This window comes from Xenopus tropicalis, chromosome 1, assembly GCF_000004195.4.
Source record: "Xenopus tropicalis strain Nigerian chromosome 1, UCB_Xtro_10.0, whole genome shotgun sequence".
NCBI classification, from domain to species: Eukaryota; Metazoa; Chordata; class Amphibia; order Anura; family Pipidae; genus Xenopus; species Xenopus tropicalis.
The window spans coordinates 154,269,181-154,392,298 of NC_030677.2; the positions used below are offsets into that span (position 1 = coordinate 154,269,181).

Below are 123,118 nucleotides of genomic sequence, written 5' to 3' on the forward strand. Positions count from 1 at the left end.
TTGTCATTGTGGTCTTTCTGTGTGCAAAGCTTTTGGAAAGTTGTTGGATGACACATCACAGGAAAAGTCTCTCTCTGGAGTTTTGTGACTCACGCTGCCACCCTTTTCCTGAATGGCAGTGATATAAATCTCCCGAAGGGCATGTAAGCATTATCGGCAGGACTAATCTAACTATGCTTTATGTGCCACTTTCTTAGTCAGGGGATTGCTGGAGTCATTGGAATGCAAAAAATGTACTCATTTTTTCATTGTAAAATAAACTATGTCTATAAAGAAGACACTTGTCAGTTGATCCCCTTCAAATGATAGAATTAATCATTTGGCCTATCCCTGTAGTATATCACTTTGTTGCTCTCCCTTTCTCAGCAGTTGGTTTAATTACTATATATATATCTCCTTTTTATGTGTAATAGCAAAACAGTAGCTTGTACTTGGTCCCAACTAAGATATAATGGGGCCATTAAAAAGTGTTAATTAATTAATGATTCATCAAAGTAATTTTGCATGCGTTACTAGTCATATTGCATGCGTACAAATAATCGCAAAGCGCTATGTCCATCGCATTGCGATAATTATCTAATAGTAATAATACTAACACATAATTTAGAGACATATTTTAAGCATTAAATGTGGTGATAATTACTGTGAAACTGAACGCCTCCCAGGAGTAGGCGTTACTAAACAACATTGCAGCTGGTGATTGTCTGTGGTGACAAGATGGAGTTTGCAGTCGGATTTTTTTTCTGGAATCTGAAGAAGAGAATCAAGTATGTGTTCACCCTAGAGTGATGCATCCTCCAGTTTTTAGGGTAATGGTAATTTTCAGAACGGTATTACGTGCATAATAGCGTGCGCTAATATCCCGTGCTATGAAATAATGCATAAATATATTGCATGCTTTAAAATATCGCTTAAAAATATGTCATCGCGACATAAATAATGACAATAAAACCGCTTCTTAATTCAGACAAGTGTCTTTTTTGTGAATCGATCATTAATTCTCCAAATATAAGAAATGATGATATTTTTAACGCATGCTAAAAATAACACTCGTTTTTTCAGCATTTAGTGAATCGGCCCCATTGAATCCTTATTAAAGGATCTAAACAGACCAACTGGGTTTATTTAGTGTTTAAATAATTTTTTAGTAAATTTAAGGTTTGGAGATCCAAATCTTCTTATTCCATTTAATATTTAGATTTTGGAGCTTTATTTATACCACCACCTTGTCACTTTGTTTAGGGTGCTTAGAGAATGTCAGGGAGAGTGCAAGCAGTATTGGCTGCATTACAAATAAAGAGCTAGCTGCTGTGTTAATTGGTCAACCTCCCACGTTATGGTGCAGGACAACACGATACCCAGCTACCACTACACATTCCATTTCAAACTAAGTCAATTTGCAAAGACAATGAACACTAAAAATACTCTATGGGGCTGATTTACTTACCCACGAACGGGTCGAATGGAGTCCGATTGCGTTTTTTTCGTAATGATCGGTATTTTGCGATTTTTTCGTATGTTTTGCGATTTTTTCGGATTCTTTACGAATTTTTCGTTACCAATACGATTTTTGCGTAAAAACGCGAGTTTTTCGTATCCATTACGAAAGTTGCGTAAAAAGTTGCGCATTTTTCGTAGCGTTAAAACTTACGCGAAAAGTTGCGCATTTTTCGCGTAAGTTTTAACGCTACGAAAAATGCGCAACTTTTTACGCAACTTTCGTAATGGATACGAAAAACTCGCGTTTTTACGCAAAAATCGTATTGGTAACGAAAAATTCGTACAGAATCCGAAAAAATCGCAAAACATACGAAAAAGTCGCAAAATGTTCGTTTTCAAGTCGGAACTTTTCCAATTCGGGTCGGATTTGTGGGTTAGTAAATCAGCCCCTATGACTGGTTTTTAAACCATTTCTATAATAATTTAACCCCTCTCTTCTGGATTCCCTTTAGACACTCTCTAGGACAAGTATCTTTCTTTGGCTATTGTCGATTTAATTTTTTCTAAACCCTTCTGGCAGTCAAATATTTTAATGGGATACTAAGAATCATAGTTCTACAGCAGCCAGATGCCTTGGGGTCAAAAACCTTGGAGTTAGTTAAAGGATAGTTTCTGACACAGTTAACACCAACAGTTAGTGCACCAGAACTATTGTACAGTCCTTATCACTTGTGTTTAGGACAGGAATAAGTTAATGTATAAATAAATAAATACAGGATGGGTGGTTATAAATAACAGGCAGAATGGAGTTTTCCTGATTTTTCTGTCCCAACACTTGTTACGTGTTCAGATATAAAAATATTTGATGTACTTTGATGTTGAAATAATACCAGGATATTCTGAGGCAGGGATCTCTGCGGGGTCCTGGCTTGTGCCTGTCTCATAGGCAGAGATAAGATTCAGTGTGTGTTTGTACAGTTGTTTGTGTTAAGCAGCACAAGCAGGTACTGGCAATCTTAAGGTTAGAGGTTATCAGTTTTACAGAGGCAGATTTAACAGAGAAACAGAACAAGGCTTACATATGTGCATATCTTTAAATATATACCACTCAATGGTCCTGCAGATCCTGCATGGTCCACTCAGATATTGTGCACTATGGCACCGCAATGGCTGCATACCCAAACGGGTATCAGGTGCAAATACTGGAAGAACCTCACCTTGCATGGGGGTCAATATCCAACAGCAAAACAATCCAGTAGCACACTGAAGTTGCAAGCCATGAAAAAAGTGTTTTATTTGCCCAAGTACATACAAAAAACAAGAGCAACGTTTTGGGACCCTTTCTCAAGCTAATGGTGCACTATTTATTGTTCAAGTTATAAAGGTTGTGAAATGGGTGAGGATGGAGACAACCTCCCCTACTCCAGTGATACCATGGTTAATTACAACAATTTAACCCCGTATGTGCATACTGACAACCAGTCCTTGAAAATTCTTATATATAGAAAAGTGTTAACAAATATACATTTAGTCCACATATGTGCATAATTCAAATCCATGTGTCAGATATTAAAGGACAATGAAAGGTTAATATAAATTAAAAGTAAGTCTAAAGGCATTCTTTTTAAGTACTTACTGCATATCTAAATTCCCAGATCCCTGCTTGCTTCTCTGAGATATGGTGCTGGCAGCCTACAGCAGTGTGAAGACTACAGTGACATCACTGAAATCTTTCTCCTCTTCCTGTAGGTGCCAGCGGCAGCCTTCCTATTCTCTGAGCATGTGTGTAACTTGATCCTGTCTCCTGTTCTGAGCTACACATGCCCACCAGCCAATCAGAAGCGGATCTGCCTGAGGGGAGGGGGGGAGGGAATGAAACACATGTGCAGTATGAAGCAAGGAGGGAAAGGAAGGGAGAATACCTTTTTAGAGATGGCTGCCTGTTCTAGAAAATGTGAAGTAAGTGTGACTGAGTAAATATTTGATTAGGTGAGCCAAAAGTGTGGCGTTTTTACTAAACAATAGGAGGACTATTGGGCAGTATGCTTTTTAAATTTTGACTTGCATTCTCCTTTAACATAGTGTATAACTGGAACACTCATCTCTGAGACGTGTAGAGGACTAGTTCAGTATATCATACTCAGTACCTCCCTGAGACTCATTGTAGTATGCTGGAATAATCTCCCACCCTCAATGTATCCAGTGTTATCCAGTTAGTAACCATAAAAAAGAAAAATATATATATATTGATACATATATATATATATATACATCACATAAAAAAACAAATATAAAGATACACACCAATATATGTACATTCACAGGTATCGAAGTTACTCACTTAAAGATAAACATTGCAGGAGGATATTCTCTATTCAGACCTCAGGGCCAAATTGTATCCAATTTGTTATTTCAGAACATTTCTCTGTGTTTCAATTGCAACAATCTATCACCCCCTCTTCTGGGAATTTCAACAGTATCTATCACTTGAAATTTAAGTTGGCTGACAGAAAGTTTGGCCTGATGAAAATGTGCTGTGTATAGTGGACTTATGTTTAGAAATGCGGTCCCTTATTTTTTGTATAGTTTCACCAACATATTAAAAACCGCACAGGCATTTCAATAAATGCACCACATAAGAGGATTCGCAAATAAAATACTGTTTGATCTCATATTTTTTACCAGAGTGTGGATGATGAAAATGATTGGCCTTGATAACTGAATTACATTGAGTACAGTACAGTGTAGCAGTAGGGCACGGATATGTTCCAAGACGGGGGATACTTAAAAACCACTGTATGAGCTACTAGTAGCAGCTACTTTTTCACAGATAAACATGATGCAGCATTACGATTCTGTGTAGAAAGTGTTTAGGGCAGTGGCAGATGGGGAGATTAGTCGCCCCACAACAAATCTTCATTGCCACGGGCGACTAATCTCCCCGCAATGCCATCCCACCTTTAACTTAAAGTTGCCTTAAGAGGAAATTTCGGGCGACTTCTGGAAATCGGTACTTAAAGAACATTGCGGTTTGTGAGCGTTTGGCAACACAACATGGAGTTTGCAATGGGATTTTTTCAAGTATGTGATCATCCTAGAGTAACGCATCCTCCAGTTTTCAGGGACATGGTAATTTTCAGAACAGTAGTTTTCAGAAAGTAACGGTTACGTGCATAATATCGTGTGCTAATATCGCACGCAGTGAAATATATCGCCCAACGGGAAATAACGCAAGAAAATTGCTCATCGCGAGTTAAATAATACAAAGAACATCGCTTCTTAATTATACACAAAGAGAAAGAAAGTTTGCCAGCGCTTAGTTTGCCTTTAAAGATAATTTTTACAAAAAATGAGGTGTTAGTACCACACTTTGGCCAAAATATGTAAGCTCACGTGCCACGTCAAGGCCCCTCATTGTACGTGAGTCCTACACTGTCTAATGACTTTGAGTCTGTGATGCAATTAAAATAAAGTCCCCCAGTAAACAATGTGACTGAGTATTAAGACCTATTGCACCTACCTTTAGCTCAAAAAGGCTCTAGTGGAAAAGCAGGGAGCTTTTAAGCCCCAGCTCATTAGCACACACATGAAAGTGATTCATTGGTTTAAAGGCTACATAGCAGCTAGAAGCAAAATTTGGCTACAATTTGTACACAAAACACAGAAAGAAATCGCCAGCACTCGGTCTAACCCACGCTGTAGTGTTGACCAGCTGCTAGAAACACACTATTGTGCCAGCGCTTGGTCTAACCCACAATCTGGAGTTGACCAGCTGCTATAAATGATAAAAATCCATTAATTATACACAAAGAGAAAGAAAGTTTGCCAGCGCTTAGTTTGCCTTTAAAGATAATTTTTTTACAAAAAATGAGGTGTTAGTACCACACTTTGGCCAAAATATGTAAGCTCACGTGCCACGTCAAGGCCCCTCATTGTACGTGAGTCCTACACTGTCTAATGACTTTGAGTCTGTGATGCTTCTTAATTATGACAAGTGTCATATATAAATAGCACTATAAATAGCACTCGTTTTATCAACCTTTAGTGAATCTGCCCCTATATCTTTTATGAAAGACTGGTTTGTGAAAATAGTAATACATTTCCTTGCTGAGTTGGCAGAGGCTTCTAGAAGAGGACACTGAACATTTGCTTAGGTGCCAAGTAAGTCTTATCAAGCAATCAAAGGTATTTGGAGAAAGAACACTACAAATATTCGGAATCTGCAGCACCATTATTCACGAATTCTATATGTTGATAAGTTTTGTGACACATATTTATATTAATGGAGTGCTTTTAAGAAATGTTTATGAATATAAATATATCACACTGAGCTATTTACACTCAGCTGCAAGAAAAATTATTTCATTAAACTTGTATATACAGTTTTAAACTGTGTCCATTCGTTTTCTGTAATGTTATATAATAACTTATTGACTACTGTTAGTGTTTTACTGCTATTAAAGGCTTCACTGATAGGAGGATGACAACATTATGATGAATGCCAAAAGTGCAGTATGAACACAGGCCAACAACTTGACATATTTGCCTGCCTTCAATGTAACCTAATAGGTCATATTTGAACTTGAACATATAGCTGAACAATGACGAATCACTTGGATTCCTTGTAAGGACAGTGGCACACAGGGAGATTAGTCGCCTGCGATTAATGTTCGATACCGCAAGCGACTAATCTCCCCGAAATGCCATCCCACCTGCAAGACTGAGGGAGGTGACAGACGGGGAGATTAGTGGCCCCGTGACAAATCTTTGTTGCCGTGGGCGACTAATCTCCCGGCAATGCCATCCCACTGGCAAGGATGTAAAATGTCGGTGGGATGGCATACGCGTTGCTGCGATTTCTGGAAGTTGCCCGATGTTTCCTCTCAAGGCAACTTCGGGCGACTTCCAGAAATTGTAAGGGCAGTGACAGACGGGGAGATTAGTCGCCCCGCAATGCCATAAATTGCCGGTGGGATAGCATACGCGTTGCTATGATTTGCCAAAGTCTTCCGAAGTTGCCTTGAGAGGCATCTACTTGTCATGGCTACTAAAATAGACAATGCTAATTATTTACTGATAATTGTCTCTGTATGTTTTAGCAGAGTAATTTCTCAGTATTGTCTATGGCAGGGTATTTTCTGGTGTTTAGTAGCCCTGAAAAAGTAGCTGCTACTAGTAGCTCTGTGTGTCTTCACCCTAAAGCAACACAAAGTGGATAGTGGAATCTGGGGAATTTTAAAGCTTGTGGCAAGCCACCTGAAATGGGCTCTTAGGTTTGCCAGGAGAATTATGCATTGAAACATTATGGCATGGATTTGAGATGGATATATTGTGTCCCGTTTGTGAGCAGCATACATAGGTGACTAAAACTGTAGCTGAAGATACATGAGTGGATAAGTACACAAACTGCACATTGGCTATGGGCAGCTCTGTGACACAGTCCATAGAATTGCTGCCTTGCATAACTGAACTGTTTGGGTAGATTCCAATCAGGCCATTATTTATGTACACTGTATACCTTACCTGTGTTTGCTTTTAGTTTCTTGAATATCCTACGTGTATTAATTTTAATAGATTTTGGAGGATAAAAATTACTCTTAAAAATGTTCCTAATTCAGTACTGTTTGTTGCAGTCAGAGGCTTTCCTTTGCAGTCTTTTGCCTCCCTGCCTTCCCTCACACTGGCAAAGTGCAAGTTGAACATAAAAGAAATACATAAAAATTTATAGGTTGTGCACAGACGAGGAGCAGACAATGGAGCCCGTTCAGCTGATTCATGGCTCCCATCTTTTCTAAAAGGCAATTTAAAGACTTGCTTCAGGTATCCAGGCAACTTGGAAGCCTCCTTAGGTCTCCATGGAGAGGGATGACGATGGAGAAGAAGGGATATTGTCTTTTCCTTAAAACTGGTGGATTATGGGCAGAGAGGGGGCATCACTAACATTGTTACCCAACCAAACCCTGTTTCTAAAGATTCAGGAAAATTAAGGAGCAGCTTGAAGTAAAAACCCAGTGAAAAATGTGTCAGTATAACATCCCAGTGGTAAAAAAAAAAAATGAAGTTAAAAATATTGATGTAACAAAGTTTTTAAAATTTAATGTTTTTAATATATTAAATTCATCCTAACACAGCATGTGGATTCTAGTATGTTAGGGATCAGAGGCCCGTAATGCAGATACCTGGACTACATACTTATGGCTGGTGACTTTGTGATCAAACACTTTCCAGTATTCAGGGTCTCATTTATTAACATTTGGATCCCCCCCCCTACAAATTTAGGTAAAAACTGTATTTTTCCTCAGGTGAGAATATTTTTCCTATATTATTAGCCTTCAGTTGATTGGATTAATACTGTTTGTCCATTTTAACTTCACATACAATTTTGACAAACTGCAAACTGATTTAGATTCACAAGAGCGTAATGCTTTTAGCATTCGGTATTCTACTTTTAGAACAGTGTGCCGAAAGGCTTACTTACAGTGCTGTCTGCCAAGCTGGGCAGGCTCACTATCTGTGTCGGCACTGTTTGAGGTTGCATTTTTTGATTCTGCTCAATGGATGGAATCCTATAGAGCAGGGGTGTCAAACTTAATCACATAAGAGGGCCAAAATCTAAGTCGCGGGACAAATTTTTTATTAAGATACTTAGGGGCAGATTTATCAAAGTCCAAATTTCGGATGTTTCTAAGTACGACTGGCAAAAATATGTATTAATAACGCACTCGCAGTAACACTGCATTGAGTAATCTATTAAAAGAAGCACAGGATTACTTGTCTCCTTTTTTTGGGAACATGTTCTTCAGTATCAGACTTCCTCTCTGTTAGGGCTTCTTCAGGTTTGAGGCTTGAGTCTACTCAGTTCTCTCCCTCTCCCCCTCCCTTCTCCTGCTCCCCCCTTCCATAAGAATGCATAAGAACTCACTTCCCCCACTCCTAGGAATGTGAGATCTGAGCTACCAACAACTATAACTGCAGCAGAAAACTACCAAGATCAAGCTAAAATGGCAGCTGCAATCAGAGGGAGCTTCTAGGGCTCTTTAATCAGGTATAGTAAAGCTTTCTGCTGAATAAATATATTGTTCTAGGTGGCACTAATGTGGCAAATCTATTGGCAGTAAAATGCCAAAATGACTTTCCTTTTCCTTTAAATCTCCTGTAGCTGAACACTGATCTGTAAGGAAACAGCCCAGTTTTGACCCCTGGGGGAGCACTGTTTTTTCTATTCCTTCTTATTTTTATTCTTCTGATTTCCTTTCCATTCAAGGGAAAAATAACATGTGAGACCTCAGATACAAAGGGAGATTAGCAGCTTCTTAGAAATATGTTTCATTGTTTCCCTAGTGGTATACTTGCCCCACAGAAAACACATTTATTTCCTGCCAGCTACAATTAACAGCTACTAAGCTTCTTTTGCCGATAGTTAACTTTACTTGTTTAAAGAAGATATTTCGCATTTTTTGCATTTACGTTTTCATTTCTGTATCAAAGACATGCATAACATTTAAACATACAATTACTGTCTTTGTTCCTGCACTAAAGCATAAATATTAATAAAAATCTTACTTCAAAGCCTGTTGTTTGTTTGAAATCTTTTGAAAGGTATTTAGATGCACATAACATATGCAGAATTCATTGTGATAACAAAAAACAACACAGAAAAGTAACAAGAATAAAGAAAAAAAGGCAAATGTATTTGCTTTGCATTAGACTTCCTTAGTACATGCACTATGAATTATAAAGAAGGGAGTTCACATGGTGGGAAACTACGGTCCAGAAGTTCACAGTTCTCATTGCATGCCCACTATTTTGAAGAGGGAGCCTAATTTGGTGCTGCAAGGACCGAAATCTGTGGTCTGCAAAAGGTAAATATTTGGCAATCATGGCTTCACCTCCTTGCAGAGTTATCCTCTTTAGGGTTACACTGGAAGGAGGTTCAAATAGTAAATCCTGAGGTGTGCATGCAAAGAGAACTCCATATACACAATTATATCTAAACACTGACATGCCTCCATGTACAGGAAGCAGTAAACACAGTGAAGTGACCCATAGAAATATATTTATATTCACACTTTATAAAAATAAAATCATCACACTTCAGTTTTTCATTTTATCTCTTTCCTCCATTTCTTCTTTTCATCCTGTTTCTGGCTCCACCAGGCATTTTAGCCCACAGTGCAAAGCAGCTCCCATTATAGGCCCCTTTTCTCAAGGGCAGCAGAATGTCTACACAATATCATAGAGAGAGAGATCACTCATTCAGATGGTTTGCCTGAATAAGATAATCACATGTATCTATGCAACTCCGGAGGTTTGAAAATTCACTATTGTTTTCTCAGAAATTGCATATTTGCACAGATGGGAGTGATGTTGTTGTAAAAATATACAATGCCTATTTCCATGGGAGCTACATATCTTTGCTGCACTGGCACTACGGTAGTTAGTTACACGCAGATACATTATTAAATTCTAAAAAATTTGCAGCTTTGCTGAATTGTTTGCAAGTTTTGTACATATAGCAACAAATCAAGCAAAGATTTCATTGGTTGATATTTGCAGCTGCACTTGAACCTTAGGGCTCATAAGATCATAATGTCAGTGGTCCTTAATTTTCGTGGGCTCTATTGCTTAAAGGGCACACCCCTAAAGGTGACCATACACATTCAGATTTTAGTCTTCTTCCAATGAAAATTCAGATATCAGTCGTACGTTTAAATGCAACAGTCTAAGGGGCCCATTCACTTACTCACGAACCGGCCGAATGCGTCCGATTGCATTTTTTTCGTAATGATCGGTATTTGGCGATTTTTTCGGAAAATTATCGCGACTTTTTCGTTGCCATCCGAATGTTGCGCAAAATCTGGCGATTTTTTCGTAGCATTAAAACTTGCGCGAAAAGTCGCGCCTTTTTCGTAGCCATTCCGAAAGTTGTGCAAAATGTTGCGATTTTTTCGTAGCATTCGGATTCATTCAAGCTTCAGTATGGTGACTTTTCTTGGGCCAGGTTGGAGCTGCAGGGTGCCATTGAGTCCTATGGGAGGCTTCCAAAATCTGAAAGTTTACGAGCGCTCAATACGAAAAAGTCGCGACAAGATACGAGCGAATCGTAATGGCTACGAAAAACTCGCGTTTTTTTCGCGAAAATCGTATTGGTAACGAAAAAGTCACGACAATTTCCGAAAAGTCGTAAAGGCGCCGAAAAAATCGCAAAAAAATACAAAAAAGTCCCAAAATGTTCGTTTTCCAATCGGAATTTTTCCAATTCGGATTCAAATTCGTGTCTTAGTAAATCAGCCCCTATGACTAACATTCAGACTTAAAGGAAAAGTAACACTAAAAAGTATAAAAACTATTCTACCCTACACCAATAACTGCCCTATCCTGCAAACCACTTAGTATTTTGAATGCTTTAATAGAAAATACCTGCTAAAACTTGGCTTCCTGTTAATTGAAATATGGCGATACTGCGAAGGAGCAGCATCCACATGCGACAATCTATTGATCCAGACTAGCCTGACTCCTTCCTATACAGAAGGTAGGCTAGGCTGGATCAATCGATCGTCACATAGTGGATGCTGCTCCTTCCTTCGCAGTATCGCCATATTTCAATTGACAGGAAGCCAAGTTTTAGCAGGTATTTTCTATTAAAGCATTCAAAATACTAAGTGGTTTGCAGGATAGGGCAGTTACTGGTGCAGGGTAGAATAATTTTTTTACTGTTACTTTTCCTTTAAATTGTAGGATGAAGCCCTAAAAAATACAAATCGGACATGAAATCTGAACATGAAATAGTTGGCAGACACCAGTCGTACTAAAGTGAGTTCTATTGTAGGCCCCCCAAGGATATCGTCCAATACACAATACAAGCACAGATTTTATCGTTATCTTCACTTCATGGGTACAAAACATCTATAACACATGCCAGAAATCAATGCATGAGCAGTTATAGTGCTACATTCAGGCAGCTGCTGTGAAGGGGTGGTCTGAAACTTGTCTGGCCATAGCCTAATTTTACTTGGCTATTTTTGGCTACCATAATCAGACTCCCTTTAGCCACTAATCCATCTTCCTGTGTTCATTTATTATAAGAAGATTATTAAAATGAAAGACCGACTTTGGGGGGAGATAAGAAGAAAACAAGACTCAGAACAATGGATCAATGCAGATTTTGAAAGCACTGAAATAACACCATTAAAGCAAAGGCACACAGGCTGATTCACAGGGTTTTGTGTCCCAATTGATTACCAGCATAGCAGACAGACAACAATACGCTCATCATTCCCATATCACTAGAAATAACAGTTTTGCACTGGAAACAGCTGTTGTGCCAAAAGCTCTGAATTGCCCCATGTACCACTGCCCTCAGGCTCTGAGGAAATCACCTAAATAATCATATATCTCATTATCATTGAAATAAAAGGGGTTCATCATTATAGAAATGTAAAATGAACAACTGCCTTTATATTCCTACTCACATATAGCTGTGTTCCATTCTCCTAATTTACTCCCAGCTCATTCAGTAGTGAAGAATTGCTTTCCTAATGCAAAATTTCAAGAACTTGTAGTTCAGTTTTTTTGGTTGTTCTCTCCAAAACCCGTACCATGTTGTCCCAAACTTCCCAGTCTTGAAGCACATACAAATCTTAATTTGTATATTTACATTTGTGAAAAATAAAAACACAACATTATCATACAGCAAACAACAAACAAAGTGCCATTGTCCAAAGCTTTAAAGTAATTGGTTTTGCTTAATACTTATGATTTGGCCAAACCCTACTGAGCTAGAGACCCACAAACAACTGAGCCAGATCCTACAAAAAAATGATATAATCAGTTGTTCCAATATACAGGGGTCTATGCTGAAATTTCTCCCACAGTAAAGAATACAATTTGGTGCGGGTTTTCCCACAAGAGTAAATATTGTGTTTCCAATTACACGAAAAGCAAAAAAAAAATTGCTTTCCCCCCTTTTGTTTCCTAATTTTTTATTTTCCTAAAAATGTTCACCTGAGACTGAGGTGTTAAACTAATGAAATTATACCATTTTTAGCATATCTAGCATATCCAACATTCTTTTAAAGTCTAGATACTTGATAATTGAAGTTGCTGAAGCTTTTTTTTTTTTACACTGGGAGAAATAACCTTATAAAGGCCATCTGTGTGGGAATATAATCGCCAATAATAGTAAAGTGCATGAACAACTACATGTGCACTCCTTGGAAAACATGGGAAAATGGTCAAGAATATTTTTTTCAAAGGTTAGTAAATCTGCCTATTTTAGACATCAGTTTATTAAGCTCTTCCCTCCCTCTCTAATCCTACCTAAGAAGATTACTTACACATAACACTGCTCCTTATGTTAAAGATACTGAATATCTGCCATAGATGGTGGAAGCTAATACTGGATCTCTCCCTCTCATATGCCACTCTAGAACCTCATTCTAACAATATGTGAGAATATTTGCTGGGATGCTATGCCTGCTGCATAAATAAGTGCTTCAGATAAAAGTTGCCAATGTGCTCTGCCAAACAGGAGCAGATTTAAATTAAATTTTTTCAATACTTTTATTACTTTGTAGAATATTACACTATTTTATTATATTTTTACCATAAGGCATCCTTAAACTAATACCTAACATTCAAAAGTATGGAATGCCTTTACATAATTAATACTAATATCATATAATCATTTATTTGCTTAATTATGCAGATATGAAGTCTCAGGTTAATGTTCCAAGAGGCCAAGTGCTATTGGGATGGAAACAAGAGGGAGGAGACAGGTGGCTGAGGAACTAAATTCTCTGGGACATATGCTGCCATCCCAACAAGCTCATTGTAACCGTCTGATCTTAGATATATGAAGAGGTATATTTTTACTAACAAAAAGACAATTTAGTGTGTAAGCACAAAAAGGGTGTGGGCTCTGGGCACACAAGCCCCACACCTACAGCTTACTGAGAAGGATCATACATTTAAAGATTTGTTTTTACTGAAACAAGCAACTAGCAGGGAATTAGCTCATAAATCTGACTGACTTGACTGTTTCTTCTCAGTTACTGACAGGTATAGAGATGACTGAGCCAGGTTACAAGTGATACTGGCTTGGCAAGCAGATGCTTATTGTTTATAGTTACTGTGTACATCTTGTGACACTGTTAATTTTCATGCCAGGGCAACAGAACTTTTATGTATGTTTCATAAGCCTCTGCGAGCAATGGCACACAATGAGATTTGTCACCTGCAGTAAATCTGCGCTACCGCGGGCAACAAATCTCCTGAGAATGCCTTTCTATTGTTGAACATTTACATCTCCTCAAATAAAACATATTACTCAAAGCTATCCAGCTTCATCTCTGGAAATTACCTCCTTTCTCATTTTCCAGCAATTATATGTTTTTTATGTATGGATAGGATTATGTGATAGATTTTTATACATACGCTCTGTACGCTCCTACCTGTGCCTGCACCCGAATGAATGGAATGCACTCGGGTGCAGGCACATGTAGCCGATATCTGCATAAAAATGCAAGACTCGTGATTTTATGCAGATATCAGCTACATGTGCCTGCACCCGGGTGCATTCCATTCATGAGGCATGAATAAAGGTGGCCATACACGTAGTGATTTTCGATCTTTTGTGCGACCATTGGTCACACAAAAGTTCGTTCCCACCCTCCCCACGTTCAGGGCTGAATCGTCAGATATGGAGATAGAAACAATAGGAATTCTACTTCCTTCTGCCGATTCAGCCCTGAACATAGATTTTGCTCAGTAGCCTTCAATGGCGCCCGATCAAAATCTTTTTATCCACCCGATGGACAAGTCGGCCAATATCCACAGCCTCGTGCGATATGGATCGCCTCGATGAGCCGCCATACACACACCGAATATCGTACGAAACGAGGTTTTGTACAATATCATCAGTGTGTGTATGGCCTTAATACACAGCTTAATATCCAAGGCTATTGTAATACTAAAATCTACAATTAGTATAGATTAATATATATTGTTATATATATATGTGAGTGTATAGACAGGTTGGTATGAGTGTGTGTATATATGTGCACTGCATAAGCAAGCAGTTTTGTGCAGAATTCCGCTTAGTGTGCCTGTACCTAGGCTGACACAATGGCTTTGGGTGCCATTCATGTTTTTGAAGCACACGTTTATCTGCAGGCCAACAATCTGCCCTGTGTGGCATTAGGGCTCTGGCACACGAGGAGATTTGTCGCCTGCGTTTTTTCCCGACAATACCCCCGAAGAGATTTCATGAGAGTTGAGCTCCAGGCGATCTGCTACCCATGGTACACTCAACAGTTAACCCCCCCTCATGTTTACTTAAGTCGCTCAGAAAAGGGTCTGTGTGCGATTTGAAACAGCAGGCGATTTGAAGTAGCCTTGTATGTTTTGACGCTGGCGATTTCCATTGATTTAGCATTGGCGTCTTGCCGCTCGTCTTGTCGCCAAATCGCTCTTTTAAAAATCGCCGGCGACAAATCTCCTCGTGTGCCAGAGCCCTTAGCCTTAGAACAATCAACCCTTTCAGGGTTTATATTTGCATTAGAGTAGACTGGTGATGCCTAAAAATCATTACTCTGAATAAATAAGAATGTATAAAAACTGGAAATCTTACGTGATATAAAACAACAAGCAGTACTAAAACTTATTTTAATAGAAACTTGAAGAAAGGGGCAGTTGTGCAAGACAGGAGCAACTTCTATTCAAGTGTTGGTGTTACAGAAGAATACAATTCACTGCTATCTCTGCGCTCCTTCATGTTTTTTAGTCTTAACTGATCGTGCTGACTCCACACACTGAGCCTTCACTGCAGGCTTCTGGACCCAAGGTCTCATTATTCTTTTGTCTCTAGACAGGGAACATTTCCTGCCTTTGGGGGTGTTTGTGTGTACCTCCGGTGTAAGTGAGGTCTCAGAGGTTACAGCTTAGGTCCATAACTTAGAGACACTTCATTTACTGAGACAATGACACAGGGGCACCAAGACAAGGTCCTGCCCACCCCATTCCCCTTCATCAGCCTAGTGGGAGAGCTGCACTTCCAGGAACCATCATGCTGTGAGCACGGGAATTTCTCAGGGCCTTTTATTCTGCCACTTTGAATAAAAGGAATAGCAGGGAGGGAGGGAGATTTGGAAGAACTGACACTGGTAATGACACTGACCTTTGAAGTGGTAGTACAGGCTGAACATTAGGCAAAAGCCTCTGTGTGCCAAGAGACAGCGCTACCACACACACAGCTAATGAGGGGACAAAAGGGAGATATGGAGCCCTTGGTTTGGATCCATTGCACAAATTTTGTGTGGCAGTAACTTTAGCTTGAGCAAATACAATAACCAATTTGTTTTGGATCAATGGCCCCTCGGTTGTTTCCTCGCCTCAGTTTCAGCAAAGAAGACCATAAAATAGTGTAATAGGTTGATTTAACACAGCAGGAAACCTAGTCCCTTTATATATAGAGAGATTGTTTGTTAGAATTGCATACTGAATAAGCTGCTGCTGATTTACCTGCTATTTCTGTCATTGTTCTTTGTCACTACAGAAAAACATTCTAGCACTTTCACCAAGACAATTTATTTTCTCCATGACCTTGTGGTCTTGAGTGACAGGCTTAAAGCTGGCCACACACGCACCAATATAATCATACAAAACATAGTTGTGGTGCGGTGTGTGCTCTCCAAATTATTATCCCGATAATTTTTGTACAATGTCGATCAGTAGTTTCGTTGATTGGACAGGTTAGAAAATGTTGGTCCTATAACGATAAAATCTGTGCATGTATTGTGTATCTGAAGATATCTTTGGGGGATCTACAGTGGAAGTCACTTTCGTAAGATTGATGTCTGTCAACTATTTCATGTTCAGAACATCCTCCAGTTTATTATTTTTAGGGCTTTATCTTACAATTTCAGCTTAAATGTTAGTTTTAGATCGTCGCATGTAAAAGTATGATCGGTATCCCAAGACTAAAATCTGAATGTGTATGGCCACCTTAAGATGTTAGTCAACTATAAACATTTCCCAGAGTGCTCTGCTGCAGGAGAATGCTGGGAATTAACAGTCAGCGTCTTATAATTTCATGTTCTGATCCATATACAGCACTGGTGGTTATGCACAAATAGGGTTGCCACCTCACTCCTTTAATACTGGCCACACATTTAATCCACATCCTGCATGGCTAATTAGCAATTAATTTAGTATGCTGCACACCAAATTGGTTTATATGCAGCCATTCATCATGCATCTAAAATACTTTCTAATTAGCCATAGAGTATTTGGATTCAATATGTGGCTGAAATGAAAGGGGTTAGGTGTCACATGTTCTAATAAAATTATATTTTTATTTTAACCATTACTCCACTACTGCTTAGCCTTTGATTGCCCTTACACTCCAGCTAGTGTGGTGGTAATTATCCATAACCCACAGACTGGGGTTTAAGTTGTGAGACAGTCTCTATATACTGTCAGCTGGGCTTTTGATTATTATTTTTTCTACTTTATTATCATTTCCACTTTTTATTGGTAGAACAAATACACAGTGTTGTTTTCCTTGGGTGGCAAAAAAGGCGGAGTAAAGTAAAACTGGATTAAGAAAGATTACTGGAGTAACACAAAAACGTTACTCCATTTTCATGAATTTAGCATCCCTGCTTGCCCTTCTATTAATAAGTAATGCAAGAAAATCAATAAGAAGTACAATATTCCAGAGAAGACCTGTTCTAAATTCAGTATCTGTCAGTGTGGCCCCTGTGTGGGTTAAGTTCATAGTACTAATATAATATAAGGGCTTGCCTGTTGATCCTTAGCTTCTATTCACATCTGTACCAACAAACTAAGTTACAATCTGCAAATCATTTCTCTCTCCACAGGACAGCCTTACAAAGCTGTGGAAATATGTACTTAGCCAGATTCCTAACACTTGGCTTTATATGGGATAAATGTTGCCAGATTCGTTTTTGGAACGGATTACTGCTTGTGTGGAATTAGTAGTGAAAGCAATGTGGTATAAGGGGAAGAAGAGCGTAGGGGTGAGAAAGGTTTTTTTAAGGGTTAAACTGTTGCATCTGCCAAAGCATCTTTTAACGACTGGAATTAATTAGGATGTGCCTCCTTGGTATCCATGGCAATAGAAAAAGACAAAGGATTGATGTCCTTGATCTAAATAAGCCCCTTCTTTTGGTATTTTGAGAATTGTAGACAGACAATTTTTTTTTATAAAAGAGAGTCATTGGGTAGGTCCTGATTTTGGAATGGGACAAGGAAAAGGAGTAAGAGCAAGGATATTAATTGGTTTACATATATACCCAGTAATCAGGGTGTATTATATAACTGCATTCTGGGAAAGAAATGCGCCTCGTCCAACCTCTGAAACTTACCACATGCAACTCAATGTAATGTGTTTTTTTATTCTGTCCCTGTCAGACAGTGTTTCACTGGTGCACTAGATTAGTCCAGACATGGAAAGAATAGTTAGATTAGGGGTGTCCAATATGCAGTCCCGAAGCACAACTTCCAACACTGCCTGTTTTCAACTAACAATAGCTGGAGGGATGCTGCTTGGACATTCCTGATGAGTATACTGAATTCATCCAGTACCTGTTGCTTATTTGAAAGAAATTGGCACTGAATTGCCATTTGGTCATCCCACCTTGGACCAAAGAAGTAGAACCACACCATGTTTGGCCAACTGAAGAACTAGCCCAAATGAATAGTTCACAGCTACAGACACGTGAAAGCAAAAGACTGACTGGTTCCTATGGATTATTAGAGAGGTGCAGAGTTGCAACCCCCCCCCCCCCTCACTTTGCTGAAATAACCTATACACTGCAAATATCTCTGGTAAAAACTTGTATTAATAACAAACGCAACGCAATCCCTTTAGTAAAATGGGGGACTGCCCACACCCCATAAGACTGGCACCCCTCTCTAACTGGGCTTTAAATATTTGTAAGCATAAAATCATATGTACAGGTTTTCTGTGGTAACTTAAATATACACTTATATGTTATATATGTTTCAGTGTACAAAGGTAAAATAGACTTCACAATGAACTAGTATTTGCACTTAAGTTCCCCCACAAACTTCTTTACAAAAAAGACAATATGAATTTGATAATATAAAGAGATTTAATAGGTTTGCACAAAATGATGCATACACTATAATAACTGAAGACTTGATTGAATATAATATTAACTGTAGACAAATAAAAAAATAAAGCAAAGAATGCAGTGCTTTTTTTAACAGTACCAAAGAAATCCAGCCCTGCATTATACAGAATGGTCAACACAGAAATATATCCAGTTACCTTCATGGCAGTGTCAGGAGCGATGGGGGACATCCCTGCCAAATTGTTGCGCAGAGTGAGTTTAACAGATAGCTAACCTGCAGCTGGGCACTGGCAGTTTGAATATAACAAGAGTTTGCAAAACTAGAGTAATTTTACTCTGGAGTAGTTGCCACTAGCAACCAATGATAAATGAACTGTTGAAATTCTAATTGATGGCAATGGGTTTCTACTCTAGATAAAATTGTATCTGCTTTCTCAATGTACCCCACCCCAAATGGCCACAAGCTGGATCATCCCTGGCCATTATCATGAAATTAATCATTCTATGGTGATGTATTATGTGTGTAGCCTTGGAACATTGGGAGACTATTACTTATGCTATTTAGGGGTACAGGATTGAAAGGCCAGCACCCTGAAACAAGGGCTCTTGTGCAAGGGCATGCTCCTCCTTTATAGCAGTGTCAGCAAAAGGCAACAGCTTGCTATGTATTTATATATTTTATTATATTAGCAGAACCGGGGTGATAATAGATAAACTGGTTATGGCAATGCACTACAAGGTTCTGTAGCACTTCAAAGATATAAAGGCATTTTCTATAAATAAATCAGACAGTTAATTTTTCCAATCATTTCCTAAATGGGCAGAGATATAGATGTACATTGTATCTCTCTCTATTTGCCCTGCTTTCCCCAGCAGTGGATTTCTCCTGGGTTCCACCACAGGGGAGTGCAGGATGAAACAGTCAATTCTTTCCTACGTGGCTCTATTCATTCAGACACATGGAAGCCCTGAACACAACTTAAAGCACTTGTGTAAGAGCCCTTAAACACAGTCTAATATTATACATTTAAATGTCTGCACTTCGACTAAATACATGTCTCATTTATCTGGGTAAGTGCACTGCAGAACAAATGAAACAATCTGTACATGAGTTAGAAGTGGATACCCTCCCACACAAAGCTTATCTGCTTGAACTCACATGTTGGTGGATTTTATCCACAGACATTCATCTTGAATAAGAACTTTAGAGGCAACCAATATGTGTATGGGGATAAAATGAGATATGCCCAGCTGCCACATCCTACACAATAGATCACAATAACTTATCCTTTGCCCTTCCCATAGAATAAGAAATAGACTGTGTTGGGTCAGTCTGCCAGCACCTGCTGTAGGCTGGATCCCTGATAGCTGGGGGGCTGCATTAAGATGCCTTGCAACCCAGAACAGTGAGAAACTGGAAATAAGAGACCTGGTCAGTGCAGAAGGTTAATCCATTGTAACTAAATATACACAGTATATCTGCATATGTACATTGCACGTCTATAAAGTTTCAAACCCGAAGTCCTGTCTGTGCCACTAAGTATTGCCGACCCCTTTAGAGAGATGAGATTTGTTTTAGGTTGGCATAATCTGTAATAAACCCAACCGGACGGAGTCGCTGCCAGGTCCGTGGAACACACCTGCCTGGGTACCAGTTGGCAAAGCTGCCCCCCAGGGGTAGGTCTGGGAGCCAAGTTATGTACAGGTCCAGCAGGGAGGAGGGATAGTTCCTGGGGCCACTCACCTACACGTAGTTCTTTTTATCATAGTCCCCATTGGAGGTGGGCATGCGGGGCGCAGAGTACTTAACCGGCAGATTGCTGATTCCATCCTTCATGGCGAATGAGCAGCACAGTAGGGAGCCCCCCAGCAGGAGCAGCGCAGTGGCAGCCCACCCCACATACAGAGCTGCCCCCATCTCTCGCTTCTGGGAGGCCGGCACCCGGGGGTCGTAGAACTCGGTAATGATGATATTGGCGATCCAACAGAGCGGGATGAGGACCAGGATCCCGCACAGAATGTAGATGACACCCCCGGCCAGCAGCACCCGGCCCTTCGCGCTGTTCCCTTGCAGGCAGTTAGTGCACTTGGCACCCACGATGGTCACAAGCAGCCCGATGAGCCCCACTATGGAGGCCATGACGGTGAGGGCTCTGCCAGCCTGAAGCTCTTGGCTAAGGGCAAGGATGGAGTCATATACTTTGCACTGCATCTGTCCCGTGCTTTGCACCACGCAGGACATCCACAGCCCTTCCCAGATAATTTGCGCCACCACTATGTTATTTTCTATAAAGGCTGACACTTGCCACATTGGGAGCCCGCAAGCCAGGATCACCCCCACCCAGCCTAGGATGCTCAGGGACAGACCAAGGATCTCGATCGCTGCAGATGCCATTTCCAGGCTTGGTAACGTCTTTTAACTTGGGTGCGGTGCGACCTGTGGCTTCTCCAGAGGATCTCTAGTTTTCCTTGCTCACTCTGTGCCCCAGAAGGTAAGTGGATAACAAGCGCTTTCCTGTGCCGGAGTTACTAACTCTGTTGTACCGGCTCCTTTATTCTCCTCTGCCTCTTCCTCAGCGCTCTGAGCCGCTAGCTCTCTGGTCCCTCAATAAGTACTCACGGTCCTCCTTCCTTCAGGGACACCGGGGCAGCCAATCACAGGCGACAGCATCTTGCGCCCACCAATCATGGGGCGGGGGAATTGTTGATGGGGGGCGAACGTGGAGTTGTGACTAATTGTGGAAAGAAATCCAGGAAGGGCTGCGTTGGAGAGGGGCCAGTATTTCAGGGCAGGGAGCACCTGCTGAATGGGAGGGGGCTGGTATGGCCGAGAAATCAAAAGGAAAAGGGAACAGAAGAAGAGAAAAGAAAAGTGGGAAACAGTATGTGCTCTGCAGAACGCACTGTGCCCCCGCTGCGCTATCAGGGGAAGGTGCCGCTAAACAATAGGGGAGTGAGGCGAGAAATCCCCAGGGAAAGCGCTGAGAACTTAGGAAGGTGCCTGGGCACCACTTACAGAAAATCCTGTTAAATAAACATGGTTTTAAGAGGAACTTTGCCTGAATAATATGCTGTGTATGTTCCAAGTAGCACCTCACAAGGCTTACTGTTTGCTCTCCTGTTGGCATGCATTCTTACAGATTCTTAGGCCTCCAGGGCATGATAAATTATAGCACATTTAGCACTCAGAAGTCTTAAGGGAGCATATGAATACAGACACCTGTCTGCCCCCTACATTTATAGGGGCACAGAGAGCTCTTGAAAGTGGCAAGAGTAGTAACTCACCACATATTCACATAGTGACTATATCACCTGTAGGGGTAGTAAAGGGAATAACCTGCTGGAAGGCACTGTTGCTGTGTAAAAGGCAAGACAAATACCCATTATAAGACATAAAACCAAAAAGTATAAGGTAAAGAAGTATGTTACTTGTCACAATTATATTATTTACCCTATAAATACTGCATATTATAGAAACAACAGCACTGGACCTAAAATGCCACTTTCAGCACTGTAGATTTAGTGTTTCTGGGTTCTTGTTTTTCCTAGTTATGTATTGTCCTGCTTAAGCCTACATCCATTTGGCTGTTGAAGGATTCTGGGAACTGTAGTTCAACCATGCATGGAGGGTAGCTCATTGTACAGTTCAGTGAAGGATCATGTACTGCCGTAGTTGAATTACACCTAGTGCCAACCCCACAAACATTAAACAACTCCTTCAAGACCAGCTGCAAAGTAGAAAATTAAAGGTGTGCTGCTTTGTGGTTTAGATGGGGAAATTACTTTGGCCACATTAGAGATATAAAAGGTCCACTTGCACCTGGTTACAATTGAATTTGTGGTGTATCTGAATTTTTACCAATGCCAATAAACATACTCTTAAAACTGTTAAATACTGTTAAAATCTGTATTTTTCAGGTAAGGAAAGGAGGAATCCCACCACTGCTTGTCAAGGCTAAGTGGTCATTTACACCCACTACTTCAGTTGCGTTTGCACAAATTTCCCTGCAATCAGGGTCGGACTGGGGTGACTGAGGCCCAACTGGGGCTGCCACCCCAAGGGTCCCCAGTCATGTACCCTGTTCCTTACACTTGTTCTACACTTGCAGCCAGCGCGCCTCCCGCGCATCTGAGTGCACTCACTTTAAGTGGTGCCTTACTTTTAGTGGTGGCACAAGTTCGAGACAGGGAGTGGACCTGGGCCGATGGGCCCACTGGGTTTTTCCTGGTGTCCTGCCAGTCCAGTCTGACCCTGCCTTCAATTAGTTGCACATAAAACCCCATTAATCTAAGGTACTTGTGTCAAAATGGACTGTTTGCAATTCTGTATAGTTGCAATCAGTCCTTCCCATTCTGAATTGAGGGCAGTTGCATTTAACGACACAGAGGAACCCTGGAGTAACCACCACCTCTGGAGCAGAAGGTAGCTCCAGGGTTCCCTTAGTGCAGTACATCAAAAGGCATAGTGTACTTGCGTCTAAAGAATCCGGCGCACATGGCACTCTTGCATCAAACACGGCTAAGTGCAAGTGCAATTTTGATGTATCACCGCAATTGTATCAAGGGCAAAGTCCCCTTCTGACCACAATACTGGAATTCTGAGAAAAAGTGCTGCATTATGGGAAAAATGGCGATTGTGCTCAATATTGCACTTTGCTCATTACGGATATGGTCATAAGTGACCCCCTTAAGGCACGGTCCCATGGTGCCTCTCTCTGCCATTGTTTCTGCTCTGCAGAAAAACAATTTTCTCTGCAATTTGCCTTTAAAGACCACACAATACGTAAGAAAAATATTTCCGGCAGGCTGTCATTTGCTTTCCTGGGAAGCTTACTTTGGGCTCACTCATGCCTTACATAGTCCTTATTTTACATTTCTATAGAGCAGAAAGTTTTTGGTGCCTTCATGTAACACTTGCGCACACACACTTCCTTCCGTACACATGCTTACTTACATTACAGAGTGCAAATGCCAGTTAAATTACTATTACATGTATAGAGGAGCAGATACTGTATTATACATTTTATTTCTGGTTCCACTCCATCAACCCAACATGTGCAATTTCATTTAAATGCAGATGCTCAAAACAGTTCACTTTCCTACACATTTGGAGGACCCTGGAATATTTTGCAGTATTGTAAATATTGTAAATGCAAGGCAACTATCAACTAAATAGTGTTTCTACTTTATTCCTTACAAACCTGATCATTAATTAGCACTATGCACTGGTGTTTAAGCAGCCGTAATACATAATCATTTTTACCATTAGAGGGTGCAACTATTCCTAGCTCCCTATCATGAGAACGTTGTGGCCAATATAACAACCAGTGATCCCAAAGCCTGTTATTTATGGGGTGCTGTTTGTCCGGTGTATATTTTGTGGACAAATTCTGTCTGCAAAAATATCTTCAATATAGTTTAGGGCACAAATTGAATTTCACCAGGATACAGACGTACAGTAACTGTGGTTAGATACACTGCTAGAAAATGTATAAAAGCAATATGTTTATTCAAGAATTAGAACACAATCTAAGTTCTGCACAAAAAGGATATCATAATTTTACATTTTGTAAACAAGCATTTTGTCTCTCACACTATATTTTGTTTCTCAAATGTATAAAAAAAACCATGTAACAAAACCAGTGATGTGTAAAGACACTTACAAGATGAATTTTTTTTAAAAAAACTTGAACAAAATATATAATGTTGTAAATAGCTATCATATACAAAGACATACAATTGATATCTCACTCTAATTTACCAGTTTGAAATGACAAAATAGATGCTTATTACAGAAATGAATATACCCTATCACAGAATCCATGTCAACAAAATTAACACCAAGTTCGACAAAACCAATATTTACAAAATAGTTAATTTAGACAAAACAGATAAAACTAACAAAACAGATGTTTTCCAGGTCCAGATTATCTGTTCTGCGCAAATTTTACACCATTGTTGTTCCACAATACATATTTAAGCATGACTACATATATTGTATGGCACAAAATCCATGTTCTTATTTATTCTGTCTAAATGATGCAGAAACCTATTAACAGATTCATTTTGCTTACAAAATGTATTTTTTGTCAACAAATTGTACACCAGACAAAAGGATGTTGTGTTCACAATTTATCTAGTTTTATTCAGACTTAACTCTTATATTTTTTTAAACAAACGGAATGAATGATGGTCAAAGTTTATATTTAAAGGTTAACACTTTCACCTCCAAATCTTTCTCTTTACAAAAAGAAAGACATTTCCTGACTTCACATGTGGAGACTTGATGCGGTCATGGTTGTGTTTCACTTAACATGCATAATATATAACCCTCTTTGTAACTTTACCTACCTTTTCCCAAACAGTATTGTGTAACAGAGACACATTAAAGGTAAAACACAGTATTATCACAATATGGTTGGCAACTTAACATATACACTTGTAACTTACGTGGGGATATTTTACAACTGTTTTTTGTATATTCCTGGTGCTTTCATGGGTTTCCTTTGGGTTTCTCGTTTGCTCCCTTTCTTCAAGATAGGAAGGTTAATTGGCTCCTGATAATTTTGTCCATGTCCATATGTGTATAAGGAGAAGATACATGAGACGATTAGTTGTTGCAACTTTTTTAAAAGCCGTGGTGACTAATCCACGCAGTGGAAAACTGCGTATGATTAGTTGCTGCGACCCACTTTTTTAAAGTCACGCAACTAATCGTCCCATGTGTCTTCGCCCTAAGGGCAAAGTGCAGTTTTCTGCAAACAGGAGCACCAGGCCAGGAAATCAAGAGATTATAATCACTTGGGGGTGCTTATCATTTGGCACCACATTTCATCTTTCCTTCTCCTTTAAAGTAGATAAAATGTACAGTTGCCCTGTACTGGTAAAGGTTTTTTAATTGCTTCAGAAATACTACTATTATTTATATAAATAAGCTGCTGTGTAGCCACAGGTGTAGCCATTCAAACTGTAATAGGAGAAAAGGCACAGGTTACAGATTAGATCTGTAACAGAATACAATCTTCTCCTGATATCCTCACCACTACAGGTGGGCAATATCAGGCTAATTCGGTCGTTTGGCCTAGGTGCAGTCAGTTCGGGGACTGCATCAATGAGCCGATGTGGTCCCTGATCCAACTACATTTTTAAACCTGCCCGATTGATATCTGACTGATATCTGGTCCTCTTGCTGATGTTGTTCTGTCACTCCAAGCTACTTACAACCACCTTCTGTTGTTGGTAGAATGCTGGGAGTTCTAAATCAGAAATGGCTAGAAAACAAATGTTTACGCTTCCCTAACATATATTTTACACAATATTGTTCTATATTGTTTATAAGTAGTTAGCCAGTCAAGGTCCCAGTCTGAGCCTTGTAGTGTCATGCTTTACTACTGTTTCACTGAAATGGAAATGGGACCATTTAATCTCTTTATTACAAATGAGGTAATTTTCCCAAGATGCACCAAGAGTGTGCCTGCTCTGCTCGTGTCTGTGTTACAGAAATACATTTATGAGAGCAGGGGGGTAGTAAATAAATATCCAAAGCAGTGGCATTGAAGTTTTCATGTCAAAAGCATATTAAACCGCTCTATACAGCAACAGAGAGGATAACACTTGTAAATAAGACCAGCTTAGTGCACCAGTATACTGTAGGTGCTATACAGGTTGTATGTTGTGTGATTCAGCCGTTTACACAGTTCACAAAATTAGACTAACTCTATTTGGTCAGGCTGATTCCCCAAATGATTGTAACTTAACCCATGTGAGCTGGAAACAAGTTGTTTCTTTAAGTATAACATGTGAACTCTGATTCTCACAGTATTAAAAGCTATTTGTTATTCTCACATAAGGCATAAAAGTGGCATAACTCCCTGTGTGCCATATATCTAAGAATAGCAATAAAATCACCTACCCCCAACACTCTGGCAAGAGGGACCTTTTCACCACCTCCTCCCTCTGTTCTATCCACAGCACATTCCTATTCTGATCATTCCATCATTCAGTCCTGCTTTTCACAGTATACTCATTCCCTTCTCCTGAATTATATCTATTACATTTTGCTCTATTTCTATTCTGTTTTACCAAATACCTTTACTTCTAAGCATATCTCTGTTATGATTAAACTCTTGGTTAATTCATCAATTAAATCCACATATTACATTTGTTTATAAAGCCACAACCATTGAGTACAAGGTCAGTGGCAGATGAACTGGATTTCAGTTAGCTTTCTTCACCTTTACCACATCTTATTGAATTAAATGGGATATACAAGGAAAATATAAGCAAGTTATTTGTGGTGTGTTTCCAAAAATATTAGTTTCAGAAACTAAATCTTATATTTTGTGACATTTCTGCCAACATTTTTTAAAGCTTTATTACTGCTGGCTTGCAGTTCTCAGTAAATGCTGTTTTGCTAGGCTTGTGGGAGGCTAATGCTTAAGGTGGCCATACATGTAGCAATAACAATCTTTTGTGCAAAAGATCGTTCCCACCCTCCACTGATATTCAGGGCTGAATCGTCAGATATGGAGGTAGAAACAATAGAAATTCTTCCTCCACCTGAAGATTCAGCCCTAAACCTAGATTTTGCTCTGGTGTCTTCAATGGCGCCTGATCAAAATCTTTTAACCTGGGTGATTGCCGATCGCCGATATCGGTTGTCTCTTTGAGCCGCCAAACATGCACCAAATATTGTACGAAGCAAGGTTTTGTACAATAATATTGGTGCATGTATGGCCAGGCCCGGATTTGTGGCGAGGCCACAAAGGCCCGGGCCTATGGCGGCACAAACACAGGGGCGGCATGCCGCCCCGCTGCAGGCAAATTTTTAAATTTTGCTCCCATACGGAGCAATGGGGACCTCTCCCCACTGCTCCGTATGGGAGTTCTACGTTTGGCACTTGCGCATGTGCATTAACGTTCGCAGGGGGGGGGAATGCACGTTCTCGTGGCGGGGTGGGGGGCGCGATAGGGGGGCGCCGAGGCCCCTCCAGTAGAAATCCGGCGCTGTGTATGGCCTGCTTTTCCTTAGGCGAAAGAAAACAAAGTAGACACACTAACCCCTTCTACCATTTTCCCCTTGTCTGTGACCAGGTCTGAACTGGGATTCAAAACAGGCCCTGGCATTTAAAGTACACAGGAGCCCAAACAGCCACTCCTGGTAACTTAAAGAGCCTAAATTCTGCAACTGAAATCATATTGCGCTCTCTGCATTAGCAATGCAGCTCCCCCTCTGACTCAAAAAAGCTAATAGCACAGGGGACCCTTGCTCTAATCATAAGTATGCTTATATAGTTGGCTCAGTTGCCCCAAACACAGCAGCACTTTTCACTAGAACTCACTACCGTAATTTGAATAAATAGTGAAATCTGAGCCAGTCTAATCTGTGAGAAATCCCCGCATTCTGGGTTCTCAGCACTTTTCAAGATGTTTTGCAAAATATCTGCCAAAAATGTTTCTAGAAGCTTATTTGCAACATGTGCTGCCAGCAATTGATAACTGAAATTCACAAGATTTCAAAACTTGCTGAATTGATTCCCCTGTTATTACTCCCAACATACTCTTTAAACAAATGTTCTGACCTTATAAAGTGGTTAATTACCTATCCAAGAAGCTTCTTTCAAAAACCTCTCTCTACAGCTGTTGCAAAAGCCAGCTACTCTGTGCTACCCTGGGTTGGGAAGAAGTACAGGGTTGGACTAGCTTACCAAAGCATCAGAGAATTATCCTTGTGGGCCCCAGAGCAGAAAAATGAATTACTTACCACATACTTAATCACTTTATACATTTATTGTGACTCTTAGGGGCTGATTTACTAAGACACGATTTCGAATCCGAATTGGAAAAATTCCGATTGGAAACGAACATTTTGCGACTTTTTCGTATTTTTTGCGTTTTTTTCTGGCGTCTTTACGATTTTTGCGAAAAAACGCGAGTTTTTCGTAGCCATTACGAAAGTTGCGCAAAGTCGCGATTTTTTCGTAGCGTTAAAACTTGCGCGCAAAGTTGCGCCTTTTTCGTAGCGTTAAAACTTAAAAGGTGCGACTTTGCGTGCAAGTTTTAACGCTACGAAAAAATCGCGACTTTGCGCAACTTTCGTAATGGCTACGAAAAACTCGCGTTTTTGCGCAAAAATTGTAAAGACGCCGAAAAAATCGCAAAAAAATACGAAAAAATCGCATAATACTGATCATTACGAAAAAAACGCAATTGGACGCATTCGGCCCGTTCGTGGGTTAGTAAATGTGCCCCATAATATCTGTTTATTTTGTGTGCCCAAGAAGGTTAGTCTGACTGAAACAGCTTCCTCACACTTAAGGTGGCCATACATGGGCAGATTTTAGCTGCCAATTCGGGTCCTTTAGACCGATTCCACAGCCTAAAATTGGCCAGATCTCGATAAGGCAATTTTGATTTTCTGTCAGATCATGGAGCGCAAAGGTCATATTGGTGATCTGAAACACCAGGTACGATACACCAGGTAATGCAATGATTTTTAGGTCAATGCCCATTTATACACATTACCTGGAGTCTCTGCTGACTGGATTCTTCTTCACAACCTAGCACAGCTAGAATACCTTCTGCAAAGGGTGATTAACCTATGCGCCACTGGAACCATCTTGTTCTGGGGAAAAAATGTTCAAAAGGCCATACAGAATATTGAATGTCTGACACCAAATAAGTTTCCGAAAGCATTTCGATATTCCAAACCACAAGACAATTCACAGGGTGTTTTTATTTCACAGCCCAGCACACAATAAAGTTAAATAAAATCGTCTTGCTCATATGAGCTCTAAATAGGCTATGTAATAAAAGGCACTAAGTTTGCACAGGAGCAGTAACCCATAGCAACCAATCAGCTGACAGAATTTACTGGTCACCTGTTTAAAAGCAAACATCTTATTGACTGCTATGGGTTACTGCTACTGGGCAAACTTAGTGCCTTTTATTACATCAGGGGGATAGTCTTCATGAATACACCAAAGTCTTCTTATAGACACTGGAACCCTAAAATAAAGGGCATTTTCTTTTAAGCTGCCCAGTCATATTTTACATGGTTATTTTACAATGTTATATTTACAATGTAACCCATTCAAGTAAATGGTAAAAATTTTAGGTGGCAAGTAAATTACTGCATTAAAAAAAATGCTGGAGGACTGCTGTTTTTACATGCCAATTTCAAGCACTTGCTACTTTTTAACCTGGAATTTTAACCTGGAAAACACACTACCCTGACACGTTCAGCCTGCAATGCTGTGGGGCTATACAATGAACCTGTAATACTGAAGTGTAAGGGGTTGGGCCTGGTAAACACTATCCTAAAGACTAGGTAGACTAGATATAAAATATCATAACAATCACAGTACCGGTACAGGATCCCTTATCCAGAAACCTGTTACCTAGAAAGTTCCGAATTACAGAAAGGCCATCTCCCATAGACTCCATTATAAGCAATAATTCTTTAAAAATAATTTCCTTTTTCTCTGTAATAACAGTACCTTGTACTTGATCTTAACTAAGATATAAGTAATCCTTATTGGAGGCAAAACAAGTCTATTGTGTTTATTTAATATTTAAATGATATTTAGAAGACTAAAATGATGGAGATCCAAATTACAGAAAGATCCCTTATCTGGAAAATCCCAGGTCCCAAGCATTCTGGATAACAGGTCCCATATAAAACTTTACCCTTGGAACACTGCCTGAAATGATATATATTTCAATAATTTTTTGGTCAAATGTTTCAAAAATATGTTAAAAATAAACTGTGAGCATTTCACACATCTGCCACCTTGAACAACACACAGCCGGTGAGACAAACGGTTGTGACAAGATTTGTTTTCTCAACAACTTCCGATTTCAAATCTAGCTAAAATAGCATATTTAAGCAAAGTTGAAGATACAAAATTTAATACTAAGCAATGATAAGAAAGTGTTGCAAAGTGATACAATATCTAGGCTTTTGCAAATCTGAGAACAAAGTTTTACAAATAACTGTGACTCAGCAGATGTTACTTAAGTTCCAGTTAATCTTCCCTCTGACATATGATCTACTTAAACTGTATGAAAACAGGACATTTAAAAGTTATAAATCATGTATTTTTTTGTTAATCTGTTTATTCAAAGTAACTGCTGTGTTTTTCTGTGATGGGATATGCAGAGTGGACTGGAATATCTGCATAATAAAACAGAAATGACAGAAAAGGTGCATGAAATAAGAGCAGCTGTGGTGCAGAAAAGTTTGTGGTGGGCACACATTTATTTATTACTGGCTTAGGCTTTTCCCTTACTAAGTGGGCAAATGTAATCACCCGTAACATTTTTATTTTAATGTTGTTGCCAAAGGCTGGTTGGTCTTCATTCAACATCTTGATTTCCAGTGTTAACAATAGTTCAGCAATTAACTATCGACACTTCAGTGGCAATTGAGTAGCAGGCAATTGTTGTTTAGGGAATGTGGTTTGCATTACGATTGCAGAGATAATGGGACCTTTCGTGGCATTTTCGGACACTAATCTGTCTGGATTTAACTATGTAATCCTATTATGAATTAGCTACCCTCTACAGGGACATCTGCTGGTGTCTGAATATGGAGGAAAGTAAAGGTGGCCATTCACGGACCAATAAAATCTGCTGACGGTCTGAACTGGCAGTTTATCGTGCTGTGTATGGGGTCCTCAGACTGGCCTACCTTACCGATATCTTGCTAAAAATCGTCCAGTTGCAGGTTTAAATATCCTATTGGGACGAGGAGTACATCGGCACGTTAATGTGGTCCTTGTCCCGATGGTCTGTATCCTATTAATGTGATCTGATTGGAGCAAACGTTCAGATCAATCTCATATTGCCCACCTCAAGGTGGGCATATCAGGGAAAGAACGGCTTGTGGATCTTACAATGCATGGCCAGCTTTAAGGTGGCCATACACGCACCGATAATATCGTACGAAACCTCGTTTCGTACGATATTCGGTGCGTGTATGGTATGTCGGCGAGTCGACCGATATCGCAGGAAGCTGCTGATATTGGCCGACTTGCCGATTGGACCAGTTGGAAAATTTTGATCGGGCGCCATAGAAGGCGCCTGATCAAAATCTCCCTTCAGCGCTGAATCGACAGAAGGAGGTAGAAATCCTATTGTTTCTACCTCCTTACCTGCCGATTCAGCCCTGAATGGTGTGTGGCACATCTGACGATGTTTCGTGCGACCAATGGTCGCACGAAACATCGTCAGATCGCCACGTGTATGGCCAGCATTAGGCTCAGGTGAAACGATTTTCACTGTGGCCACCATATGATAAGAGATGGCGTGAGGTAGGGTTAAAAAAACAAATAAATAAGAGTAGAAATAGCAAGACTTGGGTGGGATAGTGCAGGGCAATGTGAAAGTGGTACTGCCATGATAAGAATGATATCATTATCAGTTAAAACTTCTTTCCACTTAATGCAGTCCATTACACACGTAGCGATTCCTACCGATACATCCATGGAACATGTGTGCCTCCACAATTAGTTTAACTCAAAATATGTGCCGCAGACCTTACTGCAGTTGCTGGAGCTTTATGTCTGTTAGTTATGCTGGGCTGAGACAGCAAGCCAGAGGCAAAACAGAGGCAAGAGTTCCCCACAGAGTGATTGCCCAATAAGGATATTGATTTTCAGCCAAATAGTATATTTCTATATTACTCTATTCCTGCATTATTCCCCTTTCATATCACATATATATTAATGTATATGAAAATACAGGATTGCAGGCATGCCAGACATCTAGGCCTCCAGCTGGTGGGTAAAACAGGATAACTGCAGTGCATTTAATCAGCAAAATGTACAGAAAGCCCCATCATGCTGATAAATGGAGCGAAGATTTGCAAAACAAGGAGCTGTTTATCAGAGTTTATCGGTGAGGTTATCTCTTTAGTACAAACAAGAAAAAGCAGAGAATATATCAGTGCTGGGCCATAGATGGAACAAACATTCTGAAAGGAGTTTTAATTTAAGCTCTCAAATACCAGACCTAGCCTTTTCAAAATAAATACAAATCTGCTTGATAGATTTTTCATCTGTATCTGGCTTTGAAGCCTTATGAAATAAATTATCAACCCCTAAAGCTCTAAAAGGTATATATATCAACCAAGGTTTTACTTATAGTTTAATGAGCAAGAGAAATTATACATAGCTGTTGGCCTGGAGAGGATTACTACAGAAATATGCCAGTGAGCCTGCTGAGTATGGACATACACTTCTGTAGGATTACTAGAAATATGTTACTCCATTTAATAACGCTGTGAAGCTGAACAATAGGTCTTTGAACTTGTTTATATCCACTCACGTCTGGTACAGACAGCCACTGCGGTATTATATAGTGGCACTTACTGTCTAATGAAAGTTAATATCTTTGAGACTAAAGTGTCATGTGAATGAATGGGAAATTAAAGCTCAAGTACATTTTTCTCTTACATTCAGAAAAAAGACATTCTTACTAGTATTCCTAATTTCATATTTTGGATATAAAAGCAGCACTTTGAAATTTAATATAGCCACATCATAAAAAAGGCTGAAAAGGTGAATGATGTAGCAACAGAAGTATATTGAACAACTTGAGAATTCTGGGCACTTATGTAAATCTTAAAGAAAAACAACATAAACTGAGTTCAGTCCCAGCCAGGGAACTATCTGCAAAGCATTTGTATGTTCTGCCCCGTCTGTGTGGATTTTCTCCGGGTACTCTGGTTTCCTCCCACACTCCAAAAACACACAGACAGGTTAATTGGTTTCTGACTAAAGTGACCATAATGTGTGTGAATATTATAGGCACCTAGATTATAAGATCCTCTGGGGCAATAATCTCTGTAAAGCTCTGTGGAAAAGTGTTGGCACTATATAAAATAACAGGAAATAAATAAAAAATAAATAAGTTGACTGTACAGCCACTGAAATACACTTTGAATCAGCCTCTACAACTACTACTAAAGCAATGCAGCCAATTTATCCTAAGACTAATGCCAGGATGGGCTGATTCTTAGCCTGTGGAAAAACACAGGGGAATCAGCCCCTATGCTGGCATCAGCCTTTTACATTGAAATTTTCTATGTGTACCTGCACCCAGGAAAACACAATGGCACTGGGTGCAGGCACAAGTAAAGGCACAAGTAAAAGCCAAAAGAATTAGCCCCATCTGGCATTAACCTTAGGGAAAATTAGCTGCAATCCTTCAATTCTGTGTTTTTCTACAGGCCTAAAAGCATTAGCCTAAGAGGCTGACCAAAAAAAGGCCACAAGGGACCAGTGATTTTTCAATAAACTATGCAAATAACATAAAGATTTTGAAATGTGTTCCTAAAGCAGGTACTATGGTCCAGAATATGGCCTGAGGTATACAGGCCATTGGGACTATGACTGCTGTGGTATTCAATGTGGTCCTTATCCCGACAGGAGTTTTAAACCTGGACTATTGGTCAGGCAGGCCTGTTTGAGGGCCCCATTGACAGGCAGATATGCTGCCAACTTGGTCTGAATGGACCAAATGGCCAGCTTGAAACTGCCTGTGTATGGCCTTCTCAAAGTGTGTCTGGTGGTACTAGCATGGCTTATAGTTTGCACAAAACATCCTTTCTCTTATTTTTATTTATCCCTATTATAGGGAGCTGCTATACCGCTTGCCTTGGCTGAGACACTTACAATGGAAATTGACAGTAATACTACACCCTAGTGTTACTTTTACCACTTTTACAACCCATAGACAATATGCATGTTATAAGGTCGACCCATGACCCTTAATGATATATTTACAAATCCTGTCTTACTTTTAAATGAAGTGCATGCCCATGCTCCAATACAAACTATTCACCTGATCATCCTATATCAAAGGCACCACTGCACTTCTCTCAGGGAGAACAATGTAGAATCCCTGTAATCAAGCAGAAGCAAAGTACAGGACATACCATGCAACACACAAAATGTAATATTATGATTTTCATGCTTCGCACATTCTTTTGTGCACAAATAAACACTTGAAACTGTGATGACAGTAATTTTTTTTTTGTTGATGTGTCACAGTATTTTTGTTGCCTTATCCTAAGAAACGGAGAATATTTAAAATATATTCTTACAGGAGCAGCTGGTATTTTAGTTATAGTTTCCCTAGAAGGAGAAGGATATTATCTGGATACCTTTACTATGTCCCTAGCACATCATGGAGCCGGTGACAAGTATTAGATAAGCTTCTGATCCTAGAGAATTTCACACAGTTTATCCAAGTCCCAGAATTTCTTTCATGAGACTAAAACACCATTAGCACTCAGCACAAACTCCTCTGAGAGGCTTTTGCAGCAAACAATTCTTGTGCCTTTCCCACAGACACTTAAGATGGACTGCTCTAATGCCATGATATGCCCAGGCCAAATATCCAGTTGATCCACGCTCTGTAGGTAAGTGACTGTGCACTTAAAGAAGAATGAAAGCTGAAATCACTGGGGGTAACAAAATGTTAGACACCTCCCCAGTAATTAAAATTGCTTGCCTGATACCCTGGGCTGGACCTCCTGTTCACTAAAATCTGCAATGCCCAGGGTATTTCTGCAGAAAAATCTCCGAGCTATCTTCTTCGGATTCGTCTGTCTTCTGCTTGATCCGGCCAGGAATTTGAACAGTGAGAAGTGGAAGCCCAACTTAAAGGGGTTGTTCACCTCAGACCCAGTCCTGTGGGGGTTGCTTTTATACTTCCTTATATGATGTCACGCATAGTACTGGCAGCAGACTTAACTCCTATTAACTGTGTCTTTTATCATTCTTTTTAGAGTGCAGAAGCAAAAAGAAAAAGTAAGGGCAAAGCCTGGATGTGATGATGTAAGCATATACTGTAAGTTCTCAGTGAGTCAGGTTTAAAATAGGCCACTCCCATCCCTTTAGAAAACTGATCTGAGAGACAGAAGGACTGATTTACCAGGTACAAAAAGTAACTTTTACAGTGGCCGTTTTACTTTTTTTTATGGAAAATGGATTTTCTAACATGCATTGAGAGCATTGTTGGTGGTTTAATAAGATTTGGACATTAAATGTAAACAACCCTTTTAAAAACAAAAAGCTGAATTTTTCTCTCTAGTGCACATAACCGCTCCATGGTGAAAAGAAGACTTCTGCAGAAATACCCCAGGCCAGGGAAGTTTTTTGCTAACAGAAGCACCTGCCTGGGGTATGGGGTAAGTCATTACAATCACTGGGGGGTGCCTATTTTTTGGCACCCTCCAGCGATTTAACATTTCCTTCTCATTTAAAGGACAAGGAAAGGCAAAGTCACTTGGGGGTGCCAAAATGTTAGGCACCCCCAAGTGACTTAAATCGCTTACCTTGTACCCCGGGCTGGTGCCCCTGTTAGGAGAGAGCAGCACCAGCCTGGGGTAGCTGCAGCCTTTCCTTGCCCTTTAAGCACTTTAACTAACACAATGTGCATCCACTAGGATGTACCTGCTAAAACCAGGCTTGAAAAAAACAAATACTTTAAATACTTACATACCAAGTATATTGTTGGATGTTGGCACAGTTTGACTTGTGATTTTCCCAACATTTTCTTGCAGAATGTTCTTGACACAGAGGACAGGAACTGCTGGGTTTACCCAGGAAGGAAGGTATCATGGTCTGGAAGATGTTCTTCAGGAAATAAATATGAGCAAATGAGAGAAGCATTGGGATCCAAATTAGCTGGAAAGGGTGTAGTCATAAAAAAACTGTTAAAATGGAAGAACACTAAAGTGCCAGGCTGCTGGTGACCTTGGCCTTGACCTGCAAGTTAAACAAAAACAAAATATTTTTTATCGACTGTAAAATTCCATGTATTATACAAAGTCTTAGATCTGAACATATATAATTCCTTTTACTAGCATACAGGGGTTCAGCATAGGCCCAGTGTTTCCTCCAAGTTTTTGTAGGTCATGAGTTCATAAAAATGTATTTTTTTTTCAGAATAGTGCTGTGAATCACACTAATATGAAAACATTGAGAGCACATTATATTGACTTTATATAATAGGCCAGTATTGTCACTTATGAAGTGCATATGAAGTTCCTTACCTGGACAGCTTTTTACACTGAAAAAGTTTTAAAAATTATATATGTACATGAGAATTGAGAAACATCACACTCTGTACATTTTATTTCAATACTCACTTCTTGCTGGTATGGTAGGATTTGGGGGGGGGATACTTTTTTAACACTGAATATAATCTGCTCATGGGTTAAACCGTCAAACGGTTTTAGCTGTGAGAACCTATTGGGGCTGGGGTGATTCAAAGGATGAGTGTGTGTTGAACTAGATCTCTTATCTGTATGAAGTACAATAAATGATGCTGTCAAATGGCAAGTATGTAGCAGAGGGCAGGATCTCTTATCTGTAAGTTCTCTCTTTCAGAAGGAATCCTCCAGCTACTGAACTTATTCATGCCTACCCAGAGAGTGAAGCAATACAGCTACAGCTAAGTGGAATTTGTATTTATTTCCTGGTATTTATACACCATTGACACATTTTGCCTTAAAGAGATTATATCGTTTACATAATTCCCTGCCCCAGTGAAGCTTACAATCTAAGGTCCTTATCACATTCAAACACAGTAGGGACACATTTATCAGGAGCCAATTATCCTGCCTGCCTGGAGTGTGGGAGGAAACAGGAGTACCTAAAGCAGGGGTGGGCAAACTACGGCCCGTGGGCCACATCCGGCCCCTTGGCCTCTTTAATCCGACCCGCCGACAACGCCAAGTCTCATCACGCGAGACTTGGTGTCATTGGCGGGCCGGAATTAAACAGACGAAGGGGGCGTAACGCTGGCCTGGCCCTTCCCTGCCCTGGCCCGGGGGTAAGTAAATGTGGCCCGTGAGCCAAAAAGTTTACTCACCCCTGACCTAAAGCAAACCCTTGCAGGCACAGGGATAACATAGAAACTCCTTGTAGGCAGCAGTGTCTAGAGTTTGTCTTCCCAATAACATGATCTCTGCTATTGCTGGCGAGTAACCGCACTGAAAAGGATTTCCATCGGCAACAATAGAAGTCGCCGGTGAAAAGCCCTTTGCATCTCTTCGTTCTCCGAACTTGAGGAAACTTTCCACTGGCGACTTCTATTGTTGCCAGTGGAAAGCCTTATGTTTAGTAAATTGTATTTTGGCTTGTGTTCACTGTATCAGTGGCATGGAGTTAATTTGTTTTCTGGCATACAATAATTACATCAGCTAAATCTTTTTACTGAGATTTTTGTTGAAGCTATTTCTGTTTTGGGACAGACCAAAGATGGCACTAAAGTAGCAACCAAACAGCAATGCTTGCAGCTTTGGGGAAGGACAGGAGACAGTACCACAGAGTGCCTTGCGATGAAACAGAGACTTTCATACAGCAATAAATCTTTCTGGATTGCCGTAATTGCAGATCAGTTGAAAAAATCAGTGGTAGACTCATTAGTCATTAGTCGCAGAAAACAGCGAATCCTGAGGCTGCTTTGCTTTCCATTGATACAAGTCAGGTTGGCAGATACTACAAGATTTACCACTGTAAGTTATAAGATTGCATTTATACTGAGCTAATTATTGGCCAAGCATTTAGTAGCGCAGTTGGCAAGTGACAAATCTCCTGCAATAGGTTCCCATTTCCTTCAATGGTAATCAGTGTTTTCAAGCAACAACTGTCAGGTTCAGGAGTGTGCCATGTTGGTCCAGGCAATTGTCATGATGCAACTAAAAAGCTCTTACAGTTATAGGTGTTTCATGAAATTTTCAAAATAAAAAAAGTGCTGTTAATTATTGTATATAGGATTGCAACCTGGCTGGTAAAGATGTTATTTATAGGAAAAAAACATAATACAGGAGGGCAGTCTTGGACTGGCCCACCAGGATACCAGGAAAACTCCCAGTGGGCCCAGGGATCAGTGGGCCCTCCTGCTCCTGACTATTTGGCCTGTTTCATGGTCATTCCCTATTTCTGAATGGAAAGAAAGAGTGGAAATGGATGGAAAAATAGATGCTAGCATGTAAAAAAAGAGACTAGGAGAACAAAGAGGTTGGATGAAGAAATGACGCAAATAGTTTGGAAAGCGGGCATATGGTCCAAGATTTTCTAGTGGGCCCCTGGGTTCCCAGTCCGACACTGCAGGAGGGCCAGTATTTTTTTCCAGAAAGGTGGCAACCCTAATTGCATACCCAATGGGAATCACTGCAAATAAGCAACAGTAAAAATATAGTTCCAAAGGATATTTATCTCTAAAAAATTGCCATGGAATATGTTACTATAAAAAGGATAATAATAATAATGCTTGATACCAATGTTATTAATATGGGAAAGCCGTATTTTTTTCCAGGAAAGGTGGCAACCCAGGGATGCATAGGGAAAAATGTCAGTACAAGCCCTTAAGTGTGCCTTTTAACTGTACTGCGCACTAACACCCCATGTGAAGAACTCAATCTGTCGCTCCTACAGATAAACCTTGGGACAGTGCAGGTTTCAGAAATCAAGGGGCTATCCAGTAAGAGAGAATGGCTTTGATGCCTAACATTTGGACACCCCAATAATTATAAATGTCCTTCCTTCAATATTGTCTTTTTTTTCTAAACTAATCAAGTTAGTATTTATTATTCCCTTCTCAGCACTGATTCTCTTCAAGTAACAGATATTTTAATAATTTCCACGTTTGCGATACTTCCAAGTTTAACTATAGGCGTTTCTGCACCTATTAAGTTATATTCCTCTATATAAAATACTTCACAGTTAGGTTTGTGGTAGACAGCAGCATCCTGCCGTCGATTTTCTTGTACAGCTTTAAATAATAATGTATGTTAGAGGCATATCATAAATGACAACACTAAACATGCCCCAATTTACCCACACTTCAACTGAGACTCTCTTTCCCCGCCATCTCCTCTCTACCATTCACTCAAACGAGCGAACCATAGAGTGGCAGTAAGTAGCAATGCATTGTGGGATGCTGGATGACTGCCTTTGGGAGGGGACATTATCGCTGAAGTGACCGCCGCCGTGATCCAATTTATACCGGCAGAAAAAGGCGGAAATAGAGGGGTGCTGATTCTCAGGTGAGGAAAGTGCAGGTTATTCGTGTTTCAGTCCTAATGGAAATTTAGGAGGTTGTAGCAAAGTGTGGGCGTGCGCTTGTTCCTGCTTGGGAAGAGTTACTTTGTATGTGTATGAAACTCTACTCACAATTACCGAGAGCAAAGTGAGCATATACTGCTTACATTTAACGAGTGCTACTCACTAGTATGTTATCTCTCAGAAACCTTAAATAAAGAATATTTGTGTGCGATAATCAATGTGCAGTATATCAATAGCTATTGTTGGCTATGTGTGTAAGTAGGTCACCAGGTCACTAAAATCAGGGGATACAAAAAAGCCACAAGAAATTAGTGACATTTTAATTCATGAATGCAGCCCTGCCAACTTAACGTTTTCCTTAGTAGGGATTTCTGAAACTTGTAGTTTAGCAAAATTTGAAGAAGCGATCCTCTTTATACCTATTGCTCCATTTAGCGAAACATGTTTTAATATTACTACTATTAACACATATTATAAGCTTTGAATTTACAAGAGTGTACTTTTATTTATAATGCACTGTAGAAAATCTAACCACATTCACACTGAATATTACCCCATTACTCAAGAAATATATGTCTTCTACTTCTGAACTACCTACCCTGCATAACCACACAGAATTAACAGGGGCCTACTGCACTCCTGCCAGTGCCCATGCTATGTAATAACCCCCCCCCCAATATACCATTTGTTCTTTTTCTGTCTTTGAAACTGAGGCATACATTCTAGTGTATTATTGACACCACTGCTTCATTCAAATTCTATCCAATTTATACTTTAAACTCATTGGGTGGGGTGCATATTGGTCAACCCATCAGTACAACATTGAAAAAAACTTGCAGTTTTAGATCCATTTAAATTGTAGGGTTTTTTAACACTTCAAGATTCAGTTAAATGCTTAGTAGTTTTAACTCGTAGTTCCAGCCTGGTGACGGAGGCAGGAAGCAAGGTCTCTAAGATCTCACATTCCAAAAATACTTGAAAAACAGCAAAGTCAGTAAGGGGATGGAGGGAGGGGAAAGTGAATGTCATAGAACCAATCATTTTAGATCAGAATTTGCACAAAGACTGGAAAAACTTTATCTATCTGTCCATCTTGCTCTCTTTCATCAGTTATGAACCAGAAGCATACTTATTTCAGAATGTACATGTTTACCTGCTTGTTTATGGCCTGTTCATTTAATGCTGTCGCCCACCTGATGTGGGGACACATTGCTTAGTGTCCCCATGTTGAATTATAACCTTATTCTATTGTGTACTGTTTCTATCTTTGTCTGTCCCTGTGGAGAGTAGCATTTTCCTGGCCAGGCTGCAGACTTCTGGGCCTGAAAGTTGGGGAGAAGGAGGTGGCAGCTTGCATAGGATTACGTAATTTAACATGTCTATAGGATTATCTGAATCTAGCTCTGAAAGGAGTGAAGAGACTTCTACAAAATCTGTTATGTTTATGTACATATTAAAAAATAATACTTAGAAAAGTTACCACTGCCCTGGTACATAATGAGTTAAATAATGTGGGTACCTCTATCTATAGTTTTTGCTGCCTACTGTACTTGGCAAGATTTTCAGTACATTGGCTGCTTTGTTCTAACAGGGTGTGGTTAGGTGCTGCCAGGGGGGATGGATATAGAATTCCATGGCGCATGGTTATGTACTTTGTATTCTGACCCAACAAATGTTATAATTTTGTTAGCCTTTATTTATATAGCACCAGCACCAATACAGGGCCTCCTTGTGCCTTACAGCTCTGCACTCTGAACCTTTTGCTAACCTGTAGAATGCAGCCTGCACAGACCCAAGTGCTCTGTGCTTGGACCCTAAGCAATACAGTATTACAATTCTTAGTGCTTTTGCAAATGTGCCAGGGTTCACTTAATATTCTTGCTCTACTGAGAGTCTATGTATAAACAAAACTCTCCCTTTCCCCAGCTGCAGCCTTTGTTAAGATTTGAGATAAGGAACAAGTCATTATACAGAATCTTCTTAGTGGACTGCTGATATGTATGATTGTTCTTGTGCAAACCAGTAAGTACAATGTAACTTTAAGATTTTGCCCTGTTTACTGCAATCAAAAAATATAACCTAATGTTTAAAAAGAAAGGGGTATACTGCTAAATTTAATTGCTAACACTGATGGGACTGACAACCTTTACCCCGATGGGCAGCCACTTACACATAATCTGGAATTGTCAGTAAAAAAAAGTATGCTGCAGTAGCAGTTCTCAGGAAACATATCTTATTTGTTATGCTGTTATTGCAGATAAAAAGGAGAAGTTATTTTTTTGACTCAGCTTGTGTTCATCCATGTTCCTAACACAGTCTGTAATGGGAAATTCCAGAGAAGCCTTTGACAAAATTTAGTAATGTTCCCTGGAATACATACAGGAAATAAGGAAAATTCCTCTTTTACTGTCCTTTTGCATCTGTTCTTTTATTTGGGTTACATAGCTTTGAGGTTTATACTGATGGCAGAAGTGGGTTTTGTTTGTAGCATCACATTGGGATATCTTTATTTTTGTCAATAACCTCTATAGCTTAGCACAGTGCTGTCCAACTTCTGTTGTACCGAGGGCCGGAATTTTTCCGACCTACGTGGTGGAGGGCCGATAATGGAAGCCAGTTTTGACCACTCCCCTTTTTGAAACTGCACCCACTTGAAACCACACCCATGTTATCACATGACCACACCCATATTAATGGTTGTAGTACAGCAAAAACCTGCCATACTCTGCCTGCCCTACCCTGCCTGTGTGCCATACTCTGCCTGCCCTACCCTGCCTTTGTGTGTGCCATACTCTGCCTTCCCTACCCTGCCTGTGTGTGCCATACTTTCACTGTGTGTGCCATTCTTGGCTGGTTTGTGCCAAACTTTGCCTGTGTGTGCCATACTCTGATTGCCCTACTCTGCCTGTGTGTGCCATACTCTGCCTTCCCTACCCTGCCTGCATGTGTCATACTTTCACTGTGTGTGCCATTCTTGGCTGGTTTGTGCCAAACTTGGCTGTGTGTGCCATACTCTGCCTGCCCTACTCTGCCTGTGTGTGCCATACTCTGCCTTCCCTACCCTGCCTGTGTGTGCCATACTCTGCTTGCCCTATGCTGCCTGTGTGTATGGCACAGGCAGCCTACAGTGACACAATGCTGGCACTGCTCCTACAGTCTGCACAATAACTATATATTAAAAAACTTTTTAATTGCAGAACCACCTCAATATATGTTCTTTTTGTAGTATGCAGGGATTATTTGTGGGTTTCTACTGCTCCTGAGGTGTGAACAGGGGAACAATGGGGGTGATTACAGCCTGAGCCTGAGGTGTGAACACTGCAGGGGGTGAACAATGCAGAGATTAATAGGTGTGACCAACACAGGGGATTATATATTTAAACAATACAGCCTGATTACAGCCTGAATCTGAGGTGTGACCATGCAGGGGGGCAGTTAATCTCAGTACTGATACCATTTAAAGCTTACACAAGAGTAAGCCATCAAAGCAGCCAGACAGGTGGGGGGCCACACAGAGGGGGGTCGCGGGCCGCATTCGCAGCCCGCGGGCCGCCAGTTGGACAGCACTGGCTTAGCATATGGTATGGTACACATTGGTATCATCAGGGGGTAATTCTAAAGGTAATACTTCAGAGAGAATAAGCAGATCTATGTCAGACATACTGTCAGAGCAACCTTAAAGATTCTAACCACCATCCTATATCCCTTCTTAGCTATTACACATAGGTATCATTATTAGAATTACTGCACTGTTTTGTATTTTTATAAGCAAAATGTGTATAAAGTTATCTGCACTGCACAGTGCTAGTTTAATATAGGCTTGCACTGATTGCTTTCTGTACAGAGATACAGTGCCTATAAAAATTATTAATTTATAAATAAATGATAATGATGAACCCCTTGGAACTTTTATTTTAGAACAGTTAATTCATTTATTTATTTATTTTGCAGTGATCAACAGAAATGTAAATTTTCTGCCGTGATTTAAATTTAATTACTTTGAAAAAACACAAAATAACTATATAGATTCCCTGTGACGTATCTAAATCTTCACTGGTACAACAGTTTTTTACCAAGTTACATAATTGTAAGTTGGAGACCATCTGTGTGTAGTTAAGGTTTAAACTTACTGCAGTATAAATACACGTATCTGGAAGGGCCAGCTTCTGGTCAGTCTGTGTTGTGTTATAACCTACCCCATGAAGTCAAATGAACACCATGAGCAACTCTGTGATTGAAAAGCCAGGAGATGGAGGCAAGACAATCTATGGCGTTGCTGTAAATTAGACAGGAACAGACTGTTGACTAAAACTGAGTGACTTTGCAAGAGGGTGTCAAGTGTTTTTTTTTTCAGTTTGCCAGTTGGAAGAAGATTGTATGGTCTAAAGCAGGGCTGTCCAACTGGCGGCCCGCGGGCCCCCCACCTGTCTGGCTGCTTTGATGGCTTACTCTTGTGTAAGCTTTAAATGGTATCAGTACTGAGATTAACTGCCCCCCTGCATGGTCACACCTCAGATTCAGGCTGTAATCAGGCTGTATTGTTTAAATATGTAATCCCCTGTGTTGGTCACATCTTTTAATCTCTGCATTGTTCACCCCCTTCAGTGTTCACACCTCAGGCTCAGGCTGTAATCACCCCCATTGTTCCCCTGTTCACACCTCAGGAACAGTAGAAACCCACAAATAATCCCTGCACACTACAAAAAGAACATATACTGAGGTGGTACTGCAATTAAAAAGTTTTTTAATATATAGTTATTGTGCAGACTGAAGGAGCACTGCCAACATTGTGTCACTGTATGCTGCCTGTGTGTGCCATACACACAGGCAGCATAGGGCAAGCAGAGTATGGCACACACAGGCAGGGTAGGGAAGGCAGAGTATGGCACACAGGCAGAGTAGGGCAGGCAGAGTATGGCACACACAGGCCAAGTTTGGCACAAACGAGCCAAGAATGGCACACACAGTGAAAGTATGGCACACGCAGGCAGGGTAGGGAAGGCAGAGTATGGCACACACAGGCCAAATTTGGCACAAACCAGCCAAGAATGGCACACACAGTGAAAGTATGGCACATGCAGGCAGGGTAGGGAAGGCAGAGTATGGCACACGCAGGCAGGGTAGGGAAGGCAGAGTATGGCACACACAGGCAGGGTAGGGAAGGCAAAGTATGGCACACGCAGGCAGGGTAGGGAAGGCAGAGTATGGCACACACAGGCAGGGTAGGGAAGGCAGAGTATGGCACACACAGGCAGGGTAGGGCAGGCAGAGTATGGCACACACAGGTCAAGCATGGCACAAACCAGCCAAGAATGGCACACACAGTGAAAGTATGGCATGCAGGCAGGGTAGGGAAGGCAGAGTATGGCACTCGCAGGCAGGGTAGGGAAGGCAGAGTATGGCACACACAGGCAGGGTAGGGAAGGCAGAGTATGGCACACACAGGCAGGGTAGGGCAGGCAGAGTATGGCACACACAGGTCAAGTATGGCACAAACCAGCCAAGAATGGCACACACAGTGAAAGTATGGCACGCAGGCAGGGTAGGGCAGGCAGAGTATGGCACACACAGGCAGGTTAGGGAAGGCAGAGTATGGCACAGACAAAGGCAGGGTAGGGCAGGCAGAGTATAGCAGGTTTTTGCTGTACTACAACCATTAATATGGGTGTGGTCATGTGATAACATGGGTGTGGTTTCAAGTGGGTGCAGTTTCAAAAAGGGGAGTGGTCAAAACTGGCTTCCATTATCGGCCCTCCACCACGTAGGTCGGAAAAATTCCGGCCCTCGGTACCACAGAAGTTGGACAGCACTGGTCTAAAGAGATCAAAATTAAGCTTTTTTGGCACAACACTGCACATTATTATAAATGTACAGCCCGCCACTAGCAAGTTATAAGGTCTCAAATTAAATATCTTGGAATGTTTTTATTCCACAAGTGGTGGATCAGTTCATGATGTATGTTCTGTTAATCTCTGGGATTTTTACATTTTTTGTAAAGCACTGCAAAAATGTATCAGTGCTAAGTAAATAAAGTATAATAATAATAATGTAGTAGAAGTGTGAAAGCAGTTTAAGGCCTTTTTACTGCTACCTTTGTTCAAGGCGGGAAAGGTTTTGAGAGCTGTGTTTCGAAACTTTCCTTTAAATCGTATTCTGCAGTACTCTTCATAAAGAATATTTGCTGCCAGTGCACATTCTTGTGTGGTCTTACAAGAGATGTGCCGCGCCATATATGAGTAGGGGGTCTGAGACTATTAGCGCCACCTGTAGAGATCCTATGCAGAACTCCCAAACAAGATTATTAGATTTTTTTTTGTGTGTTGCAAAGTACATATTTTAGGCGCCACATTGCATGTTTCCTTCTTGTACCAGGATCCTTTTCTTTTCCTACGTGTGCTACGTGATGTGACAGGAAATCACAGCCCTAGAAAGCTTACTGCTGTGCAGGGAATGTAGAGTTCATAAACAAACATCCCTACCTTGGCTTATTTCTCTTCCCGGCCACAGTCACTACATTCTCCCAGTGATGAACAGGTTTTAGCCATGATGGAAAAGCATGAAAGATATGAAATGTGCTGGAAGACTAGGGGGCACATTTACTAATCCACGAACGTCCGAATGCGTTTTTTTCGTAATGTTCGGTATTTTGCGACTTTTTCGAGTGCTCAATACGAAAAAGTCGCGACAATTCGCGAAAGTCGTAATGGCTATGAAAAAGTTGCGACAATTCACGAAAGTCATAATGGCTATGAAAAAGTCGCGACAATCCACAAGATTTGTAATGGCTATGAAAAAGTCGCGACAATTCGCGCAAGTCGTAACGGCTACGAAAAAGTCGCAAAATGTTCGTTTTCCAATCCGAATTTTTCCCATTCGGATTTGTGGATTAGTAAATCAGCCCCCAGGACTATGGATGTTACAGAATACATGCTTTGCAGGGCATTGTGGCTTTTCCCTTTTATAATCCTTTTTCATAGGATTGTCTTCTTTATTTTACCTGTTTCCCAAAGCTGTTGGAGAACTATAGGATCTGTAACTCACAGCAGTAGAAAACATAAACTTGCTTGTTATAGGCAGCACAAAATGGCATGGCAGAAGTCAGTTATGTGCCATCTTGTTCACTGCTGCTTCAATACTAAATATTTCAGTACTCAGTACTGATTTTTGATTAACGTACAAACACTTTGCACTTCTGTATTATATGGAAATGGAAAAGGCAGTACATCTGTTTATTGATATATTAATATTTCAAAGTTTTTTCATTGGGCACTTTTGTTTAGTGCAGCAAATTACAGCAGGCAATGCAATAGACTCCACATTAGAGAGTGAAGAGGGGAAAGGGAAGAGAGAAAGAAGAAAGGGGGGAATAACGAGCATAAACATCTTGCTCGCTTTAAGATAAATTAGGCTTGAGCATCTAGTGTGGTGGTTCACAGATGTTGCCTATTTCAGGCCATGGATCCCCTTCGATCTCCAACCATGGTTTAGACTGCCCCTTTTTTTTAAAGAGATGTCTTACAAAAGATACCAAATATGTTGGAAAAGGAAGGAGCATTATTCACACCAGTGCACTTGGAGATTGCTGCAGGTCCTTTGCAAAAACCATCACAAATAGCCATTGGCCCATAATTTTTGTAGTGACGCAGCTAATCCATCATTTTTAGACATGGCCTAATACTGAATCCTCCTTCCCCAAAAATTTGTCATGAACACAGGGTTTGTACCAGTTCTAATAACCCACAGCAGCCAATTTGTATCTGTGATTTTATATTAAGCATAAATAAAATATATTTATGTTCAAGAAAGGGGCCAAGTGGAGGAAACGGATTAAAGGATGTCTCTGCCCGACTGCTTTTTATTCTATAAAAATATCTTGCATCAGAAAATCCATGCTGGCCCTAACAGTACCTGCTAATTGAGTTGGAAAGGAAAAAGTCTGCACAGATTTCAAGTATTAACATGAGTTAGCCATGCTACACATGAATTTGAATTTGGAAAATGAGTTTCGTACCTAGCAATATGATTGTAAACAGTTTACTAAAACATTTCAAATTCATTCCAGATATTCCACTGTTTTTGACTGAAGCTGATCTTAACATAAATCTGTATAAAACAAAATTAGAATGTTTTTTTTTTTTGCTTTTTCATTTTATGAGCAGTTGTTTCGCTTAGTAAATAAAATATTTCCTCTTCCTTTACTGATTTGTCATGAGGTACAGGTCCTGAGTGTGTGTGGGGGCCCCTGGGTAGCAGCCCCATTGGGCCTCGCACACCCCAGTCCGATGCTGCTGGTACATAAGCCTGCACACAGGCTGCCAGTGCAGGCAGAGGTAAGCCGAGGCTATGCCTTGTGTGCCATTAGCCTAAGATCTATGCTTCATGCTTACGTTATAAGTAAAGGTGCTTTTCAGTGCACATATAATGTTCCTGTGTGACCTTACTTTTTATTTTATTTTGTTCTGCAGGTTGAGAAATTTTTGGCAGAATACCTCTGCATCATGTCTCAGACTGGAGAGAAAGTCAAGGTATGAAGTGACTGGAAGAGCATCTTGCTTTTCTGTCTGTGGCACTTATGTGTTGTGATTTTTTTTAAGGCTTATAGCCCACTGTCATGTTTTGGGGAGGGATGGACTAAGAAAATTTAAAGCAGTGCAGATTTTTAGTGCTAAAGGTGACCAAAATGGGCCCTGTCTGATACCTGGCGGAAAATCGGCCAGATAATTGGCCAGATAATTATTGGGCATGTTAAAAAATATGTGGGACATAACATGCTGAAACATCAAAAAGTACAGAATTTAGCAAAGATTTGCAGTTTGGTAGATTAAAGTTAAAAGGTTTAGTTATAGGGTTTTCGGGAAATGTGATTTACATACAATTCAAAGAAATGTACTTGCACTGAGGAATTTGTTTCCTTTTATTAGTGACTGTTGGCTGTTTCCTCCCTTTCTAACACCCAGTAGTACTGAAGCATGATTTATGAGTTAATTTCAAGTCTTCAGTAGAGCTAACTTAATGGGGTGTAAACCCACAAATAATATTTTGTTATATTTTCAATATACATTGATTAAACATTTGCGTTTGGGTTGCCGTTGCAACACACAGAACCTGACATTTATGCACTTCCTTGGGCTGCCCATTAATTACCTTGAAGTTAGTAGAGTGTCCCCAAATCCCTGAAAGACGGGCATGCTGGGACCTTGGAAGTCCCTTCTTAACCTTGGGCTGGGGTGAAAAGGGCAGGTTAGGGTGGTTGCATCTTTTTGTTTTTTTGTTGAGTTGGAATGTTGCTGCCCCATGTGGAGCCAGCAGGAGCCCCTCTGCTTGGAGTAAAACTGTGTCTCTGTGCTTCCATAAAGGTGGCCACACACGTGGCGATTTTGTGATCTTTTGTGCGACCATCGGTAGCACGAAAGATCGTTAAATCCGCCACTAACCTTCAGGGCTGAAACAGCAGATAAGGAGGTAGAAACAATAGGATTTCTACCTCCTTCTGCCGATTCAGCCCTAACGGCAGATTTTGCTCAGGCGCCTTCTATGGCGCCCAATCAGAATCTTTTAACCTGGCCGTTTGGCGAGTCGACTGATATCAGCAGCCTCCTGCGATATCGTTCGACTCGCCGACTTGCCATACACGCACCGATAATATCGTACGAAACCTCGTTTCTTACGATATTCGGTGCGTGTATGGCCAGCTTAAGTTGCCTGAAAGCCAGAAATTTAAAAATGGGCACCTACTTTGAGGCCACTGGAAGCAACATCAAAGGGTGTGGTGAGCAACAAATTGTTCACGTGCCGCCGGTTGGGGATCACTGACTGACAATGATATTCTGAGACAGTTTGCATTTGGGTTTCAGGCTGCTGTAGTTCCCCAGATCTACATGAAAAATGTACATTCCCTGGATATCATAGCTGAAATCAGAAATTTTGCTGCTCCTTCCCCAAGGCTTGATGCATATGTGTGCTTGTACCGTATACCTCTAGTTAATTCAATCCACATGCACTTTGCCCAGAGGAATAGGTTAAGGGGATACATCCTGCTAGAATGGGGTGCTTTATTTACCAGGCATATGGCTACTAACTGTGGAAAGGAACACAAAGTCATAAGTTGCCCTTAAAAAAAAAAAAGTTAAAATAATGATGCTTCCTGTATTTAATACTGTCTTTATTGCTCCAGTTTTCTGATTCAGCTGGCTACGTGGGATTTGCCAATCTGCCAAACCAGGTCCACAGAAAATCTGTGAAGAAAGGCTTTGAATTTACCCTTATGGTAGTGGGTAAGTAGTATAAGCCAGAGATCAGCAAATGGCACTGGTTCTGACTTCCATTTATTACATGATTACCGTATATACTTGAGTATAAGCTGATCCAAATATAAGCCGAGGTACCTAATTTTACCTAAGAAAACTGGAAAAACTTATTGACTCGAGTATAAGCCTAGGATGGGAAATGTAGCCGCTACTGCTAAATTTCAATAATAATCACTTTTGTCCAGTTGTTCTTTTGCACCTACAGTAACTGCCTCCTTCTATTTACCCTTTTGTACCTTATGCAGTTCCCACTTCACTCCATATTCACTGGGCCATCTTAGAGGTTTCTGTGATACTTGACTTCATATTCACTGGGAGCATATTCTGTTACCTGTGTGCAAGCTGTGCAATGTGCTCATGAGATTATGCATATGGATGCCAATGTGCCACTATACAGTTTTTACACACTTGCATGCTTGACAGCTGTAGGCACAAACACTGGAGTAAGGGGCACTATAGTCAAAAACACTTATAACCATTATATATCCCCTTGGTCCTTACACTTCCAATCTATCCTGCGCTGACATTCGTCTCCCCCGTGTCTGTCTGTGTCCTCGTTCACATGCGGACGCGGGCAGACATGGGGGAGACGAATGTCAGCTCAGCGTATATAGACTCGAGTATAAGCCGAGGCTGAGTTTTTCAGCACATTTTTTAGTGCTGAAAAACTGGGCTTATACTCGAGTATATACGGTACCTTCATACTGACCCAGAGTCTGAAGTAATATCGATTATAATTACTCGAAATTACCCCCCATTCAATCCAATCCTTGTTATTTAGCTCTGTAAATTCGCTTGATATAATTAATGTTTCTTTCATATCTGTTATATAATATTTTTCTTCTAACTATAAAGGTTTTGAAGATTTTATTTGATAGTTCCTGATATCTGAGATGCCTTCCTGGACATTTTCTGTTCTAGAAGACAAATACTAGGGGGTTGTGTAATGCAAGGCACTATGTTTGCCCAGGAGCAGTAAGCCATAGCAACTAATCAGCAGGTAGAATTTACTGGTCACTTGTTTAAAAGCCAATATGTTATTGCTTGCAATTGGTGACTGCTACTGGGGAAATTTAGACATGTATCACCATATTTAATAAAAGGAACTGTCTGGTGCACTTGGACATTTTAAGATGTATCTTACAATATTTGTATTCCACTTACATTGTGCCATCTCCACCCCCCACTAACTGGCATGGAGTTGGCCTGTGTGCAGACACATGAAGTGGATATTGGTGTAAAAATGCAGAACAATGCATTTTTGTGCCATTATCTGCTCCATGTGCCATGTGCCTGCACACAGGCCACTTTCATGCCTGTCCATGCAGAGATATGTGGATAGGAGAGCATCGACTTTCCACCTGCATGTACAATTCAGGTGGAGAGAAGCCTAGGCTGTGCATAGTGTGGTATTAAAATTAAGTGTTGTCTGATTTAGTTTTTTTAATCTTTATAGGAGAATCTGGTTTGGGAAAATCAACCTTGATAAATAGTTTGTTCTTAACTGACCTATATCCTGAAAGATACATACCAGGTGCTGCAGGTAAGTACTGGCTGCAAATTGAAAATTATTTTTATTTTTCCTGAACCACTGAATGTTTTATAGTTATAAAGTAAAATCCCTACATTAACATTTTTATATGCTGTAGATTGTAGAACTTGCAGCAGCAGCACTCGAGAGTGCCAGTATTGTAGATTCAATGTTTCTGGATTCTTGTTTTCTCACTGTGGAATTGCAAGTTTTCTGGAGATTGGTTATCCTCCCCCTGAAAGATTCCCCAGAATTCAAAGGATTGAAGGGCCCCTTCATGATGTTCTGACCTGACTTATGTTTGCTTGTCATGAGGTGGGGAGTCAGATCAGTCATAAATACATCTTTACCAGAATAGGAATGAGACTGAAATTTTAAAGAATTAAATGCAATTGTAAAGCAGGTTTAAAACATCTGACGCCTGATTCAAGTGACTTTGGGAAACTGAAGTGACACATATGCCATCCTACCTGTGATTTACATTCTTGCTGGCGGGATGGCATTTTGGGGAGATTAGTTAATAGTGAAGATTTATTGTGGATGACTAATCTCCCTGTGTGTCACTGCCCCTCGGGTGATGGCACATGGGAAGGTTTGTCGCCGTAGTTGAATCTTTACTACTGCTGGTGACAAATCTCCTAAACTAACTTGCCATTGAATTACACTTTGCACTCATGGTGATCTGGCTTAAACGCAGGAATAAAATAATTTACAAAAATGCAAAGGGAGGCATTTTCCCACGATTAAGCCAGGTAACTGCAAGTGTTAAGTTGTACTTACAGCAGTCATAATGTCATTCATTGCCAAATCTTCTTTGGGAGATTTGTCGTCAGTGGTAGCGCAGATTTAACCATGGGCGACAAATTTCCCTATGTGCCATCACCCTTAAGAACAAACAGTAGATTAAGCCATGATACAGATGTGTTCAGTACAGTAACCCTACTGGTACTATCAAAATCTTCCACGCTGAATGCAATCTCCAGAACAGATGAGGATGCTTCTATTGTCTTTGTGTGCAAAAGGCAGTGTGACAAAGATAATTGCATAGTTAATCCAGTAGGCATGTACATCAACTTAAACTTAAAAGTAGTTTACACAAAAGTTAAAAAAACTTTTTTTCTGACAAGATGTGAAGTATTTCTTGGCAGTGTGTTTTCAGGTTTATCTAGTAATATTAATTAAAAGGTGCTTGTTATTTTTCCAATACATGGGTAACCCCCCCCCTAAAACACTGGCCTTGCAGCTGTTGGTTGTTGGTGCTTTATTTAAAGCTAAGAATTCAGTAGCTATATTACAGTGTTTATGCAGCTTTCTTCAGTATTATTCTAGAAATGTATTTTTGTTCTTAAAGTCCTTGGGGGATTCCATGGTATTTATTAAAGTTTGTTTTAGCCACTGAAAAATTTGTAGGGATTTATGTAGTATTAGGGAAAAACTTTGCCAAGGTGCTGCAAACCACGGCAGCAAATCAGCTGCTAGATTTTACTGGCGCAGTGACAATAATGAAAGCAAACTTTTTCCCATGTTACTGCATAACCTTAAATGAAGTCCATACCCTTACATTAGTCCTTCAATTATTACTGCGTTATGTGGAACAGAATTGCTACGCAGTTGGTGGCCTATGGGATCTGTGGCCAGATTGGCAGAGAGACAGTGGCTGCTTAGGCAAGGTTAAAACTAAAGCTTCTGCCTATAATAATTGCATAGACAAATAAAGTAAAAGAAGATTAGTGCCTCAGATGCACTCTGTATGTCAGATTAATCCCCACCCTCTCGTGTCTAAAATGAAACTATAACATAAAAATGACACCACAATATTATGCAGTTTGTGCCTCTGGGGCTACATTACACTGAGGGTACATTCTGACTAAATCAGTGCGAAAGCCCTGGGCTCTATCCAGCTTGGTGATGGGTCCAGCAACACCTTTAAATCTACCTTATTTTTTACGTATATGGTCACGCAGCACCCCTGCTTAAAAGACACTAAAATATAAGGTTTACTCCTCTTATTTTAATGCAGAGAAGATTGAGCGTACTGTTCAGATCGAAGCCTCCACTGTGGAGATAGAAGAACGAGGAGTGAAGCTGCGACTCACTGTGGTTGACACACCAGGATATGGTGATGCCATTAACAGCCAGGATTGGTATGTTGGGATTGCTCAGTGTTTGAATAATACATCTTCTAGATTAGTTTGAATAATACATCCTCTCTAGGTTAATTTGAATGATACATCCTCTCTGGGTCAGTTCCTTAAAGGGGAACTATCGTGAAAATTTAATTTTTCAGATGGATAGATATAATCAAAATAATAAAATTCTCAAATATATTTGTTTACCAAAAATGCTTACTTTTTTAAATAAAAGAAATAAGATTACAGACTATTAGAAGCCTTTCTCACAGAGTCAGTTCAAGTGATTGCTGAATGGGAGTGGCAACAACATGCTATGATGTCACAAAACCAGTAACAATGTCCCGCCCTCCCCTATGCTGAAGGCAAAGCATCCTTCCACACCTCAAAGCTTCCAGTTTGCAGCAACGTATCTCCCACAAATCACTAGGTACCAAGAGAAAACACCCTAAATTTGAATGCAAGGGGTCCACTGAACAGTTTGTATAGGTTTACCTAAGTATGTGGCATGTAGGGGCCCGAATGTGAACATACCCCCATATGATCTATCATTTCTGTCATTTCAGCTCCTGCAAAATCAACACATTTACATAATTATATGTGGAATAAAGCTACAAAAAGTGTGCTTGCCCCTGTAAGCCATATATTTTTGGAAAGTACACATTCCAAAGTACCAAGCTGCAAAGCTTTTCTAAGTTTACCGATTTTTATGACATTTCCAAAAATCACCTCAAAACCTCCAATATGCAGCCTCTTTATTTTCTACAGGTGATTAGGTACCAAGATAAAACACCCTAAATATGAACCCCAGAGGTCTACTGAGCAGTTTGATGCCCACTGTACATAGGTTTATCAAAGCACATGGCACTTAGAGACCCCAAAATATACCTTGTGCCACTAATTTCATGGCTTACCTTTACCTAATTCATAAACACATGGCAGTTTTATGAGGGGTAAAAGCTGCAGAAATGTAGGGTGACCCCTGAAAACCACATATTTTTGGAAAGTACACATTCTGACAAATCCAAAAAGGTTAAAGAGTCTTTTTTTACACCAAAGTACCAATCTGCAAAGCTCTCCTAAATTTAGTGGTTTTTATGACTTTCCTGAAAAACGTTTAAAAATGTTGCAATTTGCCGCATCTCACACAATTTCTTGCTAAAGTATGTTGGATGTATAGACCCTAAATGAAAATAGTGCATATGAATTTTCCCTGAATTTGCATTACATTACATTCTCATATAAGGCTAATGCCACACATATGGAAAAACACAGAGAATTGGCCCCTTCACTGGCATCAGCCTTCTTCCCTGAGCCCGGTACCACTGCTTTGTCCAGGGTGCGCACACATGTGTCAGTTCCTAAATGCATACTCACACATTTCAGAGTTGAAATCCACTGCGTGTGTGCATAGCAGTGGTACCGGGCACAGGCAAGGAAGAAGGCTGATGCCAGTGAAGGGGCTGATTCTTGGTCTTCGTTCAGACAATCCAGCCCTGCGTAGCAGTAGCCTTAGTGTAACACTTGGCCAACCCTGTACAATACCAAACAGTAATTAATTACTTGACCTTGGTAACTCCCCTGCCTTGGTAACTCCCCTCAGGGTTCAGAGTAGGAATTACAACCACAAACACAGATTTGGGAAAAAACATTTACAAATCTGAAGTTTATTTTTTTTAGGCAAATGTTACACAACAGAGGTTATTTTTCCCATGTGAGGTTGCATACACAGTTGGCCCATTGTGAGGGTTTCTTTGCACACACACACTCTCTCACTCTCTCTCACAGAAAGACACACATAGATTCATGGACTGACACACACAGATATACCCACACACGCACATATACACAGACACGCACATATACACAGACACGCACATATACACAGACACGCACATATACACAGACACACACAGATTTACCCACACATGTACATATACACAGACACACACAGATTTACCCACACATGTACATATACACAGACACACACAGATTTACCCACACATGTACATATACACAGACACACACAGATTTACCCACACATGTACATATACACAGACACACACAGATATACCCACACACATATACACAGACACACACAGATATACCCACACACACACAGATATACCCACACACATATAAACAGACACACAGATATACCCACACACACACACACACACACAGATATACCCCCACAGATATACCCACACACACACACAGATATACCCACACACACACACACACAGATATACCCCCCCACACACACAGATATACCCCACACACACACAGATATACCCCCCCCCACACACACATATACCCCCACACACACAGAGATATACCCCCACACACACACAGATATACCCCCCCACACACACACACATATACCCCCACACACACACAGAGATATACCCCCACACACACACAGATATACCCCCCACACACACACACATATACCCCCACACACACACAGAGATATACCCCCACACACACAGATATACCCACATATACACAGACACAGATATACACACATAGATACACAGACACACACAAATATACAGACACACACTGATACTGATACACATACACACAAACACACAGAGATATATACCTCTCCCCTCTCCCAAAAGGCACCTAAAGGCAGCAACTTTAGCTCTGTCCCCTCTCTGAAATCGTCACAGAAATCTCCTGCTCTCTCCTGACCCCGCCCCCTCCCAAAAGCGTGTTGTATTACAAACCAGCATTGGTAGGTCACTGCTGCAAAAGGCTCCTCTCTCCGTTCAGGGACAGATTTCTGCAAAACTCCTGCCTCTACTTCAACTTCCCCCTTCCCCCAAATGTGTCAGAAGTAGCTCCCCCCCCCCCCCTTCACAGCACATGCTTTTAGCTGAGCAGTGAGACACGCTGATGTCCCAGTTTGAATGCCCTGTATGTAATACTCATCAGCCACTGACTTCTTACAAACCTTTCTAGGGAGAGGGCACTGCAAAAGGAGAGAGCAGGCAGGAGTTTTGCATTCAAACGGAGCCTCTGAAGCCACTGAACTACCGATGCTGGCTTTCCTTAGCTCCAGATTGACAGCATTGGCGGCCAATGAGAGAAAGGCATACCTGTCAGTTAGCTAAACCCGACTCCGACTTCATAGCTGGCTAGGAGCAGGGTTGAGAGAAGCAGCTGCTAGAGGGAGCACTGTGAAAACTGATATATATTAAAAACTGTATAAAATTTTTAATACATTATATTTAGAGACTTTCATAACTTCATGTGATGATTCATTTTAATGATTATTAATTTCACGATAGTTCCCCTTTAATGACAAGCTCTATATGGTATTTCTCTGAAATACCAGCTACTTGCCTCCCTTTGTTTTAATACAAGATGTGAACCAGTTTTTTCTAGTAGTAACCACTCTCAGAACAAAACAGTCTCCTTATGTAGGAAGCTGGCCCCTGTTATTATTGTATAGGCAGGACATTTTCCCCTTGGGAATATAATATTTTCTCGTATTCTTTTACTTCTCAGAATACACCCCTAACTCCACTATAATGTGTAAAAGTAATATTTTGTATTGACTTGAGTGAGTATAGGGGCTGTGTTGATAAATGATGTCCAGACGCAGATCTTATTGAGGGGCTTTCCAGCAGTGGAAAGGTTAAACTAAAACTCTGTGGCTTTCAGTGGGTAAGTAAAGAGCGATGTGCAGGAGTCTCCCCTTTCCTTCCGCTCTCGTCTTGCCCCTGCATGAGCTCCCGGCCAGATTATTGTATTTCAAGGAGCCTTTCCTGTTGATTGTGTGCTAATTCAGCTTGTTTATTCCATTGAAATGTTTCTGGCTCTTGGATCCATGTGTTAGTTGCCAGTACTTTAAATTACATAAATAAAAACTGGAATACAGTTCTGCAGAAAATTGACCCATATCTCTCTGGTGTAGGTCATAATTTCAGAATTCCATTGTTTTTTTTTTTTTAAATGAGATATATATATATATATATATATCTCTATATCATGGTCAAAATTGTTGGCACCACAGAAATTTTTCCAGAACATCAAGTATTTCTCACAGAAAGGTATTGCAGTAACACGTTTTGCTATACACATGTTTATTCCCTTTGTGTGTATTGGAACAGAACAAAAAAGGGAGGAAAAAAAGCAAATTGGACATAATGTCACACAAAACTCCAAAAATGGCCTGGACAAAATTATTGGCACCCTTTCAAAATGGTGGATAAATAAGATTGTTTCAAACATGTGATGCTCCTTTAAACTCACCTGGGGCAAGTAACAGGTGTGGGTAATATAAAAATCACACCTGAAAGCAGATAAAAAGGAGAGAAGTTCACTTAGTCTTTGCATTGTGTGTCTGTGTGTGCCACACTAAGAATGGACAACAGAAAGTGGAGAAGAGAACTGTCTGAGGACTTGAGAACCAAAATTGTGGAAAAATATTATCAATCTCAAGGTTACAAGTCCATCTCCAGAGACCTAGATTTGCCTTTGTCCACAGTGCGCAACATTATCAAGAAGTTTGCAACCCATGGCACTGTAGCTAATCTTCCTGGGTGTGGACGGAAGAGAAAAATTGATAAAAGGTTGCAATGCAGGATAGTCCGGATGGTGGATAAGCAGCCCCAAACAAGTTCCAAAGACATTCAAGCTGTCCTGCAGGCCCAGGGAGCATCAGTGTCAGGGCCAACTATCTGTCGGCATTTAAATTAAATGAAACGCTATGGCAGGAGACCCAGGAGGACCCCACTGCTGACACAGAGACATAAAAAAGCAATACTACAGTTTACCAAAATGTACTTGAGTAAGCCTCAATCCTTCTGGGAAAACGTCTTGTGGACAGATGAGACCAAGATAGAGCTTTTTGGTAAAGTACATCATTCTACTGTTTACCGAAAACGGAATGAGGCCTACAAAGAAAAGAACACAGTACCTACAGTGAAATATGGTGGAGGTTTAATGATGTTTTGGGGTTGTTTTGCTGCCTCTGGCACTGGGTGCCTTGAATGTGTGCATCTGAGGATTACCAAAGGATTTTGGGTCGCACTGTAGAGCCCAGTGTCAGAAAGCTGGGTTTGCGTCCGAGATCTTGGGTCTTCCAGCAGGACAATGACCCCAAACATACGTCAAAAAGCACCCAGAAATGGATTGCAACCAAGCGCTGGAGAGTTCTGAAGTGGCCAGCAATGAGTCCAGATCTAAATCCCATTGAACATCTGTGGAGAGATCTTAAAATTGCTGTTGGGAAAAGGCACCCTTCCAATAAGAGACCTGGAGCAGTTTGCAAAGGAAGAGTGGTCCAAAATTCCCGCTGAGAGGTGTAAGAAGCTTATTGATGGTTATAGGAAGCAACTGATTTCAGTTATTTTTTCCAAAGGGTGTGCAACCAAATATCAAGTTAAGGGTGCCAATAATTTTGTTCAGCCCATTTTTGTTGTTGTGTGACATTATGTCTAATTTGCTTTTTTTCCTCCCTTTTTTGTTCTGTTCCAATACACACAAAGGGAATAAACATGTGTATAGCAAAACATGTGTTACTGCAATACTTTTCTGTGAGAAATACTTGATTTTCTGGAAAAATTTCTGGGGTGCCAACAATTTTGGCCATGACTGTATATATGTCTTTAGTACAAAACTCATGCCTTCTGCTTTTAGAATATGTCGTGTTCCGGAAGGATATTTGTGCCACCTAAGTACCCATAAAGCAACAAGTTTACATTTGTTTGTGATGGACATACATATTGCACACATTTATGGGAATAAATGTACAATAACATAAATGGTATGTGTACAGTATGTGTGGTATGTATACAGCTTCTCAAAAATTAGACATTGTTTTTTTGAGAAACATATTAAAATAGTTTGTCAGTGAGAGCTTTACTTGATCCCCTACACCCCTGGGCACCCCTAATATTGTAGGGTCTGCTTCCCCTTCTATGCCTCTAAATATCTTATTTACCTAGAAGTGCATAGTGTACATAAATAATTATATTGTTTACCAAAGGAAAATGTCATTTATTCTCCCTTGGCTTGTCTGATTTCAGCAGAAAGATTTGGAAAATTCCCTTAGTTATTTGGGCACTTGCTGAGTATCTTTATGGTTAAGCTGACTACATTTTTCTGAACATTTTATGAATGCTGTACTTTTTTTTTTTTCTATTAAACACAATGGAGATTATAAATTTGTAATTAAAAGGGCATTATGCCGACTTGCTAGGATTCTAAAAACAATAGAAGTTGCTTGTGGGTTTTCTTCCTGAGTATAATATTGGCACCTCAATGTCTGAGAGATTATTTAACAGTTATTGCTCAGTAAAGCCATTTAAATGCCCAAAATGTTAATAATTATCTGGCCAATGGGTGTTGGGTTCATTGGTGTCTATGTGTGGTATCTACTTTTGCCCCTGAAGGTCAAGCAATATAGCAACTTCTACACTTCTACAAGTTGGAGCTATAGCATTATCATATACTATAATTATCCTTTGTACTGACAGTAACCAAAGACCATGTTCAATGAGAAATTTTTTAAGAAACCTGCAGTGGAAGTATAAGATACATACTAAAGATCACTGAAACTAACTGGTGTTATCAAAATGTTAAAACTTTAATGAAAAACTTATTAAAAAAAAATGTCGCGGGTGACTAATCTCCCCGATATGCCATCCCACCGGCGAGAATGTAAATTGCCGGTGGGATGGCATACGCAGCGCCGTGATTTTGGGGAGATTAGTCGTCCGCGACATGGGAGATTTGTCGCAGGCGACTAATCTCCTCGTGTGCCAGAGCCCTTAAAACCTAAATGTAATAGTATGGCCTGATTCATCATATGTTACAGAGGACATGGTTCATTCTTACAGATGATGTGAGCTCCCAGATAGATCAGGAAAATAACCTGCTGTTGGCTTGCACATACCTGCCTAAGGGCCGTGACAGATGGGGAGCTTAGTTGCCCGCAACAAATTTCCCTTGTTGCGGGCGACTAATCGCCCTGATATGCCATCCCACCGGCTTGTATGTAAATTGCTGGTGGGATGGCATACGCGGCGCGGCGATATGCCGAATTTGCCAAAGTTGCCTTCAGAGGAAACGTCTGCGATTTCGGCGCTGTGTATGCCATTCCAACGACTGAATTAGCCTACATTCACCCGATATCGGGAGAAGATCTGCTCGCTTGGCGACCTCGCCAAACGAGTGGATCTTAAAGTGTATGGCCACCTTTAATTGAGCTAAGTTGCATAGCAAGGCAGTTTTAGGCTGACTGCTGCAGATATCGGCTTGATAGTTCACCTTTGAAAATGTTTGCTCTGTTTTTATTTTTGGATAAAAGATTAGTCCCTTTGGGGTAGATTAGTTAAATCTTGTCTATTGCTGGCAACTTATCTCCCCAAAATGCCTTCCCACTAGCAATAAAGGAACTGCCGGTGGGAAAGCATATGCAACACTTCGTTTTCCAAAGTCGCCTGAAGTTTCCTAATGGGTCTTTGCCCTAAAGTCACTTATGCACAAGTATAAACTGAAATGATTATAAATTATGATTCATTAAGAGCAGAGAATATGGCTCTGTAATCAGGTCATACTTTCTAAGGATCCCAGTGAAGCACAGATCTGTATTTAAGCAGTATGTTTGTTTTAAAAATAGGCAGCTTTCCTGCAAACAGTTTCTAATTATTGTTAATATATCTGTTGCACTAATTACTCCTGCTTGTTATGAGTTTTCATTTCCTGGGGCATAACAGAGTAGGACAGGATATGCCCTCACAGACCAGGTGCTTCCCATTGAATGACACTGTCGTTTCGAATGTCACAAAACCCCATCAGCAAGAAAACATTTTGCAGGAAGTGATCTCATTCCTGCCCCTCTTGTTGTTTCTTACGCTTTGTCTCACATCTTCATTGATAACAAAGGTGGTGACATCATTTCTCATCTCAATTCCCTATTTCTGTTAAGGCTCTTACAGCATTGCAGGTGTGCTGCCATTAAATTATTAGTTTAACTCAGGCTGGGTGACATTTTTGTTTGCCTGTCACATATAGTCCATATATAAGTGGCTTTTCTTGCATGACAGATGACACGCTGGATTTGGATGACTAACATGGGCAAAGTTGCTGACATTCAAGTCAATAATAGTAACTCGTACTGCATTGTGTATATACCATGTACTGCATTTTATTGCACAACATTCAGATAAACTGCTTTTTAGCAGTAACCTGTGTGTACAGTAACCCTGGAACAGTGTATGAACCTAGTTGCCGTGCATGGGCAACAGAACATCTATATTTTTCTATATTTGCATGTAATATGTGTTTATAGGCTACTTTAGTTTGAGTAATGAAGTCATGCCTCATAGAAAAGGCTGGTGCAGCATAGTTGTAGGTAGACCAAGTGCACTTTTAGCTGTGCATTTTTCTCTGCCACACAAATCTATGACTGCTGTATAGGCGTGATACAAAGAGCATACTCTTAACAAATATTATTACGGTAATGCCTTGAGTAAGGCTCGGAGAACACACAGGATTTCTTCAGGAAGCTGCTGGAAGCAGCCGCAAGGTCAGTCAGTGTGGCTCATTCCAAAAGATTTCCTGGAATTCACACTCCAGGTGTCAATGGAGGAGATATCTGTGCAGCTGCAAAACATTCTAACCTGAATTTGTTTCATATTAGGGATGAAAAACATGTCACAATAGCCTTTGTGCATCGCAAAGCACCTAGTTTAAAACCCATCTTACGTACTTAAAGATGCATAGTAATATATTCCCTTGCTATTCTATTTGTTTTAATAAAATATACAGTCCAGTCCTGTTAGTAATAATACAAAAATCTGTTAAAATCTTTTATTTTTATACTGATATTTTGTAGTAAGTTATAGGGATTGTTTATTAGAGTTATGGGACTTGTTATCCAGAATGCTTGGGACCTGGGGTTTTTTGGATAAGGGATCCTTCCATAATTTGGATCTCCATAACTTAAGTCTGTTAAAAATCATTCAAATATTGAATAAACCCAATAGGCTTGTTTTGCCTCCAATACGGATTAATTATATTTTATTTGGGATCAAATACAAGGTACTGTTTTATAATTACAGAGAAAAAGGAAATCATTTTTAAAAATTAGAATGATTTGCTTATAATTGAGTCTATGGGAGATGGCCTTTCTGTAATTCAGAACGGGTTTCCGGATAAGGGATCACATACCTGTACTTAAATAATTTTTTTTATTTCCCTGCAGCATTGGATTTTAGAGTCTGTGTTCTCTATAACATTTCACACACTGTGGTCCATTTTCAGTCCAACCTGTATGTCACAACTCCTTATAGAATACTTGTATTTGACTCATATATCAGGAAATCATGTGATGAGTCTTTCATTGTCAAATTGTCATTGCTGGTTCAATTTTTAGCACCCTCCTAAAAAGTATAAAGCCCTACAACATGCTCAGAACTCATTTGGGCACTGAGAAGCTTTGAAAGGGGATTTCCAAAATTCCAAAAAATTAGGGATGGGTGAAAACCATCAAGTTTTCTTTAGATAGGGCAGAGTAGTGAATCTACCATGAAAGTATTGGCTAATACTGAAATGGAACTCTATTGTGTGAGCAAGAATCTATTGTTTATGTTTGTTTAGTGCCGTTAGGTCACTTGAAAACCTAGGATTCTAATTTTGGTTAGCTGAATGCTAAGGACTTAGCCAATTCTAAATCTAAAATCCTGGCGTTTATCCAAATTCCTGACCTGATCCCAGATTTTTTTTTAATAAGCCTATGAAAGAAAAAATTGCAAAATAATTGCACAAAGAAAGGCATATGATAATTGCCCAGAGCAGTTCAATCTAACATCATTAAACAAACAAATACATAAGGCCCATTTAAAAGGGAATTTATACATATGAGATTGGCAGCATTCAACGCTCTCATCGATTAGGGTTTTTTAGAATGCTTGTACATAACCTGTCTAGAGTCACACAGGGATGTCACTAGTACATTTCCAAGTGTTTCTGGTATAGGGAGCAAGGAAATTATTATTAATATAGTTCCTTCCCTGACCCCAGTAACGTTTGCTGTTCCATGTTACCAGGCTGGATACCCAGTCCTGCCCTTGCATTAGAGGCTGTAATGGCAAATACAAAATAAACAGAACAGGTTATAGAAATGTCAGTGCATGTACACTGCCCATTAGTGCCCCTAAGATGAAGCACTTTGCTAGCCTTCCTCTGCAGCAACACTCTTATCCTATGCCCAAGTCCTCAAGAAATAGGCTGGATACTTGGGCAATGCCTTATTTAAGACCACAAGAAGTAATGTGCTTGTGTAGATGACTGTGCATTATATTTCCTATTACAGTCTGTTCAAGGCTTCTATCAAACAGCTCCTGCTTATTTTGTTGAATGATTTTTAACTACTGCTGTTTTTAAATGAGGGATTTGAGGTAAAATCTAGCAATAAAGAAACAGAAAGATAGCATGGTGGGAGTGGGGTTGGGTCAGTAAGGAGTAAAAAAGAAGAGCATGGTATAATGTGATCTTCTTTCTAAGAGGATGGGGCAGTATTAAAATGAAGCATAGTTTATATTTTTTGAAAATAAAATTGAATTTAAGAGATAGTAAGGAATCAAAGCTACACCTAAAGTTGCAGTGCACTTATGGTTAAGTGACATGTAGACCGAAATATATATTTTTTTTAAATTCGACTCTAGTTTAAAGGGTATTTTTGTCTGTATTTTACAGCTTCAAAACCATCATCCACTACATAGACAATCAATTTGAGCGATACCTTCACGACGAGAGTGGTCTTAACAGGCGGCACATCATTGATAACCGTGTTCATTGCTGCTTCTATTTCATCTCACCTTTTGGACATGGGTAACATTTATCATCACCATTGCAAGCTTTTGTTCTATTGGATTACATCTGGAATAGGAGAAAAATTAACACAACCATTTTTTTGTATTTGATCCATTCTATAACCAATACACCATTAAAGGCTATTATTCTTATACTATGAAACAAATCCAATATAGTACATGGGAGTGTCCTTTATGCTTTTACACATAATGTACTCTTAGGGGCAGATTAATCAAAATATGAGTTTTTATACATAAAAACTCACCCACGCTCTCTTCATTCCTATTGGATTTTTAGAAGCATATTAGAAATATATCATATATGTTCTTAAATTTTTTCCTGTATATTTGAGACTATTTTACATGTTATTATAACGGCTCCTACTTGTGAACCACAGTCAAATGTAAAAAGACTTGGAGAGTCTGTTATGTAACCTGTGCTTTTACTCCTTTTTTCCAAGGGCAATGACAGACAGGACATTTTGTCGCCCTCGATGAATCTCGGATGCAGCGGGTGACAAAACGTTTCTTGTTTCCTTTCCACTGGCTAACATGTGAATCGCCACTGGGGAAACATATGCAGTGCAAAGTTGCCCAAGGTTTTCTGACAAGGAAGCTTCAGGCTGCTTCAGATAGTTGTCATGCTTCATATGTTTCCCCAACAAGCAATTTGCACGTTAGCCAGTGGAGAGAAAACAAGGGAAATTTTGTTGCCCGCTGTACCTGTGATTGCAGGCAACAAAGGGTTCCATTTGGCATTGCCTTAAATGGTGGCCTCTATGGCTACACAGCAGCTTATTTATAAAAAATATAGTAGTCTGTCTGAAAAAAACACAAACACAACTTTTAGCAATGCAGGGCAACAATACATTATATTTAATCACTTAAAAACACTTTTCTTTGGTGTTACTTTTTCTTTAAAATAAACTGCATTATTTTAAAGGATTATTGTTCTGAAGCTATTGGAGCTGATATTCTAATATACTGTACTAATAGGGAAGCATGTCTATGATTCTACTATTGCACCTACTGACTGTTCTTGCCATGTGGGTGTGTTGGTACTAGAAAATTAAATTTCCTAGTTCTGTCATCATCAATATAAAACTTAACCCGACCCAACTTCTCATATGTATTAGCACAATGTAGTTATAGCATCCATCCCAGCAGCCATCATTTAAGCAAAATTGGAATGAACATGCATCTAATAATTTTGGCATTTTGAAATATTATTACTTAAATTAGGTATGTTTATCTTACCAGTGCCTTCCTACCCTGATAAAAGCAGTAGGCCACCTCCCACTAACATTTTGAACCACATGGTTTTGTTATTTGTACTTTTCAGTGATAAGAGACCATATTAATGCATTCTGGGATTAAATGGGTTAATTTTTTAAGTCTTACTTAATGAAGTGGCTGGTGTTTTACTTCAACCCTACCCCTGTCTGCATCTGCATGAAAACCTAATACTATTAATAAGTTCTGCTTTGAAGGATTAGACCTCAGGAAGCCTATTTGGCCGAATTGTAATAAACAGGGGGAACATATGTGGTACTCATGATGTAATTGTTCTGCTTTGTCCCAGTGAACCAAAGAAAACTGCTTAGGCAGTGTTCCACGTAATGTTGTCACAGACTGTATTACTTCTGCTCTGAGATATTAAGAGTTTCACTTAGATGTCGATAATAGGCAGCATTAAAGCATGGCATTGAAATAAGTGACGCATGGGGAGTTCTGTACATCATGTTCAGCAGCGTTGGAGCTGTCCCCTGGGTACACACTGAACTCTGTCTCCACTCATGTGCAGCATGTCCTCTATTTTAGATTGAAACCCTTGGATGTGGAGTTTATGAAAGCCCTTCATGGAAAGGTGAACATCGTTCCAGTGATCGCAAAGGCAGACACTCTGACCTTAAAAGAAAGGGACAGGCTGAAAAGGAGGGTAAGTGTGAAATGGGAAAATTCTCTTTAAGTACATAAGAGTTAAAAAACATTATAATACAAATGATTCCAGTCACACACTGCAATAATGAAACAAAATGCAGGAGATCAGATTTTCCCACCAAACACACAATCTGTGTGGAAAGTCAGAACAGTCATAATTTCAGCATAGTTAGTGCCATGCAGGGCTGATTCTCATCAATTTGTAGGCTTCTATATGTTCATGTGTCTGCCCTCACAGCTAATGCCTCAGCCTGGGTGCAGGCACACAGAATAGATTTCAGGGCAAAGGTGCATACTCACATGTTTCCGCCCTGAAATCTGCTCTGTGTGTGTACCCTGCAGTGCCTGCAAGTGCAGACACACGAACACGCAAAGAGGCTGATGGATCGGTTGACACTGGGCCTGGAATCTACCCAATGTGGCACTATCCTTATAGATTGCAAGTACAGTTTTTACACTCTTCCAAAAAAGACAGTGATTTGTTATATGTTTAATTCATGCTCTAGTATAATCTTAGATCAGGTTTGTTTCTAGTACCCAACCCACTAGATTTAGAGAGTGCAACTTTTCAATGATATAATAAAGACCTCCCACAAATGCTGATTGATGACCTGATTTATCTGACCTGATTTATCTATCCCCTCAAAGTGGTCATCCAGTGGGTTGTTAATTGTATAGAATGATTGTTCGAGGTCCTCCTTTCGTACTTTGTAAAGGTGGGCATATACCAATATAAACTGCCAACTAGGCCCCTCCAGACTATGTTAGCAGTCCATTGGCCTGTGTATGGGTGTCTTGTGCATATAAACTATTGGAGAGGATTGCTGCTTAATGTTTTATGTTCATATGAAATAAGCTCTATTGCCTTTAAAAGGCACATATCACTTCAGAATTGCTTCCCCAACCAGAGGAGCGGGCTAATAAAGCCCACACTACGGTTAGGGGAAACAATAGTTTTTTTTTTTTTTTAACAACCGCCCCTGCCAAGCAGGCTGTATTATCCCGCACCTTTGGTGGGGGAAAACATTTTCAGGGTGATAGGTGCCCTTTAAAGCACTGTGTGTGGGGGGTAGAAAGTAAATTTCCCAACACAGGACAATGGGGGGTGCTGGATCACTGACCATAAAAGAGAGTAATTGTATATTGTAATATTAATTGTTGGTGAGAATGCAGGCAAGAAAACCAAGGACTAGAGTAGTGTAACTGACTCCTGGGAGTTTTGGTTTTGAGAGTTTCCCTTTCAGTAGCTCCCCCTTTACTTTCATTCCAAGCCTGAGAGGAAACCATAAAATCGTTATCACAATATTGTACTGTGCCAGACACTGGGGCTGCATGTGATTTGTGCTTGGCAAACAGGTTCTGCGCGCAAAACAAAGGCGATTCTTTTGAATGCCTCTTGGGAGCCCCCGGGGAACACAGGCGTGAGAGTTGATGGTGCATTACAAAATTTGCAGAATTTTTTTTTTTAATTTATAGTTTGTTTTGGGACATGGTGGGTGTGCAACAGTTACGTGATTAATTTTTTTTAAAAAGCGCCATGCTGGATCAACATTAACAATTTCCCTAGATATGTCCATGTTCATTTATTTCTGTATTTTATGTACTTCTAGTAATTTGAGAAATTAGATGTTACTAAATATCCTATACAGTAGAACCCCATTTTACATCTTTCAGTGGACCACACAAAATGGTAGAAATCTGGAAACATATAAAATTAGGGAACTGTATTATATATTGGTGGGACCACAAAATAATTGTGTAAAATAAAGCAAAACTTAAAATCGGGGGATGCAAAATTGAGGTTTCACTGTATTCTTAAAATTATATGTTTTAAAAACTGCCTTGGTGGTGTTTCTTAAAGGGCACCTATCACCCCCATATTATTTCCTCCATCAGGTGTGGGCAAACAATAGTTTTTCTTGAAAAAAATAGTCCCTGCCAGTGCTTGGCTACCTGCACCGGTAGGGAACTCCTGGTTCTGGTGACCATGTTGTTTGGCATAATACGCAAATCTCCCCTGCTTGCACATTATGCATGTGTCATAACATGGCTGCCACACCAGGAGCTCCCTCCTGGTATGGGTAGCCTTGTGCTGGCAGGGGCTATTTTTTTCTATTACCCTGCACCTCTGATGGGGCGAAACAATATGGAGGTGATAAGTTCCCTTTTAAGTCCTGCTAAGCTTCCTTATCTCAGGCACTCTGCTAATTAATCTTGTTAAAGACTCAGAATCTTGTAGTAACATTAATAGTGGGTTTAAGGTATAAGGTGGCAATACACAGTCAGATTTTGTACTTTCAAATCACTGATTATATAAATATATTTAAAGGTGGTGTACAAATGATTGTAGATTTACTAATCAGTCAACATTATAGTTTAGAAAATAGATTAGACGGGTTTAAACATTTTGGTTGTTCAGCCAGTCGGTGTTGAAATGAGGTTTGTTGTTAAAGGAACAGTAACACTAAAAAATGAAAGAGCTTTAAAGTAATAAAAATATAATGCACTGTTGCCCTGCACTGGTAAAACTGGTGTGTTTGCTACAGTAACACTACTATAATTTATATAATAAGCTGCTGTGTAGCCACGGGGGCAGCCATTCAAGCTGGAAAAAAGGAGAAAAGGCACAGGTTACATAGCAGATAACCGTTAAGCTCTGTGGAATACACAATAGTGTTTTATCTGTTATCTGCTATGTGCCTGTGCCTTTTCTCCTTTGAATGGCTGCCTCCATGGCTACATAGCAGCTTATTTATATAAATTATAGTAGACTTTCTGAAGTAAACACACAACTTTTACCAGTGCAGGGCAGCAGCACATTATATTTTAGTTACTTTTATACACTTTCATTTTTTGGTGTTACTGTTCCTTTAAAGAATGCTTTCCATGTCATGACTGCAGAAGTCAATGAACACGTACAGAAAGAGCAGAGTTCGTTACCAACCCTACATTTAAGCCACTTGCATGCATTTGATAAATACATGGCAGGGCAACTGGTCACATTATAAACAAGCAGCCAAACTCATTGGTTCACTTGCTGTAATGGCATATCAATAGCACACTGATATCAACAGAATAAAATTGATTCAGAAAAATACATCCCTTCCTATACATACCGCTTCTGCCACAAGCTAACATCGCATCATGGATAATCTTTATATACCCTTCGACAAATGAATTATGATATCTTTTTAAATGGTCATTCTCCATGAAGGTCACATCATATTCTTAAAACGGTCGATAAACGATTGTTTGAAAATACAACAATTCACTGCGACTGCATATCGCAGGGGTGGGAAACTTTTAGACTCAGGGGCCACATTGACTTTTAAAATTTGAGAGACGGGCCGAGCCAGCACCCGTCACGCCATCTCCGCTCGTCAGTCCCCTAGGTTTTGTGTTGCTGCGCTTACATGTAGTCTTGGCGCCAAGTCTCGCGTGATATTAACTTTTCAAAAGGCATAAAAAGTGTGACCAATCCTTGGTGGGCTGGACGTGGCCCACGGGCCGTAGTTTGCCCACCCCTGGTATATTGCCACTTTTAGACTAAGTGCATATTAGGTACTTTGTGAAACTGTCTGTGTCACCTTCATTATTGGCACCTGCCGCCACTTGTACACTGCATTCTGCCTGAAAATATAAATTTTCCAGTCTGAGTTTTGCTTACAGTGACAGACATCGGCACATTTCTGTGCCTTGTGTGCCATTTATCTTGGTGTGCTGCCATATTTTGCATTTCTAAGAATACAGGCATCTTACATTCTGTGTGCCATAAACAAGAACCATATGATTTTCAGAAAGTGGAATCCGTAGTGGGTTTATTCATTCTGATCACCTCAATTACCCCCTAACTAGTTTTTGTCGATTGAAATACCTGGTGCAACAATGGGCTTGAACCCTTTTCAGGCTGTCTTTGCTATTGCTAGATGTGTTTTGCCAGTAAACATACGGCATAGCATAGATCAGACCAGAAACTTAGATTCTGTAGTTTGGCATGTAAGGGGTTGAAGAAGAAATGGAAGCTTTCAGTAGAAATATGAGTGTATATTTTCATTCACTAAATTTTAAGTAAAAATGTACTGAATACAGTGTACAGGATTCAGCATTTTTACCATTTGATAAATGTCTCTTAATGTCATTCATTTTTAAAGTTGGTTGGAGGTGTAGACCCCTTGGGAAAACAGTAGTTACTCTTCTCCCTGTGCTCCCACTTTATTAGGAAAAGGCAAACAAGACTGGATTCCTTTTCTCATCCTCTGCCGGTATCCCTGGTTTGTTTTCCCTGGCAGCAGAGCTAAGGATTAAACCATGCACAATATTATTGCAGCGCTTCTGACACTGCCTCTCTTGCTGCCTGTTGTGATTTTTATTTTCCCCCCACCATTGTTTAGCCACCAGGATGTTATCTAGAGAATCTTAGTTTGCTGACGTCTCTTGTTCCCTAACTATTGTTTTGGCTATTGACTTTTGAGTATCCTTTTTGCAAGACAGTTAAAAGCATCCAAAGAGCTCACACTTTGATAGGCACTGGCCTAGGTTCTGACAGGGAAAGGGTTGAATAATACGGCGACCATTATCAGGAGTACTACTGTGGGTAGCTGAGCAGTTAACCATTTTTACAAAGCATTTTTAAGCTTATTTAAACTTTTAAGCTCTGATTTTAATCCAGGATTGCTGTGCTTAATTAACCCTTCCTTCTATCTGTCCGGAGTAACAGATCGTTATTGCTGATCTGACTGTTTGGTAATTGAATAGCAAAAGGTTAATCCATCGAGCAGACATTATACTGAGCTTTTTATGGTCATGCATAACTTACTAAAGTTTGCCATGGGACACGGCTTGTCTGTCCCTAAAGCTGACGTTTCACGCAGAAATTAGTCGCCCGTGATAGATCTCTGCTACTGCAGGTAACTATCCTCTCCTAAATGCCTTTCCAAGCAGAGAACTACTGCAGATGACTATTCTCTGCGTGGGACTTCAGCCTAAAGGTGGCCTGATGGGTGGGTGATATCGGGCTAATTCCGTTGTTTGGCCCTGAGGCCAAATGATTGAATTAGAATGGCGGTTATAGGCGCCCAAGCCGATGCGGTCCCCGATGCAAAAAAAAAAAAAAAAAAAACCTGCCCGATCGAGATCTGGCTGATTTCAGGCCAGATGTCTGTTGGGAAGGCCCCGTCGTTAGTGCCCAGGTATATAATCTGCGAATCTGTCTAAAGGACCAATATTGGCAGCTAGAATCGGCCCATGTATGGCCACCTTTAGGGTGAAGAAGACACACGGAGATACTAGTTGCAGCTACTTGTCACGGCTACAAAAATAGACAATGCTGATCATTTACTGATAATTGTCTTGGTATATATTTATTAATAATGGTTTCCTAAATGGGATAGAGGTTATACTAATATATTATACTGCATATATTAACAGTGCATCATTTTGGCAGATCAATCTAATCTGCTGACTTTATTTATAATATATCTTGTGTTATTTCACCTCTGTTTCTAAGAAAAGAGTATCTGGCTGTGGCACATTTTCTTGCCTTTTCAGAATATGCCAGAAACTTTAAAAAAAAGTAAGCATACTTATAGTTCACACACATATGCCTCCTTTAGCCAATTTTTTCCTCCTGTAATAATCTCTCAACCATTTAAGACTGTTACTCTACTGAATATTGTTTCCAATAACTTATCTTCTTATTTTCATGTTTCCCCTTTCTTTTTTCCCCCCTGGTTCTTTATGTTAAAAAAAAAAAAAGATGAAAGCAGCATAAGTATAGCTCAGTATTTGTATTACACTGATACTGTTTTTTTGATGCACTGTTGAAAACTTAAATAAAGAGTTATAAAAAAAAAAAAAACGGTGATTTAGTGCTTTTTTCACAACACCAGAACACATGTTAGTATAGTAAATGTATAATATATAATAATATATTCAACAAGCGTCTGCTGAATATTCTGAGAAGTAAATTAACAATATACAGAAATTCAGGCATTCTGTGTAGTCACTCTAGCAAGTGTGATTTGTCAAAAAAAGCTTAAAAATGTTCACTTTCTCTACACTGTATTTACAGTACATTTTCAGAGCACATACCTAGGTATAGAACAAAATATGTATGGAAATTCTAGTTCTTAACTGAATGTGAGCAAAAGTTCTTTCTTTATCCAAATAAGGGTTGCGCCAAAGAGTTTATTATTTTAGTCGGTTTCTTTCCTTTGAAATGTTTACTTCAAATGGGTTTTGACGTTTGTCCAAAGTACTACTAGCCAAAAGTACATCTTGGTTTACATGCTGCTACTTTATCTTTCCTCATCACCTGTGGGTACATTGTGGTGAAACTTCCCTCCCATTCTGAGAGCTTGGTAGGGTGGCTGTTCCCAAACAAAGCAAAAAACACTCACTTTTAAGTTTTCCATTAGCATATGCAGGGGCCTCCTGCCAATGCAGCCATTTTATTGTAGGAAAAGGAAAGTGCCACTGAAAATGTGATGGTTGTTTTCCTTTGGGAGAAACACTGAGCTCATATGCTGAAACAATATGCCCCTCTGTCTCTTGCTCTGATGCTTAATCACATACAATTTGTGCTGTTCTCTATCTCCCCCAGGTTCTGGATGAAATTGCAGAGCATGGAATCCGCATTTATCAGCTCCCAGATGCAGACTCTGATGAAGATGAAGAATTCAAAGAGCAGACTCGGGTGCTTAAGGTGAGCAATCCTTGGGCAGGTACGGAATAAATTCCAAGATCAAGATCTGGCTATACTCAGTGGGTTATTTAGGGACACGGTAAGGGACTATTTAGGGACACAGCATTAAGGGTGAAGACACATGGAGCTACTAGTAGCAGCTACTTGTTGTGGCTACTAAAATAGACAATGCTGATCATTTACTGATAACTGTCTTAACATATTTTAGCAGAGGCAATTCTCAGTATGGTCTATGGCAGGGTAGTTTAGTAGCTGTGAAAAAGTAGCTAATACTAGTTGCTCAGTATGTCTTCACCCTAAAAGGACATATTGTGTAAAAAAACACAAATGAGGCAGTGCTGCCCATCTGTTCTACTTCCTGGTCACACCTTTCCCAGGCTGTGCAGGGGATCCAGTGGCGCTCAACACACTGCAGTGTAGGATAGGAACCAACAACTAGGTGAACCTGATAGGGAACTGAAGCCTGCATTTGCTTGTGTGCATACAGGACTGTGATTGGCTATCCCCCTCCTACTATGCTTATGGCAGGTAATGTTAGGATACGCCCACCCCTCATTTAAAACATGGACAGGGATCATAGCGGATCTATGGGGAGCTCCAATACATTTTTCAAGTTAATGGTATTTTTTAGCAAACCCATATATTATTTATTATTGCCTTCATGATTAGGAGGATTTTCACTTATGCTCTATGTCTCCTTTAATAGATTTCAAGCAGAAAAATAAAATTGCCTTATAATAAAACATTAGCACCTCTAATGAATGTCCTTTAAACAGCAAACATCTGTTATCTGTTAAAGGGGTTCTGTCAGGATTTTTATAGTGCGCTTTTTATTTCTAAATTACACTGTTTAAATAGCCAATAGTTCACTCTGCCATTTAAAATGTTATTCTTGAACCAACAAATGTATTTTTTTTAGCTGTAATATTGGTGTGTAGGAGCCATCTCAGTGCATTGTGCCTGAGTCTGAGCTTTCAGAAGGAGCCAGCACTACACATCAGAACTGCTTTCAGATAACCTATTGTTTCTCCTACTCCCATGTAACTGGAGAAGTCTCATGCTGGACTTGGATTTCTTACTATCGAGTGCTATTCTGAAATGTACTGGGAGCTGCTATCTTGCTCCCTTCCCATTGTTCTGCTGATCGTTTGCTGGGGGGAAAGGGAGGGGGGTGATATCACTCCAATTTGCAGCGCAGCAGTAAAGTGTGACTAAAATTTATCAGAGCACATGGCTGTGGCACCCTGGGAAATGAAGAAAACGACGAGCCCCATGTGAAATTTCAAAATTAAATAATATATAAATATTATATTTTAAAATATAAAAAAAATTATAATATAAAAAAAAAACAGATTTCAATGCAGAATTCTGCCAGAGAAGCTCTCAACTGATGCATTTTGAAAAAAACATGTTTTTCCCAGTATTCCTAAGTAAAAAGAAAATCAGCAAACCTGTTAAGTTAAAGGAATAAAAATCCTTATTGTATTTTCTGCCTGTGTACACCATTAGGCTAAAAGCTGTATTTTTTAAGAAACAAGAGTGTTTCACTTGATTTAAAAAAAAAAAAAAAAAAAAGATTGAGAAAATTTTGGTAGAGCAGGGGCCCCATCTATTGGGCAAAGAAGGGCATTGCTTACAGAAACGAATGGAATTGCATTTGCCGCTGCAGACACAAAAACACCCTGTTTATGTTATCGCACATATGTTTTTTCATTCTGTATTCTATACTATAATGCCTATTGTGGCAAAGTTACTATACCTTTAAAAGGTAACACATATAAGTAAATATCTATATCTACTATCTATAAGTATAGTAAAAGTAAAGTATAAGGTTATTTTACATAAAATATAAGGCTATGCTATAAGGAGGATTACTGCTTGGGATATAGGTAGATGGAGGAAAGTGAAGGATATTGTACAAAAGCTTTTGATCAGTATATGTTATTTTTAATAGCCTATATTTTACTATATGTGCATCAGAAGGCTGAGGTAGATCAGGCCTAGGCATTTGCAAGCTTGTCCTTAACTTTTTGTGCTGCAAGATTAAAATATGAAAGGCTTGTTTTAGATGCTTAACTTTTTTTAAACAAAACCAAAGCAAAAGTTTGTAAAATATTAAATCTTTACCTTCTATTTCAGGCCAGCATTCCCTTCGCAGTCATCGGCTCCAACCAGCTCATTGAAGTAAAGGGGAAAAAGATCAGAGGCCGTCTGTACCCCTGGGGAGTGGTAGAGGTAGAGAACCCTGAACATAATGACTTCCTGAAGCTCCGCACCATGCTGGTGTAAGTGGCAGATAGGACCAGCTGGCATGTTCGCCATGCTAAGGGAATGTCTAGATTTAGCTCTACTTGGTTATTGCTGCCCTTAAAGAAAGAGTTCATTTTAAAATAACAGCTTGATCTAGACAATGCATTCTATGGCAATTTGGTAATTATTCTTTAATTTTTCATGGTTTGGGTGCCTTGGACATAGGTTTGCCACCTTTGCTGGTGGCTAAATCTGAGCAAAAGGGGCGGGACTGATGGCTTCAGGGGTGGAGCAGTGATGCTGGGGGTGGGCATGATGACATCAGTGATAGGCACAATGGATATGACACAAGGACAGGGTTGTTGCATCACTTAGATGCAATTGCTTGGATAAGTGTCCAGTTTTCTGTTTTCCATGTTTTAAAACAGGCAACCTTTTGAAAAACTGGGTTGCTGGTTCAAAACTGGACAGGTGGCAACCCTAGCTCTTTCTATATTCTGCCTGAGGAGTAAGTATGGGATCTATTTTTCAGAAAACTGCTATTCAAAAAGCAGTGCTAAATAAAGATATTTTGGCATTTAAGCAATTAAAAGTGTTTTTGGAGTAACAGAAGGGACTTGATAAAAAGTCCTGTAACGGTAGAGATGATACAGATGTATAATCTTTGTGCCAGATGCTGAGGAGAGAAATTGGAATGAAATTGCCATGAATTAAAGAAAGATATTTTTCCACCCAAGTTCTGTGCTTAGCAGTGCTTTTTGGCTTTTATGTTCAACCCCCCCTGTGGCAAGTATATATTAAGTAGGAATGTAGTATCAGCATTTTATCTCAGCTCTGTGTTTTTGAAGACCAAAATAATCTTAGTAGTGTGTTTGAACATATCATGCAATGATTTCTGCTGTCTGACAGGGTAATGTGTTTGAGCTGCTTAATGTCAACTTCATTTTTCCAGTTAAATGGTTTTACTTCTGAAAGATATCTCCTTTTTCCTATCTGCTTCTGTTAAATGTACAGCATAATCCTCCTGTCCTACAAGTTAACCCATGCTCTTGTTCTGCCATACATCTCAGCTGTCATCCTTTAACAGCTTTTTTTACTCTGTGCCTTACATCATTTTTTAAACATTATTCCCCTTCCGTATCCAAAGCTTTCCTAATGTTTCGGATGTTTTGTGATGTGTGTATGTTTCATAAATTTGCATTTGCACTTTTCTACAGGCCTGAAGATGTAATTGGGTAACCTTCCAATTTATTACAAATGTATAGAAAAACTGCCTTGATATGTGGAAAGACATTTAAGGTCCTAGGCCTAAAGCCCTAGGCGTAAGAAACTTTAGAAGGATGGAAGGCTGAGCCTACTTTTAGAGGAATTAATACAATTTAATTTTTTTCTTTATTTTGATTTAAACTCTCTATTTCTGGACAGGGTCACTATAATAAATGTTATGTTTCCTCTGGGGCCAAATATTGGTTAAAAATATTTGGGGCCCATTATAAAACAATTTTTTTATTTTTTTTTACATTTCCCAGTAATGATGCCCCTGGCCCACGCAACTGCATTACCTATATCACTTTAAGAACTGCCTGTAACTGAAGGTCGAGGAGTGTATAGAGGGGGATAAATAAATACATTTGTATGAAATTCTAGATGCTGTAGGGTGGCCATCAAAACTCAGCACACAAATGCAATGATTAAACCAATGTCAACTACTTTCCCGGGGTGCAACCAGACCATGGTCTACAGCGTCATCCCCAGGGTGCAACCCAGACCTTGAATGTCTACAAAGAGATACTTTCTTTGAAGTTTAGGCTTTAAGAATCTAAAGCTGGCCAATATAATGAATGATCTGCTTGTTTGGCAAGGTTCCACTTTGAGGTTGATGATATTGGATTGGTCTGATCATTTGACCTTTGGCCGAATGTTTGGATCCCATTGACTGGAGGCAGGCCATCGGTGGGCAAGGACCACATCAGTGAGCCAATGTGCTTCTCGCCCTGCCCAATCGTTATCTGGCCATATATATGTCAGGTAGGCCTGCCGGAGGCCACACACACATGGCATTGTTCCAGGACAGAGTGACTAAAATAAGGGGGCTGTCCCGAAAGCTCCAGGTTTATGAAGGACAGTTACATTGTTACATGTTCCTCTGCCAAGAAAAGCATGTATATATTTGCAGAATAATCCTTTATGATTATATCCTTAACAGTAAATTATACAGACTAGATGCCACAGAGCTTGAAAGTAATCAATTTGAAAAAAAAAATATGAAAAGGTTATTTATTATTAATGAACCACAAGTTCCTTGTTTTCCACTTTTTGGTACATGGATTTAAGTACAACTTTTTTGTTTTGTACACAGGACACACATGCAAGATCTACAAGAAGTCACTCAGGATCTGCACTATGAAAACTTCCGGTCAGAAAGATTGAAACGCACGGGCAAGTACGTATTTTGCCAAACATTTAACTCGCAGCTTAAAGGTGAGCAATTATTGCAATAGTTCCCCTTTAAGTTGATATTGGGCTATGAGGCACGCATTTACCATTTAGCAGACAACCGATACGCCGTGTAGAATAAAATGGTATTTGTTCTTACGCAGGAATATAAACGGGTCAAATAATGATTTGTGGGATGCATGACTCTGCACAGGCCTAAAATAGTATAATATTCATGGGAGAAGCAAGGCATCTTGATGTGTTTTCTCCTGTTCTGCACAGGCCGGTGGAAGAAGAAGTCCTTGATAAAGACATGATTCTACAGCAAAAAGAAGCTGAAGTAAGTGTTAAACATGTTATATTCTCTCTCTTTTATAAATGCTATCATCTCTGCTCCTATGGCATAGGCAAGGGTATCTAATATGCATAATTTAAAGAGCATGATATAGTGCAGCATATGGCACCATGTTGTAGTGTGCTATATGAAAAGCCATCTATCCTTAAGTTTCATGCCTCACACTATGTTGTAGAGAGGGTCTGACACTGAATGACTTAATTCATTGACAACTTGTGTATATTTTTAATGTTGGTGTATTGTGTACAAATCAAGAATAAACTGCTGTCTTAGACTTCCTGGCAAATCAATATTTACCATTTTCATTTTAACCTCACAGTTTTGCATGGAGTAATGTGCTCAGATGTTAATTGTCTATGTAGAAATCCAAAAAATAGGAAAAAAGCTTCAGCAGGTTTGCTGCAAAACATTTATTGTGGGTAGTGGTAACACAACATGTTTCAGGTCAATACCCTTTTCGTGTTACCACTACCAACAATAAATGTTTTGCAGCAAACCAGCTGAAGCTTTTTTCCTATTTTTTGGATTTCTACAATTGTATTTGGTTGCAACACAGAGCAACAACTAGGAGCTAAAGCTTTTTTTCGCAAGTATTTTATACAAAGTTCACCAACAATTTTTTATTTTTGTATGTAGGACAGTTATAATCCTTGCCTTTCCCCATGGGTACCCTCTGTCCCTCTCCTGACATGTCTCTGTGCTGAGTTTTAGATTGAACGGCCTCAACGTGACTGCCTATGTAGTTTGTGATGTGTCTGTTTGTCCTCTAAAAGTTGGTCAGAAAATGTTTAGCAGAAATAACAGCACCACCACCACGACAGTTACAATGTAGTGTTATGCCTACACTAACCCTTTCATTTCCCTTAAATAGTTGTTAAATAAGCACAACCTGTGCTTCAGCCATGTGCTTCTGGCAGTCACTGCAGTATGAATTCAAAAACTGGATTTCATGGATTTATTTTTTTAGGTACCCAGCATGCATAGTGTTTTGGGAGTGTGACACCCATTACTGAAACTTGGAATGACCCTTTTTATTGCTTTTAGATTTATTGCAAATGTACATAGTAAAATACAAATACCAACTCAAATTTGTGGGCAGTTTTGAGTGGAACACCAATGCCAAATTCAACCTTGGCGGAACACTATTCTTATATTTGAATGACTTACATTGTTTCCACACGCCTGCCTTACTCTGTTTCAGCTTAATTGAAGTGACATATAAGTACCTAGTGCAGACTCGTTAACTGGATGAGACAGTCTATAATGTGTATTAAAGCTGGCCATATATGCACAGATTTAGTTGGCCATTTGGACCTGTGTTCCAGGTCGGGGAACAGTTTTGACAGGTCACCCTGTGGTCCTGCTGGATTGCAAAATATCAGACATTGAACAGTTAAAAATGTTATCTCATGCACATGCCAACATGGCGAATGGGTGTCAGGCCTACTTTACTGCATTACACTGACACAGACTGGCACAGTGTATTGAAAAAAAAAAGTACACCCATTTGTGAAACTAGTATTTTAACAGCGCTATGTACATAAGAAGTGCTTTATAAATAAAGATACACATACATACAGTGCTGGTGTGCTGTGAACTACTGGTCAATAGCTTGAGATCTACTATTTACCTTTACTAGTTTACTTTTTGACTTCCATTGGTATGTGGGCTGGAAGCAGGGGCACTGATTGCCTGGTTTTCTTATAAATGATTCTTACTAATTCATTGTATTGTTGTTGCTATTAGCTTTTACTGATATGACCGCCAGATGGCAGTGTGCTAAAATATTACACCTAATATTACACCTTTTTATCCACATATATGGGTATCTATCTTTTATTTAGAACTACATACAGTAATCCTCTCAGTTCCCCTACCCAGCAGCCATTTAAGCAGTTTCTTAATGGTCATGCCTCTGTCTTGGAGACAATACTTTTATTCATCTGAAGTGGTTCAGCACCAACTGACTATATATAGGTAGAGTTATTTTGTTCTTAGTAATTTCCTCTCTTTAAATATTTTTTTATTGATGCCTTCACATACCTTGTGACATGTCCCAGGTGCTTAGTAAATGCTATGTGTTGTTTGGTTGCCACGGGTTACTAGACTTGGTACAAACCCCTTTAATATATTGCCAACTATCTGCTGCACTTAAGCATTCTTAGTATAACATTACGGATTGTTTTTCTTGGCTAGTGGTTTTTGCCCAGTTTCTTACTTCTCTTTCTTGTCATTGTCCAATCCAAGGGTATTTTTAAACTAGCCCAGCAGCAGCCATCGTGGGAACATCCTGTCATGCTTGGGCCCCTTCCCCCATACCAAAATCCCTTCCGTTTCCTGTATCTCTATGCTCGCTGTTGAAGCTGGCCAACAGTGGTCAGTAGGATTACTGTCAGCGTATATAAAGTATACCTCCTTAACCTCACCACTGCCAACTAGTGTTGGGATGTCTAAATATTAAAATCTGTACAATGCTTTATGCAGTCTGGGAATGGGAAGTTAAAATACATAAGCAAGTAAGTACAATTGGTTGACAGACCCCAACCTGCGTAATTATTTAGACCATATATGTCAAACCCAAGGCCCGGGGGCCAAATCCGGCCCACCTGGCTGTTTTATGTGGCCCTTGGTGAGTGTGTCTGACCATCCAGCCTGATCAGTTTCCATTTTCCTCACATAGTAACTAAGACTAAGGGGTATATTTATCATGCTGTGTAAAAAGTGGAGTGAAGCATTACCAATAATGTTGCCCAAGGCATCCAATCAGTAATCAGATTTCAACAGTAGCAAAGCATTTATTGGCTGCTATGAGTAACATCACCGGTAATGTCTTACTCCACTTTTTACACATTGTGACAAATATACCCCTTAGTATCTTACTAAGTTTATTAATAAAAAATTTGGCCTGCGACTTAGCCTGTGCTTTAGATTTCGGCCCCCTTATGTGATTTAGTTTGACACCCCTGATTTAGAAAGTCAAGATACAAAAGGTATAAAGACTAGGGATGCACCAAACCCACCCTGATGGATTCTGCCGAATCCTGAGCCGAATCAAAATCCTAATTAGCATATGCTAATTAGGGCCGTAAAGGCTAAAAAATTGTGAAAATATTTCCCCCCGCCATTTAATACTTCTGAATACTAATTAGCATATGGTCATTTATGCCGATTCGGTTCGGCTGGGACCGTGGATTCGACCAAAACCGAATCCTTGAAAAAAAGGCTGGATTTGGTGCATCCCTAATAAAGACACAAATTAGGTTTATACTGTACTTAGGGGTTACTGTATATCTATAGAATTATATTGAAATCTTATAGCATGATATTTATTTATGGACTACAGTATGAGGAATAAATTGAGGAAAACATTTATTGTTTTATTATATTCACATGTGCTTTTAATACTCACTGAAAATCCCTAACCTTGCCCATCTTGCTGTGCAGCCTCTATCAGCTGAGGGTAGAAGGTGAAGGAAAAGTGCTTTGTGCTAAGAGCAGTGTAATGTGCAGGGTAGAATGTGCGCTGGCAGCTGGGACTAAGTCGATGAAATTTAGCCAGATATCAGTCTGGCAGGCACAGCACACCAGCCAATAAGGTGCCCACTTGCTCTGAACTTGCTGGGTTGGTATCTTTTATTGGCCTGTGCATGGTCAGCTTTTTGGAATAATTTCTATAAAAAGCTGAACTTCAGTCTGTTGGATAAATCTAGCAGCCATTTCGGTATTTTGTTAATATTCAGTGCACCTTGCAAGAGTGAATCAAGAATTTGTGCATAATAACAAATATATTTTTTGATCTTATCCCAGTATTTGTATACTGTTCATTCATGGAGTATGCATAAATATTATTTCTAACTCGCTGAAAGTGCTTTCAGTTCCAGTTATTAGTGGGCATGTTCCTAGGCAGGGTTTATCTCCAGGTTCCTTGGCGGGCTGGGTACATTTCCTGTCTGTCCTCCACTCATGGAAATTGACCCAATAACTGGAGCATGTATTCCAAGAGAAAGTGGCAGCCAGACAGGGATAAAAATAGGCACTTGGGGAAATCCTAATCCAAGAAAAATATCATATTCCCAACAAATCCGAGAAAGGCATGTTCTGCCTGGACAGTGTCAGTGAAATGCCTGGGATAAATAAATGTGTCTGTGGTATGCATATGTTTGTATTTGCCTGCAGGATGAATCTGTGTATGTGTGTTAGATATATATGCACATAGCGTTTGTGTTTGTGTATATACATACATACATTCATTCTTTGCAGATGTTGTTTAAAACTCCACCATCTACTAATAGTCATTGCTGAATCTACTCTCAACCTTATAGTGCTGAATTGTCCATAGGGTTAGAAGATCTTACGTTATCAGTGATCAAATTTAAGGTCACCAAAAAGGATGACCAAAGCTGAAAGGCTTCAAATTTCCATGCTGATATACCTTCTTGTGACTGTCTTGCAGCTGCGGAGAATGCAGGAAATGATTGCCCAGATGCAGGCACAGATGAGGATGAAGCCTTCTGGAGAAGAGTGAGGCACAATCTCACAAGGTGAGGCTCATTTGGGTAAATACACGGTGGCTGGCAGGACTTGTTATGGATTCACTTTACTCCATTCTCCTATGCCTGCTAAGACTTCTTCCTTGTTGTATAGGTGAATGTGATGCCCTAATGCACTTAATTTTGCGGTGATCTATGCAACAAAATTAGATTGCAAACTCCAAGAAGAAGGAATAATCCTGTAAGGGGTGCCAAGTTAGCTTGATTTGAATGATATTTTATCATAGGTATTTTATGTTCTACATGCACCAAAACTGCACTGCACAGTGACCTGTAAAGCAGTTGTTTGGGGTGTTACTTCTCATGGGAACTATCACCAATAGTAACAAAGAACCCTCAGCACCTTTTCCCCAAATTTTTACTAGGACTGTTGAACCTTTGCAGTTTTATACACAATTCCATTTTAAGGTGCAGGCACTGGGCTTGCCAACATCCTGTTACCCAAGTGACCTAAGATCTAAGAAAATTGCATCCAGCAGCAAAACTGACAGCAATGTCAGTGATATCCAAAGTGTGTGATTTTGCACAGTTGCACGGATCACAGCTAGTTATGATTCTGGCTAATGTAACTGTATTCTTGGTAGATGTAGGGTGTGTCGCAAAACTGATCCGTGGGAGTTTGGGAAATGGGAGGAGTCTAATATGTCAGGAATTAGAGTTAACTCTCTGTCAATGGATTAGGCTAAAGTGCTTGGAGTTTTTTCTCTCCTTTAATCACATGCCCCTCCCTGACTTTGTCTCTGTGACCAACATTCCATTTCAAAAATAGCTACTTCATTTAGTCTCCACTCCCATGTTTTTTGTGACTACTTAAAACATCTGTCGGCTGTACCACAATATTTCATCATGTGATCTGTTGCAATTCTCTCTTTTAACTCTTTAGCTCATAAAAACATACACTTTTGTAGTTTAAAGGGTATTTAGTACTTGGCTGTGATGTTTGTTGGCAAAGACCATACAGTTAGAAGTTGAGCTGCTTTCTATGGATTCAGCTGTTCTTACTAATCCAAAGGCTGTGCAAACTTTGGCCAGGTGCTGGGATATATAATTCAACCTAAGAATAATGTAGAATTAGGGATATCAATATCCTTTTAAAACTCCCAATTCCTTTTTCTTTATAGAATGCTTATTGTACACAGATTTTTGGTTGACAGCCCATTGATCCCAACTAGTCTCTGTGTACTGTAGATATCAGTTGGTTCAGGGATCCAATCTTCAGATGCGCCTAATCTGCCAGTGTATGGTGTATCGGCAGATAAGAAAGTGATGAGGAGCTGAAGCCCCAGTTTTCTGGCTGCTGTTAAAACCATTTGGCAGTCTGCCAAACAATGAAAAGGCAGGAATAGCATTTATTGATCGTTATATGTACATACAGTACCCACAATTTTAAACTTGGTTGTAAACCTTTTATAGCGGCATTGGCAAGAGATTGCGCAAATGTTGGCCCTCCGACTAGTACAGTACAGGTTCTAGCCCTCTGGAAGTGCAGTAGGCTATTTCAAAGGAAATGTTTTATTTTGTATAGTAATAAAGTTTGTGTTAATGGTAGTATGGTGTGCAAAATGTACATTCTTGTCCCTTAATTAAGTCGGTGTGTTGACTATGACAAGACGTGATCCATAGCAGGGTGCTTGTAAACAAAGGCACTTTATTTCTCCTAGACTGTCATGTGGGATTGCAATGTTTCACTAGAAGGGAAAAACCATTGGTTCCCCACTGCCTGTTTACCAGGTGACCTAGTGTGTGGGTACTGACACATCTGCTCAGTATTCCCAGCGAGCCAGCCCTGCTTCTCTCCTCAGCATGAAGGCACACCTGTTGAACAGAGAGCATCCCAAGGTCTCTCCACCTTACTTACTAAAATAAATGGATACATTCTACTGTATTTGCTGCTTTAGAGAGTCATAAATGAAATGTGTAAAGAATTTCAGTTGCTTTGATTTGGGGGAAGTCACAGTAAATTGTATATCTTGAGTCAGATCAAAAGCCATATAGGGCTGACAGCAAGCTGGAGATGCTTTTCTTACAGCTTTTCTTGCTCTTGTCGTGGCAGCGTGGTGATATCAGAAACCCTTTTAAGGAAATTAAATGGTTTTATATATAAATGCACACTCTGGAATTTTGGAGCTGAAATTCTCCCTGTGTACACACTAGCAGGAATATGCTTTATACCTGTAAATAGCAATATTATTATCATTTTATTTAGGTAGCACCAACATATTCTGCAGATCTTTACAAAGATTATACATCATTCATATCAGACTCTGCCTCACATAATTCCCTATTCTCACACACACACACACCATTCTAACTAATGGCTCTGTCCCAGTCTCTTCATTGATCTAAGACTCTAAGTGTTTCTAGTTGCTGGGAAACTTCTGGCATGTTGCATGTGTACATAACTTGCAATGCTTTATATTTTCCTAATGAAAGAGTAGTTATAAATAGGATTTATTTGAAAAGGGGAACATTGGCTCCAGTGTAAGGATTCACAAGTCCCTGATTATTCTCCCACAACTATTGCACGTTTTACTTTTATGTTTTTCACTCCACAGGAAACTCCCAGTCTTAAACCATCTGTGCAGCGCCAGTAAGCTACTGTGTCCCATGCCCTACCTACAGCTCCCATCATCCTTAGCTGGGTATAGTTTTACTTCACTATAGCTTGGAAGTATCACAAAAGACAAAATAAAAAAAGTGTCAAAAAAAAAGTGCTGCCAGAGTAAAGTCTGCATCTGCAGCAATGTATTGTGCAGGCATTTTCACTTCAGCCATGTTTGGGGGTCATTGGTGGACCATGCCTATCACACAGTGCCCCATATGCCTTATGATTTCCAGTGGTTATGATGGGGGCAGTATGCTTACCTTTCTGCTTATATGTTAGAGCAGGGATGTAAAAGTGTTGGAGAGCCACATAAGTATGAAAAAGTCCTTTGGGGGATGCCCCCCATGCTATTTGGTAGCTCCATGTGGACTGCTGGCCTGCAGGAGGCTTTGTTTGGAGCTTTGCATTTTTTCAGTTACTCCCCTATATTTCTCTTGTGATAAGTAATCAAGATTTTAAACCAACTGCTGGGATATTACACGTACTCAGAGGATACATTTCTCTAGCACAATGAATATTTACTGATGCTACTTGAAATAATCATTTTGTAACCTTATACTGTTATGATACCCACCTGCCAAAACTACATTTTGTACGATTTTTGGACTGTGTGGCCTCCAAATTATCATCCTGATTATTTTGTTTAGTTGATCAGACAGGTTCAAAAATATTGTTCGAATAATGATAAAATCTGTGCATGTATTGTGTATCTGACAATATCCTTGGGGGGCCTACAGTGCATTTCCAGGAAGTCACTTTCTATCGACTGGTGTCATCTTCTGATTTGTTATTTTAAGGATCTTATCCTACAGTTCCAGTCTAAGTTTTAGATCGTTGCATTTAAGGCTGATGCCACACGTGGCGTAGGGCTGATATTTTCGGCAAGCGGAAAAACGCTTGGTGAAAATTCAGCCCTACGCCTGCTACTTGTGCCTGCACCCGAATGAATGGGATACGCTCAGGTGCAGGCACATGTAGCCGATATACACATGAAAACGTGAGATAATGCAAAGTCTTGTGTTTTCATGCATATATCGGCTACATGTGCCTGCACCCGAGCGTATCCCATTCATTCGGGTGCAGGCACAAGTAGGCGTAGGGCTGAATTTTCGCCAAGCGTTTTTCCGCTTGCCGAAAATATCAGCCCTATGCCACGGGTGGCATCAGCCTAAGTGTACAATATCCAAACCTTTATTAGAAGAAGACTAAAATCTGAACGTGTATGGCCAGCTTTATTTCTGGTATTTTCTAGAATGGGCTTAAGCTTTGCATTTTGCTTTCATGTCTCTTTAAGAAAAACAAACATAGATCCACAAGGTATTTGACCTTCACAATTACTTTTTACAAGGGCTGTATTGTGATACTCTGGAGGGATTTATAGAGCAGGAGTAGATCAGATTAGCAAACACTACCAGATGGAGGCTTTAATTCCAAGAATAAGGTAGTAAAAAACAGAACTTTCTGCCACCTGTAGCGCACATGATACAGAGGAAGCTTCATGGTAAATAAGATTTGTGTATGTGGGGGGGGGGGGGTGGGGTTGTTGAATTGGAGCTCTCTCCAAAGCTTGAGTACATTCCACAGTTCCATACACATCTGCCTTTAACATGTATTGTGTTTAGCAAAGGCAGCAGAACTGCTCATAATCCTGTTGTTTGGCTCTGTAATATTAAGCATTTGCCAGGCCTTTCCGGATTGTAGTATTCTGATTTTTATAATCCCTCTGTCCCGCTATTAAATCTGCCTGTGATTCATTGAGAAACGCATGGTGTAGAACAGAATCTGATCCTGCCTTTCATACTCCACTATAGGTGTTAGCTAGACCTGCAGTACTGTTAAACAGTACCTCTGAATGATGGCATAGTCTGTAATGCTACATTTGCCTTCAGTCAGAGAGTGTTAAATACATTCTTACAGGAACCGACAGAAAGGCAAAGGTCTTGTCTGTTACTGTTCAGTGCGCCCCTTATATGTTAGTCATATTCCATATCTGAATTGTATATTTCCCCTCCCCTTTCATTTCAATCTCTCTCCTTCCTTCCTTCCTTCCTTCCTACACTTCCATAGTAGCCTGCAAATAGAACTATATTTACCAGTCTGCTTAAAAACATCATTACTCATACTCTTATTTTCTTCCTATACATCCTAATAAATAAAGTATATTCTTAGAATGCATGTGGCATTAGGGTATGTCTATGTAGAAGCTATATACAGGTATGGGACCTGGGGTTTTCCGGGTAAGGGGTCTTTTCCGTAATTTGTATGTCCACACCTTAAGTCTACTAAAAAATAATTTAAACATTAAATATGCCCAAATAATATTTTAGTTAGGATAAAATACAAGGTACAGTCTTATTACTACAGAGAAAAAGAAAATCAATTTTAAAAATCATTATTTGAATAAAATGGGAGACATCCATCCCATAATTCTGAGCTTTCTGCATAACAGGTTTCTTGATAACGGATCCCATACCTGTATATATTTGTTTTTTGGTAGTTCAGAAGCTTTCCTTCAGTGATTTTAACGTTATCTGCAAACATAATTGCTAATGAAACAGTATGTCTGTCCCTTGCTATTCTATCGACTGCTCACCCCCACTACAATTACCATTCCAAAGTTGGTCACACACTGAATGATCCCTTTGTTTGGTGAGGTTGCCCAAGGAATGGATCTTTCCCCAATATATGAGATTGATCCAATCATTTGGCCAAGAGTCATACCATCGAATCACATTTATGGGATGTAGGCTGTCGGAGTGAGAAAAGACAAGCTGATGAGCTCCTTACCTTGACGGCATACCTGCCTGATTGACATCTGATCAACTTTCGCCCAGATATCGGTCAAGAATGCCAGACTGGGGGTCCCATACACAGGCCGATAAGCGACTGACTCCATCAGCAGCTCTTATTGGCCCCTGTATGGCTACCTTAATAGTGTAGCAGAAGGGGGCTCTTCCTGCTTTTTCTCCCCCCCCCCCCCCCCGCCGCAGTAGGACTACACATCCCACAATTCCTTTTGTTAGATTAGAGAAAAATTATCTAGTATTCAGTACAGGTATAGGATCCCTTATCCAGAATGCTTCGGACCAAGGGTATTCCGGATAAGAGGTCTTTCCGTAATTTGGATCTCCATATTAAAAAATAAATAAAAAATTAATAAAACCCAATAGAATTGTTCTGCATCCAATAAGGATTATTTATATCTTAGTTGGGATCAATTACAAGTTACTGTTTTATTACTACAGAGAGTTTTAAAATTCTGAATTATTTGATTAAAATGAAGTCTATGGGAGATGCGCTTTCCTCTACAGAGAGTTTTAAAATTCTGAATTATTTGATTAAAATGAAGTCTATGGGAGATGCGCTTTCTGTAATTCGGAGCTTTCTGGATAAGGGATCCCATACCTGTACTAATATTGCAGGTTTAACTTTTAAATGAATATGTCAATTCCAAACACATTATGCCCATTCAATATTCTCCAAGCAGTGCCAATCTAAACATTCACTTTTAGGAAATGGGCCTTTGTAGGCGATCTGAATGACATCACGGTGGGGGGGGGGGGGGATAAGGACCATAAATTCAGTTTTTGTATCCTGTCTGTGACTGCACCAACATAGTAATTGCAGGGGGTTTCTGTGTATCAGAACACTTGTACAGTTGATGTATTTGCTGCTTGTTCAGTAGGAAGTGGCTGATGTAAGACCCAAACTCTGCTCGTCTGGGCACAATGCACGCTCTGTTCTCCCTCTGTTTAGTTTCTCTGTTTCCATGTAGTCTGATTTATATAACCTATCTAACCTAAATATTGACTTTACTATGATGGAGGCATAGATGGGAGGCCCCTCGTATGGTCACAAAGCTTTATAGGGATTAGGCAGAGCATCTGAGCTATGCACATTCCATGCCTTGTGTTGAAGTGGCCAGCAGTGTATATACACGCCAGTGCCGCCATGCAGCCAGGGGCCAGTCCTACAGACACACTGGCCATATGCAGGTGCATTCACTGAATAGTGCACCCGTCATCTCTCTGCCTTGCGGCTGTTGGTTTGTTTTTTTTAACCCTTAAATGCTGTGTGATTATTTGTGGGTCCCTAAGAAGGTGGAGATGTCTGCCAAGAGCTAACAGCTGTTCTGGATGAGTAAAGAATCTCATTCCTGTCTCCCGCTGAAACCTCCTCATCCAAACAGACTGGGCACGGGGCGGATATGAGGAGAGCTTTATCAGGGATGAAAAGGACTAACGCGAGACCTGCATTGGCACAGTTTAGTAGTTACAGCACTGAGTTCTTCTAGAGATAAAACAAAGGATCCAGTGGTGCTCATTATACAGTTACTAGATGCACCAACCGTGGGAAGATATGCTTGCTGATGTCAGTGGGATGCTGGACATAGTCAGGGTTGCATGTTCCTTTATTCATCTGGGCTTCACTTGTTTAGGGGGTAGGGATCTGCACAATGTAACTCCATCTATTACTAAACTGTAACTCCCAACATCCTTGGCTGTGCTAATAACTGCAGTTCTGTAACAAATGTAGCAAATCATCTCCTACCATTTGTACTGTTTTGTAAAATAAATAGAACGCTTTCATGTCCATCCCCATTTTGTTGCCACGTGTGTTTTCCTGTTTATTCATCTCTCTTGTTTTGGTCCTTTCAGGGTCTGTGGATGATCGCTGAACTTGGCACCTTCAAACGGTTTTTGGAAGATGGAGCCCTCCAGTGGTTCAACATCCCCCTGTCCCCCACTCCCAGTCTGTCCTTTTATTGAGTGTTTGCTTCTTTATGTGGTAACCATGTATCTTGTCTGGATTAGTGTCCTTTTTATACTCACCTATAATATGAATAGCCTGCACACAGCACCCCAGATAGATGTCTGTGCATGTTGCTAGATTTTTTAATTTTTATCTGATGATACAGAAAGAAAAGCCTGGGAACCTTTTGCACTGTCCTATGTATATCAGTATCACTATGCCTGTATTCATATTCTTTGTTGCATATTGTATCTTCGGTTTAGCGTCCCATTTTGTACCAGAGGTGCCTGCATATTGGGCTTGGAGTCACTGTGGTGTTTAAACCACAAAAATCTGTGAAATTATACTGCAACTATAAACTTACGGTACGATGAAGGGTTAGAGTGAATCATTTATTCTATTGTCTAAACCTTGGCATGTGTGGTTGAACAGCGGCCCTCGTGGCCAAAAATCCTAAGCAACCTATGAGATGTTTCCAGCTGGTAGCAGACCGTAAGTGCCTTGATGATTGGGTTACATATGAATTTGAACACTTTTTATTGCTGTGTACAACTTTTCTAGAGAACACTACACTGCCTGCAGTTACTGTGCTCCGTGTTGCTATAATCTGATCATAAGCTGTGACTGAGTCTTACAGCTTCAGAAGTGATAAACACTGGCACAGGTACCTTTGAGAAGCACATGCCCATCTTCCTGTAGGGCTTGAGGGCCCAGATGCTGGCTCAGCACAGAGATGCACAGTCTAACTATAGATAGCTATTAGCACCTGAAATAATTAATGTCATTAAGACAGTGTGTAAAAGTATATCATTGGGATAATTTGCTTCTAAATACCATATGTTTGTCACTTAACATGTAATATTAAACATTCTGCACATCAGTTTAAAACTGGCTGCTGCACTGTTTATATCCATGCTCTGAAGAAATATAAAATCTTGATATATTTTATTCTTTTATGAAGGTTAAGGTATACACCTTGTACCTGGGAAGGACACTAGGAGTTGCAGAACTATTTCAGTTAAACAAAAAAAACAAACAGTTTTTTTTGCCAGTAGACTGTACATTATCTGTATAAGTGTGAGACCACATTTAAATGTTCAGTGTTGTTTCTTTTAAACCACCGGTGCCTTAACAATATATAATATAATGCTAGGTCTGTCTACTTAAAGGAGAAGGAAAGTCATTTTGGCATTTTACTGCCAATAGATTTGCTACATTAGTGCCACCTAGAATAGAAGAACATATTTACAAAACATGAGACAAGAAATCCTGTTTTTCTTTTGATAGAGGACTCAGTGCAGCGTTTCTGTGAGTGCTTATGGCTGTATTTGCATAGACCTTTCTGATAAAGCTTATTTAGTTTTTACCTTTCCTTCTCCTTTAAATAACAGCAGAAATTATCTGAGAAGAGCAAGGCTGCTACTGTGAGTCTGGCACCAGTGTAGTACTACCATCCAAATAACTATTGCCATATGACTTGCCTATATGATTCCTCCCCCCTGTCCTCCCGTCCCAAAAAAAGCACACATGTACGTGAAATAGCAAGCAGTGTAAGGGCAAAGATAAGGATCAGACATGCCTGAATCAAAATGCACAGTGTCAGCATTCCCCTCCTTGCTGCTGCCTCTGCTGATATCTCCCTGGCGTATAAGCCAGACACAGCACAGAACTGTGGAAGCAGTCCTAATACGCCCACCATTCCAAACTTAGCACTCTGTCTGTTATTTCCCTTCTAGCAGAGACCACACTGCTGAAATATTTCAAATATACCCATTCTGATAAGGAATACTTGGCATGCAGCAATTTGCTAATGACCTCCTTTATATAGAAACCCTTTGCTATAGGTTGTGTCCAGCAAAGGGAGAGTTAAATAGGAATAACAATAACATAGCCCAGTTATTAGCAAGAAGCAATGCAGCAGAGACCTGACTGTATAATCTGCTAGGTATGAGAGGACTCAGACGTAGGCTTGTTCTTTAAACCCTCTTAATACCAGGGTGCACTTTAATGACATTCTTTCTGGTTCCCACCACAGTGTGGCCCTTGCTTATTTCAGATCATTTTAGTGCTCATAGTTACTCCTCTCCCCTGGCGTTGCGATTTCTCCCCAGAGCACCCAAACCAGGGAAGGGTTAACTGCCGGCAAGCACTGGCTTGTTATGTATTGAAGTTACGTAACACATTCCTTCTGGATTGGCTTTTTTAAGCAAGTGCAAAACCGTAACACATGACCTCTCGGCTTCCTTTCCTCTTTATTTTATAAATCCCTGATATATACCCCAGAAATATCACTAATAAACTGTACAGAATATACAGCCCCTGTGTGACGCTGGTTTGTGGTGTTGTCATTTTGAAAATGTAAAGGTATTTGCTGTTTGAATGCTTGGTCTCCTGACAGATACAAAGCTAGGAACCTCCTGCTGCTGGAAGCTATAAATGTCGGTAAGTAAATAAACAATACAGATAAAATTGACCCATTTGCTGTTGTAATTTAACTCTGACTAGTTGTTCCCTGTGCCACAAGGTAGACAAGACAGCAGTAGAGTAGTAGATGGATTTGCTTTGCACAACTGGCACCACTGTGTCGTAACTTATCTCTTCTCAACTCAAATAGTTAGAGAACAGCACTAGAAGATCCTCCATCTGACCAAAAATAATCACCCCTGTTTCTCAAACCACCATTATATCAAAGAATGTTGGCAGCTTCTCAACTCAGTTTGGGAAAAAACAGCAACAGGATGGCATCCCTGGAATCTAATATTCCAAGACTATATATTAGTAATCTTGGCTTTATTAACTCCAAAGGATATACACTCGCCTGAACTTGAACTTCATGTTACTGCCCATACAAGGAATACTCATTGCCCTGAAAAGTTAACTCAGATTGGCTTTTCTATATCGCCTTCCCTTAACCCCTTTTGTAAGTTTACTGTTAAAAGAATATTGTACCGAGTATCAGCCCAAGGAAAAGCTTAGAGATCTATTTTACTAGGACTGTCTAACATTTTGGTACCCCCAGTGAAATAGAGTTTACACAGCCTTTAAGAAAGACCCAATAAAAATGACTGTCAATATTAAAGAGTAGAAGACAGCCATGTTTGGGTATAATCCTTGTATAAGTTTTGATTAAAGCCGTGAGCTGGCCAAGGTAAGAAGTGTAGCTAGAAATAGTAATGGCCCTAAATGTGAGCTAATTGATTCCCCTACAGAAACATGGTAAATTAGCAGGTACTTATATATACTCTATATATTTTCATTATGCCCTAATATGTTCAATCTCTTAATGTGGTTGGAACAAAGAAGAAAGCCAGCAGTGAGCATGGAGGCCAGGAGAATGGAGCGTCTGGAGATGGAGCACAGCCAGTGGTGTGGAAGGAGCTAATTGTTTTGGGAACAAGAAGTTGGCAACTAACTTGGCAAAGAGACCTTATCTGTGGAACATTATAGCCATTTCTGTTGAGTGCACCTTAGGGCCTGATTCATAAAAATATGAGATTAGAGCTCACCAAAGAACAAATGGTGAATGCTAACTGATAAATACGCTGCTATAAATCCCATAGGAAGGAATAGAAAGTGGGTGAATATTTCTTTGGTGAGCTCTCACATTTTGATTAATCTGCCCCTTAATGGCAGCAACTGAGATGGTATTTCCATAAGAGGGAAGTGTTTATCATAGAGGTAAGGACAGCACTGATTTACACTACGTTACATTTTATATTCCTGCAACTATCATTAATGCACAGGGGCCCATCTACTCATTATGGGAGAATATGTTTTTATAATACAAGTATGGGGATCTCATATCTGGAAATCTGTTATCTCAATAGCTCCAAATTACGGGAAGGCCATGTTCCAAAGACTCCATTTTAATCAAATAATTCAAATTTTAACAAAATGATTTCCTTTTTCTACATAAAAATAAAACCGGGCCTTGTAATTAATCCTAAAATGCAATTAATCCTTATTGGGGGCAGTAATCCTATTGAGTTTAATATTTAATTGATTTTAAAGTAGAAAGACCCCTTATTCACAGCATTCTGGATAAGTGGTCCCATAGCTGTAGTTTTCTCTGTGTTTCCAAAGGTTCACTGACATCTATTTTGTTCCTTTCAGAACTAACACCTCTTGGTTCCGCTAGTATCCAGTACATTAAAGGGACAGCATATCCCCTTGTTCAACATGAGTTCAATGAATAGGGTTTGAGCTGGACATACTTTTTGCCTAATGTGACTGTTTTGTTAGCTGAGGTCCATTATGTAGAGGGATTATCTGTGCACTGGTAATCTAATTATCTACCTTGCACGGATCAAATGGAGAGTAGCTTCAATCTCCCTGTTTGCCATGATTAGCTGTAGAAATAACAAAAAAAAAAAACATTTTACTTGATCAAAATAATACAAGCCCTATTGTGGCACTCATGTTAATCAAGGGAGAATACTTCCCTTTTAAACCTTATACTCTTGCTGCTTCTTATTTCTCAAATTCCCTGAATTCCTGTCTCCCTCTCAGCCTCTTCCAAACTAAACTAAAATCCTACCTCCCTGACACAACCTGGGGATTTATGGGACAATTCCCCAAACATTGTGGATTGCCGTGTTTGCTGTCTTCTTATTTGTGGCTGTAAGCCACGCACTTAGATTTGCTTTAAAAGGCAAGGACCTCCTGCTTCCTATATGTATGCACTATATATTGCACTGTTATAAATGTATGGCACCTGAAATCAACAAGTGGTCATATAAAAATCCATACATTAAGAGGAAACCCGAAATATTCCTTAACTGTGACCCTCCACTGCCCTGCTGTAATACAGCTTCATCTTACTCCACGTGGTTAATGTTGTATAAACTTCTGCTGCTGAGTATTTCTTGGATCAACCTTGGTTTTGCAAATCATGTTGCACTTCTTGAGCCTGGCATGTGCCCAGCTGTAAGCCTTGCCATGGCCTCCACCCTTCATGTTCCAGCTGAGGCCTGGCCTGTGCAGGTACTGTATAGAACCCCTAGTACTGTGTAGAACTCCTTTTACTATAGATCTCCTAGTACTGTATAGACCCCCCTAGTACTGTATAGAACTAGAACTATATAGACCCCCCCTATTACTGTATCCTAGTAGTTATGGCACAGAGCTATTTGCTGATGGTTTGATCAGTATATAGAACATTTCCTAACTTACAAACAGTGAAAGAGTAGTGCAAGAGTGAAAAAGGAGAAGATAAACTTAAGAATTCTAGTCATTTAGCTTTTGCATTTTGGGTAGTGCCGTCTGTGAAAAGCAGCACTCACATCACTCACATGACATAAGGCGACATCATGACAACTTACATAAGTCCCCAACTGACCTGTGAGTGGTGCAGCTGGGAGACATGGCAGATTTACTACTTCCCAGTTAATACACGTTTTCTGCTTTTGCATCTTATTGGATTCCTTCTGTGCTATCACAAGGGGCTTTAACAGTGTTAAAATAGAGCATGTAATATTCGGCTGGAAACACAATATTTTAGAAAAAATCTGGTGTTGGATCTATCTTGGATATTTCTATGCTTGAGTTAATACTGTATGTTTATCATTAGTTATTATGGCAAAATATTATAATGACTGGCCTAATTCCTTCTCCACAACAAACACACACACACATATACAGTATATATACTGTATTACACATTCTGACTGGGGGCCATATACAATGAACAATGTTCATGAAATAACATAATAAACCAACAATGGTTCATTTGGAAACCTTGATTATTATGGGACCAAGGACAAGGTTATTTTTTTTTACCAAACTTATACAAAATACAATGTACCAGTAAACTGATACAAATACAATAAATACAATTAAAATTCTGACCTTAAACAGAGAAACTCGTGACTACGGAGTGGAACCATTCCTTCCCACCAATGTAAGTGTTACAGAGGAGGGATGGGACTAGAGCTCACATTGTGCCTGGTCATGTAGAACACAGTGGTATTTGTTCTGTGTATGCACCACATCACATTTTCACAATGGTAAACTGCTTTCCTTGTGCTACAATGGCACGAGGGCACCAAGGCCAAGTGTGACCATGCATGGGCGAGTCTCATTTAGAAGGCTCCTTCAATGCACAAATTCATTTTACAGAAACAATTGTGCTGTGAAGCCTAAATATATGATTTTCTTTTACATATTTGTAGTAATATATATATATATATATATATATGTGTGTGTGTGTAATTTATATAGAAATTAACTAAAATTCAGATTAAATTTGGTGTTACTCTTGTTATTCTATATTTAATATCTCTGTGTTTTTTCTTTGAAGCTGCCATTAAAGTTGCCATTTTTGTGGCCAAAAATACAAGCCCTCCTTTATACTGAATGTTAAATTCCATGTTATCAATAACATTATCATTAAGTATCGTTTCACTGGCTGGGTGTGGATACTTAATTACAACGCTGCAGAAAATGTTGATGCTATATAAAACAATGTAATAATAATACTGTCCAGGAGGCAACCAAGCTGCTATGTAAGTGGGAAGCCAGGCCACTGCTTGAGTCTTTGACTTTAAAGGACACGGGTAGGGTTGAGGTACACAAGGGATTATAATGAATGTGCTTAGAGGTTTATGTCTCGGGGCAGTTTGCTTTTCCTATGGTGACCATACATGGGCAGATTTTAGCTGCCGATTCGGCAGCTTATCTGTCTGCCTATGGGGCCCTCAGATGGGCCTACCCAACCAAGATCTGGCCTAAAATTGGGCAGATCTCGATCAGGCAGTTTTGCTTCTCTGTTGGATCAGGGACCGCATCGGTTCTTATCTAAATAACAGGAATTGTACCATTCATAGGCTCTTTTCAGAGGGTAGGGATTTTGTAGTGGTGAACCTCTAGGCCACACCCCCACATGTCTACCCCCAACCCCCTTCTTGGCTTCTCTCAACGCAATTGGGGAGTGGGCAGGTGGGAGATTAAATCAGTAGTGCAAATCTCTTCCCTGGCCGGTCCTTAGTGCAGACAGAGCCAGTGGGTGGCATACAACCCCTAATATTTTGCTGCCTAAAGGTGGCCATATACACTACAATTACAATCTTTCACATGATCATTAGTCGTAGGAAAGATTGTCCACTTTATTAACGTTAACAGCTGAATCGTCAGATAGGAATTCTTTACCCCTATTTGACAATTCAGCATTAACATTACCTTCAGGTGCCCAATCAAAATTTTTAGTCCTGCCTGATATTGGTTGCCTTGTCTCCCACCATACATACACTGATTATCGTACAAAGCTTTATTTCTTACAATAACATTGGTGCATATATGGCCTTCCTACAAATCTGGAATATAAAGAATGATTAAATATAGCACTTATTCAGCATTCCATCAAAGTTCAGAAAATAAATGCATTAAAGTCAATCGGGTAGCCACTATCATCCATTTAATGAAAGAGTTAAGTGACTCCCTCTATGGCTCACAAGTTGTGCCTTGTGCCCTGAACCTAGCGCTCAAGCCCAAACACCACTTGTTCAAAGAAAAACTTCCACGTCTGGTGGAATGCTTACCTGGTTGATCCTGTGACCCGGGTCCGTAGCTTGAGGAGACACAACCGGCACATTAGCTACTTTTGGCAGCAGACACCAGGAGAACCCAGGAACTGCCACAAGAATACTCTAAAAACAACCAATCTTTGTTCATACATCTGATAACAGCATCTGAAGTCTAACACATTTCATGGCTATGCACAGAGAACCCCCATCCCATTACTACATTACAGGATTAAAACCTCCCACAAATCTGGGCCTAGATTGGGCTGTCCTTGAGTTCCATAGGCCAGCTGTGATGCTCCAGCATATGTTTATGTCCTCCAACATCGGTAATATTTCCCTAGACCACTTTGTAAGACTTTATTGTTTTAAATTAATCTGCCCCCCCCCCATCATGTGCGAAAAAGAGGGTAACTGTCACATGCCCTGCAAAATCTTGGGCAGCACTTATGTAGGATATACAGATATTTATAGAGTGTGAGTGCAATTACTTATTTTGGCTATTGTCATTCTGACCAAACAAATATGGTTGGACTTGGCCGGCAGGACACAGGGAAAAATTTTATTGGGCCCTACCCTTGTGGGCCCTTCCGACCCTGACCCTATCCCTGCAGGGAACTGTGACCCACCCAATCTGCGCAGCCATGGGCACTGAAAGAGTTGGAATTCAGTGGCTAAGTGAATAAATAATTAGTTGAAAGCTTTCAGTATAATTTGGTCCCTTTCTCAGATATACTGTGCTTGATAAATGACCTAATTGCCCCAGAAAGAATTATTGAGATGAATTATTAAGCAGGGTCAAGTTGGATTTACCTTGGGCGCTGGCATCTTACAGACTATGTGGCTGTGCCTTCAGCAGGGTCAGAGTTACAAGGCAGTGCAGAAACCCCCAATAAAGGGTACAGTACGCAGCTGTGTGCTCTCACCCTTTTCTTGTCCAAATAAACATGTGTGGCTTATATCACATTGTTAATACTATGAATGCAGTTTTGGGCAGTTACTGTTCTGCCAATAAAACTAGGGAGAAACTATAATTTTCTTTCTTTTTCACCACAGCCTCACTTGCTTATCAGGAAACACCCAGGCCTCTTCATTACAATAAAACGATAATTAAGGTTGTATGTGACAGAAAACATGGTGGCTGCTATATGGATTTGAGCTGTGTATCTGGAATATTGTGATGTACTGCTTGTAGTAAGAAGCTGCTGCTGAAACTGCTCATTCATGTGGTGCATGGAGTCAAACTCTGCCCCAAAATGCCCTCTGCTGCCTCACATAGTATTACATAGTATTACTTAGAAACCACCTAAATGTCCAGCATTACTTTGCAACCTAAAAAAGGTTCAAAGGAAGCGACATGTATGCCTTTCCACTTTGTTGCAGAGATTTATCACGGGCGACTAATGTCCCTGTGGGACAGTACCCTTACCCTATGGGAGGTGCACAGTGCCAGAAATGGACTGGGATTCAAACTAGACCCTGGTATTCCAATTACACAGAGGCCCCACCAGCCCAATAAATAGTGACTCTCTATGGCATCTTACAGCAGCCCCTCTGGCATTTGCCAGCATCCACAGATTGCCAGTCCTGGCCTGTACAGTGCATTTATGAAAATATGCAGCAGACAAATGTCCAAAATCTACTCATGAGCCATAAACCTTTGCTGTCAGATCACTATATGTCCTGCTGAATGTCCCCATATTACTTTAGTAATGGCAAAATGTTTCAGTTCAGCTTCATTGGTTATTGGGATGGATTTATTAAAAAAAACATATTTTCATGGCTGCTTCTTTATACTGTAAAAATAATATAATCTGTTTTGAATTAAGAATGGTTTTAGTTATACAGTACCTTTCATTCAAAGTGCAAACACCCGGCTTCTTCTCCGTATCTACAATACACAATCCCTAAACGGTATATTACAAAGGCAAATCAATACAAGTAACAAGTCTAGTCCACCATTAATTTACCCCACTACACTCATAAACTGTTATTCAGCATCAGACAGCACATAGTTTAAAGTGAATAGTCATTTACTATAATTGCCCCACTTAGAGCAGCAGTCCCTTTACTGAAGATAAATGAGTCAGTCATTGCTATAGCGTTTCACAGCTAATGTAAGTCAGCATTCCATATTTGCCTAGTGTTTATTTCCATTTACCACATTTCTTATATTTGCTGTATGTTCTAGGATTCACTGCTATGGCTAATGTGCAGTTTAACTGGCATGCACTACACATTCAGGAAATTTGACTTATTTAAATGCATTTCGGCAGGCCTAGGGTACGGTGTGCAGGAGGAGTCATGTGGGGGTGAGAGGACTCCCGCAGAGGACAGAGTTTAGGATTATTAGCTGCTATATGTAATTGTTATTGTATGTGCTTTAGTTTGCATATGTATAGAGGGCAGGCAATCTAATACTACATGCAGAAAATATACCCTTCTTCAGTGATGTTAAACAATATATTTGGCTACCTGGGCAAGAAATACATATGGCATCTGCCTGTCACTGTGCGCATGGGGCAAATAGCCAGAAAATGAATGCAAGTGGGAACTCGGTTTTCTCCACCATTGTAGTAAAAGCATAGAGAGTCATTAACCTAATACCTTTGGCATAATTACCATACAGAAGACCCCTTCAGTTTTTTTTTTGGGGGGGGGGGGGCAAACTGTGTGGTCTCCTATGTCTTGAACTTCACTGCCCACCACTAAGCAGGAGGCAGGGGCTGTGGGGGTGCTGTGGAACTGTGTGTAGGCCCCAAGCTAAACCAGTGGCCTATACAGAGATGTAAAATCCTATGACCAAAAGTTCTCTTTTTATTTAATTTTTCCAACACTAATGTAATTCATTAAACATCTGAGTTGCCAGGTAATTAAAGAGGCACATCCATGTTCTATATACAGTCACAGTTAATCCATACACTGGCCTAGAATCTGCGCAGGATATTTATACAGTATATTTATTCCATGGTTGGAGTAACAACTGTGCTTGTTGTAACCCACCCACATGCATATCATACATACTAGTAACCATTCACGTCGGAACCGGGGGGCCAGGGGGCCGTGGCCCCCCCTGTTTTGGAAGTCATAGCTGAACGGAGGCGGAGGGTTGGGCGCTCAGGCAGGAGAGGGACAGTGCAGATGGGCTTTGGGGGGGGGTGCTCTCACACAAAAAGTGGGCTTGTCTAAACATTTTGGGCCTCCTGGCCCCCCAACCAAGAACATCTTCTGCTGCCCTGCTAGTAACCCACCTGCACACACAATACATAAATACTCTGCACAATTAGGGTTACCACCCAGACACTATTTGACCCACCCAGCTGGTAAATTACCATCTAGGGCCAGAATTATAAATTTACCGGCAATGTATATCCCTACAAACCCATCGTTCTATGACCCACTGCACTGACAGATTGCCCCTTTAAGGCCAGAACCATCTATACTCTGACCATTTCCCTGCCCACTCCTCATTTCTCCACCCACCCTGCCCCATGTGATGCCCCTGTCTGCTCCCCTGAACCGAAGGCCAGTATACTAGTGAAAAAAAAAGGTGGCAACCCTTTACACAATACATAAATACTCTGCACAGTCCTGGTTCCTGCAGGCTCTTTAGCCATAAGCCTCACACTGGCCTGCAGTGACTGGTGCTCAGCATGGAAGGCAGTGCCGCTATGAGGCTACACTACTGATGTCTCCCAGTGCCGCTCATGTCCTATTGTGGAAATAGAGGAGTTCCTTTTAGTGTATGGAATATATTACTCATTTGGAGCTGATGTTATTGGGAATGGTGCGGTTTCTCAGCTCATAAGCTGAAGTTAACAAGTAGCTGGCTCAGAAGGAGAAACCATACTATTAATGTCTGTAGCAGACAGAACTCTGCTGTGCCAAGGAGCGATGCGTCTAATAGCAACGTACAGCAGCTTTAGCATTAGCAGATGTTTGCAGGCAAGTAGCAGAGCTTTGGGGCAAAACTGGCTCTGAACCAGGTGGAAACAATGAATCTCCTCAAGGGAAAAGCTACTAAAGTACTCCTTTTAAAAGGCATCTCCTATGTCTATCTTATTTACTGTAGCTTTAATACATACGGTCGGACTGTGCTACAGGCGGGAAAGCAGACCTGGTGGAACATTTATAATAAACACTGATTGATTTACAGTGTGCAATTAAAGTGATACTGTCAGCACATAATTACCCCTCTTTCTTATCTTTTAATTTTTAAAACTCTACTACTGTATGATTTTTGTGTCATATTACACTTGTGACTTTTATATATGAATGTACTGTAAAACATCTGAGTTTCTAGTTTTCCTGGAACAACTTCTCCCCTAGTGAAGGCTTATGTTCCATCTACATTAACAGTTTCCACTTCTGCGCTCCTAAATATAGAATTTATTTATATATTTATTTGTACTGTGGACTGATTATTGAAAAACTGGGCAAGGTGCAAAGCTGGAACAGAGAACAAAATCTGTGCTTTACTCTACATTCAATGTTATAGAGCTGCACACATGATGGGTGGGGGCAGCACCGGGGTCTCACCTACACCTCCTCCTAGCTTGTCATCATTCAGAATACGCAAGCAAAGTAGTGCTGTACCAGGCTACTAGGGATCCCCATACATACCGTAATGCATGCTTATGAAAGCTGTGAGGTACAAGGCTCTCTTGCAACTGTGCTCGAAAATTGGGTTCCCTAATATTAAAAAATGGGTCCTAAATTATCTTAAATAACTTTTTTGCAATACATCATATTAGAACTAAAGCCTAGGATAACTAAAGAACTAGGATATACATGTTGTACATTATATTTTGAGCTTCTGTACCAGCCCAAGGCAACCACTGCCCTTTAGCAGGGAAGAGCTGTGCCCCCAAAGATGCCCCCAGTAGCTCCCCATTTTCTTTTCTGCTGATTCACTGCACATGCTCTATGTTGCTGTCACTTACTGAGCTTAGGGATCCACTCACAATATACTGTTTATACAGAATATAAATTCTGAAGCCAGTGCAATTAGCATTAGAATTAAATAATCAGACCCATAGCATCAGCCTTTATGGCAGGCCAGCCCCATTTTCTGCTTAATAATTTGTATCAACCCCTAAGCTTAGCTTCCCAACAGCTGCCTTGACCACACTGAGCATGTGCAGTGTCACTGACACTCCTAACAAAATCCAAGATAGGGAGCTCTTGTGACAACTGTAAAGACCTGAATCATTGCTGCTATAGAGATGCTGAAGGTTTATGCTTGTGCAGAAAGTTCAGTATATTAAATGTGGCATTTCTAGCCATATTCATTTTTCAGGGTTTAGTTCTCCTTTAAAAGAAGATATGTAGTAATTCATGTTATAGTGAACCTTATTTATACCATTAACTTGCATTATTGCTGGGTCATTTCTAAAAAGCTTTAACCCGTTTTTGGGACTGTAGTCCTACTCTAATCAAATCCATATGAGCTGACAATTTGTAAATAATAATAACAAACACTACTGTATACAAGCATGGACTGCACCCAGGCAACGGATACGCGAGTGTTGCCCAAAATATTGACATTTTAGTAATAATAATAGTAAATCATTCTAACAGAAATATTTGCTGACAACAATAAAAGATGCTGATGAGTACATTGGAGTTAAAGAAGAGAAGCCCCAGGCCATGCATGAAGGTCGGAGGCCCCATCTGGGAAAAAAACATGTAGAAATCAGTAATATCCAAACTGTGATCACAATTATAGTTGTGAATTACCCTGTTTGCTTAATAGCAAAAGCAACATTATAGGGTCTTCTAGGTTTTTTTTTCACCATCCTGTGATGCTGTGAAGAGAATGCAACTGCAATGGCACACAGGGGCCTAGAGGGCATAAAGGGTTCATTATCTCCTATTAGAAGTTATTACAGAAAATGACAATATAAATGCACAAGGGCAGATTTATTAACATTCTTATTTTCACAGTTGTGGTTTTTAAAACTACAACATAAACTCACTTTCTCTAAAGTCACGAACACCAAGTGATTTTTTAAAACAGCCTTTAAAAAAAAAAGAACAAAAAAAGATGCAGAAAAAACACACACAAATGCAACTTAATTGTATTGTCACACAAAGAAATCCTCTAAAGCCACGAAGCAAAGATTTTCCAGTTGTAAAAAGGACACCTCCCATGTGACAAAATAGTATTTATAAGCAAAAAAAATACAAATTGTGGGGGAAAAAAATTCACCTTTATTAAATGCCCTTTGAGTGCTGTGGTGCTATGAGGTATGGTGAGTGGGGCAACGAGTGGCATAATTATGGGGAAAGTGTGTGTGTGTGTGGGGGGAAATATGTTCCTATCAATGCCACTGTGGCCAAAATATGAAGATAGCCATTTTGAATATAAAAACATTTCTAAAAAGTCAGTGTATAAATAAATATGCACCAATGCACCAGTGATGGCTAATGGTACTGAAAGGTGCTGCTATCCTGTCGGCCAAGTGCAGGGTCGTTATGCTATGAGCTGCCACCATGGTTTATTGTCTCTTGGCTCCTGTAGAATGGAAGTGAGCCCTGGAATCCTATAGCCTAAACTAAAGGAGACAGACCATCCCTGAGTGCTCGGCTGCATGAGCCTCACAGCTTTCTGTTCCACAGCCATGCACACTGCAGCCAGGATGTATTCATCCACAGTTATACATTATTCTTTTTAGATATGTTTGTTTTTCAACTGGCTGCAAACTATATCAGAGATTGCTGGAAACCCTGAGGGGTTAACACTTGCTATGTAAGCACTATAATAAATACTGAACATGTCACCACATCACCTTTTTGTATATGCAGTTACAGGTTTAGTACATACTGCCAAAGGGCTGAATTCGGCTGCCTGTGTGAGAAACGGCCATTATGGACAACAAACTCTGCAGGTATTTTTTTTTGAGTCTTTACACCATGAAAATAGCTCCAGCGTGTGATTCCCTTCTATTGATTTATCATTATTTCATTACAGCAGCTGGATTTTGAGCATTTGACTACGTATTGTATTAGGGTGATTATTCTTCATTAGCACAGACATATTGCCCAGCAACAGGGAGAGAATAAATAATTATGGATATCTCTCCCAGCCCCAAATAGAACCCCCAGTGAACCTGAATCTGCTCAATCAAGGGACTGCAGGAGAGGGGGCGATATTGGAGTAATCGGATTGTTTGACCTGAGAGCCAAACAATTGAATTACAACAATGGGAATAGGACCATTGCGGTCCCCAATCCAATGGGTAAATCAAACCTGCTGATTGACATCTGGCATAAATTGGCCAGATGTCAATCAGCAGGTTTGATTTACCCATCAGATTGGGGACCGCATCGGCTCATGATGTTGTCCTCGCTCACTGGGAGAGGAGGTGGAATCCCATAAGCTGCTGAAAACAACGATGCCTTCTAGGCCACTTGTTGCCTTCCTAAATGTCACTTTTAGAAGGGCTGTACGAGCAATGATATAAAGGTCACTCATGATCATCATGTTAAAGTAACAAGGGTACTGAGCAAATAAATTGCAGTAGATTTCAGGGAACATATACCCTTCTACAGAAAATTTCATATTTAAAACTCCAACCCCCTAGACCACAGCTTAGGAGCCACCATCAAGTGGTTACACCTGTAAAGGACACTGTGAATATAAGACTATAAAGCACCAAAAATCAGATCCATTGATAATGCCTATAGGATTTGGGACCCTGCTGCATTGGCTGCTTGAACTGTCATCACTTCTAGATTCAGTTGCAATAGCCCTGGAGATGCCATTACTAAAGCCTCCAGTTTTTAATCTACTGCCCCAGGGTCTGGATTGGTGGAACAACTGGCTGTTTCTTTCAGTCTTATAGTGAGTAGTCATCCTACCAAAAAGTACTCTCATCCAGTCTAAACTATGAGGGACCCCTACCTTGGGCAACCCTCATGATGTGTTCATAATGCTATATCCCCTAATATAATCTCATCTCTGTGGCCCTATTGCAAGAGTTGGTTTTGCTAACGTGATTCCCCATTTTTGTCACCTGTAGCTCTTGCAAAGAGTCAAGGCTCTATTTAAACCAACTCCGTTCTCCCTCCCGGGCTGACTCATTGTGGTTGCAAAACAGCAAGAATGTTCTTTTCTTTCACACCCCCATGTAAAGGCGATATAAACGCAAGTTCTCGTGTACACTGCAAATAACTGCTACTTGTTAGGATCTATATAAGTAAGCTTCTCAGTTGTACTGTAAATATAGACTCTCACAACTGGTTTCTAAGTGAGACGATGATTTGTAGCTGGATGGCCCTTTCCTGAAAATGAGGCAGAGGCAGAGAATGGAATGCTCTAGGCTGAATGATACCTTTTATTTTACTGACATGTGGTTGTAATTACATGTTTTTACATCTTACGGGATATTTGGGCAGATTTCTACGTGAGGAAAGATAAGAGCGTACAAAACCTGTAATTTTTGCCATTTTTTTTTTTTGTTTTAATAAAAGGGATACTTCTACCTGCAACGTTTCATCTTTGTATAAATGTTAAAGGGATCCTGTCAGATACTGAGATGCTGCAACTGCTATTCCTATGCACCCAATCTCATCAGTGACACACACATGCTCAGTGAGGTCTGGGCAGCTGCTGTGAATCTAAGCGTTGAGGTTGCTTCAAATAATCAAGCAGATTATTATTATCAGCCTTGTTGCATGTAAGTCGGTCAGTAACTGGCAGCAATAGATGATTAATAGTTTTGTCTCAGGATTAGCTTTTTATTTTCTTATTTTGCAAACTAGTATTGGGTTGTGAGTGGCCTGGTGGGCCCTATTTGGATTAATATATTTAGTGCTTCTGAACTAACAGCCTTCAATCTGTACTATCCCAGAAAGTCATACAAATGTCAAGTAGCTTTCAGCATGGGCTAAATGGTGGTCCCCTACAGATTACCAGTCATCCCCAGCCAGTGTTCCCCAACTCCTTGAATTTTGCTCCCGTGGCCTCAAAGCAGGTGCTTATTTTTAATTTCCTAACTTGAAGGCAAGTTGCATAAAAACCCAGTGTAAGGCCAAACAGAGCCACCCGTACGCTGCCAGTTCACATAGGGCTCCCAAATATCCAATCATAGCTCTTCTTTGGCACCCCCAAACTTTATTTCATGCTTGTTTTGCTCCCCAGCACTTTTTCCATTTAAATGTGGCTCACGGGTATAAACGTTTGTGGACCCCTGGGCTACATAGACATTCACAATATATTGGGCTAGTAGGGGGCTGTTTGGGCCTCTCTGTACTTGAAATGCCAGGTTCTATTTAGAATTCCAGTCCAAGCCTGCAATGATCTGCATGGAAGATCTGATAGCACTGCTGGATGTAGAATGTTTATGGCCAGTTTCTGTCTGTATTGAACTAATCTATAAGGTTACTTTGTTGCCTGTCTAAACATGCCTTTTAGTCAGTTTTACCATGAAATACAAGCTTTCTTAGTAAGCTTGCCTATTGATTTTATCTTGTGCGTGTCAGTCTATATGAATAGGAGAGTCACTTGTTAGGTGTAACGACTAGTTCTGCACCTCAGTTCCTTGTCAATTGCAAGTCATGTGTATATTGGGTAGAAACCTTCCCTTTCATCACCTGCAGGCCGTGTGCGCAAAAATAATCTTTGGTGTGTGTAGAGCAATGGGTGGGTTTTAGACAATAATGTATCTGTGTACACTGAATGTGTGAATAATAATTGTGCGTACACTGCTGCCAATACTTGTAGACACCGACTAGCGCTACAGTGCAATCCTTGGTCTGTACCAGTGGCTTAGCAACTCAGCTGTTTGGGAGGAGCAGCTGCCAGCACCATGCAAGCATGCAATAATTCATATAATCACAAATGTAATGTATACACACCCTGATATGTACACTACACCCTGATACACGTTATTCTGTTTCAATGTACCAAGCATGATGTTATAAAACACCTTTTGTTTTATTGGTTTTGTGCACAGGCCCTCAATAAAATGTTTTAATTTGTCCTTGCAGATCTGTATCTGTATACAGACAAGGTGCTATGGCTTTGCATTCATAAATGAATGTATGTGTATCCTATATAGAATATTAATTCATAGTGTGGAAGTTGCACAATGCAAATCTGAGAGATGTACTCCATATTCACAAAGCTTGTGGATTTCCTGTAAAAAGCACAGGATAAACAGGCAAGGCAAACTGCACTGTATGATGGGAAAAAGGCCCATGATTCAAGAAGTACATGTGAAGCTCTTAGCATAACTTTTATGTATAAGCCCTTGGGTAATAAGATGCGCTAATCTTCGCTTAGACAAAGGTTTCTTTACATTTTCTATCTTCCTATACCAAGGCCAGGTGTGTCTTGAATTTCTTCTGGAAATCTGCTTCTCTCTCTATGAAGGCCTAAAAGTTTCCATGGGTTATTAGCATATGATATTCCTTTCAAGTCACTTTTCCTCATGAAATGTTGCCGTTAATAATCTGTGGCCTTGGCAGTGAAGGCTTTTCTGTATTCTTCATCTTCCTCCTCAAATACCTAATAGATTATGTGGTTCCTGGATTAGTTTAGCCATAATATTGCATCATGTCTTTCTTCTTCTGGTGACCTCTTGTATAAATAACCCTTATCTTGGTCCCTGGTGTTCCTAGGATTACAGTTGAAATTACAGATGAAGGGGGAGGGGCACAATTGAGGAGGATAAAGTATGTAATTACAACAACTACTATGCATAGTGCCCATCACTAGCCTTCAGCTGGCAGTGTGACGCCGGCAGCTGTTGAACAACAACAATTATAGTAGGGCTGCAGGCTGGGCAAACCTCATTTATAGTAAATGTATCTAACAATGGCCCCATGGAAGAATTTGTCCTTTAATGTACATTTTACTACTAAAGGGGACGCCCTTTGATTCTTGTGGCCCAGGTTCAAAAGGTAGTGGCCATTCCCAGTCTAATCTGGGCGCCCCAAGGCCGTTCCCATTAATTAGTGGCCTTGCCACAAAGCCGGACCTGGCCATTCCTTAGCATTTTTAAAAAATGATTTGCCTTGTGTTTCTGCTTCATTCCAGGTTTCAAATGGGAGTCACTGACCCCGGCAGCAAAAGAACGTTTGCTCTGTGAGGCTACAATTTCATTGTTATTGTCACTTGTTATAACTTTTCTTTCTATTCAGGCCCTCTGCAGTGATATTGCTTGGTTGCTAGGGTAATCTGGACCCCAGGCAACCAGATAGCTGAAATGAGTTTTGAAATTCAAAACTAGAGAGCTGCTTGACAAAAAGCTAACTCATTAAAACAAGCATGAATTTTAAAAAAAGACCAATTGCATATTGTCTCAGAATGTAACCCTCTGCACCATACTAAAAGGTAATTAAAAGACATACTACCCCTTTAAACCTGCCTCAGAGGTTACCAGGTTAAACCTACAGCACAAGCCAGTGATTTACTGCCTTGAACTTGCACTAATAATCCTGCAGCGCCCGCAGATACTTTACATGAGCTGAATGTAATACAGGATTGTATTCCAAACCTCTGTGCTCATTTTTCTATAGTTACCATCTCAAATCAGTGTTTGGGAGTTATAGAAATGATTGCTTGTGTTCTGTAAGTGTTAACGTTTATCTCTGCTTGTGTGTAACATATTGGCATAAATGCCTAAGGGTGAGCCTGCATAGCTAATAAATTAGTTTATTTCCAAAATCTCATAGAACTGTAACTTGTCTGAATGTTGCTATATTATATTTAACGCTTCTGGTCATACCTCCCAAACTTTTTGAAATTGTAAAGAGATGCAGCGCATAATTTTTTCACCACGCCTATTTTTGTGCCTCACAGCCCCTAAAATACTCCCTACTCCCATTTTATAAAATTTGGCAAGTTATTTAAAGTTTGAACACATTTCTGGGGGTTTTGGGTCTTTTTTGTGTGTTATTACAGTTTTGAAAATTGCCTTTTAAGCAGCAAATCTCAGTTCCCCCAAGAGACCTGTTTAGCTTATTAGTTACAATTGTATCTCAGTGCAGGTGTAGCTTGTTAACTTTTTCTGGGCTCTCTGCCAAAAGCTACTTTTTAATTAAGTTTGAGAAACATTGTATCTTTTAAAGTGTTCACTGCAGGTTTAGTGCAGGAGACCAAAGGGAAATGAGGGACTTTTTAGTATGGGCTGAGCTGTCAAAAACAGGACTGTTCTACGAAGATTGGGACAGTTGGGAGGTACACAGATAGAGTTACATGAATGATGTGCAATCTCTCTAAAGTGCCCTGGAATATGTCCGTGCTATAGAAGTAAATGATAATGTAAGGTAATGATAACAGTATCCTATTCAGCCAGGCCCAGACTGGCAAACTGTGGATTGTGGCAAATTCCAGAGGTGCTGCAGTAAGATGCCATAGACAGTCACTATTTATTGGGCTGGTGGGGGCTGTTTGGGCCTCTGTGTACTTGAAATGCCAGGGTCTATTTCGAACCCCAGTCCAGACTTGTATTCAGCCCTTTAGGACAGTGACTTGTGACAAAATGGAATTACTCATGTAAAGAAGGAAAAACACATCTCGGAGTAGGGAATGGAAAGTAATCACTTGTGTGAAGAGGATTGTAGGACCTGTCGGATGCAGAGAGGATTTGTTAAACAGAGAAAGCACAGTTTCAGAACAGGATGTTCAGACTTTGCACGGGGCCCACATTAAATGAGAGAATACTCAAAACTACTAACCATTTAACTGTTTACAAAAGTAAAATTGTTAACTGAATGGCGGCACATTTGGAAAGTTTGAGCCATAACTTTCCTGTGGATTTAGAACCTAAAAAAACAAAGAGCTTTCATGTGAACTGGTGAAATGTCATGTTCTATTTGTAGCTAACGTCAGTGCAAACAAAGCGGCCCGGGCTGCTGGATAATGAAAGCACCTGAAATCATAATATCTTATGTTAAAGGGAAACTAATACCCCCGGAATAAATATTTATATTATGTTAAGTGAGCTATTAAAGAATCTGGCCAAACTGGAATATATATATCAGTACATATTGCCCTTTTACATCCTTTCCCCTGATCCACCATTTAGTGATGGGCTGTGTGCTCCCTAGCAGAATTCTGTCCATTCATTGGCTGATGGGGCCTAGCATGTATGTGTGCCTTGGCTTGTTTGTGTGCACTGTGAATCCTATGACCCCAGGGTAGAGCCAAATACAGGGTCGCTCCTACTATGGGGCAAGTTAAGAAATTTGCCTCAGGCGGCAGTAATTTTAGTTTTTTTGGACTCACTCCAATGCTGACAAGGTAAGTGCGGCGTGGGTGAAAGGCCGCTGTCCATATACCCTTTGACTTGGGGTTCACGCCCTCGTGTATCACATACTGGTTATGAGGAGATCCCATGCTTCAAAATGATACATGTCCGGCCCATCCTATACCTACCAGTTAAAAGAGATTTTTTGGGAAGTACCAATATTGTATTTTAGAATCTGGCCTAGAAAACCCTACTAATTTATGAGGGGTTGTAAATGATGGGTGCTCCTACCTTATACTGTACATAGGCAATGAGAGGGAATGTCTCAGGACTGGTCCAGTGGGAGGATTGACTGAGTTTCAATACATGATTGGGACAAGCTATAGAAGAGTAGCAGTGATTGTCAGACAGTGTTATATACTGCACTAGTAAACTAGAAGTTACAGGGCCCCGCAGCTTAATATTTATGGCCCCTTTGCAAATGAATTCAGCCAACCTGTAGCTCAATAAATCTTTGATAAGATAATGAAATAATGCTCAGTATGTGCTGCTAACTCTGTATGACATACAGTACTGTCCATATGGAATGGTCCTCTCTGGGGACCCTGCAGGGCCACTTATACTGTGGAATATTCACTTCCTGCTGCCCCATTCATTACACCCTTTGGTAAATGATGGATGTCACAGTGGGTAAAGTTACATACAGGGTGGATCAGATTTCTATCCTTACATGCAATCTGAATTTTTTATAAGCACTTTGCACTGATGTCACTGTGCTTAAACAAAGGCATACAGCTGAGAATAACGGAATTTCATTTGTTTTGTACAATATTCAAAAAGGAGAAATTAAATCAAGTGACAAAGAGAAAAAACTCTCAGCCATTTGAGCATGTGGGCTCATTCACTGCCTAAGTATTTCCCACCCACGCCATACAGGATATTTTTTTTCTTACAAACTGTATGGCGACAGACAAGCGACAAGTGTACACCCCACAGTGTAATTAAAGGGGATTACCACCCAAAACCTGTTCTGTACATAATGAAAGAAAATGTCATTCTAAGCAACTTTCCAGTGTGCAAGACATTGTGGGAACTGAAATGTTGGCTGAGGGGAGTTACAGGGATAATGTCATGATATTTATGGTGTACTTTTTATTTCTAAATTACACTGTTTACATAGCAAACAATTCACTCTGCCATTTAAAATGTTATTCTTGAACCAACAAATATATTTTTGTTTAGCTGTAATATTGGTGTGTAGGTGCCATCTCAGTGCATTGTGCCTGAGTCTGAGCTTTCAGAAGGAGCCGGCGCTACACATTAGCACTGCTTTCTGGTAACCTATTGTTTCTCCTACTCCCATGTAACTGGAGGAGTCCCAAGCTGGACTTGAAATTCTTACTATTGAGTGCTATTCTGATATCACTCCAACATGCAGCTCAGCAGTAAAGTGTGACTGAAGTTTATCAGAGCACAGGTCACATGGCTGTGGCACCCTGGGAAATGAAAAACATCGCTAGCCCCATGTGAAATTTCAAAAATAAATATTAAAAAATCTGTGTTTGTGAAAAACTGATTTCAAGGCAGGATTCTGCTGGAGAAGCTCTATTAACTGACAGTATTCCTTTAAAACTGCTTTCATTTAATTTACAAATAATGTAAAAAGTGTTACGGGAAAAAACAAGAACTGACTTGTTTGCTTCTGACCAGCATCTTTAGCCCCATGGAGGATGCAATGGAAACACTACAGTTGCACTATCTGTTAATCTATCTGTAACAGCACTACTGTCTGGGGCAAGTGATCATTAGTAATGAGTAACATTTTTCAGCAGGTATGAATTTGCAGTGAATTTTCACATTTCAACATTGGTGAATATTTTTACTAAACTGCTGCAAAATTTCACCCTGAAAAAAATGGCAACAAAATGCCCATAGACCCCCAATGTAATTGCCAGCATGGTTTTATATGTAACAGATCTTGCCAGACTAATTTAATTGCCTTTTATGAGGAGATGAGCAGGAAGCTCAATGCTAAAATGCCAGTGGATGTCATCTACTTGGACTTTGTTAAAGCATTTGATACAGTGCTGCACAGACAGTTTATGATAAAATTGAGGAATATTGGCCTAGAACATAATATTTGTAATTGGATAGAGAACTGGCTAAAGGATAGATTACAAAGAGTGGTGGTAAATGGAACATTTTCCAATTGGACCAGTGTGGTTAGTGGAGTACCGCAGGGGTCAGTCCTTGGTCCTTTGCTTTTTAACTTGTTTATTAATGACCTGGAGGTGGGCATAGAGAGTACTGTTTCTATTTTTGCAGATGGCACTAAATTGTGCAAAAATGTAAGTTCCATGCAGGATACAGACACTTTGCAGAGCAATTTGACACAATTGGAAAACTGGGCAGCAAACTGGAAAATGAGGTTCAATGTTGAAAAGTGCAACTTATGCACTTTGGTAGAAATAATATAAATGCAAGTTTTACACTAAATCAGTGCTGTCCAACTTCTGTGGTACCGAGGGCCGGAATTTTTCCGACCTACGTGGTGGAGGGCCGATAATGGAAGCCAGTTTTGACCACTCCCCTTTTTGAAACCGCACCCACTTGAAACCACATTACCGTAGCCATATTAATGGTTGTAGTACAGCAAAAACATGCCATACTCTGCCTTCCCTACCCTGCCTGTGTGTGCCATACTCTGCCTTCCCTACCCTGCCTGTGTGTGCCATACTCTGCCTTCCCTACCCTGCCTCTGTGTGCCATACTCTGCCTTCCCTACCCTGCCTGTGTGTGCCATACTCTGCCTTCCCTACCCTGCCTGTGTGTGCCATACTCTGTTTTCCCTACCCTGCCTGTGTGTGCCATACTCTGCCTTCCCTACCCTGCCTGCATGTGCCATACTTTGACTGTGTGTGCCATTCTTGGCTGGTTCGTGCCATACTTGCCCTGTGTGTGCCATACTCTGCCTGTCCTACCCTGCCTGTGTGTACCATTCTCTGCCTGCCCTACCCTGCCTGTGTGTGCCATACTCTGCCTGCCCTACCCTGCCTGTGTGTGCCATACTCTGGCACAGGCAGCATACAGTGACACAATGCTAGCACTGCTCCTACAGTCTGCACAATAACTATATATTAAAAAAACTTTTTAATTGCAGTACCACCTCAGTATATGTTCTTTTTGTAGTGTGCAGGGATTATTTGTGGGTTTCTACTGCTCCTGAGGTGTGAACAGGGGAACAATGGGGGTGATTACAGCCTGAGCCTGAGGTGTGAACACTGCAGGGGGTGAACAATGCAGAGATCAAAAGGTGTGAACAACACAGGGGATTACATTTTTAAACAATACAGAGGGATTACAGCCTGAATCTGAGGTGTGAACCATGCAGGGGGGCAGTTAATCACAGTACTGATACCATTTAAAGCTTACACAAGAGTAAGCCATCAAAGCAGCCAGACAGGTGGGGGGCCACACAGAGGGGGGGTCGCAGGTCGCCAGTTGGACAGCACTGCACAAAATGGTAGTATGGTGGGGGTATCCTTAATGGAGAAGGATCTAGGGGTTTTTGTTGATAACAAGTTGTCTAATGCCAGGCAGTGTCATTCTGTGGCTACTAAAGCAAATAAAGTGCTGTCTTGTATAAAAAGGGCATTGACTCAAGGGATGAGAACATAATTTTGCCTCTTTATAGGTCCCTGGTAAGGCCTCACCTTGAGTATGCAGTGCAGTTTTGGGCTCCAGTCCTTAAGAAGGATATTAATGAGCTGGAGAGAGTGCAGAGACTGCAACTAAACTGGGAAAAGGGGATGGAAGATTTAAGCTATGAGGTTAGACTGTCGAGGTTGGGGTTGTTTTCTCTGGAAATAGGCGATTGTGAGGGGACACGAATACTCTATACAAGTACATTAGAGGGGATTATATACTTCCATTTGAAGCAGCGTAGGTGGTTATTCTTGGTGAGGGCAGTGAGGTTGGGGAATACCCTTCCTAGTGATGTTGTAATGGCAGATTCTGTTAATGCCTTTAAGAGGGGCCTGGATGAGTTCTTGAACATAATATTCAAAGCTAATTTGATATTGAAATCTACAATTAGTATTGATGTTAGTATATAGTTTATTGCTGATATTTAGTTTATATATGTGAGTGTATAGGTCAGTATGGGTCTATGTGTGTGCACTGGGGTTGCCTTGGAAGGGTTGAACTTGATGGACTTTGGTCTTTTTAAACCCAACTTAATTATGTAACTATGTAATTTACACAAGAAAAAGTCTCCACACAAAAAAAATGCCCATAGACTACAGTGTATTCTTTGTGGAAAAAGTCACTGCAAAAAAAACCACACCCGTAGACTCCAATGTATTGTGTCTGTAAAAAGTTGTTGTGAGGATTTGTTTTAATGAAAACCTGCCCCTTGACTTAATCCACTTTGTGAATCTTCTGGGGGGGAAGGGGGGTGCCTAATTTATTGGTGAATTTGACTTGATTTGTGCTTTAACAGTTACATTTCTGTGTTTTTTAAACTGGAAATGTGCGAAGAGAAAAAAAACCACACTAGTGAAATCTAGGGAGAGGGGAGGCCATGAGCATCCATAATGCATCCACAGAGTGATCCATATACGCAGTGTGCAAATTTTTATTCATGAAGTGTCATGCAAAGTGTTGCAGGAAGGTAATAAGGATAACATTTTTTATTTTATTATTTTTAAACATTGGGCAACCCATGGCAACCAATCCGATTTTAACATTCATAATTCTTCCTACAGCTTGCTGAACAAAGCTATTTTGTTAACTGATTTTTTCCATTGTAGTTACTGCCCAACAGGGTTGGAACTAAGTTTGGGCAGAAGAGGCATGTGCCTAGGGTGCAACAGTAGAAAGGGGGCTGCTACGCATGTATATCGTTTACCTGCCTACCTTCAGTTCTGGCTAGCAGAATGCAGCAAAGAGCATCCTGCACGCAGCATCGCTCCTGCTCGTTAGACCCTATCAGGTCAACCCCTTGCCAGCATGGTGTCCCCCCCACTTGCTCCCCCATCCACCCACTTTGGGGGGGTTGCCTTGGGCGCAAGTCACATTTGGCCCAGCACTGCTGCCCAGGTGCAAATTTCCCCACTTAGTAAATGAGGCTGGAGGGTTCTTAACCTACCTTCTTGGATACAATGAGTATTCTGGAACAGATAATTAAACACAAGGTTACTGGGAACCTGAAGACTATAGGAGTATAATATATATAATATAATGTTTTTATCAATGAACTAAATCAAGAAAGGAAGAATGTGTTCTGTCCTTTCTTCATTCATAGTGTTTTATAAAGAGTCAAACAAGGAGCAGAAAAAATATTAGTCTTAAAAAAAACCAAAAAACCTTAAAATCCTAAAATGTGTGTGTTGGCAAGGCTGCACAATGAGTAGATTTTGTATGTTTTAGGCTCCCACAAGATGGGCTAAATCAGGCTGATCTGATAATTTGATTGTATCATAGAGTATCATACCCATTGGTGGGCCACATACATGGTTCAATAAGGAGGGAGTTGGTAGCTTTTATAAGACCATGGACAAAGAACAATATCTTGAACTAGGACTCCTGTTGTATCTAATCATATGGCACTTAGTTTGCAAATACAGGTACTGGATCCCTTATCCAGAAACCAGTTATCCAGAAAGTTCCGGATTACGGAAAGGCCATCTCCCATAGACTCCATTATAACCAAATAATTCTGTTTTTTAAAAGTGATTTCCTTTTTCTCTGTAATAATAAAACAGTACCTTGCACTTGATCCCAACTAAGATATAATTTATCCTTATTGGAGGCAAAACAATCCTATTGGGTTAATTCAATATTTAAATGATTTTTAGCAGACTTGAGTTATGGAGATCCAAATTACGGAAAAAAAACCCAGGTCCCGAGCATTCTGGATAACAGGTCCCATACCTGTACTAGAGAAGGTTGAAAAAATAATGTATTTGTATAATTCCTTAGGAACTAGCCATAGATCAGTGCTCTACAGCACATTTCATGTAGTGGGGCAAATATTCCTCATTTAGCATGTGTGAGTGCTGCAATAAATTAAAATGATAATGATACAGTGAAGTCTATGGAGCCTTTGAGCAGACTAGAGGCCTTAAAAAGCCTTTGGTATGTCCCTTCTTGCTGTTCTGTGTGGGTACTGATATTATTAGGCATTTCTTTATCATCTATCTATGTCCAAAATAAATGTATTACCCAACCAAAGGTACACAGCTAGTGGATGAACCTATTGCTGAGGAGTAACCACACAGACATAACAGGTATCCGCTGTCCTTTAGTTACATCCTTGGGAGAGAGTAGACAGCAAGAAAGAGATATAAAGAAGGATGGCAAGGCTAAAATGCAATGGTGCCAGGGGTTAGGGCAAGAAATGAGATGTTGACAAAAGGGAAAATCTAGCACCAAGTAATAAAGAAGACGGAATGCAGGATCAAAAATGAAGAGAAAGATAAAAAGCTAATCTAGCTGGCCTAGTAAGGAGCTACTTTAATCATCTAGAATCAGCTTACAGCTTAGAGCCCAGGGCTACTTGGTCAGAAGGAACCATATGTCCCTATACAGCAATTGTTATTAATGAATTTTTAAAGAAGCAGAGCTTCCAATGGCCCACAGTCTCCTAGAACAAAGCAACATTGAAACATATTGTAGGCACTTCAAAGTTGCTATGGGCACCCAAAGGTCCAAAGCAGAATAAATACAAACAACTGCTACTTCTAATTGAAGTGAGACAGACAGGAAACAAATAAATAGAAAGATAAGCCCTGATGTCCCATGCAGCACAAGAGGGAATTACTACACCTGAACATGGTGGTTGGTCCAGGGACCTGTTAGTGGGTTGTGTCATTAAGCACTACTGACTTGTGGCAAGAGAATTGTACGCTTATTAACACTGAATGCCAGAAGGGCCCCATTCTAACACATATCCTGGGCAAGCTGCATCCATTGCAATTTGTGAGTAAATTGCATAAAGTATGCTAGTTTGCATCATGCTCATGTTGTAATGGCCATAACTTAGCATGTGCCCGACAATTACACTAAAAGTCTGGGGAAAAAAAACATTGCAATGTGAGTAAAAAAACACAGCTATTTGCATCAGAAAAATGAACTGTGTTTTGTTTGTAAATAAGGCTTAAAGGGGTTGTTCACCTCTGTACAACATTCACAAATATAACAGTTCACAGAACAATCTTTGCCATATACATAGTTAACAAAAAATGTGCTGCTGAGGAGCTATTCACCTCAGAATTATCCCTCTGCTAATCCTTCACTACTGCACAAACCCAGTGCTGGGGGGGGTCAGTGACCCCTATAAACACTACAGTTGCTTTTTTGCTTCCTTATATGATGCATTGTACTGGCAGCAGACTTAACTCCTATTGGCTGTGTCTCCTGTCTGACAGCATTATGTTAGATTTGCAGCACTCACACAAGTACAGGAAGTGCCTGTGACAGAGTGCTGCAAATCTAACATAATGCTGAGTCTGTTTGCCTATACCATTGCAAGGGAGGAATTAACCAGTGACCTTTCTATTTATGCAACTGGTTAGAGTGCACAAGTAACCAATGAATTGGTCCAGTAGAAAAAAGTAAGGCCAAAGCATGGGCGTGATGATGTAAACATATAGAAAGTGCTGTGTGTCAGGTTCAAAATAGGTCACCCCCCTCCCTTCACAAAACTGATCAGATAGTCAAGAGCAGTACTGATTTAACAGGTATAAAAAGCAGCTTTTACAATGGCCTTTTTACTTTTTTTATATGGAAAATAGATTTTCTACCATGCTAAGAGCATTATTGGTGGTTTAATAAGTGTAGGGACCCATAGGGTTAAACTGCCCCTATGGCTTTAAACCCTACAACTTCCTCAGTTCTGCTGTTACTGGACAAAGACCCATGTATCAGTCTACAGTTATGCCTTATTATACCTTATGGGTTAATTGGGTTAACCACACCCCTTGAACTCCAATATAGTGTTTAGCAGGAGGGTGGGTTTTCCTCTTTGGCTGCCTCTGTGTCTCAGGTGAAGGTCCACTAAGCCTGGGATCAGAATAGGGCCCAGTAAAGCCATTATTGCCCTAGAGTCACCATCTGCTCTAGAGAAGTTGGGGACAGGGACCCCATGAATGAGAACCAGTTAGATAGTTACTCTTGTAGAGCACTTTTTTATGAAAGTGAGAAAGAGAGGAAAGGAAGCAAGAGCAGTTTCAGCTCCACCAAGGAAAGTAGCTGGAAGTACCCTTCCATACAGGCATTGTTGCCTCAGCATAGGGCCACGGTTAAGACATAGGAGACAGGCAGTACCTTAACCTTGATCCACAGTCGGCTGTAGGACTCTTAAAGCTAGAGGTATTCAACCTGAGGACTGAGGTATGTATCCTGACTGCTTCCAAATGGGTGCCAAGCTGACCAGGTGCATTTACCCTGCCCAGTCTTCCAAAAGAGGTGGAATAAACTGGTGTGCATCCTCTCTTGTTGTCCTCAGAGTACTACTATCATATACCATCTGTTTGTGAGTATTTGATCTAACCCTGCATCTTTATTTGTCTAAACCTGACCTATTGTTAAACTGCAAGAACCTTCTGGCGTCCATCTTTACTGCACACAGCCACAGTGAGCTGTAGTTACTCTACACCCCAGCTCCACAGGTCACTTCCATCTAGCGAAGGCCCATCCTGTCTAAGAGAGTCGCATGTACCCCATAGTCTAAACCTATACTAGCCTGGGTTTGACTGTTTTCCAGCCAATTAGGGGTTACATAAGATTTGGAGATTGAAGGCAAACGACCCCCTTAAGCTCTTTCCACACAAATACTTTGTACAATTTTGGGCAATGATAGTTTATTCAAGAAGAGAGGAATTTCTGACAGATTGCTCAGTTGGTTTGATCCACTACACTGAATTTTGCATGATCATATTTCCCACAAATGGGTTAGCAAAATATGAAACTGTGTGATCTCTCCCGGTCAGCCACAGAACTGCACCTTAGGGTTCACTGAGGCCTGCATATTGGTAAGGATTCCAACGTGGGACATACTGCTGTAATAACATCATAAAATGTGTAAACCAAAGATATTTCTACCCCCCCCCCTTTTTTTTTCCTTAGGTGATGTCACTCACCCTGCTTGACTCCAGGCGGAGGGTTTTATTGATACCAGAAGTAGTACAGATGCTGCAGTGGGCTTCTGTATTCTCTGCCTTTTTGTAGCCTTTGCTAAAGTGGAAATATCTTCCTCTCTACATGTGATATGTGATATCTACAATGGGCTCTCCTTGATAAAGAAACATTTATTACACTATGCAAATGTTTTCAAAATTTCCATGGTCTGTGCCCTGGGTTTCAAAACAAACAGTTTGCTTGGACTCTACTTACTTCCATGCCCACATTCCAGATTATGTACTGTAAGCGATGGGAGCAGGGTCGGACAAGGGGTTGCAGAGCCCACCTGGGCTGCCACCACACCCCTCAAAGGACCCCCACTGTGGTCCCCACACCCCCCACCAGCCCCTGCCGGGCACCCACCAACCCCCTCCATATAAGTTACCAGGGACAGCAAAAAGTCACTAATTAAACCAGAAATTTGGCTCTTCTAGTGCAGAGAATGCAATTTGCTCTCTGAGCGAGCAATGCGACCCCCTGGATCGCCTCTAGTGCAGGACAAGCGGCAGAGGCAATGACAAAGTAGCACTAGGGGTAGGCAGGAGAGGCCCCCCAATCGTTGCGCCCTAGGCAGCTGCCTCTTCTGCCTACCCCTAGTCAGGGCCGGACTTCCAGTCTTGGCGCCCCGGGGCCGCCCCCACAAGTTGCGCCCCACCTCCCCCCGCGAGTGCGCATGCGCGAACAGCGGGTCACCGCGCGCATGCACGGAAGGCCACACTTGCATACGGAGCAGTGGGGAGAAGTCCCCATTGCTCTGTATGGGAGCAAAATTTTAAGATTTTGGTGCAGCGGGGCGGCATGCCGCCCCCAAATTTGTGCCGCCCTAGGCCCGGGCCTTTGTGGCCTCTCCACAAATCCGGGCCTGCCCCTAGTTCCGGCCCTGCAGGAAAGGTAAGTGCTGGGGGATGAGTGGAGGCGGCATCATAAGAGCTGGCTCAGGGCAACTCAGTAGTTAAAATTTCCCCTGTATAAGCACCCTAGTAGATTAGGCTGATGCCAGATGTGGTGAATTCTTGGCAAGTGGAAAAACGCTTGCCGAGAGTCAGACCGGCTGCTGGAAAAATCTTTATGTTGTGCCGGCACTTGGAAGCATTGAATCTGCCCGGTGTAGGCATATGCAGGGTATTTCTGCCTGAAACTGCATACTTGAGCATTTTCAGGCAGAAATACGCTGCTTGTGTCTAGGTTTAGATCTAGGTGTTTAGGTGCGCTCAAACCTGTGTCTCAAATAGACTTTGAACACATAAAAAAACATTTGTATATACTGTATGAGCCCTAAGAAATAAAAATTAGATAAAAATAAGCAGAGAGATGGGATGAAGGTTAGGGATTTAGAAGTGGTATATTATTCCCTTTACATTTAATACTCTCTGGTATCGAAGAGTGACCAGCATAATGTTTTTTTTTTTCAGTTAAAGTTTTCCTCATCATAGGCATTCATTCCATATGTACCTGATGGTGATCTGTATCCTCCTCATACATGCTTCTCTAAAGGTGGCCACACACGTGGCGATTTCCGATCTTTTGTGCGACCATCGGTCGCATGAAAGATCGTACAATCGGCCACTAACCGTTCAGGGCTGAAATGGCAGATAAGGAGGTAGAAACAATAGGATTTCTACCTCCTTCTCCCGATTCAGCCCTGAAGGCAGATTTTGATCAGGCGCCTTCTATGGTGCCCAATCAAAATCTTTTAACTGGCCCGATCGGTGAGTCGACCGATATCAGCAGCTTCCTGCGATATCGACTCATCGATATCGACTCACCGACTTGCCATACACGCACTGAATGTCGTACGAAACCGATATTATGGGTGCTTGTATGGCCAGCTTAAGCTACTTTGTGATCCATCCAGGGTTGGACTGGGGAGTGCAGGGCCCACCACCGCAGCCCCTAACCCCATGCAAGGGCCCCTGCCCGACATCCTCCCCTGAGTGCGAAACTTACTTTCAACACGTCAGGGAAGGGACACCTTTGGCCAGGGGAGAGGCAACAGGGATCGGGTCTGGGCCGCTGGGGCCCACCGGGTTTCTTCCTAGTGCCCCGGTGGCCCAGTCCAACCCTGGATCCATCTATGTGGCAAAAGCCTGCTTTTACACTGCTGTACACTGGAGACAGTACTCAAAGTCATGCAGCACATTGCTACACCAGACAACCTTATTTATTATATGGGATATGTGGTCTTGTACTCCAACATGTAGAGCCATCAACCAACCCATCTCATGAGGGAGATAACTATTCAGTCCTGTTTTTTTAGGCCTAAATTCCTCTTCACACTAAATAACATGGATTACATGCTGTTCACCAGAGGCTCCTTATATTTAATTACATGGATCAGGAATCCAATTTCCTCTGTACAGAGACCCAAAATGATAAAAAAAAAAATGAAATAACTGTCCCAACACCTGTTTTCATTTGCCTGGGAAAAAAAAATAAAGTTCAGCCCAGCAGACAATTACACACCATTATTTGAAAAACAAGAAAAACCTGAGGAGGTGAGAAGCAGAGGGTTGCATTTGTGCAAAGCTGTGGGTGTACCCTGGTAATATATTGCACTACTGGTGTGTAAAGGTGGCCATACACGGGCCGACTATAGCTGCCGATATCAGTCCCTTGGACCGATTCGGCAGCTAATCGGCCCGTGTATGGGGAGAGCAGATCGGCCTGGCCGACCGATATCTGGCCTGAAATTGGCCAGATCTCGATCGGCCAGGTTAGAAAATCTGGTCGGATCGGGGACCGCATCAGCTCGTTGATGTGTTACAGAAGGCTGTATTTCTTAGTACAGATATCACACTGTAAACAATATCTGCTGCTAATAGGCAAGTTACAATACTCCATAGCAGCGTCCCCATGTGATTTTGTGGCAGTGTCTGTAGTGTAATTGTGCTGTACATAGCCGCTATAGTGTGATTGTGCTGTACTAGATAGCCGCTATAGTGTGATTGTGCTGTACTACATAGCCGCTATAGTGTGATTGTGCTGTACTACATAGCCGCTATAGTATGTTTCTGCTGTACTACATAGCCGCTATAGTGTGATTGTGCTGTACTACATAGCCGCTATAGTATGTTTCTGCTGTACTACATAGCCGCTATAGTGTGATTGTGCTGTACTACATAGCCGCTATAGTGTGATTGTGCTGTACTACATAGCCGCTATAGTGTGATTGTGCTGTACTA

General features: G+C 40.4%; 2 protein-coding genes across 3 annotated transcripts; one reads left to right on the top strand and one right to left on the bottom strand.

Annotated features, from left to right (window-relative positions):
• Window positions 1-18,559: 18,559 nt before the first annotated feature.
• cldn5 (claudin 5 (transmembrane protein deleted in velocardiofacial syndrome)) lies at window positions 18,560-21,121 on the bottom strand. Its single transcript, NM_001006706.1, has one exon. It carries the CDS (start codon window positions 20,953-20,955, stop codon window positions 20,305-20,307), a length of 651 nt encoding a protein of 216 aa, NP_001006707.1. The 5' UTR covers window positions 20,956-21,121; the 3' UTR covers window positions 18,560-20,304.
• Window positions 21,122-39,466: 18,345 nt separating this feature from the next.
• sept2-a (septin-2A) lies at window positions 39,467-92,352 on the top strand. 2 transcript variants are annotated; one of them, XM_012963217.3, is made up of 14 exons: window positions 39,467-39,624; window positions 41,570-41,665; window positions 48,109-48,168; window positions 49,818-49,917; window positions 51,407-51,493; window positions 53,502-53,625; window positions 64,330-64,464; window positions 66,267-66,384; window positions 72,988-73,089; window positions 75,229-75,374; window positions 77,699-77,782; window positions 78,058-78,115; window positions 82,584-82,671; window positions 89,944-92,352. In XM_012963217.3, exons 3-13 carry the CDS (start codon window positions 48,142-48,144, stop codon window positions 82,653-82,655), a joined length of 1,053 nt encoding a protein of 350 aa, XP_012818671.1. In that variant the 5' UTR covers window positions 39,467-39,624; window positions 41,570-41,665; window positions 48,109-48,141; the 3' UTR covers window positions 82,656-82,671; window positions 89,944-92,352. The 2 variants fall into 2 exon arrangements, with proteins under 2 accessions (XP_012818671.1, NP_001017039.1); NM_001017039.2 differs by lacking the exon at window positions 41,570-41,665 and having other exon boundaries at window positions 39,563-39,624; window positions 89,944-90,412.
• Window positions 92,353-123,118: the final 30,766 nt, after the last annotated feature.

What these genes read in the sequence shown, in the direction of transcription:
- cldn5 (NM_001006706.1), bottom strand. Translation starts at nt 20,955, where the DNA reads ATGGCATCTGCAGCGATCGAGATCCTTGGTCTGTCCCTGAGCATCCTA.
- sept2-a (XM_012963217.3), top strand. Translation starts at nt 48,142, where the DNA reads ATGTCTCAGACTGGAGAGAAAGTCAAG. An exon ending in ATCTCACCTTTTGGACATGG is followed by an intron (nt 64,465 to 66,266) that starts GTAACATTTATC and finishes CCTCTATTTTAG; the next exon opens with ATTGAAACCCTTGGATGTGG. An exon ending in GGGACAGGCTGAAAAGGAGG is followed by an intron (nt 66,385 to 72,987) that starts GTAAGTGTGAAA and finishes TATCTCCCCCAG; the next exon opens with GTTCTGGATGAAATTGCAGA.